The sequence below is a fragment of the Tenrec ecaudatus genome, chromosome 10, assembly GCF_050624435.1.
Source record: "Tenrec ecaudatus isolate mTenEca1 chromosome 10, mTenEca1.hap1, whole genome shotgun sequence".
Classification (NCBI taxonomy): Eukaryota; Metazoa; Chordata; class Mammalia; order Afrosoricida; family Tenrecidae; genus Tenrec; species Tenrec ecaudatus.
In genome coordinates, this window is record NC_134539.1 from 58212559 (window position 1) to 58356737 (window position 144179).

Sequence of the window (144179 nt, forward strand, 5' to 3'; positions counted from 1 at the left end):
ACACATGGAACAGCTTCTTCCAGATTTCGCCTTAAAAGGTGTGTGTGCATACAGGGGAGGGTGGAGGGGGGTTACATGTGTAAAAAGGACATCCGAAGGGAACGTGCTTTCCTTATAAAACCTTCATGGGAATCCCAACTGATCTCACGGGGGACAAGCAAAAGGACAAATAAAACGATGTTAATGTATGTTCTCATCAGTTTATGTTTTGTTGTTGTTTTAAAGAGAGGCCATCTTTTCCGTGTGGTAGCTTTTCCCAAGCAGAAAGCATTCTTCCAATGACCTTCTTAAACAAAAGTGTGTTAATAAATGAAGGGTTCACGGGCTTTCATGATGTGGGTTGAAAATATAATTCTTGTCATAGATTAAAAGACTTCTATCAACCCTGATCACATTAAAAAAGTAAAACAACCAATCGACAATCGGTACAAATTATATACATTTATTTTTAATAATTTTAAATAGCATTCTTGTATAAAGTCTTTCATATATTCAAATCATACACAGATTTAGAAATGCATCATGAAGCCTATTACAGCACACGTATGAGACATGTTTTTAAAATTCCTGTGAGAATTTTAGTGACATAAATACAAGTTTAATGTTTCAGAAACATTTCCTAATTGCTTTGGCTGAAATTTAACGTATTACAGAGTGCTTGTGCCTAGCATTTAAGACTTGATTTTAAATCATTTCACTTTTAGAAGTCTTAGATCCAAGGCTCGGGGCTCATATTCTGGGGCTGCCGTTGCTGTTTTCGTAGGCCCAAGTACAAAGAAGGGCTCCGGGTTGCCTTTAAAGAAGCATCATTTCAATGATCCACAACCTTGAGTCCGTTTGAATTATCTGACTTCTTCAGATGCGTCAGTGTGTCCTTCCTGCCTCTCCCTGTGGCATCGTCATTGGCACAGGGTTGAGAGAGAAACTTGCACTAGCCTTCCCTTTCTCCCCTGCGCACAGTAGACTCATTACAAAGACTGCAACAGACCAAAGCGTCTGTGGAAGAGAACAGAAATGCTTCCCTCGCCCTAACAGACTACTGTGGGCTGCTCTTACTCTTCAGGTCTGAGAGCTTTCTTTGAGATGAATAAAATTCCATTTCTACCCATGACCTTGAAATATACCAACCAAGGGACGGTAAGTGCGGTTATGCTCACCATGTGCCCTTTCTGCACCGGGCCAATGGGGATGAACCCAGCTCCAGTGGAAGATGTCAAGAGGAAGTACTGGTGCGCAGCTCTCTGCCTCTAAACAGCAGGCACACGTGCGCGTACCCCATTCCCGGGGCGTGCGCATACACACACACACACAGAGCTGGGGGTGGGCTAACTGTCCTGAAGGCACTCAGCTGACCAAAATGAATGAAGGGGTCACTGAGTACTACTCTCATGGTCAAGTTTCCTGGGAATGTTGAAGCTGGAGTAGTGAGTAGAAATATCATTTGAGGCTTCCTACAAATCCTCCCCCAAAAGTCTCTACCCCTATCTGCTAACTGTTTTGTGCTCCTCTTAAAAATCCAAGGATACCTGGAAAGATTGATGCAGTAAGCCCATAGGACTTTAGCTTTATTTTCATTTTCCTCTATACCAGGAGAAATTCAATTAATAGGTGAACTCTGGCGCTACTGGGTAGAGAAAAGGAGGGGAAAGTTAGGGAGGACAAAGCCATACCTAACACTAGCTCTAGGGCATCAAGTATGAGAAATGCATAAGGGCTTATTAAAATGAATTTTAAAAAAGAATTAAAGATTTAAGTATTAATTGCTAACAATCGGTATGTGTATTTTAACAATTAGATTTGACTCATCTGATCTTATTTTAAAAACACTCTTCTAGAGCTCAGAAAAAAAATCACATCAATGCCAGGTTTTCCACAGGCTGCTGGGGATCCTGCAGGATATGCTGTTGCTCCAGGGATCCTGCCTTCAGAGGAAGGGATACTCTGCAGAGCCTAACAGGTCAGCTTCCTCCTTTGATTCCAGTGGTAGATCGCTGTCGGATTGCTTTATATTTTAAAGCAATGTTTCCAAGAATAAAAAACTGAGAACATGAAAACATAATTTTTAAGACCTTAATTTTTCCTATTGGGAAAAACTAAGAACACGGCCCAGACAATGTTAACAAGTATTTAAAAATATGCATTCTTTTTAATTCATTTTTTGCCAGACCTTTTAAGGTCTATTTCAAGAAACTGCTACATAGACAAAATCCTATTTTGCTTTAGCTCTACACTCCAACACACACGCCTTCTTGATGACATTGACGTCTGTCTGTCTCACTGTCCCTTCAGTCCTGACTATTGGGAGGGGCCTGATGGCACACAAGGTTAAGTGCTTGGCTGCTGACCAAACAGACGGCAGTTTAAACCTACCCAGCAGGAGTACAAACTGCAAGTCCTTTCTTCTCTCAAATATTAGCTTCAGATAGTAAGCCTTCAAACTGCAGAGCCCTGAGCTAAACCTCACACATTTAAAAAAATGACAGTCACATAGATGGCGCCCTGCTATGTTGCAACAAGGCCCTTCTGTATTCGAATGGAAAGAGCACATGCTTTGGTGTTAGCAGTCTTGATTCTAAGTCTCATAGTTAGAACAAGATACTTAACCTCTCTGAGCCTCAGTCTATAAGGTACGGCCAATAACTACTCCCTCGAGGGACGACAGGAACAAAGGACACACATAAAGAAAAGTACTTTGCAAACTGCAAGGGGTTATACCAAAGTCAGCCCCTGATTCTCCCTAGGGCTTCAGAGAATCGCAGAAACGGTCCATCATTTTAATGTAATATGTGCACACATAAGCACATAGGCAGAGCATCCCAGGTGACAGCACAAGTAGACTGATTGCCTGCTTGAACAGCTTCCAGAGCATCATCCCTAAGCCCTGAGAACTATAGAAGAATGAGCAAATGCTAGGTTTTTAGGTAAAGGGGTTAAAATTGAAATATCCTAGGTCTGATCTAAACAGACGTCTTCACTCTTTTTTTCTAAATAATCATTGTACAGTTTGCTGCTTTAATACATATCTGTGTTTGACTTTTGGCTACCTTCTCTGGCTCTCTGAAGCCACAATCTGTTAATATCATAATAGATGAGAATGACAGTGCATGGCTTCTAGGGGGAAATAAAAACTTCATCTAGAGCAGTAGTTTTCAACCTTCCTAACGCCGTGACCCCCAACCATAAAATTATTTTCAGTGCTACTTCATAACTGTAATTTTGCTACTGTTATGAATTAGGCGACCACTGTGAAAGGGTCATTGGACCCCTAAGGGGGTCCAGAACCCCAGGTTGAGAACCACTGATCTAGAAGCAAGGACTACCTAACATATCCAGACAGAGAGTTGCCCCCTAGTCAAACAGGAAGTGAGCAGTGCAGTAACTCCACGAGAGAGCGCACAGCTTATGCAAGTGAGTAACAAGAGGAATTTTTCTTTAGTGGGGGCCAGGAGAGGGAGTGGGAGTATAAATACCTCATTTACATAAAAACATAAAACATAAGATCCCACATGATATGATGGTTTTACTTTTCTTTTGGAATAAAATAGTTCTACTTCCTTTGGAAGACTGTTTTTTGTGTTTATGAATAAACTTTAAAAAATGAGGACATGTTTCACATGTTTCACAGTAACCTGTGTCAAGGGAATGGCTACTGTCTAACTGGGTGAGTAGTTTGGAGTGTCTGGCCTAGCTTAATAATCACTGACTTTAAAGTCTATTGCTTGAAGGTTATCCTTTGGAAGTCAAAGGGTATAGAACTCTACTTTGGGGTTGAGAAAGTGAAAGAAAGATTAAAATAATTCAACCGCTTACAAACTTCAACAATGTCCAAGGAGGGACTAGAAATGAGGATCACCAGAGTCCCCGCTCTAGCAATGCCGCCATCTATTGTACAACATTTTAACCAACCCAGTCCCAATATTTTCTTTTTACAAGGCCATTAAGTGCTATACAAATACATTCTAGATAAAATATGACATGATTTCTTTTTTACAAATAGATACAAATGTTGACCAAATATGCTACATTAACTATGTACACCTTATTTCTCTAGAGGCAGGAATACTCCTCCTTTTTTAGACGACTGATCAGTTACACTGAGACCCTGAGGAGATCCACCAGCTTCCTGCTCCTGAATGCTGCTTTCTCTCTCTCTCTCCCGATAGAAATTATCCTGTGCTTTAGTCCCATCATTGATCAAGAATCCTGGAAAGAAACATCAATCTCTTCTAAAGATCTTCTTGGGACTTTTCTGCTCCTGGTCTACAAAAAAGCATGATAATTTATTGATACAGTTTCGAAATGAGATTTTCCTCAATGACATTGTTTAGTACAGAAATCAGAAGAGCATCCCTAATCATTCTTTGAAATCAATGCGTTTCGGGAACGGAGATGAAGTCGCCCAGCAGTCCTTTCCCTCTGCACAGCCATTAGCCTGGTACAGGTGGTTTGGTGAACACTTCCCCAGGAGTGGTTTGGAGAGCAGAGTGAATTGGGGCTGCACAACGTGCTTCGGCTTTCCTGTACACCCACGTGGCTTGGTACAAAAATATACTTTACTTCAAGTCGTTACAACAGTGAATGCTGTAGATCTTCATGGGAAAAATATAATGCATTTCTAGTAGTAGGCTAAGTGCAGTACACATTTGTACCTGAAAATCTCAGGTGTACTATTTGCCTTTGCTTTCTCAGCAAATATTATCCAGGCTTTGTCTGGCCCGAAGGCGGATGCTGTCTTCATATGCAGGGTGGCTTGACAATCCAGGAGTATAGTTGTATCTCCTTAGGCTTTGTAGTTATGCATGGGTGTCGTCAGGGTCAGTTGCCCATTGGGAGCCACTTCATTGCCATCATCTTCCAACAGTCCTGACACATCTGCATTGGGGATGCTGTCATGGTAGCTGCTGAAACTGATATTATCTTCTTTCAGCTCGATGGTCCAAAAGGGGGCATTCAGTTTCCGGTTTTGGTACTCCCGGTACATATACACAGCCCCCACAAATCCCATCAGCAGCACCACCACAATGATGATGACTGTCAAAATGATGATGTTAAATTGGGTCCATGATACATCAGCTAAAGCTGAAGTACTGTTTTCAGAAGCGCTTACTGAAAAGATAGTCTGCAGGGTTGTGGGGGTAACTGTACTATTTATAACAGGGTTGGGCACTGATGTGGTCAAAGAGGCATTGGAAACCAAAATGGTAGAACCTTCAGGTGTTGGAACAATAACTTCTGAAAATAAAAAACAGAGAATGAAATGTAAAAGACAAAATTATTTTGTTTTAAGAAACAATAAAAGAAATACACATGGGAGTGGAAGTTGATGCAGAATGTTATGATACTTTTCGTTAAGGTAATGCAAGTTAAAGACAATTTTTAAAGAAATATAATGATAAAAGTCAGATTCTGGAAACTAGGCTACTATATTCATGGCTGTTCTGCAATAGGTACAACGTCTAATGGAAATCTTTAGGGAAACTCCAGTGTCGCAGTTTTCCGTCATTCTTCATTCTCCGCTACATTAGTAGAAATTCCCCCCAAAGCATAACTATGTCACTATCGCGCGTTCTGAATTCCTCGGTTAGAAGTGACAGGGTAGATGGCAATCATTTGAACTAAAATAGGTCCAACATATCTGATAGCATTTCACAAGGGTAAAATTCTCCTCAAAGGAGGCAAAAACAAAATTAGAAAAACTGTGTTTCTCCTTTATCTGAAAAGCACAATTCAAGTGTCAAAAGTTGATGTCAGCAATTTGAGAAAACAGTCTTCCGTGTATAATTCTTCCGTTATGGAGAGGATGGCTATTTTTAAATTAAGGTTATGTACTTAGTACCTCTGATGGCTGCTGAGCATAAAGATCAAAGGTTTTAGGAATCCAATAGAATTGTGTGGTTAAAGGCAAGTCAATCTTTTGAAACGAGGTTCTTCATCTGTAAATGGGAATAATAACATCTACTTCTCAGAGTTTGTAGGAAGGATTAAATAATATACTATACAAACATTATCACATTGATGTTGGCAGTACCTGTCACTAAGAGGCATTCAATAAAATTATTCCTGTCAGTATCTATTAGGATACCAAAGAGTAGTCTCTAAAAGAGTATAGTCTAATCTTTCTGCATTCTAATATAACCCTTGACTATCGCTAATTCATCCTGAATTTATAATTGTCAATACTTTTTATGCAAATCCTCATTTAATTTGACTATTAGAACCATTTCCATGTAAATAAGTTTTTCTTTTAAAATTTTCAAAAGGGTTTTAAACACTTGAATGTCTAAATGAGCATTTTTATTTTCCACCATCAGACATGGGGGAACATAGGGCCTAAGTAAGACCAGATATTAGAATGAACTATAATTTTTCAGCTGGAATTTTCTAACTGGAGTATAGGTCCCTGTTTGGAAAGACCTTTGATGATCCCTGAAAGTGATGAGAATACAGGAAGCAAAGGATAAAAGAAATGAAAGCACTTTAAAACTATTAACATAAAAAAATAGATGACAAGAAAGTGTGAGAACAGCGCCATGACTGTGTCTTGGGCCTCAGTTTCTGGAGTCGACTTGGAAGTATCAGGAGAGCAGGGGGAATGGAAGAAAACCTCTTTAGGCAGTTATCGACCCAAACCTACTTCCAGAAATTTCTTCTGCTGGGACCGGAAGGTTTTACAAAAATAAAGGTAGCTGTCCTCAGATTTTCACTGCTAGGCTTAAGTATTAGACTCATAATCTTAGGTGAACTTTTACCTTTCTTGATGCAATTTCCCTCGCGGTCTTGAACATAACCTTCCAAGCAGTTCTCACACCAAAACCCAGTGGTGTTATGGAGGCAGTTAATGCATTCACCACTCTCAGGCTTGCAAACCTTCGGAGTTTTAGCTGGATCCACGTGGCCGTGACATTGGCATTTTACACAGATGCTGTCGGAATTGTAAAAGCCGTTCCCACATTTATTGCAGTTCCGGCCTGTGTAACCATCTTTACATTGGTCACATTTAGGTTCCACTTCACCCAACTCTGAAAGAGAAAACATCCATGTGATTTATTTAGTACAGTCTAAGTTACAATAAAAGGCACAAGACAACTTCTAATATTAAACAGGTTTAAAAACCTTTTGTTTAGCCCATCCATTTTTAACAACTTTATAGAAATATTTCACATGACATACAACTCTTACAATTTAAAGGACACAGTTCAATCCTTTCTAGTGTAGTCAGTGTGGTGCAAATGAGAAAGGATGTTAACATACAATTTACTGTCCAGACTAGTAGCACAATCTCAAGTAAGTTGCTGAACCCTTATGCCTCAGTTAAGGGATTGAGCCAGGTGATACTTAGAGAGTGCTTTCAACAATCAAAGGTGAGAGTTAAATGACTCCAACAGCCATGCAAAGAGTGCTCTGAGCCCCCCCCCCCAACTACATATACATGCAAATATATATTTGATCCACAAAAGCATATTTTTATTCTTTAGGAGCTTAGAGCTCACGAGGTACCATCTTTTGCAGAATTTTTGTGTTGCAACTCACTATAGCAACAATAACTACATTAAAGGACTGACATTCAGGTTTATGAAAGTCCTTCAGGGATGGACCAACTGGACTACAAGACGTGACATTCAAAGGCCCTACTTCCTATTTCACTCTTCCCTTTTACTATATTTCCACCATCTTTAACTAGTTCCTTGGTAAAGCACGTTGTTTTAACCTTTTGGTACTTTTGCTGATATAGATCCCTGTATCAGAAATATCCTTCCTTCTCCCCATCTGCTGAGTGGGCCTTATCAAAATACCATCGCATCTCTGAAGGCTTTGCTTATTCCGCCACAGCAGGTAATGAGCCCGTAGTTTTGCATCACATAGATCCCTAATAGGGCACTGTGCTTGCTTGTCTGCATGTTAGTCTTTCCTTTGGAGACTGTCAAGTCTGAGAGCATTAATTAAACTACCTGAATCAGCTCAGCCTCTCCCACTCCTAAAGCATGAGCTCAACATGTACTTTGGAACACATGTATGCCAAATTTCATTTTCAGTCCCCTGTTCAAGCTTTGGCATTGGTTTCCTATCTATCTTTCTACAGTAGAAATTTCTAGATGTTCAAATTCTCACTTTTCAATACCCAGTTCGTGTGTCACTATCACTCTAAAAACCTTTCTTTATGTCCCTGTTGAATCTCCCTTCCTTACCCTTTCATAACTCCAGTTTCATGCCTCTCACCATTTTTAATAGAAACTATGTTGTTTGGTTTATAACACTAAACTTTGGCACATAATAATAGACAACTAAGCCACCAACAATATGAAATGAGAACTAAGAATATTTGTAAATCACTCAATCAATATAAGTAATCAATAATATTTGATACCCAGGGAGAATAAATTAGTGGGTGTAACCATGATATAGGCAAGCAGTTTATGTCAGGATCAGAAGCTTCACATTTTACTCTTCTAAAATTCCTGTAAATTCTTGAAATTATGTGGCTTTTTAGGCATTTTGAGTCTCATTCCATGTACATAGTTGGTTTAGATTATAAGGCCCAAGCCTTTGCTGTCTTTATAACATTCTTTTACTTATAGCATGCAGAGTCTTATTTATCAAAACTATTTATCCTACTGCTAACGGATTCAGTAAGTGTGCTGTGTGTCTGCCCCCCTCCCCCCGCCACACACACCCGGACTCCCCTGCCTTACTCATGGAGCAACTGCCGGTAGATGTCACTCCTGAACAAGGGCAGCGAAGACATTCCTTGGTGGCCTCGGGACTCTGATAAAATCCTTCTTTGCATTCTTCACAGTGATGTCCTCTGCTATTTCCCTGGCAGTTTAAACAGGCGCCTACAAGAAGAAGAGGATTAAGTTACAGATGAGCTTTACAAGCACGGTGCTTTTCAAGGCCCGTGCCTGCAGCAGGGAAAGCGATAGGCACTGGCTAGAGCGGCGTCCAGTCCCATTTTATTTCCACACGTGCCTTATCTGTAAGTTCTAAACGGCCAATTCTTTAGGGAAAGGCTACACATGAGTAGAGTTGCATAAGCCCTTGCTAACTCATTGATTACATGCCCACAGCTGGCTATTTGAAAACAGTCTATAAATATCTAGTAGTAGAAGACGAGAAAAGCTTTTTTAAAAATAGTTCGGGCACTCTAGTTAAATAACTGAACTGAACTTATATTGCTGAGCATATATGAATCTTAAAAATGTTGGTTGAAAAAGTAAAAGTCAAACTAACACATGTAGAATGGCAATACTTAAACAAACCCTCCCTAAGTCATACTAAGTATATGAATACATAATATACTGAACATATGAGTGCATATGTGTGTTGTGAAAGTTTAAATGTATCATGAAAGAATATAGTCAAATTTTATGCTCTGCTTATCTCTGTGGAGAAAAGCAGGGCTAGGAAGGAAAACAAAGAGGATTCCAGGTTTATTTGAAATATTCTAATTCAAATTCAGATAGCCCTTAAACGACGTGGGGACCAAGGATGCTGACCTCTCCGCGGTCAAAAGTCTGCATACAACTTTGATTCCATGCAAACTTAACTAATAAGCTTTCTGTTGATGGGAAGCCTGACCAGTAACAGAAACACAGTTTTCCAATTAACACATTTTATATTATATATTGCACCCATATAAAAGTAGCATTTTCAATATGAAATAAAAAGGCATTTTGAAAAAGGAAAGAAAAAAGCAAGGTCTGCATGCTTGCTGGCGTGGGCTGCAGCCAGGGCTTCTCCAGATTCCCGTTTCCGGTTTACAGTGGTCCTCACACTGGAGCCCTTTACTCTGGACGGCGAGTAGAGACCGCTGCAACCTCAATCCACAGCACGTCTCACACCACTCAACTTCCTCTTACACTGCCATCACTTTTCTCAGCTTGCTGGGAGCCTTTCCAGAATCACTGGTGACGTGCCTATGGGTCCATGGCGCTACTCAAAGCTTATGGTATTGCACTAAACACAATGTTAAAGACGAGAGAACAGCAAGCGATCATTTTTATTGTGATCCATCATTTACTGGCAAGAGGACCTGCGCAGAGATGATGAGTATCACACGGTGTTGTTTTTAAATCACATGTAAGTGCGCCCTATGTTGAACTGTGCCTGCCCTTAACTGTACATAACTATCCACACTTGTATAAATAGGAAACAAAGTTCAAGAATGTTCTATTTATTAATTCTAGGACTGGGTACCTACAATTTGTTATAGTGTTCTCCATTTGTTTTATATTCAAAATAAACATAAAACAAATAGTAAATTATGGAGACAGAAACAATCAAAGGCATGTGGTTTTTAATAATAGCTGGTGGGTACCTTCTTAGTAAAGATGGCATATGGAAACAGGAAGTGAGACCCCAAGGGTTCTTTAGGGATGCAAAGGAATGTAGCGACTATTACAGAAACAAATGAGGTAACCCTCCACTTAGTAATCTGGGAAGATCAATAAATTTTCCATAGGCAAAACACAGCACAACAATAAAACTCTAAACAGATTTCTTACATGACTTCTTTTTCTTACTAGTGAATAAGTTATGAAAAAGGGAAGAAAAAATGGGGCTGAGAAATATACTGGTCTGACAACTGTAGAAATACTTGAAAAACCCAAAGACTGGAATATTATAACATACATGACAAATCTTAATTAACTGATTACAGAATTCCCCAAGAACGTCATGAAATTAATGAGAAAGAGATCATCATAACTTTAGTATATAAACACTTAACTTGGAGTTAAATCAAACTTCCGAGTAAACATCACCACATTAATCCATATAATTTTTCAAGGCCTGATAGGATTCATCTTTCCCACACATAGGACCAAGTTGAATAGGCTCCAGAGAGTCGAGAACACTTGGGTACTGGGTTTCCCTGCTCTTCTTATGTCCTGATCTCTCTTTAACTATGTCTCTCTGGGGCATTACCAGTAGCTGGAAAACTACCGATCTCAGTAGTAGGAATAAAATAATCTTAAAAGCCAACATGTCTTGAAGATGGGAAAAATCAACACCTGCACTATGTGTAAAATCTGAAAAGTCAGCAGTTTGAAACCACCTCAGGGGAAAGACAGGTTTTCTATTCCCGTGAACAGTTACATCTTGGAAACACGAGTCACTAGGCACTATGAGTTGGTATCAACTCAACTTCAGTGAAAGCTCTTCTCCTACTAAACATGCTAAATGGAAATATTTTTAAGAAGGGAAATTCTGATAAAAAGCTAAACTTTAATAGAAAAATACCTCAAAAAAGGGAACAGAAAAAAAAGGGGATGAACAGTTCTGTAACAGAATATGGTTGTTTGGAGAGGATGCATTCCAATATGTTCTTTGTCTGTGACTAATCTAGCCACACACAAAAAATTAAGGGGGAAGGGGGATCATGTTCTCTTATTTAAAGATGACAATATACACATACGTTTATTACTTTGCAGTTTCAAAAGGACACACATAATGGTATTGGATTCATATGACTATGGTTTTTGTTTTGTTTTTACTGTTCTAGTTAAGGTCTCAAAGCCTTTGTGCCTATCACAATATATTTTACTCTCTTAAGCTATTTATACTAGAATGTTGTAAGATTTTTTTCCCCAAAAGAAGTTATTTCTCTTTATGTTATGCCCTACAATGAGGAAAAAGTAGCACTACATGGCACTCCATTATCTCAAAAATGAAAGTGAAGTGAGGATAGCGACACAGACTGTGAGTGCAAGCAATGTCACTAAAATGCACAGACTGAAAGTAGAAAATACTTTGTTACAGGTTTGGGCTGCCACTATACATGTAAATATAATGGGCCGATTATTTGCATAAAATTCAGCAGTTCTTACACTATCACTTGTCCATGGTTATAAAGGATAGTCTGCCATGAACAAAACCATAGAGAAAGAAGACTGCTGAGTTACTGGACATGAACACCCCCCAAAGCCAAACACTAATTATGAAGAGCGATGTGTTTTTCTCCTTGAGTTTTTAAACTATCTACACACACAAAAAGAAGTATCTATATTATGCATGTATTACTTTTATCATTAATTATCTTGACTTTTTCTGATTACAAAATTAACACATTGTACAACGTATCTCATACATATTGTAAAATATTTCAAGAACTCAAGCAATCGCAAAACATTTCATGTAGAAACCTGAAGTAAATAACGTCAATTGTTTTGCTGAGCATGCTACTTCTCTCCAACAGTCTTAGGAACTGACACATGGCTCCTCTATCTGTCTCCAGGGGGTCCACCACCTGCAGATACGCCCACATACGAGTACCTGGCGTGAAGACTGTTATCATGCTTCACAACAAAATTTCATTTATTTGTAATTAGAAATAAATATTTCACAATATATAATTACATATTGTTTTTGTGCTTAATCACTATGCCTTAATGATGTTCAATTTGTAACTATGAAAATACCTGCTGCATATCAGATATTTACATGACGATTTATAACAGCAGCAAAATTACAGTTATGAAGTAGTAACGAAAATAATTTTATAGTTGGGGGTCAGTACAACATGAGGAACTGTATTAAAGGGTCACGGCATTAGGAAGGTTGAGAACCACTGTTCTAATGTGTAAAATGGGAAAGTAATGGGAATCCAGATAGTTCCCAACTTATGATGTATTCGAGGTACCACAAACCATATTTAAACCATGAGGGTGAGTGGGAAGTGTTATGACTTATATAACATGCATGTAATGGTGAAGTAGTTAGCTCTGATATTGAAGCTGTAAGTGTATATGTAATGTTTCCGACTCTCCGAGGTAAATAAATACCCCATTTGTAAAGACACTAATAAGAAAAGGCAATAATAATGACAACCTTACACACACACAACTAATGAATGACAACCTTAATATATACATTAAGTCACTGAAATGGGACCCTGTTTTAAGTTTAAGACTACCTGTTTTTCAACGGGGGACAGATTATGTCTCAATTTCTTCAAGTACAAATTAAAAAGCTATACCACGAGATGCACAAGCTCCTTTAGAAGATAAAATTCATGGATCTTTTATGATAACAATATGTACATATCAGCTGGCATCTAATTTTCACCATTATGCTCTGCCTGCAGCAATATTGCCTTAATATTCAGTCTCTCTGTGAAAGGCGACCAAAGGGGCGAATCAATGACCAAAGGGGTGAATCAATTTAAAAGAAAAAGGGGGAAAAAACAATTTTTGAGCATAAAGTTCTAGTTCAAAAGGCATTGCTCTATTGCACATCTATTGTGAATAAAATAGAGGTATAGATTACCAAGGGCACATGAGGGAGGGGGGAAAGGGGAGAGAGGGGAAAAAAAAGAGGACCTGATGCAAGGGGCTTAAGTGGAGAGCAAATGCCTTGAGAATGATTGGGGCAGGGAATATATGGATGTGCTTTATACAATTGATGTATGTATATGTATGGATGGTGATAAGAGTTGTATGAGTCCCTAATAAAATGTAAAAAAAGAAAAGAGGAGAAAAAAATGATTAGGGCAAAGACTGTATAGATGTGCTTTATACAATTGATGTATGTATATGTATGAACTGTGATAAGAATTGTATGAGCCCCTAATAAATTGTTAAAATTAAAAAAAAAAATTTTAATATATGCTTAATTTTTAAAGATACAGAAAAAAATACAATCCCCCTAAGAAATCATTAAGACTTTGAATACTTACCCAGTAAGTCTTTCCTTATATAGAAATGTTTGCATTTGAACATTGAGGTTTGGTTTGAACATTGAATCATTGTTACATGAGCCAGCCCCTCCATGCATATGAAGAGATTTCCATATACACTTACTCGTCGCAGCAGCCCACTAAGCAGTTACTGGTGTTACCCCAGACTTACAAATGAAGGTACAGGTTAAGTCATGTGAGCAAGGGAAAGTCTAGATTTGAGCTTTCTGTGCTCTCAAATATACTTCTCGATTGTCAGAAATTATTTTTTCTAATTTCTTAGTATTATACTGACCAATTTGATGATCTTTGAACATAAATCTCTTTATGTTCTGGAAAGCCTAAACCAAACCAAATTATTTCTCTTGTGTAGTCTAAACAAAACCAAAATACTGTCATCAAACCAATTCTGATAAAATTTCAAGAATATAAATACTTCTTCTAAGAATTTTAAGATTTTTAACATATATTGACAAATTGCTTTCCAAAATTATTTCCCCAATATATTTTACAGCAAAAGGATTAAAAATCTCATCCAATCTTATAAAATACAGAAACAAAACGAAAAACCTATACTTACTGCCATCACGTAAATCCTGACTCTAGTCAGGAGTAAATCCTGACTAAATTTACTCCAAAAAACAAACTTGCTGCCATCCAGTTGATGCAGACTCACAGTGACCCCATAAGACAGAAAACTGACCAGGTGGGTTTTGGAGACTGAGTCTTTCTAGAAAGTCCTATCTTTCTCCCCAGACTGGAAGTGGGGAAAATAAGATACTGGAATATGAAATTATAGTAAGTGGCCACCAGAGGGCAACCATATCACAGCCCTGTTGAAAAACACCTTTCAGACAAAAGGAAAGACTGATTATATAAAATAACAAAGCTTATAGTTTTAAATCAAGTATTTGCTCTTCTTCATGTTAAATTTCACCTTTATTACATATACAAACAGAGAAACCAATAGGAGTTCACTAATTTCATTACTAAGCTTTTAGAAATCATAACCTGATGTCTTAAATATATTCTCTCCAGAGCAATGCAGGTTGAGATTTACTTGACCTTAAAGAAAGCTGCCTCGCTGCTTCAAGGCAAATTAAAAGTGAGCACCAGTCCCATCGAGTGCTTTCTGATCTGTCCAAGGCCTAGGAGGACAAGTTCAATGAACTCAGTCTGACAAAGCATTCCCATTGTTTATCCAGGACTGCAACACATGTTTGCTCTGCATGCTGTTCGGTTATTCATCAGACATTTAGAAATGACTTCCCGTGTCCAGCTCTGTGCTAGAGATTGTGTGAACTCTGGTAAATAAAGTAGAAACTGCTCTTACCCTTATAAAATTTACAGTCACACAAATATAATTCGTGATACGTGCTATGAAAAAAATACAAGTGTATATGAGAGAATTATAATAGGAGAATTGCCATTTATTCTTGAGCACCGAGGAATGGTTCCTAAGGCCCCCAAACCCACTGCTGTTGAGTTGATTCTGACTCACAGTGACCCTAGAAGACAAAGCAGAACTGCTCCCTAGGGTTTCTGGGGCTGTAAATCTATAGAGGAAGACTACATCACCTTCACCTGGTGGATTTGAACTACCAACTCTTAGATTAACAGTCCATCACGTAAACATTACACCAACATGGTGCCTTCTTTCTAAGGAAAGGGTCTTTAGTTAAAGACCTAAAGGAAAAATATGATTTAATAATGCAAAACAATAAGGATTGGCATAGAGATGAATTAGAAAGACTGTTCTGAACAGAAATAATATACGAGAACCTAGAGACAAGGGAATATTGCTCATTTTAGAACTAGAAGCCAACATGAGAAGATCACAGGCATCAAGGAAAAAAGAATAACTTAACAGAAAATAGGTAGATCAAATAATAATGTTATCAGATAAGTCAGTTTTGGGGGGTTATTTTTTTACCACAGAGAATTAGGATCATGTCTAACCTTTCTTCTGCTTTTTTTTTTCATGTCTAACCTTTCAACAGGTTTTCCAGGATACTTTTGTGGTAGTTACATAATCTGTTGTCAATTTAAGTGAAGGGGTGGAGTATAATCTGTCCATCTGATTGCAGCTTGATGACCTCGTTTGGAGGCACTAAGGAGATAAATAGCTCACAAGATGTGGGACACAGGCTCAGTCCCTGTGAGACATTCTCATTGACAAGCTACACGGAGACAGGCTGATGGCAGCCAGAGCCTCGGAGCTGGAGAAGCAACGCAGAGACCCCTGCCAGTGCTGGGATGCTTACAACAACACTGGATCCACAAGATTTCCCACCCACTGGTCTGTGATCTTCCTGAATTCAAAGCATTGCATGTGTTTTGTGAGTCTGAAGAGGACTTTATAGATGGGTATTGGACATATGGGCTAATATTGTACTTACGGACTTGATCTGGAATGGGCTAAGATGCTTTCTCAATATTCAACTGCTCTTGTATATAAAGTTCTTTGTTACACATATATGAGTGTCTCCCTGAATTTGTTTCTCTGGTCTTCCCAGGCTAACACAACTTTCAATTTCAAATATTGTTATCTGTTCTCATGAATTGTACCTTTCAGACTGCTGCGTCCTGATGATGGTGATGGTAACGATGATTAGTGGGAAAAGGGATTCCAAGGAGGAATCTCCAATCTTACATTTAGGATTAAAGGTTTAACAAAGATTGCCTAGATGTGGTTTTATTTTCCTTCCATGGCGTTTGTTGGGCTTTCCAGATCTGTGGGCTGGCGCCTTTTATTCGTTTGGGGAATTCATGGTCATTTTCTCTCCAACTATTGCTTCTGTCCCAACCTCACTCTCAAAGACTCTAATGGCATGTATTTTAGACTATAGTTTACATGTCTTTTTTATTAATAAATCATTTTATTGGGGGCTCATACAACTCTTATTACAATATATACATAAATACATTGTATCAAGCACATTTGTACATTTGTGGCCATCATCATTTTCAAAACATTTTCTTGCCACTTGAGCCCTTGGTATCAGCTCCTCATTTTTCCCCTCCTCCCTCCCTGCCCATGAACCCTTGATAATTTATAGATTATTATTATTTTTTCTATGTCTTACAATGACCAATGTCTTTTCTGTTCAGGTGCCTGCTTACCTTTTCCTCATGCTTCATTGTGGATATTTTTAATTGAGTTGCTTTTGAATATACTAATCTTATCTTTCACTATTCTTCCATAATTTGCTTTAACCCACTGTAATTTGTGATATCTTAATAATCTGCAACTAGGTAGTTTAAGTCTTAATTTTAGGTGTTATACTTTTGACTTCTAGACCGTCCACTTAATTTTTTATACCTTCAAATTCTTTGTAAAAATTTCCCTCTCTTTAAGAAAATAGGTAAATAGTCTATTTTTTATTCCATTTTCTTAAATGTTAATTTTAAAAAGCCTTTAAAAAGCTAATGCTAAGCAGAATGTCTGTGGATCTGCTTCCATTGTTTTGTTTTTGGTTTTCTTCATTGCTGGTCATATTTTCCTGCCTCTTTGCATTACCTAGTGTTTTTTTACTCTATGCCTGACATAGTACATAAAAGAACCAGGGATGTAATGAAGAGGGTTACTTCAACCCAGTTAGAAAGCGAGTTGGACTGAGGCTGGAATACAGTTTTAGTATAATTCAGTTCAGATCTGGCTTATCACTGTTTTCTTGATCTTGGCTCTCCCAGGATTTTGATGGAGAGCCTGGCAGGCCTGTGTCCCCTCAGCCCTTGAAAGACTAGAAAAGATTTAGTACTTACTGTTCTTTGACAGTCAGTGTCCCATGCTATACACCTTCAGAACTTGGCAATGAGTAGAGATAGTTGCATGTTGCAGAAGGTTCTATCTCTCCAAAGGCATTTGGCCTCTTAAATTCCAGAAGACTGAAAGATTTCTCCCTGCCTTTTGGGCATAGTCCATTTACTTCCTACACCATCAGCTAACATCCTGTGGTAAAACTGGCCTGGGCTTGAATCTCATTTCCAACCTATCAGGCAAGCCTCAAACAACTGTTCTAGCATCTTCTTGTATGTCGTTCCTTGTAAACGTCCTTTGCGTGAGCCAAATAGGCTTCTCAACCTGTGTCCAGAATTCGCAAATATCCCCCGGTAAGAAAATGGCTCACCTAGAAAGAGCTCTACCCTTTCTGTAAAGTTTAGTTCATCAAGTTCTAATTTCTTCCATGACTCTCCAAAAATATGATTTTTTATTATTCAAACAAGCTTCATTTGTATTTATTTAGTTTTCTGATCTGTGCTTGTGACTTCAACATTTTCACAACGATGTTCTGCTCCTCAAGAAGGAAAGCACGCTTGATCCTGTCTCGGACGCCTCTAGCGCATAGGGACCCACCATAAGCCCTGCGGACGTGTTTTCTAGTTTTGGACAACCTCATGAGAACTTTGGGTCTCACAGCACGGACCCCTCGAAGTGGGCCCGGACACACGCCACATGCAGATTTCGGCGCTTTCCCAACCTTCTTTGTATACAGGTAAATGATTCTGTTACCAGGGGTTTGGGACAGCCTACACCGGTAGGTCAGAGACTGAACCATTTTGAATGCCTCCACACAGTGTCTCTGGAAGAGGAAGAAGGCCAAAAATATGGTTTTTAAACTTTGTGTCTTTGTGGTTTTCTCCCTAGAGTTATCACAGGAGTTTGGCTTGCTGTAAGCAATGACATCTTATTTTTATCCTTTTTCTTTTGTGTGACCAGTGACATCTTTCTTAAAAGATGTCAAAGAGAAAGACCCTAAGTGTTTTCGAATAATCAACTTCTACCTGAAGAAATTCAAAATAAAGAGAAAAAGAGATTAATTGCATGACAAAATTAAAGGAAAATGTGTACCTGTAAGGGCATCACAGCTGGCAGAACGATGATTGCATCTGCAGGGCAAGCAGCCATTCTTACTGAAGCCATAATACCCATCCTGGCACTGACTGCAGGTAGAGCCGATGACACCTATTTTGCACTGGCATTTCCCAGAACTGTAAATAAACGCAAGGCAAACAAAGGTAAGTCCATTTGAAAGTTGTATTGTCTAAAATCCCATCATAGTGATCTTAATGCAGCAAATGGTTTGGGCCAGATTCTAGTTATTAAAAGAATTAAGTATATTATTCATATTGATCTAGAAGCTAAAGAGTAACACGGCTATATAAATTCAGTCAACATGGTACTAATACTAGTAATTTGTGACAGCTTAATCATCTGCAACTAGGTAGTTTAAGATAAATTATAAGGATGTTATGGAGAGAAGGTCCCCAATACTTAGAATTCTTTGTTTACTAAGTACTATGGTACAAACTGGTACCAATGCCATTTCTCATTCCAATTTTTACCCACCATTTCACGGTCATCCACCTTGTCCAATCTGAAGAAGAAACACCACTTACCTTTCACCCAACCTAAGTGCTGCCTGAAGAATATGAGCATCAAGATCTTAATGAATGCAGATCCATCTGTTTAGATGCTGAAAAGTTAATATAACTCCTTTGTATTCAGAGAACTCCTTTGTATCCAAATTGTATTGCTATCATATTTCTGGTAATAAAGTTTGAATTTATAACTAAGTAACTATAACAATCATGACAACCTCTAGATCAGCGGTTCTCAACTTGTATGTCGCAACCCCTTTGGGGGTCAAACAACCCTTTCGCAGGGGTCGCCAATTCATAACAGTATCAAAATTACAGTTATGAAGTAGCAACGAAAATAATTTTATGAGAGGACCTGATGCAAAGGGCTTAAGTGGAGAGCAAATGCTTTGAGAGTGATTGGGGCAGGGAATGTGCAGATGTGCTTTATACAATTGATGTAATGTGTATGTGTGGATTGTGATAAGAGTTGTATGAGCCCCTAATAGAATGTAAAAAAAGAAAATTATTAGGGCAAAGAATGTACAGATGTGCTTTATACAACTGATGTATGTATATGTATGGATTGTGATAAAAGTTGTATGAGCCCCTAATAAAAAGGTTTTTAAAAATGTACTGAAAAAAAAGAAAATAATTTTATGGTTGAGGGGGTCACCACAACATGAGAAACTGTATTAAAGGGTTGTGACATTAGGAAGGTTGAGAACCACTGCTCTAGATCTTTCTGAATTAAATCCACCTTAAAATTCAAGACTGTTAACCTAAAAAAGAAGCTTAGAATAAGAAAATTATTTTATTTAGTATCCCATCTCTTCCTATTAATCTGTTTTTATATACATTGTATCTGTAACATCAAGTCTCTCCAATTATTGAAATGTGTATCATTTTCAATTCTTTTCTTTCTCTCTCTGCCACTAAGTCATATCCAATATAAGTCCAATTTCTGTCAAATTCCTGTCTCTTGGTATAGTTACGTCAACAACCACTTCTATTAGAATATTTTTCAATATTTTTACAATCATTTCTCTTAGAATATTTTTCCTCCCACTTAAGTTGCTGGGCTTGGGGGCCTAGGATCAGAGTAGTCAGGAGACAGCTAGGTCCATAAAGCCAATACTCTAGATCCTACTTTTGAGTAGTGATTGGGGTCTTTAATGTTTGTGGGTGGTATCTAAGATGTAACGATTGGTCTTAACTGTGCAGCACAAAGAAGAGTGAGGAAAATCAAAGGCTTAAGGTAGCAATTAGTACAAAGGATTAATGGATCACACAAATAGTGCCCACTCGCTTGAATTCAGAAGAATCAGATGGTGTCTGGCTACCGCTACTGCCTGCTTGGATTGAGATCGCAATAGAAGGTCCTGAAAGAGTAGAAGGAAAATGCAGACTACAAGTCAAAATCACAAAAACAACCAGACTTTCTGGTCTGATAAGAGACTGGTGGAACTCATCACATCATGCCCTTTAGCCACCCTTCAAACCGGGAACTGAACCCACCTACCTCTAGGATCAACCAAACAACAGACAGGCCTATACAGTGAACAGTAACACCGAGAGGAAAGTGCTCCTCAGATCAACCACCAGAAGAGACCCAAAGGACATTTTCTCAAAAGCAAAGTCCAAACGGTGAGAAGGGGAAGGAAAGAAGAACTAATGGAAACAGGGAACCCAGAGCCCAAGTAGGAAAAGTGCTATTACACTTGAGGATTGCAACTAATGTCATGAAACAAAATGTGTTTGACTTGTTGAATAGGAAATGAATGTACTTAATGTACTCTGTAAACTTTCACTGAAACCACAATAAATAGAATTTGAAATCGAATGCCTGCCTTCCTTGTCGCCTTGGAAATAATGTTCCTGCTTTCAAGGATCATCTCTTTACTATCGTTCCCGAACTGGTGGACAGTGACCTTCTGGTTTCCTGATGTCACATTTCTATACTATCTATACATTTCTACTTAATTATGGTCTGTTCTCTACTCTTTCATATCTGTAAGTCTTATTTCTCTATGCAGATGATGAGACACTTGTGGTTAAGTCCACATTGTGGAATTTTCTTGTTATTCTTAAGATGTAGCACAAGCATAGGGATGGAGTATTATAACTACCAGTCCTCATGTCATACACCAGGCTTAGGAAGTTTTCTGAGTCCCAGGGACATATTTTAGCCATCCTGGTAGTTTGTGAAACTAATATAATGTCTGGTTCACTGTAACAAATGGGTAATAAATACACAAACTATATTTTAAAGTTAAGTACAAGAAGGGATAAAGGAAGATGAAAGGCAAGACTAATCACTAGGGTACTTAGAACAGTTCAAGTATTTCCCATAATTATATGTTCATTCTAGACCTCAACATTTTAGACTTCATTCTTAGCAGATTTTGGTTAGAAACAATTTAAAGTAGAAATGCTTTTCAATGTATTTATCGTTAAAAGATTCGCTCCTAATAATGAGTCCATATAGGGAACCCTCATGGTGAAATGGGTTAGTTATTCGTTGGGCTGCTAACAGCAGTTCGAAACCACCAGCCACCCCTCAAGAGAAAGATGAGGCTTCCTCCTTCCAGAAAGAATTACTTACAGTCTCAGAACCCAACAGGGGCAGTTCGACCCCGTCTTAGAGGGTCACTATGAGTTGTAATAGACTTGATGGCAGTAAACTTGTTTTGTTTAGTTTTTTTAATAGGGATGTTAATTTTAGTTCAAGAGCCCAAGTTAAAAATTCCTAAGACATATCGTTTATGTATATTAATTAAAGTAATTTCTTACTACTTCCCATATTCCTACTTCTATCACTAAAAATAGAAGTCTTAAAAAATAAAACAAATTAAAAGAAAATGAAAATAGATATCCTGTTCTAAATTTGGCAGGGATTGGAACTCTGGATTAAATTTTGTAGAATGGAAATAAAGCAACTCTCAATCATGTATGTTCTATTTGTAGTATGCAGACCTAAGGATTTTCCCCATAATTATATGAGATGTGCCTTCTATACATCAGCATCACCTAGGCTGAATGAGACTTTTGCCCTTTATCCCTACAATATTATTTTGAGGAACTAGAGTTGAATTTCACTGTTCTCCCCTATTCCTTCTAGTCTCTCTAACACCCCAGAGTGTGCAAAAAATAAAAAACAGAAAAGTAGGGGAAAATTCTATATGAAATACTCTTAGGGTTTTACTTAAATAAAACCAACTCAGAAGGGAAAGAAAGCAAGGCATTATAAATAATATGTGCTTACCATATTGCAAAGCCTTGTATTCTAAGAAATTGTCTTGAAACTTCCCACTATACGGGTTAACTTCTTGAATAACATTATAGTAACATTAATAAAAACAAAAAAACACCATTTCTTACATATCTATATTAATTTTTTCTAATCATCAAACTAACCTTACTCACTAGAGGTCTCTTAAATAACTGCAAAAATATAAATAAAAGCAACAAAACAACACAAAGTAGTCTTATACAAGAAAACTGAGGTACCTAAAAGGTCCTAGCCAGGCAAATCTGTATTCATCAAATAAGTTTTCAGAAATACTTTATGAGTAAACAAGGGAAAAAACCCACAATCCATTCAAGTCCCTTTGTGCCATCAGTATAAGGAGGCATGATGGTGCTGTCCAGTAAGTGTTAGACCGCTAATCACAAGGTCACAGTTCACACCTACCAGTCACTCTGCAGGAAAAAGATGAGAATATCTGCTCCCATAAAGATTTACAGCCTCAGGAATCCCAAACAGGCTCTCTCTGAGTTGGAATTAACTCAATGGCAGGAGGTTTGGGTTTATGCTACCAGAAAAGTACAAATGATAATAATATACCTTCAAATATGGCGAGTAATATTTTGCTAATCAATTTCTAATATTTTAAAAATCTTGCTCTTCATTCCTCTTTAGACACTAGATTTCTCGATTACTTCTAAAACCTGTTTGCCCAAGCCACCATCACATGCAAAAGTATTTCCATAGAATACACAATCACCTAATATCTCCAAACCAGTGTCCTCATAGAGCCAGTGTTCACAAAGTAGATGTTCTTCCTGTAACTGGGCTTTCCTCTCCTAATTCTGCTCTGGAACTTACTTAAACAACATCTTTATCTCTGATGAAGTTGTTCCTTAATTGCAGATTAAAAAAATCAAAATCCACAAGTAGTTCTAAAAGTCATGATAAAGTTGTTGACTACTGTAGATACCAGGCCACTTTTTCCTGAGTAGATTTTTTAAAGCAACAGGAAAGGATCAATTTTTCTCTTTGAAAAAAAGAAGAATACAGAATGATGTGGGTTAATTTGGTTATGAGGCTTTCTACCGTGTTACTCATGGTCCCCAGCCAAGTTCTGCATGTTCAAGAATTAAATCACTCAGCAAACATAAAGATTTGCCTGTGTGACTTCTGTTACAGAATAAAGTCGTACAACACCCCCTTTGAGGGCTCTCTCTATTAAGGACTGCTAAATGCATTTTGAAGCAAAGGTCAGTGGCATGCATGTAATGAAGCCAAGAAACAAAAAGCTCCGTTAACAGGCTACTTGTGCTTCTGAAAATCCGTAGGTTAGAAATAAAAGAACCAACGGCCCCCAGCTCGACACATGAAGAACTAGGACACAGATTGGGTTTTGAGAAGGAATCGGGAATTTATGCTATTGAGGTCAACTGCCAAAGAACCTACGATGAAAGTTTTTCACTTAACATCACTTGGTCATGAATTACTATTGAACACTATTGCGTATAGAAACTTATATAAGAAAGAACAGAATCATTTACAAAGGATGCATAAGCAATACATAACTATGCTAAAATTAATATATCTACATATATGCTATACAATTCTTGAATTATCCCAATGAGTCTCTGATTTTCTTATGACATCAATACTTTCTTATATAACTGATCACATTTATAGATCACATTCATATTATAAAATTTTAACTTTTAAAAATTATCTCTTAACATATATAAATAAAAATATACTTTCCAACATGAATAGTTACTAAATTTTCAGAAGTGACTTCAATAGTGTATGATATCAAGATCTGGCACATATTTGTAATGTTCCACAGATAATAAAGGTTTTGTTCTGCTTTGGAAGAGTGAGGGGAGAATATTCAGAATTTCCATTATTTTATAATCACATTGATTAGGGAGAAAAGGGTGGAATACAGGAAGGGAGGTATCAGAGTATATGGAAAAAAAGTGACTAGCTGAGATAAAGTCCTTCCCCACCCTACCCCCCCAGCTCCAGTATTCTCATTTGTAAAAGGAAGACAATTTCCCTACAGTAGTAAGATTGCTGTGAGAATTAAAAATTGCATATACAGGGCACTTAACATGATGCTCAGCATATGTGCATATTTAAAAATGAAAGTAACTATGAAGATGATGCTGATGAAAGGAGAATTCCCAGTAAACAAAGCTGGAGAAGACACTTAAAGTTATTTACTTTTAAAACTCTGTTAACAAATCTAGAAAGATGGCACAAAGAGACAGCGTAATAACTAGTTTGGAGCAAAAGTGTGGCTAGGAAAAGAGAACACGTTATAAACCCATGGAAAGAAAATGTCAAAATTTACAAGGGAAAGGATTTGCAAAATCCTACATTTAATTTTTTTAATTAAGACCTTTTATTCTCACAATAATCCTATATGTGCTGGAAATTGGTCTTCCTTTTACAAATGAGTCAGCTTTTGCACTAACTAGCTAATTTATTTTTTCTAAACTGTTAACAAAAACACTACTTTCTTCCTAAGACACAGAAGATAAAAATTATGAGTGTGTTTATTGATACCTTTGGGTATCATATGATCAACTTTAACTAAAGCAATCACAGAGTAACTATAAGAGATATTCCCCCCCCCTTAAAGGGAAATGATTTATTTGTGATCATTCAGGAGCTTTGCTTTCCCCTTTTCCCCCTTCCCCAGAGTTTACATGTTAATATTCTTGACATGAAGAAAAAAGGACATGGAAAGAAAGTAATATTTAAATACTTCAATTTTCTTCTTCTTCCTTTAAGAAGAAACAAAAAAAGCACCAAACTCACTGCCATGGAGTCAATGCTGAGTCATAGTGACCCCCTAATGGCAGTGGTTCTCAACCTTGTAGGTAGTGACCCCTTTGGGAGGTTGACCAAGCCTTTCACAGGGGTAGCCCAATTCATCACAGTAGCACAATGAGTTATGAAGTAGCAACAAAAATAGTTCACCACACATGAGAAACTGTATTAAAGGGCTGTGGCATTAGGAAGGTTGAGAACCATGCTCTATGGGTTTCCCAGATTGTAACTGTTCACAGGAGTAGAAAGCCCAGTCTTTCTTCCAAAAAGCAACAGCAAATTATTTGGTTTAAGAAGAGAGTGAATGTACTACATAAAATGAAAGCTGAAACGTCAAGTCAACAGAAAATTGCAGAGTATAAGCTCTTTCAATATGGAAGTTATAATTATTTAAAAGTAACTAAAATCATTTTCTAACTAGGGAAAGTTTTGATACATGAAAATAAACTAAATGAAAAGTTATTACTAATTCTTGATCTCATATATGGGTCATGGTTTTGTAAGGGTAATAAAAAGTAATCTCTCCCTTTTTTTGTGAAAGAAACTCAGTAATTGGAGATTTTGGCAAAAGACCATCTGAAGTTAGTGTTCCTCTGTCTTTCGACAGTCATGGATAGGACCATTATGCAATGAGTACAGTCCTTTTTCTGGGGGAAAAAGGGTGGCTTTATTGTTGGAAACATTGGGCTATTATGCTAAACATTCCTTTTAATTTTGAGGGCAAATAGTCTAAAATATGCTTAGAGCGAATCCATACTCAGACAAATTCTTAATCCTCAAAGGACATTGCCTAAGTGGAAAAGTATTTTCTGAAAACTGATCTTACCAAAATAAAAATTTTAAGTTTATTTGAAAAGAAAAAAATGTAAAACTTAATGGCAAAAAGAAAAAATATCCTATTTTCAGAGTTTCAGAGTCACAAGGAGGCTAACTTGATTGATTTAGGGAAGTTAATTCTTAATTGCTTTGTTGCTGCTGCTGTTATTTCCACTGTCGAATGTTTATTGATATATTTAAAAACTACTGTAAATTTTATGAAACAACGGTGTGCCATTTTATGGTCTAACGTGTACAGGTCAGTGGTGTTAACCACAGTCACCATGTTGTGCAACTATGACCACATCCTTTTTCAAGTGTTTCCATTTCCCTATGCAAAAGTGCCCTTCTTTTATTTTAATGGAAGAAATATAACACTAGAATTTCCAAACCCAAACAGCTACCGTGCATGCTTATGCATAAGCCGAGATTTTCAGCACATTTTTAACGCCTTTTTGAGGTGAAATTAGGTGCCTCGGCTGATATTTAGGTTGGCTTATACTCGAGTATATACAGTACTCCATTATTTGATAGAGATTTCTGTATTTCAAAACTAATTTTTACTTTTTGGTTAAAATGAAGGAAAACATTTATTAATTTAACAATTTTTACATGTACAATTCAGTGACATTGATTATATTCAAGTGCACAACTATTCTTGCTAGCCTTTTTCTCCACTATTACAATAAACCATTGCCTTCTAAACGTCTTATCTAACCTTTCAAATTGCTATGATCAATTTGACCCCATCAAGATCATTCCTTAAAGAAACACCATGTTCGTAGGCCACTTTATTCCATGGTTTCAATGTCAAAATAAAAGGAAACTTATACTGAAAACAAAAGAAGAAGCACAATGCTCAAGGCAGACATTCTTTGCGAATTAAGTTAAACTATTAAGGTGCTTTGGTGGTATAGTAGGCTATGTACCGGACTCAGCAGTCCAAAGCCACCAGCCGCTCCTTGAAAGAAAAATGAAGCTTTTTGCTCTCGTAAATAGTTACACCTAGAAAACCCAAAGAGGTGATTCTACTTGGTCCTACAGGATCCTCAGAATCAACTTAAAGTCAGTTAACTTGAGGTTAGTTGGTTTGATTTTGGGTTTGTTTGGTTGAAAAGTTGATTTCAGGGGATAGTTTCAATTTAAGGTTGAAAGCTGACTACAGGGCAATAGCATTGGAGTCATCCAGCCTCAGTAGTGTGAAAGATTTGAGATTTTATGAGAACTTAAAATTCTGTTCCACATTCAAAAACAGAAACCGCAGAAACAAAACACAAGATTTGAGTATTCTTGAAATATTAACAGTTGTATTCTTTTGTAACCATGGAAAAGGTTTGTTTATGAAAGGGGAATTATCAATATCTGATTTGTATAATGTAGTGTGCTTCAAAAATTAACTTTTAATGCCTGGAATTTAGAACTCATTCTCTCACAGAAATTACACAAGTGGCAGCTTAGTTTCCAGATCAACAAACAAGAATGTGCTTAACTCAAAAATACTGATAGTGAAAGGCCTGAACAAGTCCTGAGCCTTTGAGTTCTGAAGCTGACAATGACAGAGTAGTTAGGAGGCACTATGAACATTTACTTATTTCCTACTATGGGGTTATAAACAAAGTGCATAGCACAGTATTTCTATATGCATCATTTAATTTAGTGCTAATAATTCATTATATTCTTAAGACTATGTTACCATTTGCTAGCTATTTAATTATTAGATAAGTCTTCACATTTGAACAAGAAGAATACCTCTTTCATAAGATTGTGAAGATTAGCTAAATTTATATATTAAAGCCAAACCAAACTCACTTGTCATTGAGTTCACTCCAACCCACAGTGACCCTAAAGGATAAAAGTAGAACTGCCCTTTTGGGTTTCCTGAGGCTGTCCATCTTTACAGGAGCAGAAAGCCTCATCTTTCTCCCCGTAGAAAGGTTGTTGACCTTGTAGTTTGCTAACTGCCCACAGGTAACACACTACGCCACCAGGGCTCCTTTAATATATTTACATGCCTTCTAAGTAGTATAAAGTCGATAGATGGTAAAATATTAGTACTTTCAAGATTTCCAGTTAGTTGATGAACAAACTAGACTTAGGTGTGACTAAGGTCACAGTCAAAATTAGAAGCCAGGTCTTCTGCCTTCTACTGCAGTATTTTCTTCTCTCCTTCTCAAGGCTGTAACTATCAGTGGAGTAGACGGCAGCATATTTCTCCCACAGAGCAGCAGGTGGGCTCAAACCACCAACCTTTCAATTTGTAACCACACTCTTAACCACTGTGCCATTAGGGATCCAATCACATTATAAGTGGCCTGTAGATAGTTCATGAAAGCAAACCAGAAGGATTCAATGTGCTTGCCTTAATAGACTTGCAGCTCTCCCAGAAGCCTTATTCAAATGTTTCCTCTGATGAATGGTATTTTAAAATAATAATACTTGCTGAGAGAGATAGAGAGAGAGACTGCTGACATCAATCTTAATACAACACAATTCTAGGGTTTGGAAGCTCCGGGTTCTCTGTATCTAGCACTCTTTGTAAAAGACCCTATTCTGGCCAGTTTCCTTGCAGCTGTTGTTGAACAGCTTTATTAAAATAATCTTACAAGCTTTTAAAATTTTCATCTTAAAATCATGATACGTCATTCACACAGAAGTAGATAGATTTAAAGAAAAATCCACACTCTTATACCAGCTGTAGTAATACTTTCTCTTGTAAGAATTAATAACAAACAAGTTCCAGGTAATTGGAGATTGAAGAGATCCCAGAAGTCCAACTCTTCTAAAATGCTAGTCTGCTCCAATTCCCCAGCCCCCTCCTCCCTTGAGAACTGTGTTCTACTAATCTGCAGTCTCCTACAAATACTCTCGAAAGTTTGAGCAAATGCATGATGTGGTAGTGGGTGCTGTTCAGTCCAAAATCTGAAGGCTGGGCAGGTTAAGCCAGACGCTAGCTCCACTCAAGGCTTTTGCTGGTGATGAGCTCACATCCCTGCTACTCAGAGGGCTCATTTGATAGTCAGCAGGATGGCATGCAGGGAATCCTGTTCACAATTACTGACAGGCAAATCCTATCAGTCAGTATGTTCCTCCACTAGACCCATGCTGGGAAAAGTCGTTGGATGGGAGTTCCATAGTGCAATCAAATTAACATATAGCTCTTTACCTGACTATGTTTCTTTGCCATTTGAGGAGACTGATCTATACAATCTACCTATGCATTTTGACAATTTGTAGAAGTTCTTTATGTATTTCTGGACAACCAGCCTTTGATCAGTGTAATGTACTGCAATGATCTCCCAGTGTGTGACTTGTCTCTTCACTCTAAAATCATTTGATAATCAGAAGTTCTTTATTTTATATTACTGAATTTATCAATATTTCCCTCTACAAGTTGTTTTTTTTTGGGGGGGTGGGGTGGGAAGCATAGTTTAGTGAAGTAAAGAGCATGAACTCTGGAGCCTGTGATGAAATTCTGGCTCTCTCACTTATGTGCATATCAGCCTATGCCCTTACGTGGAATACTTGATGCCTCTTTTTCCTCATTTCATAAAATGGAGAAAATAATACTTAATATTTCTAGTCTTGGTGAAGCAGAGAGAGGGGCAAGGAAAGAGAGGACGGATCTCAATGAGATGGACTGACATGCTGGCTGCAACAATGGTGAGGATGGCGCCGATCTGGGCAGGGCCTCATTCTGTGGTACACAGGGTTGCTATGGGTCAGAGCCCACTCAGGGGCACCTCACCACAGCGTTTCCAGTTCGCTGTGAACATGAACATCGTAAATATATATTAAGCACTTGGAATAATGTCTGGTACATATTAAAAATGAGGTGAATGTTGATATTAATATTATTGCTTTATAAATCCTTCCTTACCCCAAGGTCATTACAATGCTTTCCAAAAAAAATTATGGGTTGACTTTTCACATTTAGGTTTTGAAATTTATTTTTTACATATGGTAAAAATTAAGATGTTCAACCTCCTTTCTCCCTTATAGCTCTAGTATAACTTATTGATAAGTTCATCTTTTGCTCCTAAGCTTTAGTACCTCCTCTGTCATACGTTAAAAGTCTTTATGCACACAGGTTGCTTCTGTGCTCTTTTCTATTAAATTTATTTATCTATCCCTGAACTAATATAATATCTTAGTTAATATAGCTTTATTTCTTTCTATAAAAAATTAAATATAGATAAGTTGAATCATATTCTGAATATCAGTGTGTATATTTTGCTTTACCTATTGCTGCCCTAACTCATGCCCCAATTTATGCCACTTCAGCCATGTGAACTTGCTGTTTCTCAGACACACTACACATATTGCTGCAAAAGGGACTCTGCACAGGAAAAAAGAAAATGTTCTACAATTGACTGTAGTAAGGATTGTATAACTCTTCTTCATATAGTTGAATTATTGAATTGTATATGTGGATGAAGTGCCAATGAACTGTTTTTAAAAAAATCCTCTGTACTTATTCTCCATATTGACAATAACCTCGCTATGAAAGGCGCCAAGCAAGCCCACTACTTCCCTTGTGGCCTTTACTCAAGTGTTATTCTTACCAACGCCTTAGCTGGCCACACTACCTAAAATGATGACCCCTCTCACATACTGCATGATCTTTTGTTTCTTTCTCTCTGCCCCTCTAGAAGAGTGGTTCTATGAAATTGTATCTGTTTTCCCACTGCTACATTCCCAATGTCTAGCACAGTGACTGACACATGGCAAGCAGTAAAAAAAAAAAAATCTGGCTCCAAAAGTCTATGTATGCTGCCTTTATTAATTTATAATAACTTCTGAGTATAATATTGACTTTCATTGTACTTCATTTAACACTTTCCATATACTTAATCTTGATATTCTTTGTCATAATTTAGAAACACATACTCATTTTCAGTGGGCTAATGAGATATTTAATCACTGGTCAATGATGGTCAATCAACTCTGTAAGATACTAATCCTCAGGATTTTCTTCTAAAATGTAAGTGCTCTCTGAAGAGCAAACACATGTATTTGCCTCAATGGAAAAAAATATTTTTCTTAAACCCTGTATTATACAGTAACTGCTAAATGTGTTTCACTAATATAATCCTCATACAAACAAAGAACAGAGGATGGAGTGTCTAAGACAAGTCTATTCATTATTAGTTCTGGTTTTCTTCTGCATATTTAGTTCACCTTAGGTTTTGTGGGCAACATTTTCTACTTGTTTGATGGTTGTCAAACTTCAACATGCTTCAAAATTATTTAGAAGGTCTGTTATTTTAGCAAAATTGCTGGAGCCTATTCTAGGGTTTCTGATTGAATAGGTCTAGAGTTGAGCCTGTTCTGATGGTGCTGACTGATAAGCATTGAACTGCTAATTACATGGTCAGTGGTTCAAACCTACCATCCTGTCTGTGGGAGAAAGTTGAGGCTATCTGCTCCTATGATGATTTACAGCCTTGAAAATCCTATGTTGGGTTACCATAAGTCAGAATCAACTCAGTGGCAGTGGGTTACTTTGGTCAGAGTTGACTCTAAAAATAATGCATTTCTAATTAAATCAGACCTAACTCAGAGGCACGTCACCACAAAACAACCAATTCCCAGGTTATCCGGATACAGCTGACCTAGGACTATACATTGAAAACCCCTGCACAATACTAACTGGGGAAACATCACTGTACATATTTCACTCTCTACTTTTTATATTCTTAGCCTTGACTAGTGCGATAGTTTATTGTGCCAGCCTGGCCGATAAACACAAGTAGGATTAATTGAAGGATGGAGGGATAAATGGTTCGGTGAGCCTCACCTTGCTTGTTCTGTGCCTCAATTTAGAGGGGTACACTACCTGTGGGATGCCTAGCTTGTGGACTGTGTCGCTGTAAGTTGAGGTCCCCCCAATCCCACAGGATTGGAATGTTCATCTCTGGAGCTGGGGACCGACAGTTGGTGACAGTTAGTGAGCTGCCTTGCTGTTTGCTGCCTGGGTATATATAGCCCAGCTCTCTCTACAGAAGGGGACTGGCAACTGGCGGCTCTGAAGCCTTAAAGGACTGCTAGTGTCTCACTGCTTTATAATTTAACTGTTAATTTCTTGTATCATCTATCTGCATATAATTTAATGGTTCATTTCTTGTATTATATATCTATCTTTATAAATATATTTATATATAATTACTAGCACTCTGGTTTGTCTCTCTAGAGAACCCTGTCCAACACAACTAGTAAAGCCACTTAATCCTGACTTCTGGGTTTAATACTGAATCCTACATTTGTATCAATCCCTAAGAAGAAAGTATTTAAGGCAATCAAGTACAATGATCTATTATGAAGCCCCATTTGCTACTAGTTCCTTTCACCTTAATTTCTTATATTCTCAATAGTTGAATTAAAATTATCCTGAGTTTCTCTTTTTATGTTTTTTTCTTTTCTTTTTCTTATATTGGGGACTTGTACAACTCTTATTACAATCCATACATGCATACATTGTGTCAAGCACATTTGTACATTTGTTGCCATCATCATTCTCAAAACATTTGCTTTCTACTTGAACCCTTGGTTATCAGCTCCTCATTTTCCCCTCTCTCCCTGTTGCCCCCTCCCTCAAGAACCCTTGATAATTTATAAATTATTATTATTTTGTCATGTCTACACTGTCCGACACCTCCCTTCACCCACTTTTCTGTTGTCCATCCCCCAGGGAGGTGGTTATACGTAGATCCTTGTAATTGGTTCACTCTTTCTACCCCCACCTTGCCTCCACACCCAGTATCATGTTGGCCCAGTTTTGAGGAATTTTTTTGTTTTCTTTTCATTGAACTAATCTATACTGAAGGCTTTGATTTTCATAAGTGCTTCAAGCCTTCTTTACTTCAGCAAGCTTAGTTGTGTCATCTACATATACCAGGCTGTTGATGAGTCTTCCTGCAATCCTGATGATGCATTCTTCTTTTTCCGTCAAGCTTTTCAGATTATTTATTCAGCCTAGAGACTGAGTAAGTACAGTGTTGCATACTTTTCCTGATTTTAAACCATGCAGTATCCTCTTGTTCTACTTGTAGGACAGCCTACAAGTTCTGCATGAGTACAATTGTGTTGGAATTTGTATTCTTCACAGTGTAATCCATAATTAGTTATGATCCACAGTCAAAATCTTTGAAAAACCAATAATGTAACTTTGGAGCCCCAAATTAGCCTCTCTGAGAGAACTTGGCACTAGGACCTGTGTTATGTGTCCCCCATGTGGAACAGAACTAAAAATCGTACAACAAATCAGGCTTACTGGTTGAATAGAGACAGATGGGACCCTGAGACTATGGCCCTTACCTTTCAGATCTGGAACTGGACTCATCTCCACCTTTAGAATAATGAACCATTTAAGATCAAAAGGGGCAACATTGACCTAGGAAGTTTCACAGAGTTGAGAGAAATGAAAGCATGGAAACAGGAAATATCGGGAGGAAGTGGGATAAGCAATGGTACATTGCAGGGATTCCAAAAGGTACATTAAATCAGAATGTGTGTAAATCATTGCATGCAAAATTATGATCTGCTCTAATTAATAATCAGTCAGCCAGTAATAAATAAGTAGTGCCCCCCCATACGTGTGTTTGTGATCCTATTGGGAATAGGTTACTTCTGCTATGTTCATTGAGCAGTATTAATTATAGAATGTATCTTAAACCAACCTCTTTTGAGATTACAAAGCAGACTGAGCAAGCAGGCACAGGTGAAGGAAGATAGATGATACAACACATAAGGTCACCAAGGAACGGAGAAACAGAAGTTAAGAAGATGCAAGGATCTTCCCGGAGAAGTAACAAAAAGAGAAAGTCTTCCTCTAAAATCTGTACCCCCAATGCAGACTATAAACCTCCTAAATAGTGAGAAGATATATTTATGCTGGTTAATGCCACCTACTTGTGGTATTTCTGTGACAGCAATACTAGGTAACTAAGACAGATGGGTTCATTTCCCTCAAATAATTACTGCCACTTTGCAAGGACCCAGACCAGTAAAAGCACAGCCACAGTAGTGAGCACAATCCGACTTCAAGCCAGCAGTTCCATGTAGCAGTAGGAAACAGCAACTCCAGTGAACTAATCAGAAATACCATTCCTTTCATGTCTACTACCAGACAAGGACTGGCCATTAAAATCGTCAGACAATTCATAGTTAATGGCGGGGGAAAGGGTTGCTTTCAAAGGCAGGTTCCAGACTTTGTTATTGAGACATATGAAGGTCAGATCAATTAACTGTAAAAATAGAAGAGGTATTACTACATTTTAATTCCACTTGTAGAAAAGTTTTTTGTTACATAAACATTCAACTTGCTCATTATTTGCTACACCCAAAGCCTTCTTTATAAAAGTTAAGAGACTTTTTGTTTTTGTGTCTTAAAAGGTAAATGGCCTTTGGATTTATCTTTAGCAACACAGAAAGAATGTTGGTACCAGGACACTGTTGGACGCTCAGCAACACGACTTAGGAGGTCATAAAAATTCCATGGGATATAGTGGGTGGTGGCAACTACTGAAGCAAAGGAAGGCAGCCTGGAACAGAAGAAGAATGTAAGCCTAGGGAGAGGGTGTAGACTTCAGATGGAACCCTGGGACTGGGAACTTCCTTAAATCCAGCTTCAAATACAACTACCTTTAGTTTAGTGTGTATGTGATCATGTAAAAATCATTGACTCTTCTAGAGAATCATGCACAGAAACACTGTTATCATGGGGCATCACCATTAAGATTATTTTGTTGAAACCACATCCTACCCATTTCATGTCCAAAATTATTCTCTGCATTCGCACTATTATTATCCTAACTTTGGTCCTCACGAATTTCACTCTGCCTCTAATTACCCTTACTTAATCTACTCACTGCTAGATTCAGCGGCTCTTTTTCCTGCTTAAAACTGTCTTAATGGATACAATCCAGATAATTAGTCTATTAGGCGGTTTGTGGCTTGTCCCCAGCATGTCTTGTCAGATTTGTTTCCTTCCCCTCCTGCAGCTCTTCCTGTGTAGGCACACCTCTGAGGCGTTAATCTTGCCATTTCCTGTTTGATAACGTCCTTTCTCATCTCTCCCACTTCTGTATATTAAACTTATTTTCTTCCACAAAGTCTATTAAAGTATACTGTATGGCATAATTTATTAAATACACCAATACCTTGACATTAATATTATAATTATATGAATCTGCTCATTTATATTCTTAGCACATATACACCTAAGATTTTAAAGAAGTAAACAATTACTTAGAAGAAGCAAAATATATGACCTTTTAATATTTCCAGTACCAAAACTTTAATTTAAAAAGATTTCTTTTTAAATGCAAAGCTGGTCACAAAGTGGCCTAATGAAATAGGTAAAAGAGTGGACAGCGCAATTTAAAGAGAGTAACATGTTTGCTCAATAGCAACATGTCAAGTCAATGTTCTCAAAAGTGTTTGTTTTTCCATCATTTGCCGACAGCTGGTTTCCAGGTAATAATTAGACATGACGGGCAGATAATCCCCTGCATTGAATGGAAAATTTAAGGTAGAAACTCATCATGCTTTCCAGACTGTATATATATGCATTGTTTATACTAAAACCTCAGCCTTTTTCTGAACAACATTCAGTTTAGTTGAATTTCTTGCAATGAACTTAATTATCTTCTAAGATGTTAAGAATTACACAAACATTTATTGAAATAAATGAATCATGAAAGGATAAAATGCTGAGATCAGTTTCCTAATTAGAATGTATATATTGTGGCAAAATATACCTAATAGGAAATTGCCATAACAACCATTTTAAGGGTACAATTCAGTGGCATGAATTACATTTACTCTGTTGTATGACCAACACCATTTCCAAAAGTTTTTCAACACCCCAAACAGAAAGTCAGCACCTTAAAGCAGCAACTTTCTATTTCTTCCTCTTCCTCATCACCAAAAACTTTGTCTCTATGTATTTTCCTAGTCTAGATATTTCTTATAAGTGGGATCATATAGTACTTGTCCTTTTGTGTCTGACTCATTTCACTTAGTATAATGTTTTCAAGGTTCAATCATGTCATAGCATGTATGAGAACTTCAGTTCTCTTAGTTACCTTCAACGAAAAAGAATATGAAGTGTACAGAACAGGTCATTTAAACTAGTGATTGGTTTAATTAAAAGAATCATAATTGGGATGTAGAATAAAGTTATTTTTGATAGTTTTATAGGCATATAATGCAAATATACAATTAAATACTTTAATCACATCAAAAAGTTGAACAATCATCACCAGTCAGAATAAAGTTATTTTAAAAGGTTTGGCTGTGTTCCTGTAAGATAGAATAAAAATATGCTAGTATAGAAGATTTCTTATTGGCACACAAAGTATATGCAATGTCAGACATTTCTGCTTGGATGTATAGTCAACTCAAAGGCAACATGTTTCAAGCATAGCATTATCTCCCTCAAACTTACTTTTCTTGCTTGGTAATGTAACATATAGGCAATATAATATAGCACCATTCAGTGTCTGAGCCCAAAGAAATGTGAGGGTCCCGTCTCTTTCTCTCCCCTAGCTCATACATACTTCATACAATCAACCTTCTCCAACAAAACTCAAACTCAGTCTCACTGAATCAATTCGGAGTCACAGCAACCCTATAGGCCAGTGTAGAACGGTCCCTGTGGGTTTCCAAGGCTTATGGGAGTAGAAAGATTAAAAATAACCTAAATGCCCATTAATAGAAAATGGATAAACAAACTATGGCAAATACACAAGGGAATATTACTCAGCTTCCACGTTTGTTCTGTTAACAAACAGAGCGGCTATTCATGTTCAAAAATGAAAGTATGGCAAAAACAATATAATAATAATATCCTCAATAATAATATATTGAGGGTTCGGGGGTGGCAGGGGGAGAGGGATGGGATAAAGGGGAGCCAATATCAAGGAATTCAAGAAGAAAACAAAATGTATTGAAAATGATGATGACAGCAATTGTACAATTATGCTTGATCTAATGGAACTATGAATTGTTTTAATAACTGCAAGAGCTCCTAATAAAATGTTAAAAAAGAGAGAAAGAGAATATTATTCAATGTTAAAGAATGATGATGAATCTGTAAAACACCTTATAACATGGATGAACCTGGAGGAAATTAGGCTGAGTGAAATTAATCAATCACAATAGGTCCAATATTGTGACCACTATTATAAAAAGTCAAGAAAAAGTTTTCAAATTGAAAGAAATATCCTTTGATAGTTACTAAGTGTGAAAGGAGGTAAATTACTGACGAGAAGGAGGAATACACATGTCAACTGGAGTGAAGCTGAAGGCGATATATAATAAGAAAAGGGGGCTAACAAAACATGAGGGGAATACACTGGGAGAAGTGCAAGAACTAAGAAACATCAGAGATAAATACCGCTCTGTACACAATCCTGCAATGATAACGTATGACTAGATGCATGGATAGACATGAAAGTTGAAATGGTGTGAGCATGAGAGTGGGGGTATACTCTTTCACACACACAAACATACACACACACACACACGTTTGAAAGAGTGTATTTTCATACATGTGTATTTAAATTTGCTGAAAATATATACAAGAATATGGGACTAATTTCTAAAATGTATTGAAAACTCCAACACCTCAACAAGAAAAAGGCAGACGATCCAATTTAAAAATGGACAAAGGGCATAAATAGACACTTCACCAAAGATATTCAGGCAGCCAACAAACATGAATAATCTTCATGATCATTAGCCATTCAAGAGATGCAAATAACTACAGCAATAAGATATCTTGGTGGAGCATAAAGAAGGCAAAGTTATGAAAACTTAGACATAACCAAACAAATTGAGAGACTGAGTCATTGCACCTAGGGCAGTGGCTCTCAACCTTCCAAATGCTGTGACCCTTTAATACAGTTCCTCATGTGGTGACCCCACAACCATAACATTCTTTTCGCTGCTATTTCATAACTTTAATTTTGCCACAACTGTAATTTTCATGGGCGACTCCTGTGAAAGGGTCGTTCGACCCCTAAAGGGGTTGCAGCCCACAGGTTGAGAACGACTGACCTAGGAATTCAAGACCCTGGTCCTACCAAAGTCTACTGGCATCACCTAGGCTTCAAAAACAATATTCTACTTGGTGATCCGAGTCTTAAAGGCTCAAGAGTGTCCACTTAAGATATTACCATCGGTCTCTCCCTGTACAGAGGAAAAAAGAAGGAAGAAAACCAAGGGACACGGAAACAATCCAACAGACTAGAGTGCCACACAAATACCAGTCTTCAGCAGAACTAGATGGTGCCCAGTAACCATTACCAACATCTCTGAAAAGTATTAAATTATTTTGGATAAAGTTGGAGAGAAAGGTGAAACAAAACTCAAAATCAAAATATCAGGCTACTGGCCAGACAGATATCAGTGAAACACCTAAGACCATGACCTTTGGGCACCTTTCAAGTCTGGAAATGAGCTCACCCTCATAGCTCAATTTTAAGTAAAATAGTAGACAAGTTTATAAGAAGAACAAAGGAGTCCTGGTAGCACTGGACTAGTTACCACAAGGTTGGTGGTTTAAATCCACCCGCTGCTCCATGGGAAAAAACAATGAGGTGATCTGCTCCTATAAAGATTTCTAGTCTCGGAAATCCTGTACAGGGTCAATATGAGTTGGAATCAACTAGATATTAGTGGATTTTGTTTTGTTTTGATAAGGGGAACAATACCACAAGTGAGCTACGTACACCTTGGAATAATCAACCTTTTGAGATCAAGAGGGCAGCATTTACACAAGTACAAAGTTCAAAAGTGTTAGAAAAGAAGGAGCCGGGACACAGGAAAGACAGAGAAGTGGGATAAGTGATTACATTGTGAGGATTATAATGGATGACACAAAACAAACTTGTTTAATGGAAACAAAAACAAAATTGTTGAATAGAAAACTAATCTGCTCTGTCAACTTTCACCCATTGACAAAAGGTTGCTTTTTTTAAATGAATGAATACAATGAAAGAGCAGCTGTCATTATAGAATGTTACACAAGAGATGATTTTTCAGAGCTCTGTATAACCTTGAAGGTATCTTGTTATCTATGTATTTGACATTTATTTCAGCATCAGTTCACTTCATAATTAAAATTTGCCCTCTGTCCTGGGGCACATTCCCATAATTAAATATGCAAAGTAGTAAATATTTCAAAAGACATTGTACAGTAGCAACCACAGAGTTTATGAGAACAAGATATTATATAAGGGCAAGTCAAAAAGTATTGCTGCTAGCATACCAGTTTATGCGTGCATGGGGTTATTCAAAGCAAAATGTGTTTAAATATGCCTCTGGGATCCGTGGCTGGCTCCAGATAATTTCTCTCAGTGATATACTTGTCTCAGTCTAATTAAGGTGCTTTAAAATGAAGAAACTAACTGACAACCAGAAGCTGGTGGAAGAAGACTGTAGAATTACTGTTGATGTTAACAGCTACTGAAGTTGGGAACTCACATGGTTCAGCACTTTCAATTTTAGGCAAACATCTTGGCTTTGGTAAGCTGTTGGCTTGATGGATGGCAAAAGTTTTGCACAAAAATCAACTAGCTCAAAAGAGCTGATCTTCCTGGCCATCTTTTAAATGAGATCTAAGCTAATAGAGACAATCACATAGAATGAATTGTTCATGGGGACAAGTCTTGGATTTACCAATATGACCCAGAGAACAAGGTCCAATCAGACAGTGTCTTTTAAGGGGAATGTGCTGGACCCGTTACATTAAAAGCAGAAGGATCAGCTCAGAAGGTTGTGGTGACTGGGGGATTTCTAAAGCATAATCTTGACAGATTTTCCCCAACGACACAGCACAATCACAGGGGCTTATGAGGAAGAAATTTTCAGAAAATGGAAAACTGCATTGGTGAGGAAAAAGGCCAGGGCTTTTAAAAATTATTATTATTATTATTCACAACAGTGCACTTGCTCATTCTTTGAGGGTAGAAAGGACTGTTCTACAAGAATGTTGGTAGGAAACTTTACCCCATCCATGCTACAATTCTGACCTTTCTTCCCCTTCAAACTTCTTTTTGTTCCCAAACTCAAAGAACAATGAAAACGAACACAATTTGAGTCCCTAGAAGATGCTCAAAGTGTTTACATGGAGTAAAGGGAAGGGAGCAAACTCCCTTAAGGAAGAGTTAGAGAAATAGAAACAGTACCTTCAAAAGCGGGTAGACCAAGATGAAGGAGATGTCAAGAAATAATACCTTCACATTTGATCTTTTTGTTTAATAAAGGCTTTTGTGATTTTACAAAAAAATTTCTTACTTACCCTCGTCCAACTATAAAATTTCTTTTTACCTTATTAAGGCAGTCTAAAATTATGCACCTATTGACTCATCAACCATAAATACATTATCTCATATCAGTCTGTAACTGCCTACAAATAAAGTCAGTCCTGATAAAATTTCAAGGGCTATATGAAGAGATTCAGGCTTTCACAAACATGCTGTTATTTGAAATGAAATGTTACTTGACGGCTCTATTTACTTATTAAACATGAGCCCAAATGTGAATCAAAAAACATTAGAAGTATGTTCCAAAGCTTAACCAACTTAAACCAACTCCTTCCCAATTAAACATGTTGGAACACCAATGGAGAAGTGTGGGGGTGGCCATCTGTCAGTACATAAAGGACTTTGTGTTTGCACATAAAGACATTGCTCAACCCACATCTGGCTCCTGTAGCCAGATTCTACCCTCACTGGGGCAACTCCCACTGAAATATCTGGGCATAAAGCACAAGTAGAAAAATGACTTTTTAAAAATCCATTTGTTCGTTCCATGGATATATGATGTATGAGAATATCACAGAGTAGAATTGAGTGTACTTTTCTACTTTTATTTATTTTTAAAAGAAAGGTCAAAAAAGAAGAGAATTTGAGTAGGTGTTAGGAGATCAGATTTCTCATCTCATTGTATAATCTTAGGGCATTCACTTGAATTCTTATGTTTGCTTGTTTCCTGACAGGGTCATTTTCTTACTTTCTGTCTTCCCAAATCATAATCTGTAGGGCCCCATCTAAGTTCCCACCTCCTCTGGAAACCTTTCCTTATTACTTCACCTTTTTTCCTGCTAGTTTCCCACTCTAAACAAGTCTACTTAAAAATTTAGTATATATTTATCATTGTATCATCTCCTAGTAGTTTTTTATCCTTTTTTTGTTTTTAATTATTTTATTGGGGGCTCAAAGAACTCTTATCACAACCCATACATACATCCATTGTGTCAAGCACATTTGTACATTTGTTCCCATCATCATTTTCAAAATGTTTTCTTTCTACTTGAACCCTTGGTATCAGTTCCTCATTTTCCCTCTCCCTCTCCCACGCTCCCTCTCTCATGAACCCTTCACAATTTATAAACTATTTTTATTTTATCCTATCTTACACTTTCTGATGTCTCCCTTCACCTACTTTGTGTTGTCCGTCCCCCAGGGAGGAGGTTATACGTAGATCATTGTGATCGGTTCCCCTTTCTCCCCCAACATTTCCCTTACCCGCCTGGTATCGCTACTCTCCTTATTGGTCCTGAGGGGTTTATCTGTCCTGGATTTCCAGTTCTTATCTGTACCAGTGTACATCCTCTGGTCTAGCCAGATTTGTAAGGTAGAATTGGGATCATGAAAATGAGGAGGAGGAGAAGAAAGTATTAAAGAGCTAGAGGAAAGCTATATGTTTCATTGTTGCTATACTGCACGCTGACTTGCCTGCAACCCTTCTGTAAGGGATGTCCAATTGCCTACAGATGGGCTTTGGGTCTCTACTCTGAACTCCCCCTCATTCACAATGACATGATTTTTCATTCTTTGATGCCTGATACCTGATCCTATTGACACCTCCTGATCATACAGGCTGGTGTGCTTCTTCTATGTGGGCTTTGTTGCTTCTCAGCTAGATGGCCGCTTGTTTACCTTCAAGTCTTTAAGACCCCAGATCCTATATCTTTTGATAGCCAGGTACCATCAGCTTTCTTCACCACATTTGCTTATGCACCTGCTTTGTCTTCAGCGATCGTGTTGGGAAGGTGAGCATCATGGAATTCCCAGGTTAGTAGAACAAAGAGTACTTGCATTGAGGGAATACTTGCATGGAGGCCTAAGGCCCATCTGCAACCTTAATACTAAACCTATAAATATATGTATATAGATCTACTTCCCCATCATCATATATACATATACATATGTACATATAGTTACATATGTACATGCCTGTATTTAGACCTCTATAAATGCCCTTTGCTTCCTAGTTCTTTCCTCTGTTTCCTTTTACTTTCCTCTTGTCCCACTCTCAAGTTCAACCTTCATTTGGGTTTCAATGATTCCTCTCAGTGACATTGCTCTTGATCAAGCCCTACCAGGCCTACTACACTCTCCTTGTCATCGATTTTAGATCACATGTTGTTCCTTTGTCCCTGGGTTTAACACCCACTTCCTTTCCCCTGCTTCCCCCTCGCCCATGGCCCCCACCCCTTGCCAGAACCATCAGTTCTATTGTTTTCCCCAGATTGTTTAACCCATCTATCTTATCTAGATAGCCCCCCAGAGATAATCATATGCACAAAAGAGAGCAAAACAAAGCAACAAAAGAAAACAAAACAGCAACACAAAAAAACCAAGAACAATAAAAGAAAAGCCTATAAATAATTTGAGGTCTGTTAGATGACCTTTAGGAGTGTTTTCCAGTCGAGTCTGATGGGTTGCCACACCCTGGCCCCAAAGTCTATTTTTGGTATTCCCTGGGAACTTCCTTGCTCTGCTCCCCTTGCTATTCTGTTGCACACCCTTAGAGTTTCGTCTTCGTGTGGTGGGGTCAGATCTGGCACAATTCCTGCACTGTGTCTCCAGTGTTGTCCCCTGTAGTACTATGTCCCCTGTAATGCTATGGGTCAGTGAGGGACATCGTGTCTCATAGTGGGGCTGGCCCTATGGTCCTCACTGTGCATTGGTTGCTCTGAGCAAGAATATCATCCTCAGAGCTTGGTGGGCCAGGATGTACTCTTCCTCCCCCTTCATTTGCTCCCGTGTGGTCTGATCAAACATGTCCCTCTCCCTGAGCTGTAGCTTCAGTGCTGTCCTCTGAGGTACATTCTTCTGTGAGGAGTGGGAGCTGTCCAGGTAGTTGGGATTGGGGCCGGCCCCTCAGAACTCTCTATTGGTTCCCAGATTTGTATTCTTTAGTTTTGCATGGATTACACGTTTCTTGACAAAATACAAACGTACTATCTTTTTACTCCAATGTGACTAACAAAAAAAGATATAACTGTTGTACGTTGTTAGAGTCTGTCGAGTCAGTTCCGACTCATAGCAACCCTCCATATGACAGAATGAAACACCATCCAGTCCTATGTCCTCCTCATAATTTTTCATATGTTTGAGCCCATTATTGCAGCCATGGTGCTATTTAATACTGTTGAGGGTCTACCTCTTTTTGACTGCCCCTCTACTTTACCAAGCATGATGTCTTTTACCAGGACTGGTCTCTCCTGATAACATGTCCCAAGTATGTCATCCTTGCCTCTAAGGAGCATTTTGACAGTAATTTCACATTTCTTTTTGTTGATTTAACTCCTTTTCTGGTAATAAGAGAAAGCATGTTTGCAACTACATGAATCTAAAGCTCCCAGGCTTTCCTTCTAAATACTTCCTTTAAGTACAGGCCTTTAAAAAGATTTTTATAATTCATTGCTTCTAACAAATCACCTGACGGTTCAGATTTTTAATTAAAATTTTTTTCTAAATATTTCTTACAGTCATCCAAAAAAAAGTCATTAGCAATTAAAAAAATTAATATGCCTACAATTGGGGCCAAAGACCACCAAGAAAAAGAGGAAACTAAAGAAAATAAAGATTGGATGTAGTGTAGAGAACCATGAAATGTAGATGTTAAAATCATCCAGAATCACGACAGGTGTGCTATCAGACGACAGTGAGTCATCTTTAAGAAATGAAAGGTCCCTTTTCACGAAGATGGCGCCGAAGGCAAAGAAGGAAGCTCCTGCCCCTCCCAAAACGGAAGCCAAAGCAAAGGCTTTAAAAGCCAAGAAGGCCGTGCTGGAAGGCATCCACAGCCACAAAAAAAAGAAGATCCGCACATCACCCACCTTCTGGCGGCCCAAGACCTTGAGACTAAGAAGGCAGCCCAAATACCCTCGGAAGAGCGCCCCAAGGAGAAATAAGCTGTACCATTATGCCATCATCAAGTTCCCCTTGACTACAGAGTCTGCCATGAAGAAGATCGAAGATAACAACACACTTGTGTTCATTGTGGATGTCAAAGCCAACAAACACCAGATCAAACAGGCTGTGAAGAAGCTCTATGACATTGACGTAGCCAGGGTCAACACCTTGATCAGGCCTGACGGGGAGAAGAAGGCATATGTTCGACTGGCTCCTGACTATGACGCTTTAGATGTTGCCAACAAAATTGGAATCATCTAAAGTGAGCCCAGCTGGCTAATGCTAAATATAAACTATTTCAATATATTAAAAAAAAAGAAAAGAAATGAAAGGTACAAGAAAGAATAACTGTATAGTCTGTTGCGATGAACTCCAAAGGTGAGGCTTTTTAAGGAGGCTTTTTAAGGAGGGGAGTAGCAATGAAAAGCCAAGAAGAGGTAACAGTGTGGAAAGAAACACAGGCCTAGAAGTAACAGTGTGGGAGAGAAAACAGCCACTACTTATGAGAGCTACAGTGGAAGCAGAGTCCCTCTAGATTTCAGTTAGAAAAGGGTAAAAGACTTCAAAACCAAGATACTTTGGCATTAGTGTTGTCAGCAGCCATTGCATCAGTTCCAGCTCATAGGTACACTATGTACAAAAGAACAAACAGTTTTCCAATGTTGCACAAACCTCACAATTGTTATGCTTGAATCTATTGTTACAGCCACTGGGTTAATCCATTGCACTGAAGGTCTTTCTCTTTTTCATTGACCCACAACTTTACAAATACAACGTCATTTTCCAGGGATTGGTCCCTCCTGATCACGTGTCCAAAGTAAGTTAAGACAAAGTCTCACCATGCCCATTTCCAAGTAAAATTCTGGCTGTACTTCTAACACAAAGTTGTTCATTCTGACAGTCAATGAAATATTTAAAAATCTTCACCAACACCACAACTTAAAGGCTTCAGTTCTTCAGTCTTATTCATTATCCAGCTTTTGTATATCTACGAAGCAACTGATAGTACCATAGTACCTCACTAGAGTCACGCATGTCTTCAAAGTTTTCAAAGTAACAGCTTTGCTTCCTAACACTTTAAATGGTTCTTTTGTCAAAGATTTGCCCAATGAAATACTTTAGAGCTGATGTGGATCCAAGTAAAGTAAAATCCTTGACAACTTCAGCATTTTCTCAGTTTATCATGATATTGCTTGTTGATCCAGGTATAAGGATTTGGGTTTTATGTTGAGGTATAATCCATATTGAAGGCTATAGTCTGATCCTCATAGGTTGGTGCTTCAAATCCTTTATATTTTCAGTAAGCAAGCTTGCATCATTTGCCTATTACAAGTTAAGGAGACTTCCCCAAAAATGATTATTCATTTTTCTTCATATATCCAGCTTCTCAGATTATTTGCAGATGCAAATGGTGAAAGGATAAAACTTTGATACATGCCTTTCATGATATTATGTATATAATATAAAATCACTTTACCTCATTTTTAAAAACCTACTGAGGATAATAGAATCTACTGAGTACATATATACTCTATGTATACCAGATAATAATATATTTAACTTCCAACCTTCTGCTTAATATTAGCACCAATTACTGAAAATCAGATATTTTGAGTGAAATGCTAGCAAAGAATCTAATATTTTAAATAAGAAATATTTTAAAATATTACATGTCAACCTAAACCTACTAACCAGTTTCCCAAAGTGTAACTAAAACACAGTTAAGCCCCTATATTTAAGTGGAAACTACTGTGATATTAAGTAAAAAAAAACACTTCCTGATAAAAACTATGACTTTGGTGAATAGCTGTTTTGTATGCAGTAACATACTGCACATCTTTTTTGTCAACATTTGATGTGCTTTTTAAAATAGTCTACAGGTGATGCTGACACTCTACCAACTCTTTAGGAATGTAATACAAGGTTTCCCACACATTCATTTGTTTAATGTTGTGTATGGCTTTATTGAGCCTCTGGGACATAAGTAGAAAGGTTTCTTATATAGTCGATATTCAGAACACATGGAATTGAGAGATGCATTCTAGGATATTTGCGTGTTAAGTACCAATGGGGATGGGGGGCGGTACCACTGTGGACTCTGCTTGCATATTACATGTGTTCAACTGGATTGAATAACAGCTTTACTATCTATACTTGGGCAAGTTAACCGTACGCTATAAGCACCAAAATTCCTCATATTCAAAGTGAGAAAAGAATAGTTCTCGTCTCCTAAAGGAGGTGTTTGTAAAGATTAAATGAGATGGTGCATATAAAATCAGTCCGCAAGGTGCTCTAGCATAGAACAAAGGCTCAAGTATGGGCCTATTAGCATTTTTATTATCTGTCTAGCAAGTATAACTTACAAAAATTTGCACATACATCATCTTGCTTGTTTTTTTGTGACTGTTATAAATCTAGCTATCTCACTTTTGCCTAGTCAATTTTTACAGGTGTTCAACTGTTGGCAATAATTACAACGTCAGCAGTGCAACCCTACCCCTAATCAGTGTGATTTTGTCATTGCTGTTGATGCCTTTTTCTCCTCCTCCCTCCAGCCTCGTGCTGACTCATTCTGAGTCTACATACAACAGATGGAAACCCTGGCCAGTCTTGCGTCATCCTCACAATTGTTTGGCTTCAGATCATTGTTGCAGCCACTGTGTCACTACATCTCATTGAGGTTCCCTAGTGACCCCGACCCTGGTAACCACTAATACGCCTAAGTGGCCATCAACAAAGGAATGGATGGACAAAATGTGGTCTAGACAATAATGGAGCACTACTGAGTCAGAAGGAGAAATGTAATCTTGATATATGTTACAGTGTGGATGGGATTTGACATTATGCTGAGGAAAATACGAGGGTTACGTGTTATGGTGCTAACAGCAAAGCCAGCAGTTCAAATCCACCAGCTTTCTGCTCCCATAAAGGTTGAAAGCCTCAGAAACCACAGGGGCAGTTCTGCTCTGTCCTATAGGGTTGTTATGAATAGGAATCGACTCAATGGCATTAAGTTGGGTTTGGGGTTTGTTTCTTTATTTAAATTAGACTGAACCTTGAGAACAAGAACTTTTTTTCCCCTAAAATAAAAATATCTTCCTTTCCACTCTGCTGCTTACCTATTGCAGAGTATGCTGAGGGCTCCATCTTGGCTGCAGTCACATGGCAGACACAGCCCAGAGTGCTGAGTGCGATTCACGTAAAAGCCCTCCTTGCAGGTTTCACAGCGAAGCCCCTGATAACCTGGATGACATTCACACTGCCCAGTGGTCTGATTGCAGCGATTTGCATCGAGGCTCCCGACCCTAGAGCAGTTACATACATAGTCTGCAAAAGAAAGAAGAAAAGAGATATAATCAAGTGAGACTCAATGCCTTCTTTCAAAGAAAAACAACTTTTTATTATATTGAATGGTTTTACAGAGTAAATCATCAATTTTGCATTCAACAATTCATAGTTTTGTTTCATCTCACTCACTGCAACACCCTCAACACACCACCACGTATCCCCCAGTGTTCCCTGTCTCCCACTCCTCCTCTCTTCACCTTTCTCAACACTGACCTTAGGCAAATGCCACCTCCTGGACCTCAGATCTCACATGGTTTATTATTCAAAGGCTAGACAAGAGGATGTACACTGGTACATATAAGAGCTGGAATCAGGGAATCCAGGACAGATAAGCCCCTCGGGACCAATAGTGAGAGTAGCAATACCAGTAAGGGAAGGGGAAGGTGGGAGGAGAAAGGGGGAACCGGTCATAATGATCACCATATAACCCCCCCATCCCCGGGGAACGGACAACAGAAAAGTGGGTGAAGGGAGATATCAGACAGTATCAGACATGAAAAAATATTAATAATTTATAAATTATCAAGGGTTCATGAGGGAGATAAGGTTCGGGAGCGGGAGTGGGGAAATGAGGAGCTGATACCAAGGGCTCAAGTAAAAAGAATATGTTTTAAGAATGATCATGGCAACAAATGTACAAATATGCTCGACAGAATTGGCAATATGTATGGATTGTGTTAAGAGTTGTATGAACCCCAATAAAATGATTTTTTTTTAAAGAAAGAAAAAAGAAATTGTTTCTTGCCAACTCCACCAATCACTTCCATCCTTCATCAGTTCCTATACTTTGGTGTCCCTCTCTGCACCTCTTTTAATCTGTAAATATAACATAAATAAATCCATGTTTGGGAGTGATTTTTCAAACTTGAGTATATTTCAACTTTGGATGGTGAGTTGGTTACAAAACACAGAATTGGGGTTTTTTAGCCCCAAGTATAAGATTAGGAATCAGTTTCCCCTCACAATCAAGATTTTAATTTTCCCAAGGCTGCATAAAGCTGATCTTTCTTTGGCAGAGTCGCATTGCTTTCACATTAATTCTGCTCTCGGATGTGCGTGCGTGTGGTCTCTGTAAACTAAAGAAGCCATGTTAAGTGGTTTACAGGCCTGCCTGGGACAACTCCATGGCAAGGCTGTCATTCCACCAAAAATGACCAGAACGCTTAAAATCACATTGCCTTCAAAAATCTGGCAACGTTTCAACAGGCATCCAATCCCTCCTGCTAGACCGATTTCAGCACAACTTACACAAATCAAATTGGTGTTGGTGTGAACAGTGCTAGTTCAAGAAAAGGGAAAGACTAAGAGGCCCCCAAATAAAGACGAAGAATGTTATCTACTAGCTCCTTCTGAATATATTTTCATTGAACACTGAATCAGTGAAATAGAGAATAAGGTAAGATTGCCAGTGTTATGTACATATTTTAATAACCTTATTAATTTGAGGAGAAAAATACTTGGCTGTTTGTTTTCCCCCAGGATATTCTAGTGAACAAACCTTCAGTGGTAAACAAGTCCATTGGTTGTTTGCTATTTCTGTACGGGCACTCGAGCTCTTCATTGTCTTTTTAATCCTCTATCTCTAAACCTTGCTCGTTCTGTGCTTCTTGGAAGGTCTGTCCTCTCCAGCAAAAGCTCACTTCTCCATAACTCTAAGTCTAATGCCCTTACTATGACCCCATTGCAGTACTTATTACTTACATCTCTCATATAACTCTAATTGAAAAAGACAGCAAAATGAAGCAGCTAAGAGTAAAGTCAGCTACGTAGGGTAAATCTAGCTCTGTCACTAAATTTATGGCCTTAGGGAAGTTACATAGCCTACATCTGCCTTCATTTCCTCTTCTATAAACAGGACATCATAATAGTCCCTACAAGTATGCCATCCCTTAGACATGAAAAAAAATTCCTTGGGTATTCTACGATAATGAATACCCAAGCTGAAAGAAAGGGCGCCAGACAAAGTAACAAATGCGGTGCGAGTGTCAGATTCAGAGGCCAGTTTGGTCCCACCCTGTGAATACAGTCTGAAAGCCTAGGAATGAAATTATTATCATGTCCGTTCTCCATAATGAGGGGGAAATAGAATTAGTGTACTGAAATAGAGAAATTCAAGTTGTGGATCATCCAAACAGTGAATAAGTGAGTAGTCTGTGTATGCCCCACTCATGAATTCAGAGATGAAAAAATCAGTACCTTCACAGCAGCGGACAGGCAAATGGCTGAGCAGGAGAGAACACCCCAGTGGCAGAGAGCAAGACAAAGGTACACTGTCATGAAGCACGCTTCTCCCAACATAAGCAAAGGAAAGGAAGCCGAGAAAGAAGTACTCCGAGTGGGAGCACAATGCGCCTTTTCTGTTCACTGCTCAGATTCCCAAGTCCTTTCTCAGAAAGAGTCAGTGTAAAATGAAAGAACCCTAGTCAAATACATATAAGTAGGGTCCAGCAAACGACATATTTGAGTTACAATAAAATTGAGCTTATGACACTCCTTTTTTGGTATGTCTATTATTAGTAACATTACATATAATGTTGCAGCATGTAGTAAACTGATGTTATTCTCAGATGTTCAAGTTTATGGCTTACTTTTCAAAATATTATGGTATAGATTTTTGTTTTCTAAACTAAATTAGAGGCTTCGGTTGCTTGAAAACATGGACCCAAATGAAGACCACTTTACTAAAGCTGACAGGCAGATTTGAAAAGCAGTGAGAAATGTATGAAGGAAAAATTAAAAGGACTATACAGACAACTCTCCCTAATTTCTGGCTAGAAATGCCATTCCCATTTTCAGGAATAATCCAAGTGATCCAGAACCTTCTACAAGTCATTACCAAAACTGATAAAATGCCAATGTCATCTACCGCTTCCTAATTGTCAAAGTAAATTTTTTATTATTTATGTTTATTTATTAAAGTACATCTAGATAGAGATATAAGTATATATAATGTTTCCAACCTCCTTCAAGGACAAATGAAGAAATTAGTTATAAAAAAAATTGGTAATAAAAGGCAGTAATAATGGAAAAAAACTAAAGGTATTTGGCTTATGTCAGAAGAGATTTATGACAGTTGTCGAGTGGAACCCCATTGTAAACCAGGGGTTGCTTGCAGTATGAGCAACTATAAGAAATTTTCAGCACTGTAGCATCCATTAAATCATACCAACTAACTTATTAGCTTCCAAGTGGATTAGAATCTCAGACCCTTCACAGTTCTTGACATTCATGTGGAACGGGATAGGGAGTTGAGGCAGAAGTCATGCAATCCCTTTAGTAGGAGGTGGGTAATATGCAAAAGAACAAAGAAAACTTCAACTGATAGAAGTAGTGGGGAGAGTGGAGCACAGCCTGGCCCACGAGGCCGTGATGATGGTGTTCCTGAGTAGAGCAGCCAGTCCACAGAGAGAACAACATGGCTGGCCCCACTATGAGACATGATGCCCCTCAGTGACTAAGGACGATACAGGGGACAGCACCGGAGACACAGTGTGGGAATTGCACCTGACCTGATCCCACCACACCGAGGCAAATCACTGGGGGAGTGCAGCGGAACAGCAAGGGAATGGAGTGGCAAGGTCCCCAGGGAATGCTGAAAGTGGACTTTGGGGCCAGGGCGTGGTGCCCCAACAGACTGGACTGGAAAACGCTCCTAAGGGCCAGCAAACGATCCTTGAACGAACTACAAGCCTTTCTTTTGTGGGGGAAAAAAAAAAGAAGTAGTGGGAAAGATCAATAGCCAAAGATGAGAGAAAAAGCTGCAACTTTTAGGCAACTTTTTGGAATCTTAGGTACCAAAGCATGACAAAGGAGCCTGTGACATGATTAATGATGTCACCAGAGCGGACGTTAACAGAAATGAAAGAACATAAAGAGGACACCAAAAGCAATCACGGACAAGCCTGAAAGAAGAGCTGAAAAGTCATGTGGCTGCTTAAGCGTAAATTAGGAATAAACTCCATCATCTGAGTAGCAGGTTCCCCTTCAAGGTCCTGGAATGCTTGGAAAACTGGAGAATTAGAGAACATTAATGTAAATGCTGGCAGAGAGAACCAACTTTTTGTTGTTTGGTTTCTGAAAAGCACTGAATATAGTTATTGGAATCCTTCAGAATAAGAATCTAAATCTGGTACCAAATAGATTTTAACATATACATATACAATCCTAGAAAAAAGGCCCCCCAAAAAAGGCATTTTGTTTGTTAAACCTATCCCTGAGGTCTCCTGGTAGCTAGATTTTAAAAATTGGCTTAAAAATAATATCACCTGTTAAGTACTGTGGTCCTTTAGAGAATCACCTGTAAGAGGTCAGTCAACAATTATTTTAAAACAAAGATGAGAATGTAAAGAGACAGGAAGCTAGATGGATGGAAATGAGCATCCAGAAAGGAAATGAGAATGTTGACTCATTGCAAAAGATGTAACCAACGTCACTAAAAGTTGTCATTAATACAAAGATGAGACTGTAAGGGGGCAGAGCACCTGGATTTATGGAAACTACTCATTACAAAGAATACAACCAATGTCACCAAATAATTTCTGTAGGAATTGCTGAATGGGAACCTAAACTGTTGTGTAAACAAACATCTATCAAAAACAATAAAATATTATTTAAGAAAAATTTAAAAAGTGAATTTATATCATATTCTAGTGTAAAAGTACCCAAAGCCAAATATTGTATGTAAAATAGATATCCTTTAAAAATAAACAGCCAACAGACAAAAATTTTTAGCAAAAAAATAAATTTAAGAAGAATTTTATTTAGAAGTACACCACCACCACCTTCCCTGTGTGGATTGGTTACAGACTGTTCTGGTTAAAGATTATAATGGTAAGAGATTGCCTCCTCATGCACACCAAAGACTTTTTCTAGATCTCTTATGCACCTGGAAAAACTTTCTACATTCACCTTTGAACCACCTCAAGGTCTTGCTCAGTTAAAAATACCTCTATTTCATCTCAAGAATTTTCAGTATGGTACTGTAGCCATAGCTAAGATGCACTAATGATGAGTATGTTTCACTCTTTTAGTATTGAAATTCTATTGGCCTCTCTGTACGGTGTGCATGCTGATAGCTTCCCTCTTTTAGGTGACTGCCTGTGTGTGTGTGTGTGTGTGTGTGTGTGTCATTGTTCTGTTTAAAGCTTAATAAAATGGTCTCTGTAAGAAAAAGAAATAAAGAATTTATTATTATTTAAAACAAAACAAAACCCACTTCCATCAAGTAAATCTAAATCTCAGTGGCCCTCTATAGTGTTCTCAAGACTAAATCTTTTATTTTAAATCATTTTATTGGGGGCTCATACAACTCTTATCACAATCCATACATCCATCCATTGTGTCAAGCACATTTATACATTTGTTGCCATCATTATTTGCTTTCTACTTGAGTCCTTGGTATCTGCTTCTCACTTTTTCCCCTCCCTTCCTCACAAACCCTTGATAATTCATAAAGTATTATTATTTTGTCATGTTTTACACTGTCTGACGTCTTCTGTTATCCATCCCCCAGAGGGTTATATATAGATCCTTGTGATTGCTTCACCCTTTCTATCCCACCTTCCCTTCACCCACCCAGTATCGCCACTCACCACTAGTCCTGAGGGGTTCATCTGTCCTGGATTCCCTGTGTTTCCAGTTCCTATCTGTACCAATGTACATCCTCTGGTCTAGCCAGATTTGAAAGGTAGAATTGTGATCATGACAGTCAGGGGGAGGAAGCATTAAAGAACTAGAGGAAAGTTGTATGTTTCATTGTTGTAGATAGACTGCACCCTGACAGGCTTGTCTCCTCCCCGCCTCCCTTCTGTAAGGGGATGTCCAGTTGCCTACAGATGGGTTTGGGGTCTCACTCTGCACTCCCCCTCATTCAAAATGATATGATTTTTTGTTCTTTGATGCCTGATACCTGATCCCATTGACACCTCGTGATCACACAGGCTGGTGTGCTTCTTCCATGTGGGCTTTGTTCCTTCTGAGGTAGTTGGCCGCTTGTTTATCTTCAAGCCCTGTAACTTTTGATAGCTGGGCACCATCAGCTTTCTTCACCACACTCAAGACTAAATCTTTATGGGATCCAACAGCATCATCATCTTTTTCCTATGGAGCAGCTGGTGGTTTTAACTGCCAATCTGGTGGTTAGCAACCCAATAGCTAACCCAAAGTGCCATCAGGGTTCCTTATCCACTGTGGTAGTACTCCCAATTAATATGTCCTCTATTTGTTACACTTGTTCTGGAGTCCTTTCTGAGATATGACCTAGTGCTGTCATTGACTGTGAGGCACAGAGGCTGAAGCAATTTGGCACAAAACTGTTTTAACCCCTTTCAGATAAAAAAGACCTATAAAAGCAGCAAAGTTCAAGAATTGAACAATAAACTGAAGAAATTGCCCTCAGTCCATCATGATGCAAATTGAAACAAGGAAATGATCATTGATTACAGTAGCATTCCTAAATTAAAATGATTGCAGACAAGTACTGCATGTAAGCAATAATAACAAGAAAGTATGTAAAATATAACTTATACAGACAACTAACAGGATTCTGATTAAAGAATATTCTAAAACTGAAATTCTATCTATAGTCTCCTGGAAAAATGTAGAAGCATCTTTATAAAACTCAATATCCTTTTTATTCATTCAATAATAATTTCACTCTTTGAAAATATGATTAAGTATACAAACACACTGTTCTAGGCTATTCCACATCTTTTCACTTGTCCTCATCTTACAAACACCACTTGTCTGTCAGTTTGTCAGACTGTGGTGGCTTGTGTGTTGCTGTGATGCTGGAAGCAGTATAATGCATTTTAAATACCAGCAAGGTCACACACAATAAGCAGGTTTCAGCAGACCTTCCAGATTAAGAACAAACTACGATGAAGGAATAGTCTGTCCATTTCAGAAGATTTAGCCACTGAAAACCCTATGGACAGCATCAAAACATTTTGTTACTGAAAACCTAATAAACAGAAGCAAAACATTGTCAGAGCCATTGCCGGAGAGTGAACCCCTAGGGTCAGAAGGCATTCAAAATTTGACGGAGGAAGTAAAGTAAGTAAGTAAAGTAAAGTAGGTAAAACTACTTTTTGAAGTAAAGTTGACTCAGTAACACTGAGATGAGTAAATCCTGCAGGAGTAAAGCCTCCAGGTCCTTCATTTGCTGATGGGCCATAGCTCAAAATGAGAAGCTACAGCTGCACACATCAATCATTAATTGAAACTCTGAGCATATGAAATATGAATACAAGAAAAATGGAAGCCATCAAAATGAGTTGAAATACATAAAAAATCAAAATTCTGGGTGTTCATGAGCTGAAATGGACTGGTATTGGCCATTTTGAATAAGAAAAACCATATGGTTTAATATAACAGGAATGACACAATCGAGAGCAATGGCATTGCATTCATTGTCAAAGGACATTTCAACAAGCTTTATCCTGAAATACAGAGTTGCTTGGGACACAACAATGTCTATCCACATATAAGAAAATCCAATTGTGTTATGCTGGGTTGACTAGAGAAACAAATCAGTGATTTTTATATGTATAAGAGTTTTATATCAAGAAATAATTATCAAGAAAGCATCCCAGCCCAGTTCAACTCAAGTCCACAAGTCTGATACTAGTCCATAAGTTCCTCATGCAGCTATATGCAATCATGCAGAATGCAAGAAGATCACAGGCTAGTGGGTGCAGAGTTGTGTGGATCCAAGTTTGGTGGCTATCTCAGGGCTCCCATGGCTTCAGGGTCAGTGGCAGAGGGAGAGGAGGAGGGTCCAGGGTCCTCCTTATGAGAAGGCTACACCTCCAAGGGCACAGTATTAGGCTGTGACCTGATGGACAGGTTTGATTCCACCCCTACTCAGGAGTATCTAGATGACATAAAATCATTTGACTCCCACACTAATCAATACAACTATTATTCAAATTTAGGCACCGACCACAAAAGCTAGTGATGCAGAAATTGTAGAATTCTATCAACCTCTTCAGTCTGAAGTTGATTAAACAAGGGTAAACAAGATGCATTGATAACTATTGGCAATTGGAATACGAAAGCTGGAAACAAAGAGGAAGGAACAATAGTTGAAAAACATAGTCTTGGTGATATAAATGAAGAAAGATTGAAGGAAGAAGGCTGAACTGAAAGTATTAACCAAAAATAAGACTCCAGAAACTGATGGAACACCAATTAAAATGTTTTAACAAGATGTTGAAGCACTGTAAGCATTATGCCAAGAAATTTGAACGACAGCTACATTGCCAACTGACTAGAAGAGATTCATATTTGTACCCATTCCAAAGAAAGGTGACCCAACAGAATGTTAAATTATACAATAATATCGTTGGAATCACATGCAAATAAAATTTTGTTGAAGATCATCCAACAACAGTTTCATCAGTACACTGACAAGGAACTTCCAAAGGTTCAGGCCATATTCAAAAGAGGAAATGGAATAAGGGATATCATTGTTGATGTCAGATGGATCTTGGCTCACAGTAGAGAATACCAGAAAGATGTTTACTTGTGTTTCATTGACTATGCAAATTCATTCAACGGTATGGATCATAACAAACTATAGAGAGCCTTGAAAAGAATGGGAGTTTCAGAACACTTCGTTGTGTTTATACAGATTTTGTACATGGTGCAAGACATGTGAGCAGATCAAAGAAATACTGCATGCTTTTAAATCATGAAAGGTGTTTGTCAACATTGTAGCCTCTCACCATACTTAGTCAATCTGTATGCAGAGTAAATAATCAGAGAAGCTGGGTTGTCCAAAGAAGAATGTGGTATCAGGATGCGATATGCAGATGGCACAACCTTGCTTACTGAAAGTGAGGAGAACTTGAAGCACTTGTTGATGAAGACCAAGGATTTCAGCCTTCAGTATAGATTAAAATTCACTGTAAAGAAAGCAAGAATCCACACAACTAGACCAATAGGTAACATCATGATAAATGGAGAAAAAGTTGAAGTTGTCAATTTCATCTTGCTTGGATCCATAATCAATGCTCATGAGAGCAGCAGTCAAGAAGATCAAATGATGCATTGCATTGGGTAAATCTGCTGTACAAGATCTCTTCAAAGTGTTGAAAAGCAAGGATGTTACTCTGAGAACTCTGACTCAAACCACGGTATTTTCAATTGCCTCAAATGCATGTGAAAGCTGGACATTGAGTACCGAAGACTAGAGGAAAATCAATACATATGAACTATGGTGTTGGTGAAGAATACTGAAAGTACCATGGAATTCTACAACAACAGATCTGTCTTGAAGAACGGCCAGAATACTCCTTAGAGGTAAGGATGGTGAGACTTCACCTCATGTACGTTAGACGTGTTGTCAGGGGAGACAGTCTCTGAGAAGGACATCCTGCTTGGTAAAATGGAAGGATGGGAGAACAGAGGAAGACCCTGGATGAAGTGAACTGAAGCAGTTGGCTGCAGCTATATTCCCCAGGTCTTCAAAATATCACGGACACGTAGACAAACAGTGTTATCATGAGGAAATTTCTAAAGATAATCTGTAATTACGAACAGACTTTAATATCTCAGGTTTATTGTTGCACAGGGAGTCCTGGTGGCATAGTGGGCTAGGTTGTTAACCACAAGGTCAGTGGTCCAAACCCACAAGCATCTCTGTGGGAGAAATACGAAGCTGTCTACTCTTGTAAAGAGTCAATTTAAAGGTTCACAAACCCAAAGGGGTAGTTCGATTCTGTCCTATAGAGTCACTGTGAGTCAGAATCAACTTGATGATGGCAAGTTTATCATTATTATTATTATTAATGCATAAGTACACACTAATTCTATAATATGAACTGAGGCAATGAATGCATTATACTGACAGAGCTGTTATCATTTCCTATACTACATCCTAAAGTCAAAGAATCAACACATTCCTCAGAGAATAACCTTTATTGATTCTTTCTTTCTTTTTACTGTGGTCAAATGTTTGAAAATTATATGCATCAAAGACCAAGATACAAAGTAGGTACCCATAAGAGAATAAGACTTTAAAAAAATATTTAGACATGCATATTAAATTTTATCATCTTCCTGAAGAAACCATGATCATTTAGTGAATAAATATCTTTATCAGGATAATAGTCAATAAAATTCTACATGCAAAATAAGTATCACAGTTATTGAAGAATTAGGTCACAGTCTGACATGTAAGAGCAGATGGAAGCAAAAAAATGCTGGCTCAAGTCATTCTATTCTCTACACACACAATGCAAACCTTTAAAAAGTATCTGCTGAATGGAGGTCAACGAGCAAAGCACACATTAAAAGGCAATGAGTACCCAACTTTTCACTCACTGCCATAGACTCAATTCCGACTCTTGAGTTATCCTATGGGACAGAACAGAACTGACCCTCTGGGTTTCTGAGACTGTAAACTTCTATGGGAGTAGAATGCCTTATCTTTTTCCCAAGGAGCAGCTAGTGTTTTTGAACTGCTAACTTTGCAGTAAGCAACCCAGTGTGTAATACAACACAGTAGCAGGCTAAAATGAAAAACAAAACAACACAAAAATTCAGCAATAGTAACAAGGATGTAGAGAAAATTTAACTCTCCAAAACTGACCATGAGACCCCGTGAGAATGTAAAATGGTGGACAAAGACACTTTAGGAAAGAGCTTGACAGTTTTCTTATGAAGAACTGGCCCTAATAGGTTTACAAGTTTACAAGCAGACTGCTCCACCTTTGTCCCACAAAGTGGCTGTTGGGTCCAAACATTTGTGTATTAATTTTGTGGATATAGGTTTTCAGTTCTCTTGGATAAGTATCTAGGAGTGGAATTGCTGGGCATTCCATAGGTCTCTGAAATTCTACTCTTAGATATTTATCCAGAGAAATGAAAATCTATGTTCACACAAATCACAAATACTTATCGTGACTATTTCATAATTGCATCATCCTTCAACTCATGAATGGATAAATTGTGGTACATCCATACAATGGAGTACTACTTAATGACAAAATAAACTGCTAACAAGCAAAAACACTAAATCTCATATGCATTACACTAAATGAAAGAAGTCAGATTCACAAAGCTACATATTACATGGTTCCACTTATATGACATTCGGAAAAGGAAATGATGCAGGCTGAAAGCAGTTCAGTGGGTTAGTAGACGTCAGGGGTAGAGGAAAAAGTTGACAACAAAGAAGTAACTAACATAAAGGAATTTTGAGAATAAAACTAATTTATATGTTGACTGTGAATTTGTTTTGTTTGTTTGTTTGTTTTTAAACTGTGCGTTTGTTAAAGTGGATGGAAATGGACACCTAAAGAGTAAATTCTAGTGGATGAAGATTTTTTTACATAAGCAAAACCTTTTTTTAAAAAAGGTAATGAGGTCTATTGGATTATTAAATTTTGCTGATAGGAAACCTTAATGTACTATACACAACTATTACTAAAGTCTAAATAGGATCCAGATAATAACTCAGTATTTTTCAAAGCTAATGTTACAACTGAGCAAGAACAATTAATGCTTCAGTTAGTCATTACATAAAATGCTATGAAGATTTTAGGATTCAAAATAGTATTTAACTAAAAGGGATAAAATCTTTTTTCCCTTTGGCTCTAAGTAAGTCTTGGGTCTTAATTTTTCTCTTGAAGAAAGAGGATGAAAAGGAATAAATGAAAGATGAGCATGTATAGGAGTCCCATGCCTTGTTCATATGTAATTATTTATTTTCCTTTGAGATTTCTCTCAAATGTATTTAAAATCTACTGTGTTTAAACAAAGACCAATAAAAATGTATGTTAGTGTAATAACCTTGAGCCTATCCAGTCTACCACATTAGAATTTTGCCCTTCTCACAAACCTAGGGTAGGACCTATAAAAATAATCTTTATCCTGATTTTGAAAATGAAAATGACTGTCAGAAGACGAAAAAATGCTTAAATCAAGCCTCTGCCTGTAGGTCCCTCCACTTTGAATCTGTTTCTCAGCTCCTTCTCGAACTTGTGTCAGGTCCCACTGACAGCCTCCCAGTGGTTGTCACCATGTCATCTGGCAGGGTGACCCAGAAGTCCTACAAGGTGTCCTCCTCTGGCCCCCGGGCCTTCAGCAGCGTTCCTACACCAGTGCGCCCGGCGCCACATCAGCTCCTCGTCCTTCTCCTGGGTGGGTGGCAGCAGTGGCAGCTTCCAGGGCACCCTGGGCACTGCCATGGGTATGATGGGGGCTTCGGTGGGGCAGGGGGTGTGTGGGGCATCATGGCCATCACGGTGAACCAGAGCCTGCTGAGCCCCTTCAAGTTGGAGATGGACCCCAAACCATGCGCACCCAGGAGAAGGAGCAGATCAAGACCCTCAACAATTTTGCCTCCTTCATCGACAAGGCGCAGTTCCTGGAGCAGCAGAACAAGATGCTGGAGATAAGTGGAGCCTTCTGCAACATGTTCGAGAGCTACATCAACAATCTCAGGCAGCGGCTGGAGATACTGGGCCAGGAGAAACTGAAGTTGGAGGCAGAGCTGGGCAGCATGCAGGGGCTGATGAAGGACTTCAAGAATAAGTACAAGGATGAGATCCACAAACAAACAGAGATGGAGACTGATTTGTTCTCATCAAGAAGGACATGGATAAAGCGTACATTAAAAAGATGGAGCTGGAGTCCCGCCTGGAAGGGTTGATGGATGAGATGAACTTCCTCAGGTAGCTGCACGAAGAGGAGCTCCATGAGCTGCAGGCCCAGATCTCGGACACATCGTGGTGCTGTCCATGGACAACAGCTGCTCCCTGGACATGGATGGCACCATTGCTGAGGTCAAGGCCCATTACGAGGAGGTCGTCAACCGCAGCCGGGCCAGGCTGAGCATGTACCAAATCAAGTATGAGGAGCTGCAGGCCCACGCTGGGAAGCATGCGATGATCTTCGTTGGACCAATACGGAAGATGAACCGGAACATCAACCAGATCCAGGGTAAGATTGAGGGCTCAAAGGCCAGAGAGCGTCCCTGGAGGCCGCCATCACGGACACTGAGCAGTATAGGGAGTTGGACATTAAGAATGCCAACAACAAGCTAGAGGCCGCCCTGTGTCCAGCCAAGCAGGAGAGGTCACAGCAGCTGTACAAGTACCAGGAGCTGAGGAAGGTCAAGCTGGCCCTGGACATGGATATCGCCACCTACAGGAAGCTGCTGGAGGGCAAGGAGAGCTGGCTGGAGTCTGGGGTGCAGAACATGAGCGTCCACACGAAGACCACAAGCGGCTACTCTGATGGGCTGACCTCGAGTTAAGGGGGCCTCATGAGCCCTGGCCTCTGCTACGGCCTGAGCTCCTTGCAGTCCAGTTTCAGCCCAGGCAGAGGCTGCAGCTCCTTCTCCTGCACCAGCTCCACCAAGGCCGTGGTGGTGAGAAAGATCCAGACCCCGGCACGCGAAGCTGGTGTCGAGTCTTCCGATGTCCTGCCCAAGTGAATGGCCTCTGTGAGGGGTCACCTCACAGCCTGTCCCTGCCCCTGCCTTCCCAGCAGCTTTGCAGGAGCACATAGGGAACAGGAGACCCAAGGGTTGGCCTAGTCCTCAGCCCACCCTGCAGGAATCAACTGCTTAGGGGGGTACCCTCTTTGCCCAAGACCCCCCAGTAAAAGCCAACTGTCTTTTCTAAAATAAAGCCTGACAGCCTATGTACAAATATACTCAATATGAATTAATGTATGAATTTTTATAGGAGCTGTAAAGAGCCCCCAATGAAACGATCTTTAAATTAAAAAATAAAGCCAAAGAAAACCCCCAAAACAAAAAACCTCTGCTTGTATGTTAAAGAATCTCTTTAACACCCAAATTATATTATCTTGACAAATGCCCGATTTCCTAAGTGTACATTTATTTCAAAATGTACTTCTTATTAGGCCTATATTTCATCATTCCGTGTTTAGGGTAAAAAGGATCTAAGACAGGCTTCACTTTCAGCAAAAGGAATTATCAACACAGATTTTATTTTTATCACGGATCTCACTCTAGTATAACATTAATACTCAAGTTACATTTCACATTTATGTTGTGTCAGGGTAGGGTCACAAATCTTTGAAAGGCCATGGAATGTAATATTAAAGCTGATGAGTTTCTTGAGTTAAACCAGACTTTGTAGAAATATGGAAAGTTTTAAAGTTACCACTTTTAAAGAAAAGTTTTATCCTTTAAAATAAATATATATCCATGAAAGCTCACAATCTCAATTCACTCCATTAGAAGCATTTCTTCTAACTAATGGTAGACAGGAAAAGGGGGTGGGCTGGAGCACATAACACGAACTGGGATTTGTAGAACATTTCTCTCTTATTCTTAAGTGCCATGCTGTAAGAGCTGGCCTGTGGCTCAGGGCCAGTTTTCCGCAATTCAAGGGCAATTCATCTTATGAATGAGACAAGATGACAAGTTAAGGGAAAGGTTGCAATGACTACCTTTTACACTGGGCATGCTCTACATATATATCAGACGTTACAGTAGAAATAGCCTCGTTTAATCTTAACCACAATCCTAAAATAAGTGCCTTGGATGAGGAAACTGAGTTTCAAAGATAAAAAACAAATATCTTAACTAATAGGTATGGAAGAACTGGAATCCAAATTGAGTAACTCCGAAGTCTACATTTTTCACTATAAGATGCCTTATGAAAGACTTAAAGAGATGCTTATTAAAGTGAGTAGAAAAATCACTAGACTGAGCCAGAACTCTTAAAAACACTTTGCCACTAACCCAGCTTCATACCCTTCTCTAAGTCTGTTCTGAGTTTCAGTCTATTGACATAAAATTGGGAAAAATTCATGCCACCTGCCTATCTTAAGAAATAATCAAAGATCAAATATATATGACCACAACATTATTTTTAGTTTTTAAAACTTGTTTATAATTGAGTAGTGTGTTTTGTAATTATAAGACCTTCTTTTAAATTTTTCCTTTTGAAAGTTATGTGCTACATTTTAATTTGAAACTCCGAAGTTTAAAAGTATTAATTGAAGGCAAATTTTCTGATATTCCTCTATATTTTTCATAGTGGCTTGAGTTTAGTAGTGGTCAATAAGTCATTATCAAAATCTATTCAGATCTGACTTTATTCTTGAAAGAAAATCTAGTCAATTTAAAATACAAAGATCTTTAGATTGAATTAAAAATTACAGAAGCTAGCTTTAAGTAGGTTACAAGACACAAAACAAACATACAGATTCAACATAAATGGGTAGAAAATAATGAATTACGCCAAAACTGACCTAAAGAAAACTAAGATAGCTATACTAATGTGAGGTCAAACAGAAAATTGGACCAAAAATATTGTTATAGAGGAAAAGAAGTTTGTTCACTGCAGAATGGTAAAATGTGCAATTAAGAAGATATGGTTATACTAAAAGTGTGCACAACTAATATTACAGTCTCAAAATACATAGGGTAAAATGAAGATAATATTTTATTTCTACTGTTGAAATGAGATAAAAATGTAAAAGTCCTTTGTTCTTAAATAGTATACTTACCATTTTATCACCCTAGATGCCTTACTTTCCAGAAATTTGGAATTTCTTCACAGAAATTATCAGAAATAAGATACAAAAAAAAAGCTCTAAGACTGGGTGGGAGGGGGTTTCACCTAATTGGAGCTGATCAAACTACAGCTTTTTAAGATTTTCTAGTAAAGGGAATTTTCTTTTAAACCAAAATTAAAATAATTTGACAAGTTTCCTGAAATTAAGGAAAGGACCAAAGAGAGAGAGAAAGTTGAGAATAGAAAAATATTTATTATAGTAGACAAATCATTTCAAAACATCCTTAACTAGCATTCATATAGCCCAAGGGTCCATTGCCCCTTCACCATGTTCCTATTGAGAGTATTGTTAAGTGGCCATCTGCCTGAGAAGCATCAAAGCCCACATGGAAGAAGCACATCAGCCTGTGTGACCACGAGCTGTCGAAGGGATCAGGTATCAAGCATCAAAGAACAAAAAAATCCTATCATTGTAAATGAGGGTGAGTGCAGAGTGGAGACTCAAAGCCCATTGGTAGGCAACTGGACACCCCCTTACTGAAGGTTTGTTGGGAGGAGATGAGCCAGTCAGGGTGCAGGGTAGCAACGATGAAACATGTAACTTTCCTCTAGTTCCTAAATGCTTCCTGCTCCCCCACACCCCGCCACTATCATGATCCCAATTCTACCTCACAAATCTGGCTAGACCAGAGGATGTACATTGGTACAAATTGCAACTGGAAACACAGGGAAGCCAAGACAGATGACCTCTTCAGGATCCCAGTGGTGAAAGTGGCGATGCCTGGAGGGTGGAGGGAATGTGGGGTAGGAAGGGGGAACCAATTACAAGAATCTATGTATAGCCTCCTCCATGGGGGATGGATAGCAGAGAATAGGGCAAGGGGAGACGTTGGACAAAATAATAATAATTTATAAATTATCAAGGGTTCATGAGGGAAGGGAGAGTGGGGAGGGAGGGGGAAAATGAGGAGCCGATATTAAGGGCTCAAATAGAAGGCAAATGTTTTGAGAATGATGATGGCAACAAATGTACATATGTACTTGACACAATGAATGGATGTATGGATTGTGATAAGAATTGTATGAGCCCCCCAATAAAATGATTAAAAAATAATAATAAATTGGAAAAAATGAAAAGCTTTGACCACAAAAGATACAGATATAATTCAATATTCAATACTTGGAAATAGTTTGAATCTATTTTGGTTGTAAAGCAACCTATGTGGAAGCTTGCAAATTCAAATCTGAACCCAGGGTATATAAGCTGAACTGTTTTCCCCTTTATTTTATTTTATTTTTTTTCCGTTTTCCCCTTTAAAGAAATAAATATTTATTGATTTATTTTTAAAAAAGAGTATTGTTAGAAAACGCCCTAATATGAGGATTCAGCCTGAGATAGGTTTTGCTTTCCCTACCTCCTTGACTTATCTTACTTATAGCCTGCAGGGGTTATTCCCAACTGCTCTCCTTAAGTGTTCCATCTCACCCCAGTGTTGATAGGTGCCATCAAGTTGGTTCCAACTCATAGACCGCCCAGCCCTGCACCATCCTCACACTAGTTCTTATGTTCATATGAACGTGGCAGTGCACACTGAATAAGGAAGACAGAAGAAGAATCGATGCATTTGAAATAAGGAGCTGGCAAAGAATAGTAAAAGCACCATGGACTGCCCAAAGAACAATTTCAAATCTGTCTTGGAAGAAGTATGGCCAGAGTGCTCCTTAGAGACAAGAATGGCAAGACTGACACAGCTTTCGGCATGTTGTCAGGAGACACTAGTCCCTAGAGAAGGACGTCATGCTTGGTAAAGTACAGGGCAGTGAGAAAGAGGAAGCCCTTCAACAAGATGGACAGAGACAGTACAGTAGCTATAACAATGGGTTCAAATATAAGAACAATTGTAGTGGATGGTGCAGGACCAGAGAGTTTCATTCTGTTGTTCTGTCACCACAGAGCTGGAAGATTCAAGCCACTGACTTTCCAGTTAGCAACCAAATACTTTAACCACTGTTAAAGGCTTCTGTTTGATGATTATGGACACAAATCTATTTACTGATAGTCATTAATACAAGAGGAGAACTGGAAACTTACTGAGCAGCTCATAAGCTGTTAACTAAGGGCAGCAGGTGGGGAGGACCAGAACTATTTTGTAGTTAGCCATCTAGATATAACCATACCTACTTACATCATTCCAAGGCAGGACCTTGACCTGGAGTCATTTCCAAGTAAAAACTGCTTTGTTGTAACATATCAAATGAAGATGCAGAAACTTAAAGGTCATGTATTTCCTTTGCAAAAGAAGACCTTGAGAGTAATAAATTGGGTCAACTGATTAAACCTTTGTCAGAGGTGTTTATCTTTTAAATTCAGATGTTACAGAGTTTCCTCATCTACAACAGCTTGATGCTAAAACAAAGGACGCTGCTCACACAAACGTTTACCTGATTCCTCATTTAACTATTATAGTAAGAACAATAATTGTTCACTATTACTATACCTATTACTATTCGCTAGTGCTAATAAGTGTCCCCGCTTTTGTCAGACATTTTTCTGCAGGAATATTTAGCTTCCCAGCGAGGACAGGGGTGATTAATCCCAATTTACAAATAGGAAAACTAAAATGCTGAGAAGTTAAACAGACGGCAGAGTCCTAGTAAGTGATTGAGACAAGATTCAAACTCAGGCTTTTCTTACTCAAATACTCTTCCTCCTGCCATGTAACCAGAACTTTCTTCCTTTTAAAAAGGGGGGGCAATAATAAGAGGATGTTGGGGGTTATATTCACATAATACTGTTAAATACAATTAAAAAATGTTTTTAAGCAAGTGACATTAAGTCAAATGATTATCAAATGCTGAAAGGCTGGTGAGCCTTAATATATTGCTCAGAGTCTAAGATAAAAAGTCATGAGTTAATATTTGTCATCTTTTTAAAAATTTAAATGTATTCTCCTAGCTGAAATAATATTGCTAATTAGTATTTTAAGTTATGCTGATTTGTGATTTAAGAGTTCTGGATTGTGGATTATTTTAAATTGTCAAACGACTACCTGAACCTTCATTTATTAGGTGAATATTTTTTGCAAGCTACTATTTTGTCATATGTGTACTTTTTCAAGACTTATCAGTCTTTTTATCATTTAACAAGAGTTAATTGCTTATTTCTTTTTGTATTGTAAGACACACACACATACACACACATGGGAAAGCTTCAAAAATTTTCTGGAAAATGGAATTAAAAGAAAAATGGACTATTTTCACAAGTTTTTGAGTCCCCCTCGTATCTCCTCTGAGAGCTGGAACTTAATGGGACTGCCTTGTTTATTCAGGTCTCATAAGTTTCCTACCTTTAATAGGACATGGTTTTACCACTTCTCTATCACTCATTTAATCAGAAAATATTTGAGTTTTCTCTTCTCTGAGATCTTCTGCCGCCTCACTCTGGTTCTGGCTTTCCTAGGTTTTACGTATTTATCCAAAGAGACTTCACAAAGTCTATGGATTGAATGTACACACAGACATTGTACATTCAAAAGAACTTCAAAAGTTCATGTAAAAATGAAATTGAAAGATAACAGAATTTTCTATGAACTTTTTGATGTCCCCTCATACACATACACATCTCATGAAAAGCATTTGCCATATTTACTTGTACAATTGAGTAACATTAGTTATATTTATCATGTTATGCTACTTTACCAGTATCAAGTTCTTATTTTGCCCAGCTCTCTTAATAAAAGTTCACCAAAAAAAATCATTATTGTGAATGAGGGCAAGTGCAGAGTGGAGACCCAAAGCCCATTTGTAGGCAAAAGGACATGTCCTTAAAGAAGAGTCACAAGGTGGAGAAGAGCCAGTTAGGGTTCAGTGTAGCAACGATGAAACATGCAACTTTCCTCTAGTTCTTTAAAGCTCTTCCTCCTCCCCACTATCATGATCCCAATTCTACCTTACAAATCTGGGTGGGCCAGAGGATGTACCCTGGTATTGATAAGAACTGGAGACACAGGGAATCCAGGACAGATGAACCCTTCAGGACCAGTGGTGAGAGTGACAATACCAGGAGGGTGGAAGGAAGGTGGGGTTGAAAGGGGGAACTGATTACAAGGATCTACACAAAATTCACTCCCTGGGGGATGGACAACAGAAAAGTGGGTGGAGGGAGACGTGGGACAGTGTAAGACATGACAAAATAATTTATAAATTATCAAGGGTTAATGCGGGAAGCAGGGAAGGAGGGCATGGATGGGTGCAGGTGGGAATGAGGAGCTGATACAAAGGGCTCAAGTAGAAAGCAAATGTTTTGAGATTGATGATGACAACAAATGTACAAAATGTACTTCACAAAATGGATGGATTGTGATAAGAGTTGTACGAGGCCCCAATAAAATGATTTTAAAAAACAAAAGGAAAAGAAAAAAAATAAAGTAATATTATAAATAAAAGTTCTCACTCAAACTTACTGCCATGGAGTAGATTCTGACCCGTAGTGACCCTACACAGGCTTCAGAGGCTTCCTCTTTCCCCCGTGGAGTGGCTGGTGGGTTTGAAATCGTGACCGTGAGGTTAGCAGTCCAGTGCTTACCCAAGATCACCACCAGTGTCCCCCTAAAATAACTATCCCTCTCAACCCCTCTCCTGGTAAATCCTCATAAGCTTGGTTTCCAAGCATATTCTAGAAATTTCATATAAATAAAACACAAACACACTTTCAAGTCACTGCTGACTCATAGCAACCCCCTGTGGGTTTCTGAGATTTGAACTGTTTGGGGGAGTAGAAAACCCAGTCTTTCTCCAACAGAGCTGCTGGAGGTTTCAAACTGCCAATCATGTGGATCGTGGCCCAGTGCATAACTACACCACCAACAAGGCTCCTTTGTACGTCATATAAATATTATAATATAGTATTTGACCTTTTGTGATAGACTTATTTCACTATGCATAATATTTTCACAGCTGATCTATACTGTAGCACATATCTGGACTTCATTTCTCATTTAGCTAATATTTTACTTTATGGATGTACCACATTTTGCCTATTCATTCATCTACTGACTAACATTTAGGTTGTTTTCACACTGGCTAATGTGAATAATGTAGCAATTAACATTGGGCTACACATATGCATTTGTTTGTATTCCTACTTTCAATTACTTTAGGAATGGAATTACTGAGTCATATGATAATTCTATGCTTAACTTTTTGAGGAATCAGCCATGGGTGAAGGTTTAAATTTCTCCACAGCTTCATCCAAATCTGTTGTTTATAGTTTCTTTTTATTTGTTGGTTTGTTTTTAATCATAGTCCTTTGTGGGAGATGAAATAAATAACTTACTTTGGTTTTGATTTGCATTTCCCTAACAACTAATGACACTGAATATATTTTCATGCACCTGTTGGTCATTAGTATTTTTTCTTTAGTTAAATGTCTATATAAGTCCTTTGTCCATTTTTAATTGGGCTGTTTGTCTTTTTGTTGTTGTTGTTGTTAAGGTATGTAAGTTCCTTATATATTCTGTATATTAAACTCATATGAAATATATCATTCCCCAAATTTTCCCCAGCCTGTTTATTGTTTATTCACAAATAAATTGCTTATTTTTAAGTATATTTATTTTGTCAGAGAACTCTCATACACAGAATGAGCTGAGAGAAGCTATTAATCAGTTCATTCTGCATATGAGGCTTGAAAGAATAATTCTTCTGTTAAACCTTGAATTTACAGGTCTTTTTTAATCCACAAAGTGCTCTGGTTGTACTGTGGGATAGGCTTTGGGCTGCTAACCACGAGGTTTGTAGTTCAAAACCACCAGCCACTCTGCTGGAGAAAAGATGAAGCTATCTGCTTGCACAAAGATTTACAGGTTTAGAAATCTTATATAAGGTCGCTTTGATTCTGAATCAACTCGATGGCAGTGGGAGTTTGACTTTCATTTTAATTTTTATATAAGCATTATCATGGTGTCTTTGAGTTTTAATTAGCAGGGGGAGGGGGGAAAAGGGTCCAAGTTAAAAGTCTGAATCTGTATACCTGGAAACCTGGCTCCAAGCTAGACAAGAATGAAATTATGCAATAAAGTCAGAAACTTTGAGTTCAAGTCCTTAAACTACTGTTTATAAGCTCGATGGTCTTATATCCATGCCCTCTTTGAATTTTTATAGATTTGGATGATAAGACCTTCGTTACAAGAGTGTTCTCATAACTAGCAGGGGCAAGGCAAAGAAAACACCCATGACCATTGCCTTTCCTTCCCCACTCTGCATTTGTGTTATTTGAAATCTTCTTAGCAAAACAGGATCCTTAGATGCTACCACAGATTCCAAAATGGAGACACTAAAAGCAATCATCAGAAATTTCTGAATGCATGCAAAGTACCCTTAGTAATTTCACAAATGCCTAATCTGTGGCAACGGAAGAGAAAAACATAAGAAAGAGAGACTCTTGAGTGCTGCCGTTTGCTTCTGAGGCAGGAGCTCGGTTTGCCTTAGTGTTTCTGTTCACAGATCCAGCTAAGCAACTTAAAGGGGAGAGCTATTTGCTTAGTTCAGAGGAAAAAAGGGCAGAGAACATCAGAAAGATCAACTTAAAAAATGCTATCCTAAGGCACCCGGTCATTGGACCTAACAACTGTTTCTTCCATTTCAAAAACAGGTGAGCTTGTTTCGCATATTATTGTGCAACACTCTCTGGTTTACCCATTCTAAAACATTAAATGGATGGTTTGAAGATGACCAAGAATAAATATGTGCATTGAGAGAAAAAGAAATATGTATTTGACCAAGAAGGTGTACCATAATATTGTGCGGAAAGGAGACCTGAAGGCAAAATGGTTAAGTGCTTGGTACTACTTGCAAATTCTACAAGTTCAAAGCCACCTAACAGCTCCATGGGAGAAAAATAATCTAGGTAACTGCTCCCAGAAATATCTCGGTCTATGAATCTAGCTATCCTATATGGCCAGACAACTTGGAATTGACTCATCAGTACGAAACACTATTTTGAGAATGTGGGGAAAAGTAAGTAGAAAGAAACTGTACTTACTATGGCTGTAGATAAGAAGTATAAGTAGGACACAATGGAGAAAACAACACATATTTGAAAAGTATACAAGGGCCTTGGATTCTAAACTAAGGAGTCTGAACTTGATCCTACATGTAGTGGCTCTCCAAATGGGATTCAATACTACCAATTTCACCATCACCTAGAGAGCACATTAAAACATTGGTCCCTGGGTCCCAATCTAGACCTAGTGCACTGAAATCTGGAAGGGTGGATGGAGGAGGACGAGAAGAAGCCAGAAAGCTTGCTACAAGCAAAAGGGAAATGTCGAAAGTTCTTGAACAGAGTAAATGATGTGGCTTCACAGGAATGATGCTGGGCCTCATAGGTCAAACAGTAACAATAATAGTAATAATAATATTAACGGTAAATACTTCAACCTTTAGTTCCTTGTTTAGATGTTTATTACAAGCTGGGCACTGTTTTAAACACTTTTGCACACTAACATTTGGGACTTAAAAGGATTTTATTAGTATAATTTTTGTGAAATGCATCAAATAAGGAGATGAAAGCATAGGGAAGTAATTGTCCAAGGTTATATGGCTATAGGAGCTGAGCAGGCATTAGATTATCCTACTAAGAGCTTATCCTAAACAACAGTATGACCTAAACAACAGTATGAAGGAAGGATTAGGGCAATGGTTCTCAAACTGTGGGTCACGATCCCTTTGGAGGTCAAATGACCCTTTCACCGGGGTTGCCTAAGACTATCTGAAAACATATTTCTGATGGAATGGAGACATTGCTCCTCTGTCTGCAGGTGGGTCCGCCCACATGTAGATATGCCCACATACGAGTTCCTGGTGTGATGACATCATTGTGCCAACCCAATCACATACACCCCATACAAACACAGGTGTATGTGACAGGGTTGGTGCCATAATGTACTTATGTGGACCAGTCACACATGTGTAAAGAGCAGCTACTGTGTAGAAAGCAGCTGCTGTGTTGAAAGCAGCTACTCTGTTAAAAGCAGCTACTGTATTGAAAGCAGCAGTACTGGAGGTAAAATGGCACTTCATGAATTATAATTACATATTATGTTTGTGATTGATCACTATGATTTAATCTTATGGTTGGGGGTCACCACAACATGAGTAATGGTATTAAAGGATCATGGCATTAGGAAGGTTGAAAACCACTGGATTAGAGGAAAAGACTGGGTGAGACAAATTTATTGGTAAATTATTGTGGTACTCTAGCAGGAAGATCAGAATTTGGGCTGCGTCACTATTAAAGACATGCGGAGAGGTTTGGCACAGGGAGTAGGACCTCTGTGTATAGTACACAAGAATATTAAGTACTCTTGCTTTCTGAGTAAATAAAGCGCTGCAGTGCTAGAAGTTTCACAGAGTTAACTTTAGAAAGACGTGAAATGTCTGGGCCATGAATCACTCCAAAGAGAAAGGACACTTTTGTGACCTGTGGGGCATATAAAGCTCACATACATTTTCTGCTTCTGGAGTTTAGTGGGAATACTGTATCCCACTGTTAATACATGTTGCTATCTCATAGGGACCCATATAACCTAAAGAAACAGGCCTCATTCCACCAACCTAGCACAAGGGACCTTTTGGGACATGTCTCAGACTTTGTCTCACATACTTTGGGCATCTTCTCAGGAGAGACAAGTCCCCGGAGAAGGATATTATGTTTGGTAAATTGGAGGGCAGCAAAAATGGGAAAGATCCTCAATAAACTGGAGTGACACCATGGCTGCAACAATGGGCTCAAATATGAGAACACCTGTGAGGATGGCCCAGGGTCGGGCCTTGTTTTGTTCTGTGGTACAAAGGGTCACAGAAAGTCAGAACCAACTGGACAACAGTAACCCTTATATTTTATTCAATACCTTCTATCACTGAAAACATGCTATTTCAACTTGAAATTCAGCTCATTTTGGGGCTTGAAGGGGGCTATCATTTACTTTATGTTCCCCATCCAATGCCCCTAATCCTCAAAACATGTTGACAAATTCTTCCCACTTTCTTGCTACACTTCACTATTATCAAGCACATATACAATGTAAACATTGTTCTTTACTGCAAGCTGTGAAGTTCTTTGCTTTATCATCATGACTAAGCATTTGGGTAACACTTCAAATTCAGAAAGAAAAGAAACCCCTCTTCCAACACCACTGTGTATTCTAACTCATGCACACACCATTACTGAGCATAACTACTCTTTTTTTCTTTCTTTTTAATCATTTTATTAGGGGCTCGTACAACTCTTATCATAATCCATACATACATCAATAGTGTAAAGCACATTTGTACATTCATTGCCCTCATCATTCTCAAAACATTTGCTCTCCACGTAAGCCCCTGGAATCAGCTCCTCATTTTTGCCCCTCTGTCCCTGCTCCCCCTTCACTCATGAACCTTTGATAATTTATAAATTATTATTTTTCCATATCTTGCACTGTCCCATGTCTCCCTTCACCCACTTTTCTGTTGTCTATCCCCCAGGGAGGAGATATCTGTAGATCCTTGTAATCGGTTCCCCTGAGCACAACTACTCTTCAGGCCCCTCCTCCTCACCCACAGGATCCTGGGAAAACCCTGAGGTTATCAGAAGTCACAATACTAAAACTAAAACAAAGATTTGGAGGCTTTGTAATTTTTGTCGTTGGCTTCTAATAAGAATTTGGAAGCATGAGTATGGCAAAAACCTTTTTCAAGGCTGCAAACAGTACATGATTAGAAACTGCCTTCTGTGCTCTTGGCACACTCCCAGCCTGCTAAATCACAGTGCTGCACACCAGCATCATACTCATGTCCACTGCCTTGGAGAAAAATACAAGACACAACCCTTGAAATTTCCTTGAGTTTTGGTGGGCCACTTTTGGAAGTTAACAGTCTTGGAAATCCTCAGGGACCAATGGTCAATAAAGGGGGAAATTGGGAATCATCTGGTTCCCTCCTCCTGAAATAACAGCTTTCAAGAAGCAAGGGAAGCTGAGTCTAGGAAAGTGAAACTGACCTCCCTACCAGTAAGGATGCCTGTTCTTCCTACTTTAGTTACAATATCATATGTCCATCCCACACTTTCTTTATCATTAAACACTATCATCCCACAGTACTACATTTCTTGATTTACTAAAGAAACTAGGGATTCTTATGTATAAGGATTTAAGGATGTATTTGTTTTACCACTCTTTACCTCTCTTTACAGCTAACTAAACCTAAAAGCAGTAAGTTATTTTCCAATAGTAAGAACTGAATGGAGGCAAAGCTAAGATAATATAGTACTATTCAGGGAGCCAACAAACTCAGGGATGAGGGAAGACCAAGAGATCTAAAAATGATGGTGAGGAGGCCTAGTGGGGTTTGATCAAGTGCAATGTATCTAAGAGGAATTACTGAGAGCTGAGTAGGGGATGAGCATGATAGCTGGAAAGGAGGAAAGTGAAAGCTATTTATAGAGGTATAGTTATAGGCATGTATATATGTAAATATATTAATTTATAATTAAAGGGATAGAGGACAATGCACATATTTATATGTTAAGTATTAAGACAGCATAAGTATTAAGGTGGACTTTGGGCCTCTATTCAAGGCCTCCCTAAACACAAGAACACTTTGTACTAATAACCTGGCACTTGTTGAAACTCACCTTCCCAACATAATGACTGAGGACAAAATGGGTGCATAAGCAAATGTGGTGAAGAAAGTGGATGGTGCTCGGCTATCAAAAGATATAGCATCTGAGGTCTTAAAAGGCTTGAAGTTAAACAAGCAGCCATCTAGCAGGAAAGCAAATAAGGCCACATGGAAGAAGCACACCAGCCTTTGTGATCATGAGGTGTCTACGGGATCAAGTTTCAAAAGCTCCAAAACAAACAATTACATTGATGTGAATGAGGGGATTGGAGTGGAGACCCCAAGCGCATCTATAAACAATTGGACATCCCCCCACAAAAGGATTACAGGGAAGGGACAATTGAACCATGGTGCAGTATAGCACTGATAAAACACACATCATTCCTCTAGTTCCTAAATGCTTCCTCCCTGCCACTACCATGACTCATTTCTACCTTAAAAATCAGGCTAGACCAGCGTACACACATTGGTACGGAAAAGAGCTATTGACACATGGAATCCAGGACAGATAAGCCCTCAGAAACAGTATTGGGAGTAGAGATACCATCAGCGTAAGGGGATGGTGGGGGAGGGAAATCATCACAAGATTCGATAAATAGCCCACACCCACTCCAGGGTGATGAATAACAGAAAGGTGGGTAAAGGGAAACAACGGAGTATAAGACATGAAATAACAACAATAATATATAATTGGTCTAGGATTCACAAGGGTGGGAGGGTGGGGGAGAGAGGAGATAAAAGAGGAGCTGATACCAAGGGCTCAAGTAGAAAGAAATTGTTTTGGCAATGTTGGTGGCAACATATGTACGAGTGTGCTTAACACAATTGAATGATGGGTTGTCATAACATTTGTAAAAGCCCTCCAATAAAATGATTAATAAAAAAGAAAGATAATTGTATAGAGTCAGCTAGATGAGTGATGCAGGCATGAGGGGAAAGGATTGCCTTCAGGGGGACAAGAAAACAAGTTGTGCCTATCATCTTATCTGTGGCGATGTGTACACCGTGTGACTTTAATGTATGTAGTTGGCAGCATGCCAAAGCGTGTTGCAATAAATGAAGTAAACATTTGAAGTAATATCTGAAGTAAATTTGTAGCAAAAAATCTTGAAATAAAATTTGAGGATACTGACTTTGGAATTTTTATTGTGGTAAAATAAATATCACACACTATATCTATGTATATGTGTGTGTGTATATATATGTATATATATTGCTCTTGCTCTTTTCCAAACCTGAGTGGACATCCACAATGGTTCTCAACTGACTTTAGACAGAGCTACTATACTACAATAACTATTCACATTGATATCACTGTCAGTCTGATCACTAGTTTACTTACACATAACTTAGCACTTCTTATATGCTAATTTGAATATGTCACACTTACACTGAGATTTGTAAAAGATAGGAGTTTCCCTTTAGCATGTCCTTCACAAATGCTTCTGGACATAGCATGAAGTTTAAAAGGTTTAAAGCTGAACCAAATAATGTTCTGTTAAATAACTGAATTAATGAAGATGAGTAGAAGATAAAGACAAAGGTCTCAAAAACATGACAACAGAGAATCATAATGATTCTCTGAGGTTGCTAGAGAAAAGAATCTTGACAAGGCATATGATCATTAATCCAATCTCTCCACAGGCAATTATTGTGCCATTCTGTAATAGGAGCTATAACTTCAAGATACTGGAGAAAATGATGAAGAAGAAAGACACTCTCGGCTCCTCTAATACAGTTCACAGTCTTGAAACAGAAAGGAAAAAACAAGGGACCGTGAAGCAATATTGTATGATTAGTACTAAAATGGAGTTATGCTAAAAATGGGATGTGTATTTGGGCATGGAGAATACTTAAGATTGCCATTGGAAAAAAATCTACGCTGGGACATGAAAAATGAGGAGATATAACCAAGCTAAGAGTAAATGGTAAGAGGTTCCTAGAAGCAAGGGGTGAAAGCATGTGCACTAATCTAGAAGCAAGACTGTACACAGTACCAAGAGAATTGGGGAAAAAAGCTCAATGTGGTTGAGTATAGAATAGGAGGTGGACCTGGTGGCAGATGAAGGGACTTGCTAAGAGCAACTGGGCAGCCGTGAAATAATTTCACCAGAGAGAATGACATGATCAGATCTTTATTTCTGAAATGAAACTCCGGCTGCAGTGTGAAAAATGAACTGGAAAAGTATGAAATCAAAGAGACCTTTCAGCAGTCTCCTAAAATAAACTAATTTAGACCCCAGATGCTATATCTTTTGATAGCCGGGCAACAAAGGCCACATGGAAGAAGCACATCAGGCTGGGCAATCAGGAGGTGTCGAAGGGATCAGGTATCATGTATCATCAGAACAAAAAATCTTACCATAATGAAAGAGTTGGGGGGGAGTGAGGAGTGGAGACTCAAAGCCCATTTGTAGGCCACTGGACATGCCCTTACAGAAGGTTCTCGGGGAGGAGATGAGCCAGTCAGGGTGTGATGTAGCAACAATGAAAAATACAACCTTCCTCTAGTTCTTAGATGCTTCCTTCCCCCCTAACCCCCCACTATCTTGATCCCAATTCCACCTTGCAAGTCTGGCCAGACCAGAGTATGTACACTGGTACAGATAGGAACTGCAAACACAGGGAATCCAGGGTGGATGATCCCTTCAGGACTAGTGGTGTGAGTGGCGATGCTGGGAGAGTAGGGTGAGTGGGTTAGAAAGGGAGAACCGATTACAAGGATCTACATGTGACCTCTTCCCTGGGGAACGGACAACAGAAAAGTGGGTGAAGGGAGACATCAGACAGGGCAAAATATGACAAAATAATAATTTATAAATTATCAAGGCTTCATGAGGGAGGGGGAAGCGGGGAGGGAGGGGGTAAAATGAGGAGCTGATGCTAGAGGCTTAGGTGGAGAGCAAATGTTTTGAGAATGATGTGGGAAATGAATGTACAAATGTGTTTTACACAATTGATGTATGTATGGATTGTGATAAGAGTTGTATGAGCTCCTAATAAAATGATTAAAATAATAATAATAATCTAATTTAGAGGTTAGATGGCCAGAAAAAGAAATGAGAAGAGCGTATACACCATCATTATGACCAAGGGAACTCACCATACCTGAGCTACAGGGTATGTTCAAGTCCTAACAAACTTAGTTTTGTTTTATTGTTCCTACTGTAACAAAAATAAACCATATGCACCAATGAATTATCACTGTCTCTTTGTCTCTTACCCAGAAGGTAGGGAAGTTGCATAAAACCAAACCCTAATAAAACAGGCCCATAAAATGTTATCAGTTGTGCTATATAACTACAGTCATTATGTCCTTCGTTGAGAGCACCTTCATTTACACATTCTGTCACAATCTGATAACAATTTTCATCCTTTTCCTTCCTAAAATAATTTTTCTACCCATTCTGACAGCTTCTGAAACCTTGAGATTCATGGGCAGCTGTATAAAAAGCTAGTGCTGCTTTTCAGCTGAATAAACAAGGAAGACAATGAGGGCAATGTGGCAAATAGGTCTGCCCACTCACATAGTTTCCAAAGTAGGAGTTCATGCTGGGCCCGCTCAGAGGGAAAGCCCAGGGTAATAAACATTCCTGATAAATAACTGAGCTAATATCAAAGACATATGCCACCAGCACTATCATTTTTGCTAATTGTTAAGTGGACAGTATTCAAAAGTTTCAGAAAATTACAGGGTTCAACGACTTAAAAACCAAAGAATGGGCATGAGGAAGGCAAGTACAGTGGGGTATTTTGCTAATAACACAAAAAAACAAACAAATGAATAAAAACCACTGCCATCACCAACTCATAGTGACTATAGGTAACAAAGTAGTTTCCAAGGCTGTACATCTTTATGGAAGTAGATTGTTTCATCTTTCTCTTGTGGAGCAACTGGTGGGTTCTAACCACCTACCTTTTTGCAGCTAATGCTTAATTCGCTGCACCACCTTTAACAACACTAGACCTGGCCAATTAAAGCATTCTTACTCATACCCAAAGCCTTAAAAGCAATCAGCTTTCATTCATGCTCTCTAGACCCAGTCTATATGTGTATATTAAAAGATATATGGATGTAGTCAAAGATGATACCCCTCAAATGAAAATTATTTGCATTGTAGGATATACTCTAGAAATATATTCTATACTCTAATATTAATATTGAATCAGCTTGTATCAGATGTAGAGTATGTAGCTTAAATGATACAATGTCTGAAGCAGCTTCTCTATGCCCTTTTCTCATTCAAAATGAGCAGTACATTCCTAACCAGGTCTGTTCGGACACCCAGGGTGCTAGTGAATAGAAGTGCACACTCTTCAGTGACCAGGCAACACATATCCTGGAACTTGAATAGGACTGTTTATAATGAAAAGTTCCACTATCAATAGACCATTTGCCTGAGTTGCTTTCATAGTTATTTTTAATGCGCTGCTGGAGACCAAAAATTTGCATTGTACTTGTTCTAAAGTCACTGCACCAGTTAAAAGTTAGGATAAGGAGAAGAGGAAGAAGGGGAACGTATTTTTAAAAATTAAGATAATATAAAAAAAATCTCACTGCCATCTAGTTGATGCCAACTCACAGTGAGCTTACAAGACAGAAGGAACCTGCCTTCTAGGGTTGTCAAGGCTGTCAAGTTCTTAGGAAGCAGACAGCCACATCCTTCTCTTGTGGAACAGCTTTCTTCTGCGGTAAGCACTGTACCACTAGGGCATGGAAGATAACAAAGCATAGATGAAACTAGGTGATTACTAACCAGAATGACCTGTTATAAAAATAAGGTATGTCACAAACATTCAAAAAGAAATATAAATTGCAAGCATTGCTTGAACACAGTAACTATTTAGGGAATGAATATACTGATCATTTAAATTATTTAACATATGTTTTTTTCCATTTTACTGGGGACTCTTACAACTCTTGTCACAATCCATACATTGCTTGCATCAGGTGAATTTGTACATTTGTTACCTTCATACTTTTCTAGACATTTACTTTTTATTGAGCCCTTGGGATCAGCTCTTCTTTGTCCCCACTCCCTTGCCCCTCACTCTCCTAACCCCTTGATAAATTGTACATTGTTATTATTTTCATATCTTAAATTATTTAAATTTTAGTACAGATTGTAGCTTATATGACAAATCATTTCTGAGTTTTCACTTAAATAAAAAATAACCCGACAAAAATATTACTCCTTGAATTGTATCACAGTTCATTGCCAGTTTTCCCTCGGATTGGTCATAATAGGTATTTAACAATATCAGAAACAAACAAGTCATCAATTTTCAATACTTCCCCCAAAAATGATCACTCATGTCTATAAAGTTAGCAATAATTAGCTTCCATACAAGAATCTACATATAACCCCCTCCCTGGGGGACGGACAACAGAAAAGTGGGTGAAGGGAGATGTCGGACAGTGTAAGACATGACAAAATAATAATAATTTATAAAATTACCAAGGGTTCTTGAAGGAGGGAGGGGAAAAATGTGGAGCCAAGGTCTCAAGTAGAAAGCAAATGGTTTGAGAATAATGATGGCAACAAATGTACAAATAAATGTGCTTGACACAATAGATGGATTATGAATTATGATGAGTTGTATGAGCACCCCCAAAAATGATTTAAAATAATAAACTCGTGATGAATTAAAGTCCTAAATATTAAAAAAATAATTTGTTTCTAATCATAAACATTTTGTTGATTCAATATTTGATTATATTTTTAAATTGTTCATTTTTGTTTGGGTATGATACTATTATCAGAACTATATTCTGAAATATTTGTAGATGAAATGATATGATGGCCTGTGATTAGTTTCAAAATATTCCAGCAACAAGCTAAGTTGATCGGGTATAAATGGGGCTAGATGGGCCTGACTGCTGAAGGTTGATTAAGTGGTGATTATCAGGCCTGTAAAAGAAATACAGGAGGGAAATTGTTACTTTATTAATTTTTGTGAATGCTTTATGTATGTTCAAGGAGTTCTGGTGTTGTAGTGGTTACACACAGACCTGTGATCTGAGAGGTCAGCAGTTCACAACCATCAGCCGCTGCTTGGGGGAAAGACCGGGTTTTCTACTCCCGTAAACAGTTAAAATCTCGGAAACCCACAGTTGGGTGGCTCTGAGTCGGCACAGACTCGATGGCAGTGAGTTTTGTTTTGGTTTGATGTATGTTCAAAGTTTTCCATAATAAAAACTTTTCTTGCTACTTCCACACACATATTTTCTTCTTTTTAAAATGCTAACAAGCAAGGTGATTATTCTCCACTCAGATTTCAAATATGCATGCTAGGCAAAAGTTCACCACTATGTTATTGTTTATCTAGCACAGCACTAGATGCATAGTAGATGATTAATGTAGATCAGATGAATGAATAAAAAATACTTTATTTTGTTAGCGTGGAAGCCACAATGTAAACTAAAATTCATACCCTCTCCCAATTACTTACATAAAAATGAACGCAAAGTCTTAGCTGAACCATGTTTCATGCAGGACAGATAAAGGTTAATATGAGCATGGCTAGAGAAAAATCAGGTGAAAAGAGGATCTGAAATGTCTGGCTAACCGAAAAAGGAAAGAGGAAGATGCCATTGTAGATTGGCTAAGCAGGAAGGAAATAGAAATAATAGCTTCCTACCACTTGTGGCTTTCTTTAGTCCCTGAAGACTACTAAATCATTGGTTTTAAGCATGTATTTTTAAATGAGTGATCTCCTCCATGTGATTATTAATCAAAGGAAATGCAGCAGAGAGAAATATTTATATTCTGACAGACTGCTAGATGATTTATCAAGGGATCGAAGAGAGCACTTGCTAAGAAAAAGAATTCTCTAAAACAATAAATTTACATCATCTTGGTGGGGGGCACTTGGAGGGCTGTGGGCAACAAATACCTGGCATTCATTTGGAATGTCTAAGTAGATATTTTATGCCAGAGTTGTCGTTGTGTGCCATCAGGTTGATTCCGGCTGGTTGGTACACACAAATGTGCCTTCGAGTATCTCACAATCATTTCTTTGAATTATACTTTCATTTTTTAAAATATCGTTTTATTAGGGATTCTAACAGCACTTATAACAATCCCTACATTAAGAGCTGGAAGCATGGGGAATCCAGGACAGATGAACCCCTCAGGACTAGTGGTGATGGTGACGATACCGGGAGGGTGGAGGGAAGGTGGGGTAGAAAGTGGGAACTAATCACATATAACCCCCCTCCCTGGGGGATGGACAACAGAAAAGTCGATGAAGGGAGACGTCGGACAGTGTAAGACAGGACAAAATAATAATAATTTATAAATCATCGAGGGTTCATGAGGGAGGGGGCAGGGAGGGAAGGGAAAAATGAGGAGCTGACACCAAGGGCTCAAGTAGAAAGAAAATGTTTTGAGAATGATGATGGCAACAAATGTACAAATGTGCTTGACAAATGGATGGATGGATGGATGGATTGTGACATGAGCTGTACAAGCCCCCAATAAAATGATTTTTTAAAAGATCATTTTATTGGGGGTTCTTAAAGCTCTTATCACAATCCATACATCAATTACTTTCTACTTCTATGTCAGGAAAGGGTGAAGCTTTTGTAAAACTCAATACCATTATTTGATATTATCTCTACTTCTAACTTGTATTTCATCTATTAAACAGGCTGATTCTGGATGTATACTATTTGCCCTTAAACATCATCCTGGTTAATATATGTTTACTCCTCTGACTCATAGCAATCCACTGTAGGACAGAGCAGTAATTCTAGATAGATTTTACAAATGAAAATTAAATTAAAATGAACTCATCAGCAGTGTACACATCAGTAGTAAGGATACACTATGGTCTTTCAGGTAAAGTGTATACTTTTTGCTACAAATCAAAAGAATCAAGGAGAAAACTGGAGATCAAATCTATCGTATAGACAGAAAATGAATATAAAGCAGAAAAGAGAAGTGAAGAAGGCAAAAGAAAAAAGATGCATTAAAACCAACAACAGATGTTAAAAGAATATCAAGCTTTTTTTAATGTCAAGTTTTTTTAGCCATGCTATCTTAGCATGATTTTTAAAACTTTCAAAAATAAGATAGATCTGAGTTTGAATTCCAGTTAAAGTGAAGTTCCCAATTACTGTACGTAATCTTAATCTCAAAAACTTAATCTTAGGCTCCTCTTATGTAAAATGGGGTCATATTATTTAACATTAATTATTTAAAGGATTAGAGATAGTGAAGAATTAAAAGGATTGGAAGAAGGTATCTTGGAGAAACTCTACCACTGAGTCAATTACTCATCATACCAGGGGTCCTCAAGTGTATGAAATATAAAATGTTTTTGGACTATAACAATGAAAAAGAACTAATATTTAGAAGGCTTAGTTTTACCAAGAGAACCCTGATGGTGTAGCATTTTACAAATCGGGCTGCTAACCACATGGCCAGCAGTGTAAAACCACCGCTCAGTATGAAGGAGAAAGATGAAGCTTTCTGCTCCGGTAAAGATTTGGTCTTGGAAACCCAAAGGAACAGTTCTACTATATCCTATATAGGTCACTATGAGTCAGAATCAACTCGAGTGACCTATGCAAGCACTTTACATAAGTTAATCTTTTTTTAAAATCATTTTGTTAGGGGCTCATAAACTCTTACCACAATCCATAAATACAGCCATTGTGTAAAGCACATTTGTACATTCATTGCCCTCATCATTCTCAAAACATTTGCTCTCCACTTAAGCCCCTGGCATTAGCTCCTAGTTTTTTCCCCTCCCTCCCCCACTTGCCCCTTCCTCATGAACCCTTGATAATTTATAAATTATTATTTTGTCATATCTTGCACTGTCTGATGTCTCCCTTCATCCACTTTTCTGCTGTCAGTCCCCAGGGAGGAGTTCATATGTAGATCCTTGTAATCGGTTCCTCCTTTCCACCCGTTCCTCCCTCCACCCTCCCTGTATCACCACTGGTCCTAAAGGGATCATCCGCCTTGGATTTCCTGTGTTTCCAGTTCCTATCTGTACCACCTCTGGTCTAGCCAGATTTGTAAGGTAGAAAGGGGATCATGATAGTGGGAAAGGAGGAAGCATTTAGGATCTAGAGGAAAGCTGTATGTTTCATCGTTGCTACATCGCACCCTGACTGGCTCTTCTCCTCCCTGAGACCCTATGTAAGGAGATATCCAGTGGCCTATAAATGGGCTTTGGGTCTCCACTCCGCACTCCCCTCCTCATTCACAATGCTACCTGATCCCTTTGACACCTCATGATTGCACAGGCTGGTGTGCTTCTTCCATGTGGGCTTTGTTGCTTCTGAGTTAGATGGCTGCTTGTTTACCTTCAAGCCTTTAAGACCCCAGACGCTATATCTTTTGATAGCCGGTGAGATAGTTTATTGTGCCAGCCTGGCCAATAAACACAAGTAGGATTAACTGAAGGGCAGAGGGATAAATGGCTCAGTGAGCCTCACCTTGCTTGTTCTGTGCCTCAATTTAAAGGGGTACACTACCTGTGGGATGCCTAGCCTGTGGACTGTGTCGCTGTAAGTTGAAGTCCCTTTAAACCCACACGATTGGGATGTTCAACTCGAGCTGGGGACCGACAGTTGATGACAGTTGGAGACCTGCCTTGCTGTTTGCTGCCTGGGTATATATAGCCCAGCTCTCTCTACAGAAGGGGACTGGCAACTGGCAGCTCTCAAGCCTTAAAGGACTGCTAGTGTCTCACTGCTTTATAATTTAACTGTTAATTTCTTGTATCATCTATCTGTATATAATTTAACATTTATATTCATTTCTTGTATTATATATCTATCTTTATAAATATATTTATATATAATTACTAGCAATCTGGTTTGTCTCTCTAGAGAACCCTGTCCAATACAGCCGGGCACCATCAGCTTTCTTCACCACATTTACTTATGCACCAATTTGTCTTCAGCGATCATATCAGGGAGGTGAGCACACAATAATGTGATTTTTTTTGTTCTTTGATGCCTGATAACTGATCCCTTTGGCACCTCATGATCATGCAGATCAGATGGGTGTGCTTAAGTTATTTAATCTCTATAACAACCCTATTACTATGAAAATTTTGCAGATGTGGAAATTGAGGCACAGGACAGCTTGTGTGATTTGCCCAGGGTCATAGAGATAGCAAGTGTTGGAGAAAAAGATTCAAGTCTTGATTGTCTAGATCAGAGATAATAGCTATCATTAAAAACAGTATTTCTTAAGTTAGCTTAAGCAAAAACTACTTTTGGTTTGACTTCAATGTGCTTTTGTTCCCTCTAGAAACTACCCTCTAAAAGTCACAGTGCAAAATCACAGTGAAGTTCTGCTAGTCCCTGGCCCTGGCCAATCAGTTAATAATTTCTCCATTTCTTCAAAGTGAGATGCTTCTGCCCTAAGTTATTAAACTTTGAAACGTAGGGTGCAAAACAGTCTGCCCAACAACCCTGTCTCCCCAGAACAGATGCAATCTCAAGATACAGCTGGTTATACAAAAAAAGACAAAAGTTTTCATGTCAGGTATGAAACTCCAAGCAGGCTTAATGTGTGTAGGGTGGTAGGTCTGGAAATGAATTTCAAAATGCCCACTTCTTGTTGTGTTTTTGGATAAGAGAAAGGGGTAACCAGAATAAGGAAGATTCTAGTCTCCTGTTGTTTGTAGTCTAGATGGAAATTATGACATAAGTTTTGGATTTGCCATTTACATTCTTTCTGAAGGTATCGTTCTCAAATGTAATTTATTTAGGAGTACACATTTATTCAATAAATATTTACGTAGCACCTACCAAAAAATTAAACTCTGCCAGTGAGTCGATTCTGACTCATAGTGGCACAGTAGTTAAGTGGTCACCTAGCTGTTAACCAAAAGGTTGGTAGTTTGAATCCACTAACTGCTCGTCGGGAGAAAGTGGTGGCCTGGTAGCCTCAATAAAGACTGACAGTCCTGGAAACCCTAGGCACTTCTACTTTGCCCTCTACAGCTGCAATGATGAGCACTAACTATTTGCTCTGAATTCAGCTAGGTTATACAGTGGTTTTAAATTTACATTTCAATTCAGCTATATGTTGATTATTTGCTTTGGACTGGGCAATATCCTAAGTAGGTAAAGACAAAGATGAAGATGTATCCTGTAAGCTTCTTGAAGACAATGTACACATGTCTGTTTAGAGTAATGCCTAATCAAGAATTCGTCAAAAGCAAGGAATCTAAGCATATAATATTTACAGAAATAGTAGCATGTATAAGGCATAAGTAGGAGAAGGCTGTATGAATTATTTGAGATGACTCCTAACACACACACACACACACACACACACACAAACTTGTCAAATGCCAGGAAAGGGGGGATGGCAGACATATTTTATTCTTTTTGGCTTCCTAAGATCATAGTATAATTTTGCACTTTTCCAGGATACCATTTTATTGAGAGGAACTCTCCATCCTTAAAGCCTTGATATCCTATCAGATAGTGGTAGTGCTCAAAAAATATCACACTGCCATCGAGTCAGTGCTTAGCCATAGTGACCCTATATGACAGGGTAGAACTGCTCCATGAGTTTCTGAGACTGTAACTCTTTACAGGAGTAGAAAACCCCATCTTTCTCCGGAAGAACTGCTGCTGGTTTTGAACTGCTTACTTTGTGGATTGTAGTCAAATGGGTAAGCACTATACCACTGGTGTTCCTGTGCTAGGTTCTTATTTTTCCAGCCCCTTGCCTATAGACAAATGATCACATTTTAATAGTCAGATGCATCCTTTCCTGCCATAGAATTAGAAAGCACTAATTAATTAATTAGATTTTTTACAAAAGAATTAGAAAGCAGTGATTCAAAGAAATAGTGTGAGATACTCTCTCTGATAGCAAAGCAGGTCAAGGTTGCAGTGTGACAAGTGACATTAGTACTTACTGCCTCCAGTATCCAACATTAGCAGTATCGATGCACACTGTAGCATTCAATGCTCAGTGGTGCTGGCAGTGGCATACTCAGTGGGTCTCTCCATAGAATGATTGGACATTATCTCTAATTTCATAGCTTGAATTTGGTTCTCCCTGGAGTTCCTGTGGAGTCCTCAATATTCTTTTAATAAATTCCATTTCAACATACGTCAACAAGAGTTGTTTTCTGTTGCGTATGAAGACTCCTGTTGAAACTGAACAGAAGGCCATTCTAGCAGAGGGAACAGCATAAACAAAGGACTAGGAGGCACTGTTCTCACTAACACAGTGCTTAGGAAAAGAAGATCTTGGCTTAGTGAGGTACGAATTCAAACTAAGGTTCTACATTAACGAGCTACATTAACTAGTTCTGTCTGGGTCGGTTTATTTAAACTCTTACAGTGCCAATTCCTGCTTAGAAAAGTGAGGATAATAATACGTGTTTCTTATTGGGTTCTTTTGATGATTAAATCAGTTTGTAATTCATGTAAAACTCTTGGTCTTTGACACAGAGTCAGATATTCTTAGATGTTTGCTTTGGTAAAAAATAATGATGATGATAATAACTGAATTTGAGGAGACAAACAAGCAATTTGGGTCTATTGGAACTAAAAGCATGAGGAAAGGGGTGATAGGAAATATGATTAAAGAGTTTAATGGAGTTTTGTCACACTAAGTAACCTGACCTTTATGGGCTGGGAATGAGAATAGTGATTAGTAGGGGAATTGTGTCTAAATGTAAATATATTAAATTGTTAATAAGGAAGATGATATAGTTAGGTTTTACATTTTATAAATAGTCTCCATAGCTATTGTTGTATAGTTTAACCTGACCACTGTATTTGTGCAATTTCAGGATATAATATACATTGTTATTATTGGGTCCTGGTATCATACATGCTGAATCCCTTTCTAGTAAATACAAATCCTTCAACATTTGCATAATGTATGTCAATATGCTTTGCAACTGGATCAGATGGAGCTGGGTCTATACTTGAAATAATAACTGCTTCTTTGTGTGTTCCGAAAGACCATTGAGTGAGGAGGGAAGTTTATAAAAAGGGAGAGGAAATTCGTCTTGAGGTTACTGGCAGAAGTAAGAATCACATTTGCAAGTCTGAGATTTATACATAGTCAGTGATTTATACATAATCAGATATCATCTGCTATTTTTAAATCATTTTATTGGGGGCTCATATAACTCTTATCACAATCCATACAGACATCCATTGTGTCAGGTACCATTGTACATTTGTTGCCATCATCATTCTAAAAACATTTTCTTTCAACTTGAGCCCTTGGTATCAGCCTTCATTTCCCCCCTCCCCACTACCCCTTCCTTCATGAACCCTTGATAATTTATAAATTATTATTCTGTCATATCTTATACTGTCTGATGTCTCCCTTTACCCACTTTTCTGTTGCTCGTCCCCCAGGTATCACCACACTCACCACTGGTCCTGAGGGGTTCATCTGTCCTGGATTCCCTGTGTTTCCCCGCTCCTATCGGTACCAGTGTCCATCCTCTGGTCTAGCCGGATTTGTAAGGCAGAACTGGGATCATGATAGTGGGGGGAGTACGGGTGGGGAGGCTGTAGCAGGGAGTGGGTATTAAAGAACTAGAGGAAAACTATGTTTCATTGTTGCTACACTGCACCCTGACTGGCTCGTCTCCTCCCCGTGACACCTGCTATTTTTTACAACATGTTTTGATATATTGGCGTCATGATCAATAAGTCTATATTAAGTTAAAGGGGAAAGGTTTTATTGTCAGGTTAGGTACAAATAATACAACCATTTCACAGTATGTGATATTACTTGTCAAATGAGCATTACATTGTCTCTGTTAGCACCAGATAATCTAATGGCTCCGGTTCAGTTCTGCTTTACCTTTAGCCTAGCTTTCTGCTTATTTACCTTCTTCTAATTGCCAACATAACCTCCTCTCCTCACCCCAGCCCACACCCATATCTGCCTTTGAGAAACACTCACTGATCTCATTTGTATTTCCACAGGAGCTCCTGAAAGCAAACCTGGATAACTATGTAAAATTCAGAAGTAGTGCTGATAGGGCACAGTAGGAACACCCTGGGGAAAGGGGCAAAAATAGAACCCCAAACAGTTCATGTGCTGCTATTCCCAGTGGATTGGGCAATGCAGCACAGTTTAGGCAAGTCGGGGAGGTAGAGAGAATACAAGACTTGAGTTGGACAGTTTTCAATTGGAATTCTAGATCTTCTACTCAAGAATCTATACTATTATCCTCATGTTACAGGGATTAATATTGAAACTCAGAGAGACCATGTCACTTGGATTATGTCTGACAACTTATATTTAATATGCTTTCAAAAATATCCATGTTCTACAGATATAATGTGGGAGCAGTGGTGGTTCAGTGCTAGGATTCTCACCTTCCATGCAGAAAACACAGGTTCAACTCCCAGTCAATTCACTTTATGAGTGACCATTACTTGTCTGTCAGGGCAGGCTTGCATGTTGCTACGGTGCTGAACAGCTTTTAGTAGAGTTTCTACCCCTAAGACAAACTAGGAAGAAAGGTCTGGCTATCTACTTCTGAAAATCAACTAATAAAAACCTTTTGGATCACAATGGCCACATCTCAACCAAACATGAGAATGGTGCAGGATCAGGCAGAATTTTGGTTTACTATGAATGGGATCAACATGAGTCAGGGACCTCCTCAACAATTGCCAACAACACATGTGTAGAACTGAGTAGTTACGTATTTCTATAGACTTGGTCTCATTTTCTGTTGACTAAATGATTGGTAAGTAAGTTCTAGAACAGTACACTCCTGCCAAAAGTGGAGAGTAGCTGTTGCAGGGATTAGCTATCTTTCACTAATTTTTTAACAGCTTCCATTTAGTCCAGTTTTGAGTAGCACCATTACTGTTGGACCTGGAAACATGGCGCAGGATAATCCTATCTTGATTAACTACTCTGGAAGGATTATCCAAACACGTAAGTCCTTCTCTGTACCTGAAGACCACAGTTAGAAAAGGTTCATCTGTGGAAAGGGACAAGTCTTCCTGATCACCAATGTGTTGCCAAATATTTGCAGGAAGCTAATGAATCTATTAATAAAGAACAAACGGGAAAGGTTTCCCCTGTTGGTTTGCAATCATGGTGAAATGTAATAAAAACAATATTAATAATAGCAGCTAATTTTAAGTGTTTGCAATGTGCCGATTATTAATCTATATCTGATTAAGCCCTGCTAATAAATTAAATGTGGGCTTTATATACATTAATTAAATCCTTTCCTAACAACATTATGGTTCCTTTTTTGTTGTTATTGTTCTTAGCTACAGTACTACATAGAGTAGAACTGCTTCATAGGAATTTCTTGCCTGTAATCTTTATAGAAGCAGTTCATTCGGTCTTTTTGATTGAAAAACCATACCTTTTTCTTCAAAACACTCATAGGCTAGTGATCATTATATAAGATAGGCAATCATTTCTTGAAGGCCAGAATCACTTTAGGCATATTCTTTAGCACAGCAGAGCAACGAGGCATCTTTTGGCACTGCATAAGCTGGGCAAGTGGCTGCTTTACTTCTCTCACCACATGATTGAATCTGTCAAATATCTGCCTTGAGCCCTCCGGGTCCACTTGAACCCAAGAAAAATCATGCTTGTACTAAGAGCAGACATAAGAAAAACAGTCACTGGATTAGTTCTGCCAGTGAATATCAAATCTCAATTAAAACATCACATGAAGTCTTAGATCTCTCTCCAAAATGGATTGACACTCTTTTGGGGGATATGACAATGATTTTAATGTAGTACACAGTCCTCCCCCCCCCCATTTTTTTTTTACTTCAGGAGAGTGCTAATTTCAATGCACATCTCTGTTTTCATAGCCAATAAGTGATCTCAGTAGTGTAAGAAACAGCATTATATACAGTAATAAAATAGCAAACTCAGTAATTAAAAACTTTGTGTTTTGGTTAGTTTTTCTCAAAATATTAGGAGGTACCTAGTATAATTAATTGTACTCAAAGTTTTATCATTTAAATTATAGTAACAACATCAAGAGTATAATTTTTAATTTCATTTTTAAATGCCCCTAAAAATGTTCAAATGTGTGAAGTATTTCCAAAGTAAATTCCAATGTAAGACATACTTCCATAATTATTCCTATATAGGGAAGGGAATAAAACAAATACTTATGTAAAAATATCTGTAGTTACCAATGAGGTATTAATTTTAGTTTTATCTTAGTTAATTTTTGTCTTCTTATCTCATGTTTTCTAAAATGAAATTTTTCCAATTTTAGGAAAAAAGTGCATAAACTATTCTACATAGATCAACCAAAACTAATATAGTAATAATTTATAAAATCACAATTTATTATGTTATGAATTTAATATGAGATAAAGATTATTTTATTTTCTCAAAAGATTCCCTGGGTAGCACAAACTGTTATTGGCCTAAGAGGCTAACGAGGTTCAAGTCTACCCAGAGGTACCTTGGAAGAAACGCCCGGGAATCTACTTCTGGGGGGAAAAAAATTCAACCATTAAAAACCTTTGGATCCAGTCATCTGACCTAATAATATGTTTACTGATACTATTATACCTCTTAGTTCATTGCAAATGGCCATTGAAGACACAGCAATTGGTCTTTATTCACCTGGAACAACGTAGGTAGAAGAAAAGCCAAGAACAGTAGGAGACTGCGGAATATTTAGCTAACTGCCTCTATGAACAATTGCTTCTTTTGCCATGAGATCACAAAAACTAGATGGTGTCTACCAGTACTCAATATTTTTCTAAGAGATTCTATGGAATAATTCTGTTCAAAAGGGAAAAGATGCAGACCAGAATTTAAAGTTCTCAAGAACTCCAGACTTTATGGAGACCAAATGCACTGAGATAAAACTATTGCACTGAGATAATGGCAACTGGCTAGAATGGGAAGAAGAATAACAATGGAGGATACCAAAGTTTTTTTTGTTTTGTTTTGTTTTTTGTGGAGTCCATCCAGTCCAACTAATTCATGGTGATCCCTTGTGAGGCAGATGGGTTTCCAGCTTTGTGGAAGTCTATCACCAGGCCTTTCTTCCGCACTCCCTCTGCCTTTTGATGAGGGTAGTTGTGGTTGGGTGACGTGAAGTGGGTTCCAACCACTCACAGCCATCCCCATGTGACAGAGTAGAGTGCCCTTACCCCACTCCCCTCTCCACTCCTGTAGGGCTTTCTATAAGCCGGTTTAATTAAGCATTGCACCAAAAAAAAAAAAAAAAACGAACCCATTGCCTGCCGTCCCAGTGGATTCTGACCCCCTAGTGATGCGCTAGGGCAGAACAGATCTGCCCTCGCCCCACCCACCACCCACCCCACGCACGTTGCTGTCAATCTTTATGGGAGCAGCATCCGGTCTCATCGTTCTCTATTAGGCCACGCCCACCCAGATATGGCTCAGCCCCTGTCCACAGGCACTGTTGTGCCTCCGCCTCCTCCCAGCCCATCCAGCTCGCTCCCCGGAGGCCCTGGCTGTCAATTTTCAAGGCAGCATCTGGTCTCCTACCAAAGTTTTTTTAAAATGCTACCAAAAAAGTATAAATTATAAAACATGCTGACTACAAAACTTTATGTAGTTTGCATAGTTACAAAAAATAGCTTTATATTTTTTGCATAAAGAAGCCACATACAAATATAGGTAGTTATTACTTGTGTTTAATCACAGCTATCTTGTTCGCATTACAAGCTAACATAAAGCATATAATCAGGAAAGGATACCAGAAAACAGCTTGAATTCTACAAGCCTTTGTATTTGAGAAAAGTTTCAAGTACCATATATACTTGAGTATAAGCCAACCTGAATATCAGTCGAGGCACATAATTTTACCACAAAAATTGCATTAAAAATGTCCTGAAAAAACTCGGCTTATACACGAGTATATACTGTAACTTACATGTGTTAGTTATCAAAAACCTGGCAAAACTGGGAGTAAGAAATAGACTTAATTAAACAGCTAGGGAAACTAAGCCACAGAGTCATTAAAAAATTACAATCTGTGCTCAGGACCCACAAAGCCAATAGAAAGACTGGAATTTAGTTCTTCTGACTGCCATTCCACTGATTAGTTGGACCATTAAGCCCTGTTGTTGTGGGCAAGTTGAAGCAACAGTCTAATTTAAAAACTAAAACCAGTTGAACAGGATAGGTTTGCAAGCAATAGACCAATAATTCAGTATAATAATACGCTACCTGCTAGATTGTTTTGTATTTTGGGTACACCATCAATGGCCGGTGGGATTACATTGTTAACACAGTTCTTATAGAACTTATATAAAAAACACAGTGTGGGATTATAATGAAGGTAAAGTCAAATGATAAGTCTGTAGCGCAAAAAGTCCAATGCCTTCCTTTAATCAAACTTCAATACACAATACAGACAGATGTGTTGGAGTGCCAAATAGCCCTTCTTCTTCCATTATCTCCAGCAACACTTTCCCTGATGTTGCTGCTATTGTGCACTGTCTAATCGATTCTCACTCCTAGCAACCCCACATGACAGAAGAGCCCATGGGGTTTCCTCAGCAGATCACTAGATCTTTTCTCCCCTGGAGTCACTGGTGGATTCAAAATGCTGACCTTCTGATTAGCACCCAAGCATATGGACTATTGTGCCACCAGGACACTTTTACCTTTCCCCTACTATTAATAATAACTCACTGGAAAAATCATTTTAAAGGCTGCTCAGTTCATCCAGCTTCTTTCTAAATGTTCCCTAGAATATTTTTTAAGGCTCTCACTTTTAAAGATCACGTCCAGAATGAAAAGACTAAAAAATATGTTTTTTACATTAGCAATCCTACTTCTAATTGCTTCCCTTTGATCACATATATTAAGCAAAAGGACTAGATCTTGCAAAATTCATAGCAAGATCTAATACAATCTAATACAATCCCTGGTAGCATGCCAGTTTCTAGGAATGACACAAACATTTCCAAAATCAATTATCCAAAGGATCTAAAATTTGGCTCGTATGGAAAAAATAACAATGGAGGACACCAAAGTTTTTTAAGGCAGGCTTTTTAACTTTCCCTAGTCAGGATACAAACTGTTCTTCTCCTTGCCATTCCTCCACCACTAAGCAGAATACAGTCCTTCTTCCAAATGAACAAATTTCCCTTTTCCTGAAAGCTTAGTTGTCTCTAAGGGGCAGGTGTATCATATAGAATAGTTATATTATCAGTATAAAAGCAATCCCATCTGATCAAACTGGAAAACATATGTGCAAATTAAAACCAAATTTGCTACATCTTTTAAGGAATAAATAATCAAATACCTTCTATTCGGAAAGGCAGTGAACAATGACATAAATTTAAAGTTTGCACAATTTATACAAGATGTATTTCAATATGCTACTTCAACTATAACCAAGGCTCATGGAAGCAGCAGTCAAGAGAACAAAAGATGCATTATATTAGGTAAATCTGCTGCACAAAACTTAAAAGTGTTAAAAAGCAAGGATGTCATTTTGAAGACTAAGGTACACCTGACCCTAATTTTCAATCTCCTCATATGTGTGCGAAAGTTGGACAATGAGTCTGGAAGACTGGACGCATTTGAACTATGGTGGTTGAATATTGAAAATACCAGGGACTGCCAAAGTTTTTGAATGCAGGTTATTCATAAAGGTTATTCAAAAGACTGGCAAACAAATGTGTCTTGGAAGAAGTACACTCAGAATGTTCCTTAAAGGCACGGGTGGAGAGACTTCTTCACCTCACGTACTTTGGACATGCTGTCATCAGAAAACAGTCCCTGGAGAAGGCCATCATACTTCGTAAAGTGGAGGAGTAGTGAAAAAGAGGAGGCCCTATGCTCACCCTCCCGACACAAGTGCTGAAGCCAAAGTGGGCGAACAAGTAAATGTGGTGAAGAAAGCTAATGGTGCCCAGCTATCAAAAGAGATAGTGTCTGGGGTCTTAAAGGCTTGAAGATAAACAAGTGGCCATCTAGCTCAGAAGCAACAAAGCCCACATGGAAGAACACACCAGCCTGTGTGATCACGTGATCCCGAAGGGATCAGTTATCAGGCATCAAAGAACAAAAAACCATATCATTGGCTGCACACCTCCATGATACGATCGCTGAAGACAAACGGGGTGCATAAGCAAATGTGGCGAAGAAAGCTGATGGTGCCTGGCTATCAAAAGAGATAGTGTCTGGAGTCTTAAAGGCTTGAAGGTGAACAAGCGGCCATCTAGCTCAGAAGCAACAAAGCCCACATGGAAGAAGCACACCAGCCTGTACGATCACAAGGTGTCAAAGGGACCAGGTATATATATATACCTGGTCCCTTTGACACCTTGTGATCGTACACACACACACACATATATATACACACATATATATATATATACACATACACACACACACACACACACACACCATAGTGAATGAAGGGGGAAGTGCAGAGTGGAGACCCAAAACCCATTTGTCGGCCACTGGAGATCCCCTCACAGAGGGGTTTAGGAGAGGAGATGGGTCAGTCAGGGTGAGATGTAGTACCGATGAAGAACACAGCTTTCTCCCAGATCCTGGATGCTTCCTCCCCCAACTACCATGATCCGAATTCTACCTTGCAGGACTGGATAGGGCAGAGGTTGTACACTGGTGCATATGGGGGCTGGAAGCACAGGGAATCCAGGGTAGATGATACCTTCAAGACCAAGGGTGTGAGGGGCAATGCTAAGAGAGTAGAGGGTGAGTGGGTTGGAAAGGAGGAATCGATTATAAGGATCTACATGTGACCTCCTCCCTGAGAGACTGACAGCAGAGAAGGGGGTGAATGGAGACTCCCGATAGGGCAAGGTATGACAAAATAACAATCTATAAATTATCAAGGGCTCGTGAGGGAGGGGGGAGTGGGGAGGGAGGGGGAAAAAAAGAGGACCTGATGCAAAGGGCTTTAGTGGAGAGCAAATGCTTTGAAAATGATTAGGGCAAAGAATGTACGGATGTGCTTTATACAATTGATGTATGTATATGTATGGATTGTGATAAGAGTTGTATGAGCCCCTAATAAAATGTAAAAAGGAAAAAAAAAGAGGAGGTCCTAAACAAAATGGGTTCACACAGTGGCTGCAACAATGGGCTCAAACATAAGAACAATTATGGGGACTGTGCAGGATTTAGCGATAGGGCCGCTATGAGTCTGAACAAACACAATGACACCAACGGCAACAACACTTTAACCAATTTTAAAGGGCATGCTTTACATTCCCCTAGGCCTATTCTCTGTTGGTATAGTGGTTACTTGTTGGGCTGTGATCCCAAAGGGCTTTCTCCTGCCACCAAGAGTTAGTTACACTCTCAGAAACTCACAGAGGCAGTTTTACCCTGTCTTACAGGGTCACCACTAGAAGTTGGCATCAACTCGATGGCAGTGAGAGTTTTGAGATTCTCTGTTTAGCTTCAGCTAAAGATCTCACTTAAACTTTTCCTAAAGGTTCCAAATGCTATTTTGGATGCTATTCCCCCTCTATTTAGTATACTTTCTTGGGTGTTGTCTTTACCATCTCCTTTCTTTACAACCACCACTGACTGAGAGAAAGCAAATCTGATGCAGAGAAATACACTGATGACAGAAAATAGTGACCCTGAGAAATGTCACTTGATTTGATTTATGTTTACTAAGCTTATCGTATGTTTTATTAATTATTTTCATTTTATTATTTATATGACTATAAAATTTAAATCGAATATATTTGTTTAGTGAAAAAAACTTGGAAAATTCAGGAAATCCCAGAAAGTAATTAAAAGCACACATAACCCCTTAGCTTTAGCCCATTTCTCTCCTGCTCTGTATATTCCTACTTCACACAATATAAACCATTTTAATGGGTGTGTAATAGCTCAGAAATAACCAAATTTTATCATTGAAATTTACAGTAGAAGAATTCCTATTTAAAAAAATCTTTCTAAGAAAACAAATCCAGTATAGAAACAGGTGAGGGTAGAGCTGATTCAAGGGTGAGTGATGCTATGGGTCAAGAGGTGAGGGTTGGGGAGAAGGAATGGTCCAGGAGTAGGCCCATTTGGCATGCCCAGTCTTTACAATGGCTCTCCAAAACAGCTGAGAACTATAAATCCTCAATGATACAGTTTGAAAACCACAAATCTTGTTTAATTCTCTGTTTACAGATGAAATTATTTGCCCAAAATCACAGAACTAGTAAAAGAACTCAGGAAAAAAACTAGTATTCTATGACTTACAGACTAATGCTCAGCTTTGCCAACTTGACCACTTTTTACAAATGTCATCACAGATGTCCATTTGCCTATTGTGGCTCCTCCTTTAATTAACAAGAAGTGAATAATTCATGTCATACACTAAATCTCAAAAGTTCACTTCACCAAGAAAATGTTCATTCTTCCTCACACTGATCTTATGAACAAGGGGGAGGAAAAAGAGCACAGTTCATTTTCTAGGAGAAATGGCCATGCCTAAGATTACATTACTTTCCTCAAAAAAAAAAAAACTTATCCTTGAATGAGGTTGAGTATACATACAGGGGACAAAGTTTGAAAAACTTCTTAAACATAACCAAACATCTTGAAAGAATGAGTTGCTGGCCCTAGGGCAGGCATCCTCAAACTATGGCCCACGGGCCACATGCGGCCCACCAAGGACATTTATCCGGCCCGCCGGGTGTTTTTGCCCCGTTTATTTTTTTACTTCAAAATAAGATCTGTGAGGTGTGCATAGGAATTTGTTCACAGTTTTTTTAAAACTATAGTCCAGCTTTCCAATGGGTCTGAGGGACAGTGAACTGGCCCCCTGTTTAAAAAATTTAAGGACGCCTGGTCTAGGGGATAAGGACCATAGTTTCAAGGGCATCAATGTCAATTGTCAAAAGACAACTGTCTACATCCTAATTTGGTAAGTAGTAAACACAGTCTTAAAAGCTCATCTAAATTGCAACTACCAGTCTCCACGCCCACGCTCTACCTTCCATTCCCATCCAAAAGGAAAAAGGCACATGGCAGCAATAAGCCCATGTGGATCACCTACACATCAGTCTCCACAACCCTGAAACCAGAACTAGATGGTGTCTGGCTATCACTGTCAACTGCTCTGAAAGGAATTACATTAGAAGGTCCTAGATAGAGTGGAAGACAAATACAGAAAGAACTCAAAATCATAAAAGAGACCAAGCTTACTGGTGGAACCCCCAAGATAATGACCCTTATCCCTTTGGATCTGGAACTGAACTCACCTCTGCATTAGAATAATCAACCACTGAAGATCAAAAGGGCAGCATTTACCAAAGGACAAAGTTCAGAGGGTTAGAAAAGGAGGAATGTTAATAGGAAACATGGGGCGGGGTGTGAAGGGGGGGTTTGCAATGGATGAGTTGAATCAGAATGTTTATGAATTACTGAATGTAAAACTATGATCTGCTATGTAACCCTTCACCTAATTCTCAATAAAGAGTTTTTTAAAATACATTGTGTGTCTATTGTAGCTACAAACCATTCCTTTCTCTTTATTCCTTCAATCATTAAATATTTATTAAGAATATATTTTCAGCCAGACACTAGAGATACAATTGTGAACCAAACAGACAAAAGTTCTTGCCCTTGTGGAGTTTATAAACTTTGTGACCTAGGGTAAACTACTTGGTCTCTCTGAATCTCAGTATTTGCAATGTATAAGGCAAGCTAATATTTAGTTACAGCATTGTTTGAGAAGTAAATGATACAAAGTATATATATATATATATATATATATATATATATATATATATATACCTGATAGGTAACCAGAAATATAATAATATATGCTCAATTAACATTATTTACCTTCTCTGTTAAAAAATCAAATTATTAGATGGGAAATGATGGTGAAACAGTACTAGGTCTTCTGCTACTACTGTGCTGATTGGAAGCAATATAATCAAAATCATAGTATGTTCAAATAATTGCAAACATTTCTACACTAGGAAAGAAGTAAATGATATTTCAAACTGAAGAAATGCAGCTTGAGCATGAGCCTTCCTAATCAAGTTGTGAGGCTTCCCTCATTCTGCCCTGCACAGATAGTGAAAGAAAGCCGAGGAAACAATATGTAATCGATGCTGTGCCTCATATGGGACACTTTCCTATCCTTTAAGTATGTACAGCTAAACTAGTCAAAGACAAATTTAGCAAGATACAGGAAAACCGTTTAAAATACAAAATATCAACATAAAAGTATCCAGAGGGAAGTGAAGCTGTGCCTTCATTCACTCACTCAATACCCAGAAGTCAGTAAGTCATGGGTGTCACAGTCATGGAGTCTAAGAGCACCATGTAAACCAGAAAGCCCTGTACAGTTATTAATTATTACAAGCCCTCTTACTATTAACTTTAACTTTAATTAGATTTATACAGGGGAAATTTTGTCAACAAAAATATTTAACATTTGCTTCTCAGCATATGTCCAAAATGGACCTAGCAACAATAATGGCTCACATTATCCATAAATAGGAAAAAAATTTGCTTCTTATTCAAAGTATTTCAACTTTTTAGACACAGATAACTTCTGTTATGATAGTTTTGTTGTTTTTTTTTTCTTGTTCCTCTGAGGAAAAAGTAGGAAAAAACTGGACACTAAATATGATTTTTAACTAAAAAGAAACTTCTCTTATTTTCAAAATGAGGATTAAAATCGTGTCTTCTTTATTATATAAATAATGATGCTTTCTTATCAAGGGGCTTAAATCATTTAAATTAGATAAGCTTAAATCATTAGGAAAAAAGTTAGAGTCACAGAGAAAGGCAGGTTTTGTTCTGAGTGCTAAGTGTTCAACTCTGTGCAGCTTGTTACCAGGACATCTTCAAGAGCCTTTTGTTCGTCTGGAAAGATTCTTGGAATAATTAGGCTCTGAGGAGGCACTGAAGGAAGACAAAATGGTAAACTGTTAAACAGAGAGGATAATCTGGCTCCTCAAATACCACAGAAAGAACGGATGGGGCTAAGAGACAAGAAAGAATGAATGAGAGGCACATTAAAAACACAAACACACATAAAATTTATTGCCTTCGAGGGAGGGGTGGAAAGGGGGAACCAATTACAGGGATCTACATATAACCTCCTCCCTGGGGAACGGACAACAGAAAAGTGGGTAAAGGGAGATGTCGGACAGTATAAGATATGACAAAATAATTTATAAAAAAATCATCAAGGGCAAAGAATGTACGGATGTGCTTTATACAATTGATGTATGTATATGTGTGGATTGTGATAAGAGTTGTATGAGCCCCTAATAAAATGTTTTAAAAAAATTATCAAGGGTTCATGAGGGAAGGGGGAGCGGAGAGGGAGGGGGGAAAATGAGGAGCTGATGCCAGGGGTTTAGGTGGAGAGCAAATGTTTTGAGAATGATGAGGGTAATGAATGTACAAATGTGCTTTACACAACTGATGTATGTATGGATTGTGATGAGTTGTATGAGCCCCCAATAAAATGATTTTTTAAAATTAAAAAAATTAACCATCTAGCTCAGAAACAACAAAGCCCACATGGAAGAAGCACACCAGCCTGTGCGATCACAAGGTGTCGAAGGGATCAGGTATAAGGCATCAAAAAAAAAAAATCTTACCATAGTGAATGAAGGGGGAAGTGCAGAGTGGAGACCCAAAGCCTATTTGTCAGCCACTGGAGATCCCCTCACAGAGGGGTCTAGGGGAGGAGATAAGTCAGTCAGGGTGCGACACAGTAGCACCGATGAAGAATACAGCTTTCCTCCAGTTCCTAAATGCTTCTTCCTCCCCAACTATCATGATCCAAATTCTACTTTGCAAGTCTGGATAGAGCAGAGGATGTACACTGGTGCAGATAGGAGCTGGAGGCACAGGAAATCCAGGGTGGATGATACCTTCAGGACCAGGGGTGTGAGGGGCGACACTGGGAGAATAGAGGGTGAGTGGGTTGGAAAGGGAGAACCGATTACAAGGATCTACATGTGATCTCCTCCCTGGGGATGGACAACAGAAAAGGGGGTGAAGGGAGATGCCAGATAGGGCAAGATATGACAAAATAATAATTTATAAATTATAAAGGGTTCATGAGGGACGGGGAGCGGGGAGGAAGGGGGAAAAAAGAGGACCTGATGCAAAGGGCTTAAGTGGAGAGCAAATGCTTCGAAAATGATTAGGGCAAAGAATGTACAGATGTGCTTTATACAATTGATGTGTGTATATGTATGGATTGTGATAAGAGTTGTATGAGCCCCTAATAAAATGTTTTTTAAATTTTTAAATTAAAAAAAAAAATCACTGCCTTCAAATTGATTCCGATTCACAGCAACCCTCTAGGGCAGAGTGAGTTTGTAAGGCTATGAATCTTTATGGTGTGGAAAACATCATCTGTCTCCTGCAGAGTGGCTAGTGGGTTTGAATCACTAACTATGTGGTTAGTGGTCCAGTGCGTAACCACACCGCCATCAAATTCAATATGAAGGGAAGAAAAATGTTTTCGAATGCAAAAATAAATAAAGGAAAATATTTCTTCAACAATAATATCTGTGCTAAAGTGGCATTATCAGAGGGATTATTTTGATATATATTATCACATGTACTTTGGCAGATACACCTAAAAGGATAATTATGTAAACCTTAACTGGAATTCAAACACATATGTATTCATACTTCAGGTGTATAATCTTCATCTTTTTAAGCACAATTTTTTAAAAACCTCCCTTGAAAGTTACCATTATATTCAGGGTAGTTCTTTCTAGGGAAAAGCAGATAAACCAAACTGTGTCCTTGAAAAAGGACTAAGTGATCAACAAAGTGGTGCTTGCAGTAAACTCTCAATGTTCGTAATATAGATCTTTATATCTAAAGAAAACAAACAAAAACCAAGATCAAGGCAAAAGGCATGAATTAAAGTTATTTATAACTAACAGTATCATTTGACACCATCTTTCAGTTAAACAACATCTTATATTCCTACTTGCTTCTGATCTATTAAGTGCCGGGGAGCAGTCATCTCCTGACCCATAATTTACCCATCAAGAGAAATGGCACCATGATACTGTCTTCCATTTTTTTATAAGGGTGCCAGGACGTCTGGAAGTTAATATATATGTGTTTAGAAATGCTCAGATGAAAAGTAATGTGCACTTTAATTTTATGGGTCTTAAAAAAAATCAAGATAAAAAGGCCTAGTCAGATTACTTCAATATGTAAATTCTGAATAGCCAGAAGGCTTCCTGGGGACATAATTCAGAAGATTTGAGACTAATGGTCCGGAGTTTAAATATGGAGCTCCAGTAACTAATCAGGCTAAGAAGTTTCTAAAGAAAGTTTAAGCCAGGAATAAGGTATAGTGAATTTGGGAAGTTCTTGGCTCTGACCCTTATGAGGTTTACAAATGAATTTCTCTATCACATAATTAGAGGAAAGCTACACACTAAAACTTAAAACCAAAGTTGAAAACAAATCTCAAGCAAGTTCATTAGGAGCACACAGTGGGGTGATGGGAGCAAATGACAAAAATCAGAAGACAGTTTCTAAGATTAGTGTGCAAGGACCAGCAGTTTTAGCAAAATGGATTTCTACTCTTCTATAAACTGCTTGTTTCAATGCCAACAAGGAGAAATCTGAAGCCAGACCAGCCAAGACTCCACCAAAGTTAAACTTCTCTGGGCCTCAATTTCCTTATCTATAAAATGAAGCAAACAATACCAAACAAGTACCTAACATCATTAAACTAGCTAACATGAGTGTAAGGCACTGAGAACAGAACCTGGGTCATATTAAGCACTGTCCATATGTGTTGTGAGTTACTCTTTGATGGTCTACACTCCTCAAACCTGATTTAAAATAAAACAAAACAGAACTTCTGAGACCTCCCCGCCCAACTTTTTTTCCTGTAATTCACTTGATGGCCCTGCCCTGAATACATCTGGCATCAACCTGACCTAAACAAATGCCAGGCTATCTTAATCCAAAGTCTGCCCATCCATTCCAACTCATAGCGACCTTGTAGGACAAAGGTGAACCACCCCACACAGTTTCTAAGACTGTTGTCTTTACAAACGTACATTGTCACATCCATCTCCTGCAGAGAGGCTGGTGGAGTCAAACAGCTGACCTTTCCATTAAGAGCTGGACACTTGTGCTCACTTCGGCAGCACATATACTAAAATTGGAACCATACAGAGAAGATTAGCCTGGCCCCTGCGCAAGGATGACACGCAAATTTAAAAAAAAGAGCTGGACACTTAACCACTGCACTGTTTGATTATAAGATGCTGCCCAATACCATACCAAGGTATATTTATCATATTTCTAAACACTGACTAGACTCTAAACCAAGGATCCTCAAACTTTTTAAACAGGGGGCCAGTTCACTGTCCCTCAGACCGGTTTGAGGGCTGGACTATAGTTTTAAAAAAAAACTATGAGCAAATTCCTATGCACACTGCACATCTTATTTTGAAGTAAAAAAACAAATGGGGCAAAAGCACCTGGCGAGCCGGATAAATGTCCTCAGTGGGCCGCATGTGGCCCGTGGGCCGTAGTCTGAGGACGCCTGTAAAACACACCCAGCCTAAAAGAGAAATGACTGTAGACCTCTATTTCCCTCAGAAGCTAAATCATTTCTATTTCCTAAAAATGAACAAAACAAAACCTCTACTGCTGTCCAGTTAACTGCAAATCATGGCAGCCTGTGTGTGTCAAGGGAGAACTGTGCTCCATAGGGTTTTCAATGGTTGGCTTTTTAGAACTAGATCACCAGGCCATTCTTCCAAGTCACCCTAGGGTGGACTCACACTCCACTACTTAAGTTTGTTAAGCAGTCAAGCATAATGCATCATCCCAGCATTCTTAAAATGTACAGCAGCTTCTTAAATAGCCAAAATCAACCAAAGAGCCCTAACCCTACAAGCCCAAAACCCAACTAACTGCCATCAAGTTGCTTCCAATTCCGAGAAATCCTACAGGACCCCAAACCTTAAATAGGCTCTGACTTGAGGACAAGAAAGAGATTTCCAAGTATAGTGAGGAGAGTCCTATAGTGCTAGAACAATCCTTTTAAATAAAACCTACTTATAATACTTTATTTAAATATCATAGTAGTCAGAAGTTTGCAAACTAAATTCTAGAGCTTTCATAAACAAAAGCCATTCTCATAATTTAGATCACAAATAAATGACAAAATCTCTTTGGGGGCAAAATGTTCTCTGAATCATACATAAGAAATCATCAGAAGACTTTAAAGCTGGAAGAGACCCTTTAGAACAAATCTAAACTATTATCCCTTTCCTTCCAAACGGTTCTACCATCCGTAGATGTACTCTCCCCTGTGAGGTAACAATCACCTGCCCCAGCTTGTCCTTAGACTCTACCTTCTGCCTGTGGGAACACCCTGTCGGTGAATGTGAATAACCTGGGTGCGGTACACTGAGTGATAACTTGGGATCTAAAAGGACGACTTCAATCTAAAGTGACCAACCTTACAAACTGGTGAATATGACTGCTTATACTTTACAGTTTATAACAAGAATTTACAAGTTCAGAATGAAGGAAAGCACAAAATGCCCATGGGGGGAAGATATACATATATGTGAAAAATATATATATACATATAAAAGCCATAGCCATCCTAATAGACTCAATGAGTCAACAGCCTAATGAAGTTGCCAAAAATAACTACCGTAACTATATCAACAGTAGTATAGCTTCCAGGAAGAAGCAGGTAACCGCCCTCTCTGGGTGCTCATTATAGCACACCTGGAGTATTATGCTCTGTTCTGCTTCCCACACTTTGGGAGAGGCAGAAAGACTGACAAAGTCCAGAAGAAGGGAGACTAAGATAGTGAGAGAATTTGAAAGCACGTCACATAAAGAACAGCCGAAGGGGCTGATGGTGTGTAGTCCAGACTCAGGGAACTTGAGCACTCTCCCCAAATCCCTGAAGGGCAGTCTTGGCGCAGAGAGAATAGACTTGCTCTGCACTGCCCCAAAGGGAGAACCAGAACCAGTCAGTGTTAACTACAGAGAAAAATATTTCAGCTAAGCTCATGGAAGTATTTCTGAGAAGACAGAAATACTTGGGAAGTGGGAGCTTCTACAGTCGTTCCCAGCCCTGTTGATGTTCTATGTCATGAAATTAATTCTGGAGTAAAACTGCCCCAGAAGGTTTCCTAGAGAGTAGAGTGCCAGGCCTTTTCTGCCATAGAGTTGTTTGTGGGTTTGAAGCTCCGATCTTCTAATTAGCAGCAGAGTGCTACTGAACCATCAGGGTTCTTGTCTAGCCCTAAAGGTTCACAATTTAAGAAACGCAAATACCTGTCATCACATTGATGTCTTCATGCTGATTATTGCTACTATTATTATTATAGAGCCTCTCCCTTCACTCCTCTTAAATGCCCTATCCAGGCAACCAACAGCCAAATACTTTGCCAGGCTATGGGAGGAAAGGTCCTCCTTGCTGGGCAATTACCAGTTTCATTTTGCAGATCAGTGTCCTTATAAACAAAGTGATCCCTAATTGAGGGTCAGGCGCAGGCTCTCAGGTAGACTTACATAAAAGAAAGTTTTAACAAATCACAAAGCCGCTGGAAAGACCATCTCATCAAATAATAAATAGTAACAGTGACATTTGGTCCTTAGGAGAACATTGAGATATTTTTTTAAACCTGTACAGCCATCTGCCTAAATGAAGAGAGTCTAACTTTGCAAGTCAAACCACCTCTCTGAAATTCAATTAGATGTCTCCCTGTGTCGAAGAGATGTGCTTCTGGCCTAAAGTAGATGATCTCTGGTACCCATACGTCCAAACCCACTGCCTTCCAGTCAATTTTGACTAATGGTGATCTTATAGGACAGGGTAAAACTGTCCCTTTTGGGTTTCTGAGGCAGTATATCTTTATGGGAGCAGGAAGCTCATCTGTCTGCTGCAAAGCAGCTAGAGGGTTCAAACTCCTCTGAGTGTGGTTAGAAGCACTATTCATAACCCACTATCCCACCAGGGACGCTCTGGTACCCACCATGCTCAGATAAAAATATCCACACTTGATCATATTACTTTAAAGCTAAAACTGCCTATCAATAGGCTCACAACTAGCCCAGCTGCTAAGGACTAGACACAGGGCATTTAGAGCAGATCCACAAACAAAAAAAGTTTAACCAGAGAAAATTTAAGACACAGGGGAGTTTACTGAAGGTGAACGTGTAAAACTTCTGTCACCCAAGGCCATCTTAGGCAGCACATGTAAGGCCATGGAAGTGACTAATAAGCATGCAACAATAGTTCAGGCGGCGAATGTTAAACAGCCAGCTTTAATTCAGGTGAAATTGATTTAATACTCTAGTATTAAATACTCCAGTCAGAGTATTAGAAAATATATATGAGGGATTTTTAAAAAGGATGCATGCATATTATTTTCTATAGCTTTTTAAAAATTATTTTGGTGTCTGTGTGTGTACTGCAGAAATAATCTAAGTGCTCATTAATAGAGAATGAAATTATTATACATTCACAATGAAAAATAAAGTCATCAAAAATACTAAGGGAGACTTTCGGCTCTGATATGGAGGTTGAGGGTGGAGCCTAGGATGCATAGATAAGTGAATACAGCAACCTCCAAAAGTATATAGAATTATTCCATTTTGATTTTTTAAAAACAAACAAACCAAGGCTGTGTGTGTGTGATATGCAGAAAAGCGTCTGAAAAGATGAGACAAACTGTTAACAGTAGTAACCTTTAGGGAAATGACTTTTATTTTGTCCTTTATACATTTCTGGGTGTTTATTTATTATTGTTATTATCATTATTTTTAAATCATTTCATTGGGGGCTCTTACAGCTCTTATAGCAATCCATAAAGGTGTTAACATTTTAAGGATTACCCTTGTGGTTGAAAACTAACAATTCAAAGACATTAAAAGTAAAATAGCACCAATGGAACACATGTACTTATCTAACGACTCAAAATACGTGACCTTGCTACTTTGTTAGTGCTACTGAGTGCTTGAAACCCCAGAAAATCTACCTGATACTTCTTCTATTATATATTCTACTAAAATACCAACGTCAACCTAACTCCCTACTATGCTTTTCAGATGGTTTCTAGCCAAACACACACACAAAAAAAATCCCAGTCATGCTGGTGACACATACACGGTGTTTACTCCACACCAAGAACTGTCCTGAGTGCTAAGACTACATTAACTTATTTAATCCTCGTAGTAATGATAGATGTGAGTACTATTATTATCTCATTTTACAGCTGAAGAAACTGAGATCAGAGCTCAAAAGTAACCTCACCAAGATGACACAACTCATCAGGGGCAGAACTGGGATTCAGCCTGGGGGTTAGTGCTGCCAGAATCCATATTCCTAACCTCTGTCTCTCAGTTAAGGAGCCAATCTCTCTCTGCAACATCAATGCAGCTAACAAACAGGTAAAGCCCAGCTAGTAACTATATCCCTTCAAGCTGGAAGTGATGCCAGCTTGTTTATATGGGTGAGTAACCTGCAATGCCACAGTCTCATCCAAGATTCAAGACTGTTTGGGGGCTCAAAATCATGTGAGAAACCATGCTATAAACTCAGTCATAGTCCAAAATCCGCCCTGACTCAACAGTAATCTCTGAGCCTAGGAATTAGGTCAGAGACCCATAACAATAAATACAGCTAGACAAATGCTTTGGACAAATCTCCGACTCCAAGCCCACAGTCGGAAACTCTTGCCCAATGCTTTGACAAGGTAGACGCCATGTGTTTCCCTGAAGGCCCTCTTTAGGCCTAACGGGGCAAAGGATCAGAGTTGCCAACGTTGCTGACAGAAAAACCACCAGGAAGACGAACCTTACTCTGTATGTGGCTGCAGACAGAAACGGTCATTTCTCAGCAAGAGTGAACATTCTAGCTTATGTAGGAGAGAAATGAGCATCCTAGCCTTAATTGTTTATCCAAAACTACTGACCTTGTGGCTGAGGAGGGGTGAACATGGCAGGAGAAAGGGATTTAACCTAGTTTATAAATGTGCTCAACCTAGATACACACCTGTCCCAAATGGCCTACCAAATCCACATATTTGCAGGGATAACAAGAATTACAGGGTATTTGGGGTGGGGGGGGGAGAGCGACAAGGGCCTTCAAGGGGCCTATGATAATGTTTGTAAACAGAACCCTCGCCACACCTCCACCTGTCACTTGAGCAGCTGATATTGACATAAACAAGGAGAACCCGACGTGGAAATTGGAGCTTGGGGAGGGAACGTCCCCAGCCTCGGACTCATTGGCGAAAGGAGGGACGGCGCTGGCTTGCAAACTTCCGCAAAAGTTTGCGCCCCTTCGGGATCCCTGGCCGTTTGGGAGGAGATGCTGTGCATCCCGTCACGCAGTCGCCCCCGTCCAGGGGGAGCTCGACCCGGGGTGGGGGTGGGGGGACACAAAAGACTTCCCAGGTTGAGGGGGGAGGGGAGTGCGGGCGGCGAGCTGGAACTGGGCGAAATCTGGGGGGCCTCTGGGGCGAGCCCGAGCCCGCATGCCGGGGAAGGACGCGAGCCGCCCGCGAGGGTCCGGCTGCTGAGGACCCGCTGGGACTCACCTGGGGGCGGGGAAGGGGCCGCGGTGGCAGGTGGGGTGGGCGGGACGCTGCTGCCGCCGCCTTGGAGAGCCGGGGCCTCGGTCTGGAGCGTGGTGGGCGCCGGGACGGTGGTCGCCACGGGGGTGGTCGGCGCCGGGCCAGGGGTGGCAGAGAGGGCGGTGGGCGCGGGTGTGGAGCGAGGGTGGGTCGGAGTGGGTTTCACCGGCGGAGGGGTGGTCGGCGACACGCGCAGCGGCGTCTGGGAGGTGATCGGAGCCGATCCGACCGTCGCCCGAGCCGTGGTCTCCGGAGACTGGGCTGAAGAGGTCGCAGCCAGGGGTCCGCGGACGGTAGTGCGCGGGGGTCCGGTCCTCGGGGCCTGGGCCGTGGGGGTCGGGGCCTTAGAGAAGGGGTGACTGGGCTCGCCCCATAGCCCTGGGACCGGCGACGCGTCCACCTGCTCCGCGGCCGCGCCGCCGCCGGTGACATTCCCCGCCGAGGTGGCTAGGACGGCGGCGGCGGCGGTGGCAGCGGCGCAGCACAACAGGGCGAGGCCGCCCAGGCTCGGCAGGCTCCTCATGGCGCGCGTGGCTCCGCCATTCATTCATTCAGTCAGTCAGTCAGTCGGCCGGTCAGTCATCTTCTCCTCTTTGCACTCTAAACTGGAAAGCCGCAGCCCCTGCCGCCGCCGCCACCCGGCGTACCATCGCCACCTCCCTCTGACAGGCGGCCGGCCCCGCGGGCGGGCCCCCAGCACCGAGGGAGCGACCGGGCCCTGAGAGGACAGCCCGCCCTCCCCGATTGGCAGCCGCTCCTGACCAATCGCAGGCCACGCCGGACCACGTGATTCACCCGCTTCCCGGCCTCTTTGTAGCCCCACGGACCAATCAGAGGGCGCCGATGGGAGGGGGCGGTGCGTAAGGCGGGAGGAGGGTGGTGCGATCCCCGATCCGGCCGGCCCCGCTCGCGGCTGCCGCGGCTTTGTCTGCCCCAAGAGCGGGGCGCGGGCCGCGGGCACCGGGCACCGCGAAGTAGACAAAGGACGCGCCTCGCGCGGCAGACGCCGGGCCAAGTCATCTGCTCCACTGGGCGGCGGGCGCGACCCGGGGCGGGGAACCTGCTCTCCGGAGCTTCCCCTCCCTCCGGAACAATGGGGCGCCGGCGCCTCACCCGGGTTGGGCGGGGACTGGGCTGGAGCCCCAGCGCGCGGCGAGGGAGGCAGCAGCGTGGATGTTGGGGGAAGCATTCCCTGCCGGTGCCCGAAAGAACCTGGCCCCGGGCCTGCGAGGTCCGCCCCGCCGTTCGCACTTCAAAGATGTGGAAACTGAGGCCCTCTGGGCCTCACGGAGCCCGGCCGTCGCCCTCCCCGGGCACCTGCGGTGGGCCGGGCTGGAAGAGGGGCCTAGAGCAGTTAGGGGCCGGAGGTGCAAGGTCTCTGCGTGGGGGAGACAGATTCACACTCAGACCTTATCGTGAACCCCTCCAGAGAATAGACTGTGTCAGGGTTGAGCCTCAGCTTCAGGCCGTGTCCAGACACTGTTTTCACCTGTAAAATGGTGGGGGTCGGACACACACACACACACACACACACACACACACACACACACACACACCTCTTCCCCGCCCCTGGAGCTGTTGTGAAAACAAGCAATGTAGGCAAAGGGCTTAGGCCACTGCCCAGCCCTCAGTAAACCCTCGCTGCAGTGTCCCTTGAGCCGCCTGCAGCTCCCGGGTTTGGGTGCGGGGCAGGTGGCAAGCTGCGACCCTGGGTGGCATGAAGCTTTGGATGAATGTGGAGTTCGGACGCGCAGCCTCTCCCAGTGCGCCTGAGGTGCAGGCTTCGGTCAGCTGCTGCTGCCTCTGATCTGCATCTTCCAAGGGGACCCAGGAGAGGCGGGCTTGTCATCTGACCGGGCATAATCCCAGCCCTGCTGCCAACCCAATTCTCCTCCCGGCATGGCGCTTGCCTTTGTGTCTGCTTGCCCATTATTCACTGGCCTCCAACCAGAAGGGCCGGATAGGATTTGCGTGCGAACCTGTATCTATCTATGTTAATGAAATCATGAGTTACCTCACATGCATGAATAATGTATGTGTGTGAGAATAGGTGCTTATGTATGAGGGCATATATGTGTTTATAGGGTGTGTATGCATGTTATATGGATTATGTGGGCTAAAGAGTATGGGAGCCCAGTGTCTATTTTTGTGTAGTGTGTGTTTTAAGTTTCTAAGGATGGGTACTGGTGTATATTTTTTCTATGTGCTTAATATTTGTGCGTCTATATGGTTGTGTCTTGGTATATTTGTCTGTGTATATGAGGTAGGACAAGAGTGGGAGTGTGTGTATGTTGGTTTCAAAATCAATATTTAGCAAGAACACACATATATATATATATATATATATATATATATATATATATATATATATATATATTTCCTCCTGACTTTGTAAATCCCAACCAAAATGCCAAATTCTCTTAAGAGATTTCCCTGGATTTTTTTTAATGTGTCTAAGAATCTCCTGCAGAACTGAGAATGAAGCTCTTCTTCCACATTTTCTCACTCCCTTTGTTTATTCATTGATCACAGCCCTGATCTATCAAGTTATCTTCCCCTCCTCCTCTTCCTAAAAGGGCTAAAGATGAGCTTCAAAAGTATATGCAACCAGATAAATTGAACTGCGCACTTAGAGATGTATGACATCTCAGCGCCGTGCACCAGCCTTGATACTAGTCGTGGTGTATGAGACTTCTTCTTTCATTTGACTGTTGCCACCTCTGTTCCCAGTGCCCAGCAGGGATAATGCTCATACACTGGTTCAAACACACTCCTTGCTCTGCAGGAGAAAGATGAGACTTCTCCCGTGTGGAGGAAGAGCTGTTTGTTCCTGAGGCAAACAGGACAGGACCAACACATTTCGTGGTCCAAGGTCATGGAAGGATAGTTTGAAGTGGCTGGTGTGTCTCTCTGCCTGGGAGAAATGGACACTTGGCCTCCTACTCTCTAGCAAGGGTACAGAGAGCAGCCACCTGTAGTTTATCAGTTACCTCACTTTCCCGAGCCCCATCTACCCGTCTTTGAACAGTCTGGACAAATGAGCTAAAATTTCTTTGTCTGCATTAAGAATTGTAAATTGGGAAAAAATTATAAATTATCAAGGGTTCATGAGGGAAGGAGGTGGGGAGGGCGAAAAATGAGTTGATACCAAGGGCTCAAGTAGAAAGAAAATGTTTTGAAAATGAGGATGGCAACATATGTACAAATGTGCTTGACACAATGGATAGATGTATGGATTGCGATAAGAGCTGTACAAGGTCTCAATAAAATTATATTTTAAAAATAAAAAGGATTTTTGTTGTAAAAAAAAACACCTGTAAATCACCCTTGTGTAGTCCTGGCATGAGCATGCCAACTACGCGATCTGAGGAGTATATAAGCTCCCCTCTAATAAAGCTCTGGGCTCTGGAGCATCTATGCGCCCTGCCTCAACTTTTTATCTGTCTCTTTTGTATATAAGTTTTCTCTTGTAGATTGCACCCTCTCAAACCCTTTCGATTTGTGAGATAAGAGCTGTTCTCTACCTTGTTTCACACTCCTGTAAAGATTTATAGTATCGGAAAGCCTGAATGCAGTCACTGTCATAGTTCTTAAAACCTAAGAATCACAGTCACTATGAATTGGAATCAACTCAATGGCAGTGGGTTGTTTTTTGGGGAGGTTGGGTTTGGGTGGTGGGTACATTTTTGGTGCTCAATCTATGTGGGTTCATAGTTCATCTTTACCAGTGCTAACCTTGAACCTTGTTGACTGAAGAACCAGTGGAGAAACCTCTGCTCTATTAATTTACCCCATCAGGTGACATGGTCTGACAGTGGCCCTACCGGATATGGCCGAGTGATAGCTGGAAACTGCTGGGCTGGCCCTGCGCTCTGCTGTATCGGAGGTTTCACCAGCAGTAGGGAAGAAAGCTGATGCAGCTTGCTTGCCTGGAAAATCACAGAACAGAGGACCGAGGACTTTGCCAAAGTCACCTGGGCCAGCTCTCTACATCAGCCAGGGGACACATACGCGGTGACTTCTAAGATACGCTAATTCACCCTTAATACGAATAGAAGACATTTCATTTTGAAGAAAGGGAATGAAAGTGTATTCATGTTGATTCATGGCACATTTGATTCTTCATTTTGTTGCTCTGATTATTTTTTAGGAATAACATTTAACTTTGTGTTTAAAAATTGGGAAATCCCTTAAGGACCCAACCTCGGAGAAAGATATTATTATACCTGTTCAATGTCCTCATATAGAGTAACCAGAACTGTGACAATGAAGACAATATAGGATATCTTATTAGGCATTTGAGGTCTTACTCGTTGCCAGAAAAACCCCGGTGGCATAGTGGTTATGCGTTGGGCTACAATCCCCAAGGTCAGCACTTCAAAACTACCAGCCACTCCTCCGGAGAAAGACCAGACTTTCTACTCCTGTAAATAGTTACAGTCTCAGAAATCCACAGGGGCATTTCCACCCTGTCCTATAGGGTTACAATGAGTGGTCAAGGGCTTGATGGCATGAGTTTGGTTTTTCTGGTTTCTCTGTAGCCAGCCCCTGTGCTAAAAAGAACACATGGCTTTCATTTAATCCTAACGGCTAAAATAGGTAAGCACTTGCCATCCCCATTTGACAGGAAGGACGGGGCCCAGAGAGGATAAGCCATTGGTCCAAGGGCACTTAGTAAGCAACAGAGCTAGATTTCAAGGCTGGCTGGCTGGCTCCAGCTGGCACCCTTAAAATTACACTTTGCAGTGCAGAGAAGATGGCTTTTGAAGATGGGCAGGAAGATCTTGGGCAAGTCCCCATGACCTTTCACAAACTTAGTTTTTTCTTCTTTCAAATGTGGGGGATAACCTTCCCTTTAGGGAATAAAGGGAACATGCTTGTGATATCATGAAAGGCAGAAAGGAAAAAGAAAAAGCACACTACCTTCATCAAAAAACAATACAATGTTATTATTTTAATTAAAGCCATGACAACTATGTAACATTGTTGGCTTGTGCTTTCCTCTCCAGAACTGCAGTTAAGGCTCAGGGTTGTCAAAAGACCAGTCATACCCCTCCCAGGACATCTGAGGTTACAGGGCTGATTGAGAGACCACAGACCATCAAAGGTCAGGAAGGGTCCTGGTGGGCCTGTGAGCAGCCCGTACTTCCTCCTGCAGACAGCCAGATGCTCTGATCCCTCTGTGTGCCCCAGCAGCATCTAGTACTGTGTCAAATACAAAAGAGGTGACTCAAGAATGGCTTGTTGCGCTAACCAGAGCCAAATTATATATGACACTGCTCCAACAGGTTTGTATTGGTCACTCATTTAATCCTTGAAAGAGGAAGAAAGTGCGCCTGTAAAAGGTTATAAGGGACTTGCCCAAGATCTTCCTGCCCATTTTCAAAGGCCATCTTTTTTACACTGCAATGTCCATGGTGCATGGTGCACTGTACAGTAGGAGGTTGTGGTGGATGGAATGGTATCCCCTCCAAACTATGTGTTGTAAATCCTAACTCTATGTCTGTGGTATGATAATCCTATTGGGGAGTTGATTGTCTTAGGTCTGTTGGTGAGACAGGGTTATTAGAGGGCCTGACTTAAACCATTCTGTTTTGAGATGTAAGAGATTAAAAACCACCCAAGTGAGAGAAGGAGAGATGGGGGGAGAGATATGATAAACCACAAGACCACCCACAAGCAGAAACTCATGAGACAAAGATGTTCCTTCCAGAGCCAACAGGGACAGGAATTTTATCCCCAGAGCGGGGCCCTAAATTGAGACTGCCAGCTTCCTAAATTCTGAGGAAACCACTTTCTGGGTGTTTTTTTTTAAGCTGCCCATTTGTGGTACCTCTGTTAGAGCAGCACTAGATAATTAACAGAATGGACTGCTGTTCTTCTGCCTCAGAGCAGTTGGTGGGTTTGAACCAATGACCTAGAGGTTAGAAGTCCAATATTTACCTGACAGTGCCACCAGGATCCATAACTAAGAAGTCAGTGAATAGAGACCAGATGTGTCAAAGGAAGGATACATATACTTCAAATGTAACAACTCCCTTCACTCCCTTCTCTGGTTGTTGTTGCTAGGTGCCTCTCAGGAGCTTTACTCCACTACGTGTACCCTGCCCAGGTCTGCAGCATCTTCATGATGGTTGGTATGTTCAAGTCCACCGTGGGGCCACTGAGTATTGCGAGTGATTTCCAGATAAAGCTTTCTACTCCCGTAAAGATTCACAGTCTCTGAAACCCACAGGGGCAATTCTACTCTGATCTTTAAGGCTCACTGAACCAGAATTGACTTGATGCCAGTGTATTTGGGTTTGGGTTTTTTTTCTCCAACCTAGAGGGCACATTTTCCCTCACAACATTGGATTATATCCTCTTGTGATCAATTGGGTTCGTTTTTGGAAGTACAGATGTCCAGGCCTTTGTTCCTAGTCTCTCTTAGTCTGGAGTGACACTGAAACTTTTCCATCGTGGGTAAATAAATATCAACCTGCTACTTGAAATAGAGTGACGCGTAGCTTTCGGCATCACAGCAACGTACAAGTTAGCAGAGTTTAAAGAACTGATGGTACAGCAGCAATAGTGCTTATTTTTTAGAGCAGTGTTTAAAGAATGGGAAGCTTCGCGAGTAAAAAGAAAAGAAGGCAAAGCAATACAACGGATGTGGCTCAGCAAACTTTCTTCATTGCCCAGATTCCAATGAAACACGGAAACTTTCCCCTTTCTGGTTTCATTAAACAGCAATGCTGACATGCACTGTTTCTAATCCTACCAGAGCCTGGCCTCCTATCAGATGTGACTAAACGCTGGGGTTGGCATCTTCTGCAGACAACTCGAGGGATTATTGGGGCCACTGTGAACTATGCTTGCTCAACAAAGGAGACTAACAGACAACTCAGGGAAAAGACACAAATGACTAAAAACATGAAGTCCATTCAGCTTAAGTACGAAGAGAAATGCAAATGGAAGCAATGAGGCGCCGTTGTTTCTTTAACCTATCAATTTGGCAAGAAGGTTTTTAAAACTGGTCATACTAGATCACAGGTATGCCTCAGTCTATTGCTGGGAATGTAACTTGATTCAGTCTTTCCAGAAAGTCTTAAAAATGTTTGTCCTCTTTGACCCACTATTTATACTTTTAAAAATCTAGCCCAAGAAGACAAAGAATCAGATAAAGATGTCTGTCCCACACGGTTCATCAGAACATAGAGTTAGGTTAGGCACTTCAAGGTTAAGAACGATAATGGTCCTATGTTGGAATATGCCGTGGAGTCAAATCCAACTCATAGAGACCCTTAGATCCACAATAAATGGTATTTTTGAAGCTGTTTTGAAGGAAATTCTTACATGTAAAATTGTGGAAAAGTAGCTTACATGACTGTTACTATTATGTAAAGTGAGATAATAACATATGCATAGAATAAAACACCAAAAGGAAATACATCAAGATGTAAACTTTGTCTCTAAGATTGCATTATGGTTTTGTTTTATTTTGTTCTTTTTACCTTCATCCTTTCTGCATTTTCCAAATCTTTCTTTTTACAATGTGCACAGATTATTTCTATGTGTAGTAACAGCCAACAATAGGACTCACATAGATCTAGAATATATCTGCCCATATTCTCTCTTATTGGGAAACAATGGATAGTCTCTGAGAACATCTGGCTCGATTAGCATAACATTCTTATTAAAATGTTCTCAATCTTAGACTGGTGAGTAGCATGTGGGGTCAGCATTCAAATGGCCCATCTAAGATGCAACTTCTGATTGTGAGCAAAGGAGAGAAGGGAAGCAAAGTTTCAAGGGCAAAAACAAGGCCAGAGAAGAATGGCTCACTAGAATCACTGCCTGAGGTCAGAAGAACTACTAGATAGTACCCAGCTACCATTACCACGCCTTCCAACCAGGGACATAATGGAAGGCCTCAGGTAAAATGGGAGAAAAATGTAGAACAAGCTCAACTTCTCTTCAACAGTTCAGACTTACTGGGCCAATAGAAACTAGAGGAATCCCTTAGACTATCATCCAAGATACCCCTTACAGTCAGTCATTCCTGGTGGTCACCTTGCTTCAAAATAATAGGACATAAGCAAGCTCATCCACAAATGCTCCCTTAAATTAATCAACAATATGAAAATAAATGGTCAACATTTACCCTAAAACAAAGTTGGGAAGCTAGATTAATGTAAACAGCAGAAAGAATGGAAGTAATGAAAATATTGGCACATGTGTTGAATAACTCAACTCATTGAAGGGATGTGTTGAATCACAATGTGTATGAATTGTTAAAAGTAAAACTATGATCTGCTCTGTAAACCTTCAACTCATTCCCAATAAAAGCCATGTTTTTTCTATGGAATACCATGCATCCCTAAAAAACAGTGATGGACCCATGAAACACAGCATGACATGGAAAGACCTGGAAACCATTATGCTGAGTGAAGTTAGTTAATCACAAAAAGGCAAATATGGTATGAGTCCACTACTGTAAGGACTAGTAGATTTAGCAAATCTTAGGGACCAATTCCTGACCAAAAGAGTCGAAGACTACCTACCGGCCAGGGACCATACGTACATTACCGCCCTTTGGGACACTTCACAAGAATCGCCTTGAAGGCAGAGACCTCACGTTGTCTGGGGTCACTCCTTCAAGAGGGGGGGAATGGGAGAAGACCATCCACTTGAGGCCAGACAACATCGAGATAGATAAGGCTGGAGCAAATCAATGGGACATCTACAGGAATGTAAGGAGAACCTTGCTGGAACATCAAGTTAAGACCAGGGGAGAGAGCATCTACATTTTGGAGGAAACACTGATCGACTGATAGTTCTATTGGTGAGTATGGTGGGAGAATGGGGAGCAGCATCTTCACATCGGGAAGCGATGCTAAACAATGACTGTAGGGAACCTAGCGGGACAATGGAACAGATTTTATGTTCCTGAGTAGACATTATGAAAATGTATCTACCCAACCCTCAGTGAACCACACCATGATCTAAGTACCATCACGACCTTGGAAGCTGACTTTGCAGGCAGCATGGCACCACCACCATTCACCACCCTCACCCCCAGCGGCTACTCCAGAAGAACTCAACATAAACGTCCAAGAGAATGAATGGAGCCCTGCCTCAAAGCAGCTGGCACCATTGGACTGAGAATGGGAGAGGGTACTCTGATGGGAGAGGAAGCACAGTGTGGCCCCTGTAGAGATGTGGAAGTGGCAGTCATTGGCTTTGGGGGAGAATTCCTGGCTTGATAGGTGTCTACTAGAAAGGGACTCAGAATCACCATCTGTTTAGTACCTCGATACACCGCCCCCCTTGCATTGATATGACTGGATTTGATCTGTTGGGCAGGGATCTGCACCTGGAAGAATTGACCCAGGAAGTTTCACCTGCCACCAAACCCAATGCTTAGGGTAAACAGAGTTCAGTCCATTAGGAGCCTGAACTATGCGGGTCAACAACACACGGGCTACCGTGGCTCACAGTAGAACTGTACTCTGACAGTGTCATACTGACAGTGCCCGAAGTGCTGTGTCATTGAGAACAATACAAATTGCCTTTTACCCCAGGAGGATGATTGACAGTTTTCCTTTTTTGTTTCTATGGGGTTTTGTTTTGCTGCTTTTTGTTTATTTGTTTTCTGTTGTGTTTGTTTGTTTGCTTGCTGGTTGGTTTGTTGCTGTTGTTGCTGCAGTTGGTCTTACGGGGTTTTTATTTTATCATAATACAACCACCAAATAAGCCAGTCATGCATAACCTGTGGACAAGCAGATGGAGTCTGGGCTCCCACTTAACTCTAGCCCCACTCCAAGAACAGTGAGTTCTGATAACATGGCTGCTCGATACTCACCTTCATGAAATGATCACTGAAGATAGGGGTGTTACAGCAAAGCGGGGTGCAGAAAGCAGATGGTTCCCCTCTGGCTATCATTTGGAGTAGTGTCTGGGGTCTTAAAGGCTTATATTCAAACTAGCAGCCACCTAAGTGAGGAGTCAACTAAGTCCACATAGAAGAAGTACACCAGCTTGTGTGATACAAAGATGACAATAACAAAATCCAAATATGACAAAAGTATCAGAGCTTAAATTATGAACACCAATTGGTAGAAGACTATGGAGGGCAGTGGCGCTCAAACCCATCTGTAGAGCATCTAGTCAGATGACGCCTCTGGCAGATCCCCTCGAGCCACAGGCAAGGCTCTGGAACAGCTTTACTCTCCAACAGAGTATTGTAAACTGGATTTTATACTGAATTGAACTTGATACTTGATCAGTTGACCTCTTGACCCAAGCTGAATTTGTTCTAGGTGCAAATGTTTCTTGGTTGTTCCATGACAAAAATGTCTTCCCTGGCTGGTTAAATATTGATGGTGGTCTTTTCTTTCTTACTCATTGTTTGCATTTTTATCTTTATATTAATATTTTAGTCTTACCACTTAATTTTGTTCTGTTTCTTATTTATTCTGGTGGGTGTCCCAGTTTGTGAACCACAGGAGTAGATGCATAGAGATAATAACTGATTTATAGGGGATGTGGGGGTGGGAGGGTGGGAGGTAGGGGGCTCAGGGGATTCAGGGAGCAAACAATGAACGAGGGAGGCAGGAGGGAGCCCTAGAACTGATTGTGATTACACAACTCATTTTAAAAGCGACTTAACCATGGAAGTACATGAGATATGAGTAGTGTATCAAGAAAACCATGAAGGAAAAAAGGCAAGGAAAGAAAGAAGGAAGCAGATGGAGCCGATGGTTGTCATAGGAGAGGGGGAAGGAGTCGTTGCACAGGGGCATGGCGCTGAGTTAATGATGGCGGAGCAATTTGGAAAATGATATCATAATGGTGTGCAACACAAAGAGCATTGATTAATGGCACTGAATTATATAAGCAGAAATTGTTGAATTCGAGAGTTGTATATATCTTTGCCACAATTAGAAAAAATACAGGCATAACAATAACTACAAAGAGTTCTAGAATTGAATATGATGCCAATTGTACAACTCTTCCTGATATGATTTCATTATTGAATTGTATAACATGTGGATGAAGTGCTAATAAAACCGTTTTAAAAAGTCGTGTCTTTTATATAACCTGTCTTATGAAACAAGTGTTTAAAAGGTGTTAAATGGAAATCTATGATGTGAATTTTCTCCTAAAACACAATAAAAATATTTTTAAAAATAATACTGGGCCGAAAGACCCCACCATAAGCCCACATTAGTTACAAAGCACCGTCTCCTAACAATGATGCGAATGTTGAATTCCTGCTTTTACATCCCTCGACTGCTAAAATAAGCGCTGGAAAACCATTGCTGCAGTTCTTTGAAGGATGCCATTCGCAGTGGGCACCAAGTCAAACACTCGCTCGCTCGTCATCGAAGTTAGCTGCAGGGCAAAAAAATCTGAACCATTTGAGGGAGGAATGAAGTCAGAGCTTCACAAATAACCCTGCCCCTTAAGTTGCTGTAATCGTAATAAAGGAGATTATTGAGTGATACACACAGCACACAGCGCCTTCCCAACAACTGATAGCTCTTTTTGAGCTTTGCGATCGCCCTGGAGGGCAGGTAGTAGTCATAGAATTCATCATCATCATCAATAAAAAGAGTGATGAACGTTTACTGAGGACTTATGATATGCTAGTTATCAATGGTACGGATCTCTTTTAATCGCATACTGTAACAGTAGAAAGAACGGATCACCTCCTCTTTTTAATAGGTCAGTGTTCTTTTTAATAGGTCAGTGACTTGCCTGTGATCGCCCAACTAAGAGGGACAAGAATTCATTGTTATTTGGGGGAATGTTAAGTCCAGAATGGAGCCCTGGCGGCACAGTGGTTAAAGTTCTCAACTTCCAACCAAAGGGTTGGTGGTTCAAGCCCATAAGCCTCTCCGTGGGAGAAACATGTGGCCATCTACTTCTTGGTAGATGCCCAGCCTTAGAAGTCCTCGGGGTAGTTCCACGCCTCCCTAGAGAGCTGCGTGAGTCACAGTGAACTTGAGGACGATGGAGGAATGGGGTTCTTGTGAGGAGGAAAGACTGTGTAGTTGAGCAATAAGCAATGTTGAGTTGGAAACTGGTCTTTCTGGCTGCATAACTTTGGATAGCTTGCTTCAGTTCTCTGAGTCTCAGTTGCCTTCTCTGCAGAATGGGAACAGTCATCTCTGTCTCACAGGACTCAGGTCAAACAAAATGATGTATAAAGTGTGCAGTCAAGGTCGATTTCCTAGAAAAGGCTCAAAAGACATTGACAGCCACCTGCTTCTCTTTCACTGTGTCTTCCCATACAGCGAGGCAAAGCCAGGAGAGGGTCAGTGCCCAGAACTGCTAGACACCCAAGGAGTCATACTCCTTAACCTGCCTCCATACCCTCCCCTCTGTTGAAGAGCCTCCTTCAGTAGGAGGGATGTACCTGGCAAAGGGTGGACCAGGGGAGTGCTCAGCAGGAGCAGGCACCCGGCTCCTTCATTTTACCTCAAGTGCCCTGAGACACCCAGGCCTCTAGGACTAAGTTGCCCTTTGTTATACTATTTTTAGGTAGCAGTGTCGCTTTCGTGCTGCCTGCTGAGGTTTGGAAGCCAGGGAAACCCAGTCCTAGAGAAGCACCTCTTTCCCTAGAAAAAACCCCACAGAAATGGCAAATATCAGAGCAGGAATGAAACTTAGGGATAAGCTTCCCTAAACCTGTCTTGTACTAATGGTAAGCCAAGAGCCAGAGGAGAAAGGGGCTTTTGCTCCAGATGCGACACTGCAAATCCGAGACCAGAAACTCAAAGCAATCACCCTGTCATCAATTCAGTGGATGCAGACTTGTGGTGACCCTACAGGAGAGGGGAGAACCGCTCTTCTGTGAACTTCTGAGCCCAGAACTCTCTTTATTTATTTACTTTGAGACTGTGAACTCTTTACAGGAGTAGAAAGCTTCATCTGACAAAAGCCAGGGTCAAATAGAAACCTTCAGACTCCCAGACCACCACCAGAGAGGCCGAGAGTCTATTGGCTGGAATCTCCTGGGCCTCCCAACCCACCATAATGCCCTTCTGACTTTGCGCCCACATTCTCTTTATGTCACCGGGCTCCCTCTGCAGAAATTGTCCTCCTAGAATCACAGGAATAGTGCCCTGCTTTCCAGTTTATTACCAATAACCAAGCCAGTACTTTAAAGAATGACAATACCCAGCATATGCTCTCCGGCACCAGTGGGAACCTCAGGAAGGGAAAACCCTTCCAAATTAGGCCACACAAGTATAAAAGGAGGAGAAATGGCTTCTGGCCCATTCCAGCAGACCCAAATTAGAACAGCCTCTGCGGAGGGTGCTGGGAGATCAGGCCTCAGGGGCTTTGGGTCTCATTTCCTTTTTCAGACAATCTCCGCAGTTAGGATCGTTGGGGGTTTGTTTGATGAGCGCAAAAAGCCGCAAGTACAACCTGGAATTTGGAATTGCCACATACTGGCAACGCAGCCTCTTTAACAGGCAGGTCTTCTGGGATCTCTGCCACCAGGCCCTAATTTCAGCAACTGGTCTGTGAATGACTCAATTCAAGTTGCCAACCCAGATCTAGCTCCCTTCACGGTGAAATGATCTAGTAGGCCTGGCCATACACACTTCCGGTCTCTGTTACCCAGGAATCAACTTCTGTAAGTTTCATTGTTGTCATCTGTAACATGAGCATACAATAAACATAGATGAAACACTGATCGAGGCAATAGAAATGCCTCGTGGACAAAACAGGGAAGGACTCCTGGGGCTTGCAGTACAATCAGTGACCCAACAACTAACGATGGTTGAGAGCAGTGAACAAGGGCAAGAAGCACGGTATTTGAAGATGTTAAGTCCTGGGAAGGGTGCGCAGACGGCTGGGGAACAACTCCGAAAGCCTGAGGATGGAGCATCCAACCCGAGTCAAAAGGAAGCGCTGGCTGTGCCAAACCCAGAAGGAACAGCAAGTAAAGGACCTGGCAGTGGGAAAGGAACTGAAAGGAGACAGCCCGGATGGAGACCTTTAAGGAGAGGGTAATACAGATACGGTAGGGTTCTGTAGCCACCCAAGGAGACTGGGTTTTCTTCCAAGATTAATGAGAAGTCAAGCGAGAGTTCAAAGCAGGTGAGTGCTTAGGGCACCGAGGGCAGGAGCATGGGGACCAGTGAGAAGGCTATTGAGTTATCCAGGTGTGGAGAGATGGTGGCTTAGACTAGCCTGGGGGCTTATTTGGGATCTGTTTTAGACACCACACTGCCAAGACTCGCTGTTAGATTTGGTGTGGAGGTGAGGGAAAGAAAGAAATCAGGAAGGACACCCAGCCACCAGTGAATCCCCTCTGACCACAGACTGGGGATGTGAGTAATCTTACTACCACACGGCTGCACTGGAAACTGGATCGAGTTTGCTGTATTTTTGAATATTTTAATCGTTTCTGCTTTCTTTTTGATTGAGGATTTTCCTCTGTTTTACTTTGTTATTGTTTTTAGTTTGTGTTTTCGTTGGTGGTGGTGGTTTGTTTGATTTTGTTTGGGTTTTTGTAAGGGAAATCCAGGGTCGGTAAATCGATAGAGATGGTAACTGGATTAATGGTTTCTTGGGGGTATGACATGGGATGTTGGGGGGCCATGAGAAGCTAATAACAATGAGTACAAGAAGAAAATCGTCTAAACTCGGTTGTGGTGATGACTGGACAACTCTTCTTAATATAATTGAAAATTGTATGATATGTAAATTCTCTGCCAATAAAACTATCTTTAAAAATGACTCCTAGATTTCAGAGTCAATGGGTCACTCATTCATTTAATGAAGCACATACTCTCAGGAGCCTAGTTCTATCTTGGTGCCGGGGATAAAAAAGGGTGTGGAACGTATGACTTTGTCAGGAAGAAAGACCAGAAGACAGGCAACTAGAATGCATTTGGGAGGCTCCTGGGTAGCACAGTGGGTTGAGCTTTGGACCACCAACCATATGGTCGGCGGTTCAAACCCACCAGCTCCTCAGAGGAAGAGAGGTGAAGATTTACAGCCTCAGAAACCCTGTCCTCTAGCGTCACATGAGTCAGAAGCAGCTCAATGGCAGTGACTTATAATGCATTTGTGTAAATTCAGTAATAGTTACAGAACATCTAACTCTGATGGGGGGGGGGGATAGTTAGAGCTAAGTCTTGAGAGAAGCAAGGGAATAAGGAGAAAAAAGCCTTGGGGTCATGGAATAAAGTTTTAACATATTAAGAGTGGCCAAGTGCTGTTGTTTACAGCCACTGAAGCGGTTCTGAGTGCCGGTGACAGAGTAGAACTGCCCATAGGTTTTTCTGGTTCTAATCTGTGAGTCAGATCCACTCAGTGACACGAAACAACCGTAACCTTTGTGGAAGCAGATCTTTGTGCCGCTGGCGCAGCCTCTGGGTAAGTTTAGAAACGCCGCTAGGCTCCTTCACAGTTGTTGATGTAGTAAACCCACTGCCTCGAGTCCAGCCCAACTCATAGCAACTCCCCTTGGGAGTCGAATGACCCTTTCACAGGGGTCGCCAAATTCATAACAGTAGTAAAATGACAGTGATGAAGTAGCAATGAAAATAATTTTATGGTTGGGGGGTCACCACCACATGAGGAACTGTATGCAAGGGTTGTGGCATGAGGAAGGTTGCGAACCACTGCTCTATAGGGTTTCCCAGACTGTCAATCTTGACAGGTTCAGGGCACCTCATCTTCCTCCCACTGAGAGGCTGATGGGTTTGAACTGCTAATCTTGGGGTGAGCAGTCCAAGGATTACCAGGCATATTTGCCATGCTCAAAGAAAATGTAGTAGACATTGTTCTAAGCACTGAATTGACTTAATCCTGACCCCCTCAAAAAAAATTCCTCACACATTTCCACTTTACAGGTGAGGTAACTGAGGCACAATGAACCTAGGTTACATAACTTTCCCAAGCTCATAATGACAGCGCCGGTTTCAGTCTCACGCAATTTGGCTCTGGAGGCCACACTCTAAACACCACCTTCAACCTTCCTTCTGTGAGAGAGGCCTGCACTGCCATGAGGCGACAAGTGCAAAAGGTGGAGGTGGTAGAAAGGTGGGAGTTAGTGGGAAGCGAGATAAAGGACATCAAAGTGTTCTGCAAACTGTAAACTACAGCTCTTCAAAGCTGATTATCATCAATATTCTTAAGTAGCTGCCCTCCCTCGGTGAGAAACAAGCACTTCCCAGAAGTGTCTGGACGCTGGTTTTGGAGAATCGAGGTTGCCTGCCCAGACGACAGAGGGAATCCCAGGAGAGGATGGGCTGAAGGGGATCCAGCCCTGAGTGGAGAAGCCCCAGATATGGGTTCCAGTCCTACTTGTGTGTCTAACTTATTACGTGACCTTAGGTGAGCCAGTCTCTCAGCCCTATCTCCCGTTTCCCCATTTCCACGCTGGAAGGAGGGAAGAGGAGAGACGGAAGGATCCTACACGCTTCTCCAGCTGTCACTGTTTCTGACCCATTGCAGCTGGTGCTGGAGTTCTCCTTCTCCAGGCTGGAGAGCAACCCTGGAGGAATGTCTGCCTGGGGTCCTTTTCCAAGATAAGATGTTGCCTCATGTTTGGGGATCTCCAGAGAGGGAACAGATCCAGAGGCCTTCAAGAGATCCTTTTATATCAAAGCAGCTGTGTTAGTTTGGGTAGATGAGAGAAACAAATCTAGGGAGACTCATATGTGTGTAAGAGAAAACAGTATCAAGGAGTAATTGCATATTGAGAAAACATCCCAGCTCAGTTCAGATCAAGTGCATACGTCCAACATTAGCCCATATGTCTGATACTAGTCCATAAATTCTTTAGACTCATGCAGCCCATGCAACACTGCTGAATGCAGGAAGATCACAGGCTAGTGGGTAGAAGATCTTGTGGATCAGTGGTGGTGGAAGCATTCAACACTGGCATGGGTCTCCACATGCCTCCTCCAGCTGAGTGTCTCAAAAGCAGGAAAAAGAAGGCAGAGAGAGTGAGTCTGGCCTCTAGTGAACTATTTATCTCCGTTAGGCCTCCAAATGAGGAAGTCAAGTTGCAACCTGATTGACAGGCTAGACTCCACCCCTTCGCTCAAGGTGACAGGAGATTGTGAAACTGCCACAACAGGGTAATCCAAACCCTTCACATTGACCCAGAGTGTCAAAACCTGCAAAGTGTTTTCACACACGTTATTCTTTTTGCACCCTATATTTTGGACAAGAGTAGGACCTTTAACAGGACACATAGTACAAGGATGTCCCCAAAACTGCATGGGATAGACTTATACTAAGCTGTTATTCCGTTGTCTGAAATTTACATTGAACTCGGTGTCTTGGACTTTTATTTGAAAAACCGGCAAGCTTCACATAGGCAGCATTGGCCTCCCTCTGCAGATCCAGGGCTGAGATGGACTGAAAGGACTTACCCCAGATCCTTGAGAGCATTTTTAATCCCAGTTCCCAACCTGGAGTTGGGCCAAGAAGGTATTCTGGAAATGTTTCCAGAACTATCAGCCTTTATAGGCCTCTCCTTCTTACATGAATCCTTTGCGATAGAAGAACGAGAACTAGCTAAGGCCGAGGATAGGCATAGAGACTCAATGGGAGACGCTTTCCTGTGTGGCTGGGTCAAAGGATAGTGAAACTATAAAACATCGTGGAATTGTCCTAGGGCATCATGAATAGACTCCTTTTCATTAGGCTTACTGCCTGCTTCAGGTTCAGGACCACGCACACAGAAGGTCTTGGTATAAATGTTGCTCGGGAAACCACGACACTGTCAAGGGCCAGGGTTCAAAGCCCCCTCCTGCCCTCTGGATGAGTAGACAGGCAGGGACTCTGGTGGGGCCGTCTCCAGGATGGCTCGGGACTAGACTCAGCTCACGGCTTGCATGATTGACATCTTGGGCTCCGTTCACTGACACATACTTGTGTCATCTGCCTGGCCGGAGCTGTGAATAAACACGGACACTGAGAAGACTCGAGCTGCTGCTGACGAAGGTCAGGGGTCTTGGTTCCTTTCCAGGCTGTCAACTAAGAAAGATGATCTGGTGAAAAGTTGGGGCCGGGGCACGAGCCGTAGTCACGGGTCTCCTGCTTTCACATCTGTGGGTCCCTGGGAGGACCCTTGTACGTTGAAGTCCAAAGAGAGAGCCTTAGACAGCATCGAGCACTAGTCCAAACACGTGTTTTTTCCCAGAAAGAAGCAGGGCGCCGTGGAGAAGGAAGGGACTTATTCAAGCTCGTACAATAACTTGGCAGCAGAACCAGACCAGAGACCCACACGTCTTCACGGGGCTGCATTCCTGATTCCGCGATGAGCTTTCAGTGCTAAGCAAACAGCAGGTGGGGCGGATGTGGTCACTAACCGGTGCGCTGGCTCTGTGGGTCACTGAGCGTTCACCTCGGTGCATCATTAACGTTTGAACCCAATCTGTCACCCTCTCCTCCTGGAGGCCCCGCAGTCAACAGAACATGCATTAGAAACTGAGCCTCTGAAGGTGAAGGTCATCTGGTCTGGTTACACACACCCCTCCCCCCCACCGCTGCAAAATCCCCAGCATGTGGGTGGGGTGATCGTTCCAGAGACCAATGAGAGCCACGCGCTCACGGAGGCGGCCAATGACAAGGAAAGCAGCGACTGGCCACGGAAGGATGGCCAGGCCTATGTCTCCCACCAGCTCTATTCTAAAAGGCTTCACTTGGGTTCATTCGGTTTGACCCCTGCTGAGAATATGTCTTTCTAGCCCAGATAGCTTGAATCAGAATCTACATCCCACCAGGGGCCAAAGAGAAGGCACCTGTTGGAAACCTTGATGCTAAGAACCGTCTCCATTGTGGACCAGCGAGCGGGTAGCAGTCTGGCTTGTCAGGGCCATGGAGAAGCTGCGAGGGGGGCGCTGGGCTGCCTGGATGGGAGGAGCAGGGCCTCCCCTTGCAGATCCTGGGATCCTGTCCCTCAGCTTCAGCACCAGACGCGGGGAGCTTCGCCATCTGCCTCGCCGGCCGGCAGCATCCTCTGCGCAGTCCAGGGCAGGGCGCTGCTGTGGCTGCCCTCGTGCGCACCCTGGGCAATCCCGCCGAGCTGGGCGGGACACGCTTCCAATGGGGCCCAGGAAGCGACGGAAGGAATCGTGGGAGCCGACGAGCTTTGGGGTAAACATGCCCACGCTCCTCCGCTTGGTCCTCCCCCTCCCCGTGTGCTGTGTGCTGGTGGCAGCAGGGCTGGCCCTGCTCCTGCGCATGGTGCGGTGCTGGGCCACGACCTGGTACCGTGTGGCAGGCATGCCATCGGCCAGCGACGCGGAAATGAAGGGATGCTCCCCAGGATAGATGGCCTCCAGCGGAAGCCCCACAGGCCATGGCAAGTAGAAAAGGAAGCCTAAGTGTCAGCCGTTTTTTGTGAAACGCAGGCGGTAAGGCTGAGTCTCCTAAGCCAGGGCCTCTTCCTTGCTTCCAGGGTCTTCCTGGAGGCTCTTCGTGTTCTCCAAGCAGGCCTGTTCTTGGACGGAGCGTTGATACCTGGTTGAAACGGGGATGTAAGTGGCATTGTGCCTTCTCCCAAAGAAACCCAACCCAACCCCCTGACACCGAGTCGATGCCAACTCGCAGCGACCTTGTGTGGGCTTGTAAACCTTTCCCGAAGCAGACAGCCTCACGGGTGTCCCTCCGAGAAGCTGGTGGGTCACACAGCCCAAGGTGTGAGCCACAGCTCGCCAGGGCGCCTGAGTCCTCCCCAGGTGTCCTTATTGTACCTTGAGGGAAGGAATTGCTGGCTTGTGAGGCATCCCAGTTGTTGTGAGGACCCACCATGCCACTGCCCACAGTGCTTGTGGTTGGACGGTCCCCTGACAGTGCCTGAGGATTCCAATTTCTCCCACCCTCTCCTGCGTGTGTTCATTTCTGGGGGGTTTGTTTCTTTGTTTTATGATTTTTTAAAAATCTGATTTGCTTTCAATGCCAGTGTGAAGTGATATCACATCATTGTTTTGATTTATGATCTCTTAAATGGCTAGTGGTCACAAGCATTTCTTCGTGTTTGTTGGCCGCTGATGTCCTCGTTGGTGATCAGTCTGTTCAGGTCCTCTGCCCATTTTTTAAATGGGATCTTTACATTGGATTATTTGTCTTTTGCTTGTTGAGGTGTTACCATTTTCTATAGATTTTAGAGATTCGTCCCTTGTTCGATTTATCATTGCCAAAAATTTTCTTCCCAGCCTGTGGGTTCTCTTGTTTCCTCTTTTGAGGATGTCTTTTGATGCACATACATGTCTTCTGTTTAGGAGACTCCAATCATCTATGTTGTCTTCTGCTGTGTGTGTGTGCACGTGTGTTGTGTTTGGTAATGTGTTTCTGCCATGTCTTAGCACCATTAGGTTGATCCCTATTTTCTCATTGGTGAGTTTTATAGTCCTAGGGTTTTATAGTTAGGTCATTAATCCATTTTGTGTTTTTGCATACAGAGTGAGGTCTGGGTCCTGTTTCATTCTTCTGCAAATGGAAGCCAATTTTGCCAGCGACATATGCTTCCCTATTTAATGTATTTTCAGCCCTTTGTCAAACATCAGTTGTCTGTAGGTGGATGGATTTATTTCTGGGTTCTCTGTTCTGTTCCATTGGTCTACATATCTGTCTGTGTACCAGGCTATTTTGACTACAGTGGTTGTGTAGTAGGTTTTGAAGTCAGGAAATGAGAGAGGCCTCCCACTTTGTTCTTCCTCTTAAGTAGGGCTTTGCTTATCCTGGCTCTCTTTCCTTTCCATCTAAAGTTGATTATTCGTTTTTCCATTTCTTTAAAGAATGATGCTGGGATCTAGAGCCAGGCCTTCAAACTATAGCATCTGTGTTCCCTCCACCCGACTGTGCTGCCTTGTTCAGATGAAACATCTGTTCCTGCCCACCATGGGTACTTGACTCTTGGGAGTTGATGAGCTATTCTAGAGAGGTCTGAGCACTCTGTATTAATCTCCCCTGTACAATTCCAGCAAGGGCAGAATGGAAGAGAAGGGCCTGGGAAGGGAGGGAAAGAGCCTCTGAGTAAGATAACCGACAGCCCAGACTAGGGTAGGGGTCAAAGCTATCCCCACAGAAGAAAAGAGCCAGCCCCTGCCCACCAACTCTGCCTGGCTCCGCAAAGACCCCTGGTCATTTCATTGGCACCACTTTTGTATTTTGTCCCCATTTCAGACCAAGAGAGAATGCATGGGCAATCTCGCTTGAAGATCATTTAACCTTAAATAATAAGAGCAAGAAACCCTGTCCCGATCTTTTGGTAACACGATTCATTTTTAGGTATTTGTCCTAAGGAAACGCATCCAAAGATGGTTTGAAAATCTTGTTTTAATAAAAGTTGACAGTATTATATACAAGGAAGCATCAAAAAGTTTGTGGGGAAAAAATCAAATGATAATGCCATGACATTTTTCTACTGCCTGTCTGATGCCCCCTCGTATAATAGCAGAAAGTTGGAACTACCTACACTCCGATTGCATGGAGATTGACTGTGCAAACTCTGAGCCATCCATTTAAACAATTATCCTAATACTAAACTTAAAAATGATGTCTGTGAAACCACATGAAGCTTTTATATCACTAGCAAGCCATATGCAGAAGTATATCCGGGGTGGGGTGGGGAGCCCAATTACACAAGGCAATCAGGATGTGTCCCTGGAGGCCTGTGGATGAAGAGAAGCTCAAGGAAGAGTAAGATCACCGTGATGCCAACGCCATGTACTTGGTATGGCTGTGTGCTTAGCTAGCAATGCAAACCAAATAATACGCGAAAGTGCTTTCTCACTTGTCAACATCGTGCAATGCTTCAAAAAATATCTATCTCAAAATAATAAACCATTTTAACAGCTGTTCAATGGTTTAATCCTGTGTTCGGTGGTCAGCGCAGAGGAATGACTGAAAGGGTTTGGGAGAGTAGGGACTCAATTCTTGACCAAGTCTCTACTTTAGCAGGGTTACTCCAGGAGTGAGGAAAGCACAGCCCACATGCAGAAGATGGGAGATCACTTTCTCAGAGATTAGTCTTTGACCATGGGAAACCACCCATCTGGGCCCAGTGCCCTAGCCTTCTAAGATACTGCAATTCCCCCCTACCTACTGATATCCATATTAGTCATGTCAGGATTCTTAGCAGCAAGCAATAAAAATCTACTCTGAATGGTTTATTATTATTATTAGCAACCAGGACACTAGTGTCTGCTAACTCAGTGCTAAGGATTCTATGCCTGATCTGTCCATCTCTAAATTTGCAAAGGAAATAAATAATCCTTCTAGAGATGAGATTGAGGCTCAGAGAAGGTGTGAGATTCGCCCCCCGCAGCCACAGATGTGGTAAGTGGTAGAGGTGGTTTGTGAAGCCAGAACTGACTGCAAAGCTTGTGGTCTCAGCTTCCTAGTGGCTCAAGTTCCTGCTGGGCTTCAGGAAGAATTCAGCAAGCTAGCAACAGGACTTCCATCCTCTGTGGCCCTCAACTGGCCTTCATTTCTCAGAGAAAATTTCCAAAGAGCTGGCTAGGGTTGGTTGTTGACATTCAAAGCAGCAGGGCCATGAAGCCAAGGGGTTTTCCGGCAGCTCCCATTAATTGGCGTGACAGCCAAGGCATCTCCGAAGCAGCCTACTCTCAGGGCCTCCGGAAACATCTGCAAGTTCTCAAGGAGGCAAGACCTGCCCCCTTATCACTTCTCCAGGAAAGATAGCAGGCCTGTCCCATCTGCAGAGATAGGACAAGCATGCTGCTTGGAGTTTCCAGGCTGGTCCCAGCAAACGGAACAATTTAGTCCTATTCCATGTTGAGGATCAGCCAGTTAGGAAAGGGCTCCGGTGTGGCCAGTGGAGCCTCAGCCCTGAAATCAGAGTCACCATCTGCCTTCTGGGAGTTCACAAGGCAATGGTGCCAAAGGAAGCAGCGTTGCAATCCGAGACGCTTGGTCCAGAGGAAGGACTACTGTGTAGAAGGGAAAACTCTTGAAAGCTTTGGATTCTGAAAGACCTGTTTCTTCATGTCCTGGTTGTGTGACTGTGGGCAGATTTCTTAACCTTCCTGTGTTGTTTCCTCACTTGAAACGCATGTCGCTATTTTCTTTCACAATCACCATAAGCATGAAAGGGAACAAGTGGGTCAATGTTTAAATGTATGCCTAGCTTTGTAGAGTAGGGCCTTCCTAAGTGGTTGGGACTAGCACTACTATTACTAGGATGACTGTGGTGGATCTTGTAGGGGCAGCTTCCAGTGGCCTTGCTAAGGAGGAAACAACAGAGGAGGTACAGAGTAGGGTAGAAGAAAGGATAAATGGGCTAGGTTTTGACAGCTAAGTAGGAGCTTGATTGGTGAGCAGGAAGGGTTTTTGAATAGAAGCAACAGCAAGGACAGCTGCAGAAACGCACACGGATGCTGGAGCAGCTTGAGTGGACCAGCTGGGAACCACGGAAGAATTCCCCGAAGTGATAAGACCCTGATTTTTGGGGGTGGGGAATGACCCCCTGAAGTCCCCTTTTTATTATTATCAAATACAGGACCACACAGGACCTCTGGAATAAATCCACAAACTAGCATCCCTGGGCTCCCTGGGGTGAGCAGCCACCTCATCTCTGATCAGCCAGCCCATGCGGATCAAGGCAGCTAAGAACTAGACTCTAGGGGCCCAGAGTCTCAGACCTGCTTCTCTGGAGTTAGGCAGGCTTGGGTTTGACTCTGGTGGAGTCAAACGTGCTGCATAACCTTAGCAGGTCTCTTTCTGCTTCCTTAGCTGACACATGAAAACAACTAGATGCATCATATGGAAATGACTATCCCAGGGTCTAGCAAGAAAGGAGCCGCCCTCCTGCCTGGCAGAGTGAGGGCAAACGCAAACCTTACTCACTGCCCTTGAGCTGATTCTGACTCTTAGTGACCCTAAAGGATAGAGCAGAACTGATCTTTTGGATTTCCAGGACTATAAATCTTTATAGGAGTAGACAGTCTCATCTTTCTCCCGGGGAGCAGGTAGTAGATTTGAATTGCTGACCTTGATTAGCAGCCCAATGTTGAATCCCCCAGGGCCACCAGGGCTCCTGAAAGTGAGAGCAGGACTGACATATTTCTGGAGAAGTGCCATAACCTTAACCACTAACAATAGAAAGACAGGCCTTCATAAAAGACACATATTGTACGATCCCACTTATGCAAAATATCCAGAACAGACATATATATAAAGATATATATGTTTGTCAAAGATAAACAAGTGGCCATATAGCTCAGAAGCAACAAAGCCCACATGGAAGAAACACACCATCCTGTGTGACCACAAGCTGTTGAAGGGATCAGGTATTAAGCATCAAGGAACATAAAATCATATCATTGAAAATGTGGGTGAGTGCAGAGTGGAGACTCAAAGCCCATTGGTAGCCAACCGGACACCCCTTGCTGAGGGGCTGTGAGGAGGAGATGAACCAGGCAGGGTGCAGGGTAGCAACGATGAAACATATAACTTTCCTCTAGTTCTTAAATACTTCTTCCCCTCCATTATAATGATTCCAATACTACCTTGCAAATCTGGCTAGACTAGAGGATGTACATTGGTACAGATAGCAACTGGAAACACAGGGAATCCAGGACAGATGACTCCTCCAGAACCAGTGATGAGAGCAGCGATGCCTGGAGGGTGGAGAGAATGTGGGGTAGAAAGGGGGAACTGATTTACAGGAATCTATATATAGCCTCCTCCCTGGGGGAGCGACAGCAGAGAAGAGGGCAGGGGGAAATGTCAGACAGTGTATATATGACAAAATAATAATAATATATGAATGATGAAGGGTTCACGAGGTGGGGGAAGTGGAGAGGGGGAAAATATGCAGTGCATATTAAGGGCTCAAGTAGAAGGCAAATGTTTTGAAAATGATGATGGCAACAATGGATGGATGTATGGATTGTGATAAGAATTGTAATAGCCCCCAATAAAATGATTTTTTTTTAAAAAAAGACTGAAGTTTGGGGTTTTTTAAGTTAAAATAATCATTTTATTGGGGGCTCTTACAGCTCTTATCACAATCCATTCATCCTTCCATTGTGTCAAGCACATTTGTGCATATGTTGCCATCATCATTTTCAAAAAATTTTCTTTCTACTTGAGCCCTTGGTATCAATTCATTCCCAGCCCCCTCCCTCCCTCATGAACCCTTGATAATTTATTATTTTTTTCTTTTAATTTTTTAAGATCAAAGTTGGTTTGTGGTTACCATGGAAAGGAGGGGCCTTGTGGCACAGGGGATTGATCATGAGTTGGACTGCTACGTTCAGGTTCACAGTTCAAACTCACCGGCCACTGCACGGGAGAAAGATGAGACTCTCTGCTCCCTTTTGGAAAGATCTATAACCTTGGAAGCCCAAAGGGGCCATTTCTCTCTGCCCCACAGGGTCACTAACTGTGATTCAGAACTGACTTAATACAGGGAGGGGGGCGTTGAAGTTTTGCGGTGCAGAAGAGAGAGGAAGTTATTGTTCGTGGGGATGGAAAACATGGCACGAAGTGTGAGTGATTGTTGTACGGCATGACATAAGTGATGTCACTGAAGTCCACATGCAGAAAATATCTCATTGAAAAATGTTATGTGTCTATTTTACAACTATAAAAAGACTTTAATAAGAAACAAAAAGCTTTAATGAGTTAGCTATGTTATATTTATTGCTTTTCTCAACAAATAAGATTAATACATAAGATCTTTCTCATTCTTTTCCTGTGGATGTTGGAATGCACATTCCATAATATTCACTTTGTAAAAATGCACAATTCAGTGGGTTTTAGTATCCTTTCAAGATTATGCAATCATCACTACAAATCATTTTATATTTTTATCACTCAAACAATAAATGTTCCATGAGATCAAAAGGCCAACAATTGCACTAAAGCAAAGATGAGAAGACAAAGGGAATAGGGAAACTAGAATACTGGGAATGAAGCAACCACAATATAAATAATGAGAATGTTGGCCCATTGTATGAAATGTAACTAATGTAACTGAACAACTTTTGTAGAAATTGTCCATTGGGAACATAATCTGCTGGGTAAACTTTTACAATTATATATATATATATATATATATATATATATATATATATATATATATATATAAATTCTCTACCCATTAGCACTCACTCCTTATCCTCCCTCCTCTAAGCTCTGACAACCATGGATCTACTTTCTGTCTCCATGGATTTTCCTACTCTGGAAATTCCATATAAACAGAATCACAATATGTGAACGCCTGCACCTGCCTTCTTTCACTTAGTGAAAGGTTTTCAAGGGCCATCCTTCAAACATATTGTAACATATATCAGAATTTTATTCCTTTTTAAGGCCAAATAATATACACGGCACAGTGATAGAACATGTTTTCTTTATTCCTTCATCTTTTACTGGACATAGTTTCGAAGTCTCTTCTAACATCCACTTGGGCCGTTTCATCTCTTTTCCTTTCTTCAGGTAGACGTCCTACATGTAAGACGTCATCTCACAACTGGTCTGGTCTTCTGTCATTAGCGTGCATGCATCAAGTCTATTCTTGAGATGGCGTCTCAATTCCAGTGGAATGTACGCACAGTTGTACTGTTGCAAACTCTGTGCTGAGCAAATGACCTGAGAACCTGCACTTTTGCAGATGACCCATTGGAGCTTGCTGAAGGAGAGGAGGTCTTGAAGCACTGGCTGGCAGAGACCAGAGACTACAATGACTCCTTCATGAAGGTCTTGGGAATACTCCCTGAATATATTCAGGATTCTCCCTGAATATATTCTTTTAAAAACTCTTCACAGCTGGATCAATAAACATCATGAAACCTGAGAAAATATGGGTATTGCCAAGGATTTCATTTTACTTGGATCCACAATCAACCCCATGGAAGGAGCAGTCAAGGAAGCGAGCAACATATTGCATTGGGCTGGAAAAGACCTTCAAATTATTTCAAAAAGACAAAGATGACTGACTGCAAACTAAAGCGTGTCTGCCCCAAGCCAGGATATTTTCAATTGACTCATAAGCATGAGGAAGGTGGATCATGAATTAGGAAGAGCAGAAAACTGATGCTTTTGAATTATGGTGTTGTTGAAAAATAATGAATAGACAAACAGAAAACAACAACAAAAGGCAAACCCGCTTTCATCGGTCTATTCTGACTCAGAGCGACTCTCGGTAGGGTTTCTGGGGCTTTGTAAATCTTTATGAGAGCTGCCAGCCTCCTCTCTCTCCTGAGGATCAGCCGGTGGTTTGAGCCACCGGCCTTGGTTAGCAGGTGAATGCTGAAGAAGTCCAGCCAACATGCTCCTTAGAAGCGAAAATGGCCAGCTTTGGTCTCATGATCTTTGGACATGTTATCAGGAAGGGCCAGTCCCTGGGAATGACATCAGGCTTGGTAGAGCAAAGGGTCATGGGAAAAGAGGAAGCCTTTCTACACGGCGAATTGATAACAGTGATGGCAACAAGGAGCTCAAACATGGGATAACTATGAAGATGGTGCAGGCTGGGCCAGTTTCCTTCTGCTGTCCATGAAGTCGCCGTGAGTCATAATTAACTGGGGGAGGCCTCACAAGAGAGCAACACCGGTTCAGCCGTTGCTTCCTCTCTTTGGGTGATGCAAATTATGCTGCCACCACATCCTTCCAGACTTCAGTGAGAGGTAGTCAAAACTCAGCCTGGTTCCTGAGGAAATTATCCAACAGAAGCAAAACAGTTATATTGACCAAGATATGAATTGCAGCCCTGCTTACCATAACCCACGATTGGGAACTACTTAAAAGGTTCACAATAGATAAGAGTTGTATGAGCCCCCAATAAACTGATTTTTTAAAAAAGATTCACAATAAAGCACTGTTTAGGTACTTTTTTAATCAAATAAATAATGCCTTGGAGTGGAGCCCCACAGCCCATCTGTAGACAATTGGACATCGCCCCGCAGAAGGATCACAAGGAAGGGACGATTCAACCAGGGCTCAGTGTAGCACAGACGAAACTCACAGCATTCCTCTAGTTCAGCAGTTCTCAACCTGTGGGTCGTGACCCCTATGGGGGTCGAATGACCCTTTCACATGGGGTCACCCGATTCATAACAGGAGAAAAAGTTATGAAATAGCAAGGAAAATAATTTTATGAAAAAAAATAATTTTATGCTTGGAGAGTTAGTGCAATGTGAGGAACTGTATTAAAGGGCCACGGCATTAGGAAGGTTGAGAACCACTGCTCTAGTTCTTGAATACTCTCCCTTCCCCACTACCGAGACTCAGTTCTACCTTACAAATCAGGCTAGACCGGAGTACACACATTGGTACAGGTAAGAGCTCTGGACACATGGCATTCAGGACAGATCAAACCCTCAGGAACAGCAGTGGGAGTCATGATACTATGAGGGTAGGGAGTGGTGGGGGCTGGCGGAAGGGAGCGGGGAGAAAGGGGAAACCCATTACAAGGTTGGATATATAGCCCACCCTCCAGGGGGAACGAATAACAGCAATGTGGGTGAAGGGAGACAACGAACAGTGTAAGACATGAAATAACAATAATATATCATTGATGAAGGATTCATGAGGGAGGGAGGGGTGAAAAGAGGAGCTGATACCAAGGGCTCAAGTAGAAAGACAGTGTTTTGGAAATGTTGATGGCAACATCTGCACAAGTGTGTTGAATACAATCGAAGATGGATTGTGATAAGATTTGTAAGAGCCCTATCATTAAATGATTAATTTTTAAAAAGCAAAGCAAAAAAAAAAAAGCCGCCCCTGTTGTTCTTCAGTGCTTTTGAGTAGTTCCCATAGGGCCCCTCCATGGCACAGAATGCCACCCTGCCTGCTCGTGGGCCAGCCTCACAGCATTGCTGTGTTCGAGCCCAGGGCTGCAGCCATGGTGAGAATATGTCTTATCAAAAGGCTTCCTCTTTTTTGCTGCACAATTACTTATGTGATATTTATGAAAGTAACATAGTAAGTCACTGAGATAGTTAAGGTTTATTGTGCCAACCTGGCTGGTATACACATGTGAGACAAATTGAAGGGCGGAGATAAATGGCTTTGTGAGCCTCATCTTTCGAGTTCTTGGGTCTCTTGCTTTGTGATGGTCAGACCAGGGTGCAGCTGCCTTAGCCAGTTCCCTGCTTCAGCTGGCAAGGCTCACTTCCTGCAAGACATCCCTGAGGAGAAGCCACATGGACCTACCTCCATGCAGCCCTGGGTGCTGGAGCAGTCGTATGGAGACCCCTGCCAGCACTGAGATGCTTACATGTTCACTGACTCGGCTTTCCTCCTGCAATCGGCGTCATTGTGTGTGTTTTGTGAGATGGAGGACTTTTCAGATCCATGTCAGACATATGGCCTTCTTTTGGCTTGGACTGGACTGGGTTGGGATGCTTTCTTAATGTATACTTACCCTTTCTATAGAACTCTCTTACATACATAAGAGTTTCTGTGAATGCGTTTCTCTAGTCTACCCAGACTAGACAACAACTAGTAACAAATGAATTGCTATTATGATCTTAATTTTTTTAATTAAAATGCAGAATGGTACCAGCTGGCCACACTGAGATGCACACCTGTGTCTTCTTGTCTCGAGCATCATGTCTCTGCCCCAGTGCCATGATGAACAGAAGCTTTCTCCGAAAGGACCAGGCTAGGGTCACTGCCACCCTCTGCCTACCCTGTATGGGACCATGTGAGGGTCCAGGCAGAGAGGGAGGGAAGGCTCTCTTTCCAAATGACATGGGTTGGGAGGTCCTCAGACATGTCACTGTTGCCTGCCCTCAACATCCTGTGGGATGACTTACCTTCAGGCTATGATTCCTTATGTCCAACAAGAGTGGCTCATAACTGGCTGTGTAACAGTAAGGAGAATTAAGACCCAAGAATACCTGGACTGGTGTGGGACCAGTCCATCATTCATGAAAGTAACAGGTTCCTTCTGAACTCCTCCTGTGCAGTGTCAGAGTTACTTGCTAACACGCAGTATCTGAGATAAACGCCATTTTCTCTTTTTTTTAAATCATTTTATTAGAGGCGCAGACAACTCTTATCACAATCCATACATACATACAAATTGTGTCAAGCACATTTGAACATTTATTGCCCTCATCATTCTCAAAACATTTGCTCTCCACTTAAGCCCCTGGCATCAGCTACTCATTTTTCCCCCTCCCTCCCTGTTCCTCCCTCACTCATGAACCCTTGGTAATTTATAAATTGTTATTTTGTCATATCTTACACTGTACCATGTCTCCCTTCACCCACTTTTCTGTTTTCTGTTCCCCAGAGAGGAGGTTACATGTAGATACTTGTAATCAGTTCCCCCTTTCTACCCCACCTTCCCTCCACCCTCCCAGTATCACCAGTCTCCCCACTGGTCCTGAAGGGATCATCTGTCCTGGATTCCCTGTATTTGCAGTTCCTATCTGTACCAGTGTACATCCTCTGGTCTAGCCAGATTTGTAAGGTAGGATTGGGATCATGATAGTGGGAGGGTGGGGGAGAGGAACATTTAGGAACTAGAGGAAAGTTGTATGTTTCATTGTTGCTACACTGTAACCTGACTGGCTCGTCTCCTCTCTGAGACCCTTCCATAAAGGGATGTCCAGTTGCTCACAGATGGGCTTTGGGTCTCCACTCCGCACTCCTCCTCATCCACAATGATATGATTTTTTGTTCTGATGGTGCCTGATACCTGATCCCTTCCACACCTCATGATCACACAGGCTGGTGTGCTTCTTCCATGTGGGCTTTATTGCTTCTGAGCTAGGTAGCCTCTTGTTTACCTTCAGGCCTTTAAGACCCCAGATGCTATATCTTTTGATAGCCAGGGACCATCAGCTTTCTTTGCCACATTTGCTTATGCACCCATTTGTCTTCAGCAATCATATCTGGGAGGTGAGCACACAATGATATGATTTTTTGTTCTTTGATGCCTGATAAATGATCCCTTCGGCACCTTGTGATCACGCAGACTGGTGTAAAAGCCACTTTCTCAATGTGCTCCCTGAAACTATACCTTTAGGAAAGTAATAGTAGATCAACTGAACACCAGCTACAGTAAACGCATTCAATTGAACCAATCATGTGGATTCCTTTGTTTTTTCCATGTGTTTTCAATTGTAACAATCATGTATGCTACAATCATGACCATCAAGAGTTCATGATGTAGCAAAACCAATGAGGAACATACAGATTCAAGATGCTAATGGAAAACATTTAGCCCAAGAGAGCATGTTAGTTAGCAAGTGATTTTTCCTGCATGTAGTTGTAAAATTTGTGCTGAGTCCTACCAACTGCCACCTACATTATATTTATTAAAATAAACAGTAAAGGCCTTCAGAAAGATGGAGTGACGCACACAGAAGCACAATCGTGAGGATGGCTCAGGAGGTGTTTTGTTCTCTTGCACATAGACAGGGTCGCTACGAGTCTGAACCGACTCAACAACCCATAGCAAGAATAACAAACACATTTACTTTAATATACCAAGCACTTCACTTGTTCAAGCACAGTTTATGAGAATGAATTGAAAACGTGGTTTCCCGCAGAGTACGTATTGACTTCCACATGGGCTGCTCTCAGTCTCCAATTACCTCTATGAATGGTGAAAAGGTACATATCTCAAAATGCCCCCAGCCTGAGGGAGCACTGGAGGGTTGTGTGAGTCGGCATTGCAGCCAAGAGTCTGGAACAAAGATGCCCCAAGGCATAGTGGCCTCAACAGAGTCAAAATTAATTTTGTGCTTAGAAAACAGAACAGCCAGGCTAGATTGGTGAGGTGATCCAGCCACCAACAGGCGCTGGGTTCTCTTTTGATGTGTCATTCTCTAGGGTGTCTTCTGGTGCTTATTCAGAGCCAGCTTGCTACTCCTGGAAAAAGGAGAATGAGCCAACAGCCAAGAAAAGGGGCTTATCTTAAATTGGAGATGACCCAGAAAAGGGGCATATCACTTCTTTCTTAGCCTGTTATTCCCAACTTAATCCTAGGGCCCAAGGGCAGGCAGGATATGTCGCTTCCCGTTGAATGGGTGTGATGGTTACTTCTGTCTGTCATCGTGGCTGGGCTATGGTGTCCAGGTGTTTGGCCAAAGATTCACCTAGGAATTGTGTGAATGTGGTGAACATTTATCACCAGCCGATCCTAAGCAAAGAAGGTTGCTCTCTCTGACATGGGTGGGTCTCACCCAATCAGTTGAAGGCCTTAAAGAGCAAAAACGTAGGTTTCCAGAAGGACTTCAGCCTCCAGCCTCACAGAAATCCTGCCTGAGTTCCCAGTCTGCTGGCCAGCTCTGGAAATTTTAGACTTGCCAGCCCCCACAATTGATTGCATGAGCCAATTCCTTAAAATAAATGGAGAAAGAGAGAAAGAGACAAATCCTATTGGTTCTGTTTCTGCGGAGCACAGAACCCTGACTAACACAGTGCTGTGCCCAGGAAGAGGGAGAGAGAATAGATTTAGGGGAACAACCAGCCATCTGCCACAAAGATTAAAAAAAAGAAATTTAAAAAAATTTTAACTTACAAAATAACAGAGTTATAGCACAATCCCATCATACAATGACTTATCATTTCTCTGTGGTCCCTCCCACACATATGTGCATGCATTACATGTATTTCATAGTTGTCCAAATAATACACATACAATTTTATATTCGATCAGGAATAGAACAGTATAATGAAAACAATACTCAAGTTAAATAATGATAGACTAAGGCATTTATAGAGGTCTAAATAAAGGCATATACATATGTAAATATATTTATATATGAGGAAATATATTTAAATATACTTATATTAAAATATATTTAAATATGGGGAAATAGATGTGTGTGTATATATTTATAGGTTTAGTATTAAGGTAGCACATGGACATTGGGCCCCCACTCAAGTACTCCCTCAATGCAAGAATACTTTGATCTATTAAACTGGCATTCCATGATGATCACCTTCCCAACACGATCGCTGAAGATAAAGCAGGTGCATAAGCAAATGTAGTGAAGAAAGCTGATGGTGCCCAGCTATCAAAAGATATAGTGTCTGGGGTCTTAAGGGCTTGAGGTAAACAAGTGGCCATCTAGCTCAGAAGCAACAAAGCCCACATGGAAGAAGCACACCGACCTGTGTAATCACGAGGTGTGGAAGGGATCAGGTATCAGGCATCATCAGAACAAAAAAATTAAATCATTGTGAATGAGGGGGAGTGCAGATTGGGGACCCAAGACCCATCTGTAGGCAACTGGAAACCCCCTTACAGACGAGTTTCAGGAAGGAGACAAGCAACGATGAAACATACAACTTTCCTCTAGTTCTTAAATGCTTCTTTCCCCCTGCCCCCACTATCATGATCCTAATTGTACCTTACAAATCTGGCTAGACCAGAGGATGTACACTGGCACAGATAGGAACTGGAAACATGGGGAATCCAAGACAGATTAACCACTCAGGACCAGCAGTGAGAGTAGTGATACTGGGAGGGTGGGGGAGAGTGAAGTAGAAAGGGGGAACCGATTACAAGGATCTACATATAACCTCCTCCCTGGGGGATGGACAACAGAAAAGTGGAGATGTAAAGGGAGACGTTGGACAGTGTAAGACATGACAAAATAATAACAATTTATAAATTATCAAGGGTTTGTGAGGGAGAGGGGAGCAGGGAAGGAGGGGAAAAATGAGGAGCTGATTCCAAAGGCTCAAGTAGAAAGCAAATGTTTTGAGAATGATGAGGGCAACACATGTACAAATGTGCTTGACACAATTGATTTATGTATGGATTGTGATAAGAGTTGTAGGAGCCAATAAAATGATTTAAAAAAACAACGATAAGACTATTTCTTGTTCTCCTTTCTGACAAAGGCTTTGTTTAAAATCTTAAACCGCTAACCAATGCTGTGGAGGTTAATAGGGAAGGGACCAGTCTCAAATGTCACTACTGAGAAAGTGCACGTGTGCAAACTTTCAGAAAGGCAGTTTGGCAACACATCTCAAAAGCCTTACAAGGGTGAGGCTTTTTACAAATTGAGGGGTGTGGCTATAAATGTATTTAAAAAGCTAATCAACCCAACATTGTGTAATTATAAAAGTGGAACAACAACAAAACACCAGACACTGCCCATGAGTCAATTCTGACTCATAGCAACCGGACAGGACAAAGTAGAACTGCCCCTGTGGGTTTCTGAGACTGTGATTCATCTTCCTCCTGAGGAGAGGCTGGTGCTTCGAAGGACTGGTCTTGAGGTTAGCAGCCCAACAGGGCTCCTCAAAACAATGGAACCAAGTGCTACTTAATTATAAGACACATTTCAATGAGGTCAACTAAATTATGAGACAACAGGCAAAGAATCCATCCATCTATAAGATTCATAGTCGTTAGAATCACATTCTTGAAGAACATTAAAGATTTGAAAAATCCTAATAATATAATAAGCAACACAAGCACAATATAAAAGAGTATACGCATTTCAATTCCAACTTGAGGTTAAGATTCCTATCTGAAGATTGGAGTCGAGAAATAGTTACCGGAATACACATAATAGGGGCTCTTCTGGGTGACTGTGGTTTACCAGTGGTTCTACGTTCTATTATTATTTTTCAAGATTTTTTGTAATGAAGTATATTACTTTTTAAATGAAGAGTCCCTTAAAATAAGGAATTTGACTTACCGAGTCCTGTAGTTGTTCAGAGCAGGAAGGACTCTCAGCAAGAATGCCCTCATGTTCCACATGGGGAAAGTGAGGCTCTGAGAGAATGAGTGACTTGCTCAAAGCAACTACTCATTAGGACAGGGCTTTGAACCGATGTCTTTTGTATTCAGGGTTGGTGTTCTTTTCACCATAAAACCAAAACCAAACTCACTGCCATTGAGTTAATTCTGACTCACAGGGACCCTAAAGAACAAGGTAGAACGTCCCCTGTGTGCTTTCAAGGCTGTAACATTGTATAGAAGTAGAAAGCCTCATCTTTCTCCCATAGGGCTGCTGGTGGTTTTGAACTGCTGACCTTGGGGTTAGCAGCCCTGCATGCAACCCAGCACGACATCAGGGCTCCTGTTCTTTTCACTATGCCACACTGGAAAGAACTTCTCTAAAGAAGCAGCTTCACTCCTGTCAGCTTAGTCATTGTTGAGAGGTACACATAAGGAAAATGTGGGTTTTAAATATTCACCGTGGTCTTTTCTTTCTCACCCACTATTTGTATTTTTATCTTTGTATTATTATGATTTTATCCTTACCACTTTATTTTCTCCCCCGTTTTTCACTGCTTCTGTTGGGTTTTTGAGTTTTCGAGGCACTGAAGGAATAGAGGCACAGAGATAAGAACTGATACTGGGGAGGTTTATGGGGAGGGAGGGGTGGGGGTGGGAGATAGGGAAGCTCAGAGAGTTGGGGAAGCAAACAATGCATGTGGGAGGGGGGAGGGAGCACTAAAACTGATGGTGATTACACAACTCATTCTAAAAGCGATTTAATCATGGGGGGGCGGTAAATGTTTTAAAATTGATTGTGGTGATGATCATACAACTCTTCTTGATGTGACTGAACTATTGGTGTGTGGGATATGTGGATTAAGTGCCCATGAAACTGCTTAAAGTAAAAAGGAAATATGGAAATCCTCAGAGGTATTTCTAAAACAAAAAACTGCTCGAGATGTGCACACACATACAAACTAAACTTCTGGGCTGACAAAGAAATGTAGACTAGGAAGACAGACATCCGTCTTGATAGGCAAGACATGAGGGCTTTCTTCATACATTCAAAAGCTATGTGTTGAGCACCTACTATGTGCCACTTTTTACACAGTAGGTCTTGGTAATGGACAATTCTTATGATTCGTGCTCTTCTGATGCTTACCGCATTTAAATTCTGCTAACGGCTGTCGAGGAAGATCTTGGCTGGTACAAATGGCTAATAGGCTAAGCTGCTAGCTAAAAAGGGGGTGGGGTAGAAGCACCCCAGAAAAAAGGTCTGGCAATCTACTTCTGAAAGAATAGCCCCTGAGAACGCAATGGAGCAAAGATCTATTTTTAGTATATGTGCTGCCGAAGCGAGCGCATGGAGCAAAGATCTAGTCTGACACACCTGCAATCAACTCAGGGGCTGCTAGTTAATTGGTTAATGGTTGTTAAACACCTATTATACACTAGACCAGGCATCCTCAAACTACGGCCCGTGGGCCACATGCGACCTGCCGAGGACGTTTATCTGGCCTGCCGGGTGTTTTTGTACCGTTTGTTTTTTTTACTTCAAAATAAGATCTGTGCAGTGTGCACAGGGATTTGTTCATATTTTTTAAACTATAGTCCGGCCCTCCAACGGGTCTGAGAGACAGTGAACTGGGCCCCTGTTTAAAAAGTTTGAGGACCCCTGCGGACGTTTCTTCAGACCATTATCTCCTATAACTCACTACCAACAAGTCAATTCCAACTCATGGTAACAACTCACTACCAACAACTCATTTCCAACCCTATAGGACCTTAGCTTTGCCTCTGTGGATTTCCAAGACTGTAACTCTTTACAGGAGTAGAAAGCCTCATCCATCTCCCAAGGAGTGACTGAGCTTCGAACAGATGACCTTGAAGTTAGCAACTCAACATGTAACAGCTATGCCACCAGGGCTCCCTGTCTCTTATGAGAGATGTCAAGGATATTAACCTCCACTGAACCTTCACAACAATTCTAGGTATCAATAGGTATCAATAGAATCAGAGATTGACTCTCCTGAAACCGGCAGATGGTAGAGCTGTCTTCAAATACACCTCTTTCTGCCCTTAGACTTAGGGTCTGCTCCCTACACTGCAGCTCCGCTCACCCTCCAGCACCCTCTCCTTCTGGGGCTTAAACAAGGGGTCTAGGATTCTGTATTTCTCCAAATATGGTCCAACATAGAATCTCCCAAAGTGCCTCGGCCTTTGTGAATCTGAACCTACTCAGATTTACTGGGGGAAAGATCTAGGAATTCATAGTCCTTAATAGATCCCTACATAATCCATCCCTGTGCTAAATAGGAACCA

General features: G+C 40.5%; 2 protein-coding genes, 1 non-coding gene and 1 pseudogene across 3 annotated transcripts; 3 read left to right on the forward strand and 1 right to left on the reverse strand.

Moving 5' to 3' along the window:
• Positions 1 to 426: 426 nt before the first annotated feature.
• Positions 427 to 107921, reverse strand: MEGF9 (multiple EGF like domains 9). The gene is made up of 6 exons (XM_075560409.1): positions 107183 to 107921; positions 47260 to 47467; positions 18525 to 18664; positions 8691 to 8834; positions 6750 to 7019; positions 427 to 5232 (listed from the first exon to the last, which is right to left on the reverse strand). Exons 1-6 carry the CDS (start codon positions 107763 to 107765, stop codon positions 4781 to 4783), a joined length of 1797 nt encoding a protein of 598 aa, XP_075416524.1. The 5' UTR covers positions 107766 to 107921; the 3' UTR covers positions 427 to 4780.
• On the forward strand, positions 43931 to 44432 carry LOC142457948 (large ribosomal subunit protein uL23-like). The gene has a single exon (XM_075559036.1). It carries the CDS (start codon positions 43931 to 43933, stop codon positions 44399 to 44401), a length of 471 nt encoding a protein of 156 aa, XP_075415151.1. The 3' UTR covers positions 44402 to 44432.
• Positions 59515 to 60932, forward strand: LOC142457949 (keratin, type II cytoskeletal 8 pseudogene; annotated as a pseudogene).
• On the forward strand, positions 101737 to 101844 carry LOC142460399 (U6 spliceosomal RNA). Its single transcript, XR_012786611.1, has one exon. It is a non-coding gene; the product is annotated as a U6 spliceosomal RNA (small nuclear RNA).
• Positions 107922 to 144179: the final 36258 nt, after the last annotated feature.

Excerpts from the sequence above, each read along its gene's own strand:
- LOC142457948 (XM_075559036.1), top strand. The coding sequence starts at position 43,931 with ATGGCGCCGAAGGCAAAGAAGGAAGCTCCTGCCCCTCCCAAAACGGAA.
- MEGF9 (XM_075560409.1), bottom strand. The coding sequence starts at position 107,765 with ATGAATGGCGGAGCCACGCGCGCCATGAGGAGCCTGCCGAGCCTGGGC. Across the intron at positions 18,665-47,259 it reads CTCAGCATACTCTGCAATAG|TTCTGGGAAATGCCAGTGCA; the intron begins GTAAGCAGCAGA and ends GTTTATTTACAG. Across the intron at positions 5,233-6,749 it reads GGGAAATTGCATCAAGAAAG|AAGTTATTGTTCCAACACCT; the intron begins GTAAAAGTTCAC and ends TTTTATTTTCAG.